Source organism: Marmota monax, unplaced genomic scaffold (genome assembly GCF_021218885.2).
Source record: "Marmota monax isolate L192 unplaced genomic scaffold, Marmota_monax_Labrador192_F-V1.1 WCK01_AAM20220418_F8-fsc00086, whole genome shotgun sequence".
Classification (NCBI taxonomy): Eukaryota; Metazoa; Chordata; class Mammalia; order Rodentia; family Sciuridae; genus Marmota; species Marmota monax.
Genome location: NW_026693086.1, coordinates 7,315,767 through 7,455,620, shown reverse-complemented (window position 1 = coordinate 7,455,620; position 139,854 = coordinate 7,315,767). Strand labels below are relative to the sequence as shown.

The 139,854-nt window shown below is 43.2% G+C and overlaps 4 protein-coding genes, 1 long non-coding RNA gene and 1 pseudogene across 7 annotated transcripts; 1 reads left to right on the top strand and 5 right to left on the bottom strand.

The window, feature by feature from the left end:
• Positions 1-5,488: 5,488 nt before the first annotated feature.
• On the bottom strand, positions 5,489-37,511 carry Nipsnap2 (nipsnap homolog 2). Its single transcript, XM_058582677.1, has 10 exons — positions 37,406-37,511; positions 25,400-25,539; positions 25,263-25,308; positions 21,284-21,378; positions 20,903-20,973; positions 20,042-20,182; positions 18,794-18,825; positions 11,766-11,860; positions 7,937-8,020; positions 5,489-6,572 (listed from the first exon to the last, which is right to left on the bottom strand). Exons 1-10 carry the CDS (start codon positions 37,480-37,482, stop codon positions 6,508-6,510), a joined length of 846 nt encoding a protein of 281 aa, XP_058438660.1. The 5' UTR covers positions 37,483-37,511; the 3' UTR covers positions 5,489-6,507.
• A 2,786-nt stretch (positions 37,512-40,297) lies between these two features.
• Mrps17 (mitochondrial ribosomal protein S17) lies at positions 40,298-42,800 on the bottom strand. 2 transcript variants are annotated; one of them, XM_046454562.2, is made up of 3 exons: positions 42,678-42,800; positions 42,202-42,341; positions 40,298-40,743 (listed from the first exon to the last, which is right to left on the bottom strand). In XM_046454562.2, exons 1-3 carry the CDS (start codon positions 42,778-42,780, stop codon positions 40,477-40,479), a joined length of 510 nt encoding a protein of 169 aa, XP_046310518.1. In that variant the 5' UTR covers positions 42,781-42,800; the 3' UTR covers positions 40,298-40,476. The 2 variants fall into 2 exon arrangements, with proteins under 2 accessions (XP_046310518.1, XP_046310519.1); XM_046454563.2 differs by lacking the exon at positions 42,678-42,800 and adding an exon at positions 42,505-42,655.
• A 17,919-nt stretch (positions 42,801-60,719) lies between these two features.
• On the bottom strand, positions 60,720-74,557 carry Znf713 (zinc finger protein 713). Its single transcript, XM_046454378.1, has 6 exons — positions 74,481-74,557; positions 73,011-73,498; positions 69,796-69,881; positions 67,743-67,869; positions 67,421-67,513; positions 60,720-61,857 (listed from the first exon to the last, which is right to left on the bottom strand). The coding sequence occupies exons 1-6, from the start codon at positions 74,555-74,557 to the stop codon at positions 60,854-60,856; spliced, it is 1,875 nt and encodes a 624-aa protein (XP_046310334.1). The 3' UTR covers positions 60,720-60,853.
• An 8,219-nt stretch (positions 74,558-82,776) lies between these two features.
• On the top strand, positions 82,777-124,008 carry Septin14 (septin 14). 2 transcript variants are annotated; one of them, XM_046454593.2, is made up of 10 exons: positions 82,777-82,830; positions 86,846-86,963; positions 87,817-88,012; positions 102,253-102,439; positions 105,548-105,706; positions 106,640-106,642; positions 114,512-114,608; positions 118,324-118,492; positions 119,533-119,665; positions 123,829-124,008. In XM_046454593.2, exons 1-10 carry the CDS (start codon positions 82,777-82,779, stop codon positions 124,006-124,008), a joined length of 1,296 nt encoding a protein of 431 aa, XP_046310549.1. The 2 variants fall into 2 exon arrangements, with proteins under 2 accessions (XP_046310549.1, XP_046310548.1); XM_046454592.2 differs by lacking the exon at positions 106,640-106,642.
• On the bottom strand, positions 94,253-101,611 carry LOC131424555 (uncharacterized). The gene is made up of 3 exons (XR_009227815.1): positions 101,163-101,611; positions 95,912-96,218; positions 94,253-95,563 (listed from the first exon to the last, which is right to left on the bottom strand). It is a non-coding gene; the product is annotated as an uncharacterized LOC131424555 (long non-coding RNA).
• A 13,957-nt stretch (positions 124,009-137,965) lies between the features above and the next one.
• LOC124099314 (RING finger protein 11-like) overlaps positions 137,966-139,854 on the bottom strand; it is a 2,411-nt pseudogene continuing 522 nt past the window's right edge.

Below are 139,854 nucleotides of genomic sequence, written 5' to 3'. Positions count from 1 at the left end.
ACTACTGGTCTTACAAGATAGATGTTGGAAAATCACATCAAGGAAAAGAAAGAAAACAGGTTTTGCCTCACCAGGGAAGGTGGGCCCCCCCCCCGCCACGCCCCCACACACCACACCGACTGAGCAACACCTAGTAGCCGCATGTCTGTCTGAACCCTGTCTGTAGGTGGCTTGGGAAGAAAGACCTGAGAGTCGGGCTCCCTTTTGTTCCGAACTGTGCAAGGAGAGGGTCGTTGCAGAAAATGTTTTGAAAGTATGAGATTATGCGCCCTTCCTGGCTGAAACCCGGGGAAGGGGAGAGGCGGGCCAGGAGGAGGGCAGAAGCCCCTGCCTCCCATGGGATCTGGACCCTGGGGCCTGCACGGCCTAGCGGGATGGGACTCAGGGGCCTGCACGGCTGAGCTGGGTGGGACTGGGGGGGTGGGGTCCTGCACGGGCCGAGCGGGGTGGGACTAGGGTCTGCACTGCACGGCGGAGCGGGCCTCTACCCCTCGCTGCATCCCCAGCCCCAATCAGGATTGAATATTGGAAGTCACTTGAAGAATTTGACCAAATACTTAAGTTTGGCCAAATAATCAAATAATTATGTAGCCAGATAAGTCAGATGAGTGCAGCTGCCCTCAAAGCCACCTCGGTGGGAGCGGCACAAAGCGGGCTTGACAACAGCAGTTCGATCTCAGGCGTTGAGCGCCGCTGGCACCTCGCCTGGGCTGTTCTGGCCTCTGGCTCCAGCGGCGAGCTCTAGGCTGGACCTGGCCTGCAGGCCTGGGGGCTGCCGCGGCCTTCGCTCTGCGGTGGCTTCACCTTTACCGCCACCCAGCTGCGGGAGCTGCCTGTGCGGGAACAAGCTGCGGCGCAGATGGGGAGCTGCCGCCAGCAGTAGGCGCTGGGCGACCGGGCTCTGTTCTGCCAAGGAGTCGAGGAGTCGCGACGCCCACTTGCAGCCTTTTGTCGAACAGAGCACGCAGCCCCTCCTCCCTAATGGCGCCAGCTGAGGAAAGCCAAAGGCGGTCTGGACAATCGCGTCTTTGTTGTGGAGGCTGAGTCTGAAATAGCGCAAGAATGTGCCACCCTCTCCTGCTTCTCTGATTCTGGACTCCTGGGAGTTAGGTGGCTGCACAGGATGGGATCAGGAAATGGCAGCAGTGTCCTGTGGCCTCCTGTTCTCATGACACCGTTTATTCACTCTATGAGAACTGTTTATGAAACCGAAGATGTTATGTCATCGGTATCGGTCCTGGTTCTAAACTGTAGGCAGGCCCGGGTGCCTTCGCCCATCCCCAGCCTGCCCTCCCCAGGTCAAGGCTTTGACAGTCTCTGTCTCCTATTGGATGGAGGCTGTAGGTTTTGTTTGGTTTTGATACTGGGAATTGAACCTGGGAGCTAAGGTACTCCCCAGCCCTTAATTTTGTTGCTGAGGCTGGTCTCCAACTGGCAGCCTTGTGCCTGGAGGCCAGTGTCTGGGAGGCCAGTGGGGAGGCCCAACGTGGCTGTACTCCCCAGGCTGGGGCTGGTGTGGGTGGATCTTTGCGATCAGAAACCTGGGAGTGGGGCACCTGTGAGCCGCAGGTCCCGCCCCACCCAAGGTGTCCCCATGCTTTCTCACAGCTCTGAGGTCAGCAGTGGCTCCTGCTGTCCCCTGACAGTTGGGAAACTGCTCACCAAAGCAAAATGCTGCTCTGAGGTCGCATCCCAAGCCCGGCCCAGGCCAGTGGTGTCACTGTAACCTCCATCCTGAGCCTACTGGAGAGTTAAAGATTTACCATCTCCAGCCCAAGTGAACTGACCAGAGCATGGTCGAGTTGAAACAGCAAACGAAACCTCACTCCCCAGTAGAAGGCCTGTTCTGCTGAGAAGTTGGGTGGTTTTTTCATTTTCTACAACAAATACAAAGCACAGATTCACTTCCATTTACCTTTCATTAGCTTGGGGCCGTGAGGCAGCGCAGGGACTCCATGCAGGCCTTTAGCGGGAAGCTGCCACAGTCCCTGCCACTGTCTGCAGGGTGCCAGTCACTTTCAAGGTGGCTCTGGTGGCGCTTAGGTTGCTGCTGGGCATTACCGTGCTGCTCCTTGTGTGTTCACATGGGCGTGGTTCCTCTTGGTGGCAAATACTTGCAACTCCAAGGAGAGCCCTGGGCTCCCTTCCCTTCAGGAGCTCTTGTTCATAGCCGGCAGCTTGGCCTCTGTCTGCCCCAAGTCCCAACCCAGCAGGCCCCCAGCAGGCCTCTGCAGGCTGCGGGGGGAGCAAAGAGCCAAGTGGCTTTCCTTTTCTTTTGGCCTCAGCACATGCTAGGCGAGAGCTCTACCCCTAAGCAACACCCCAGCCCCAGGTTTTTTTTAAGATCACTAAACTCTGAAGACAAAGTACAAGAAATGGAGGACTGTTTGGTATTTTGCTGATCACATTTCCTAATTTTGAATATATTTCTATATATTAATCCTCTTTTGAGTTGTTTTTATTGAGTTTACCTAGACATCTCACTAATTTATTAGCACTTTAGAACTTGGATTGTAAGTGGTGTGAACAAAGACACTGCCCATCTTCTGAGTGCGTGTTTTTTCAAGTAGAACTGATGGTGGTCAGGCGTGTGGGTCAGTGGTGAGCACTCACCTCACAGGCATAAAGTCTAGATTCATCCCAAGCACCAAAGGAAAAAAAAATCCCAAAGAACTGCCAGTCTCCATACTTTCTCTTTCCCTCCCATCCACTGAGTCATTAACATATTATTGAATGGACATCTCTGATGTTCTAGATAGAAACCAAAAGTATAAATTTAATAAATAATAATGTGGAGATGATTTACAAAAAGATGTTTTGTTGGCAGTTGTGAAAAGAAAAAAGGGGGCAGGTTCTATCAAGGGGTAGCTGAGAGGAAAGGAAGGCAGAATGCAGTACCAGGGCTTTTCACAGTGGCAGTGATGCCAGCTGAAAGGGACACCTGTTTTATGAAGCAGACCAGAGCATCCTCCTGCATCGTACTTGGAAATTTCTTGGCTCATGCAATAACCACCAGACTTACACCCAGTGAACAGAAGATGAGTTTGGATAGCAGTAGGAATAGGTTTAATAAATGATTTGACAATCTGGGTGGGAATTGCTATGATAGAGACAGTTTCATAAATCAGTTTAATAACAACATTTGAGTGGAGGGTCACCAGTGACCACCATGTTGCTAAGTCAGTGGTGAGTTTTCAGACCCATCTGACCCAGCCTGTGGCTTCCAGTGGGCTGTCTCGCCTATACCTGGGGAATTGTCCTCAGGTAGCCCTCTCAGTATTCTCCTCTCCCTGGTGCTTTCTTGGCCTTCCCTGCTGGTTTCCCACATGGGCTCTGAAAGGTGAGTGACTCACGAGAGACAGAGATTCAACCAAGAGATTTTATTGGGGGGCTGCCCGAAGGAGAGGCAAAGAGCAGAGAGAGAAGAGGAGGGCAGAGAGAGAGAAAGAAGAGGAGGAGGGCAGAGAGGAAGAAGGCAGAGAGAGGGAAGAGAGGAGAGAGAAGAGAGCGTATGCTTAGAAACTTCAGCTTCAGAAGGGTTGCATAGGGGATGTGGTGGGTGCTGATTGGCAGAGTGACTCAGGAACAGCGAGCAGACACTGTGTCCTGTGGGGATTGGTGGGGGAAACCTTTGAATTTGGTGCTCTTGGCTTGGCGCCCTTTGGAGAGGAGGGGGATGGGTAAGGGAGTCCATGATGTTCTCCAAGAAGGGGTCTACCACACACCCAACAGGCTCTCCATCTGCATCCATCCCTTATGAGCTCACCCTGTCTCACCCGAAGTTCTGTGTTTGGACAATGGGAAGAGTGGCCTTCAGGCCAGACCACACTTCTGAATTCCAGATTCAGAACCAACATCCCTCCTGACATCTCCACCTGGGCACAGGCCTGGGATCTTAAATTCAATGTGATTTAGACAGAATTCCTGCTTTTTGCTTCCTAATCTGTTCCATCTGCAGCCTACCCCATCTTTCTAGGTCCTCAGGCCAGAACCTTAGGGCACTTTGGATTTCTCTTTCATTTGCACTCCACAGTTGATTCTTCTGGAACTCATGTGGCTCTGCCATCAAAGGGCATTTAGAATCTGAATTCCCTCCCTACTTCTACTGCTCATCCAAGCCCCCATTTAAAATGTAAGTCCGGTTATGCCCCACCTCTGCTTGGAGCTTCTGGCTTAGGGTAAAAGTCAAGGTCCTCCTGAGGCCACCCCTTGACCGGAGTCACCTCCCCCAGCACTCCCTCTCCTCTGCTCCACTGCAGTGATCTCCACTGTGCTCAGCATACACTAGGTGTGACTCTGGGCACAGAGGCATTTCCCAATGTCGGCTGGCATCTTCATGTCTTCCATCCTTCATCTCAGCTTTTAGTGAGTGTGCCTTGGCCGTGTTCTTGGTACCTCATCCTGATCCCAGTCCACCCTTAGACTTCACCTCCATCACCCTGTGCTTCCTGCACACTATTGATCAGCTTCTACCACCATGTGAATTATTTACAGTACTGTTAAATCTTAACCGCCAGCCTTCTCTGTCTCCTCTCCTTCACAAGAGCAGCAGGCGGATTGGTTCACGAGGTGCTCAAGGCCGAGCACCTTGCGAACAAACCCGCCTGCTGGTAAGCTCAGTATCTGTTGAACAGAATGAAGACTAAACCCAGGTCTCAGGCTGCCCTGTGAGGCCCTGTGATTAGGGCAGGATGACTGTTCCCAGGAAAGGGTGCATCCTGAGGGGATTCCATTTCAGAGGGTCACTCTGTTTCCTGCTTTTCTGAACAGAAAGATCCTTTACAGAAGCAAGATCAAGAGACAGAAGCAAGAGATCATGTGGCTTTTGCATGTTCCCTCTGGTACCTGTAGAGGGGTACTCTCCAGGAACTCAGTGGCCTGTGGGTGGGAACCGGATGAGGTCACAGGGAGAATGGCCTCTAAACAGCATTTCATTACAAATTCACAATTTTCTAAACTTAATTTTTAGTTTTTGAGACGGGGTCTTGCTCTGTTGCTCAGGTTGGCCTCAAGCTCACGATCCTTCTACCCCAGCACCTGTTAGTCCTTGCAATCCCTACGTGACTGTCCGTTTCCAGCAGCCCCTCCCAGCTCAGAGCAGCCACATCACCTGCACTAGCAGTACCTCACTTTTCCATGTCTTCTACTTTACACATCCTGCCAACGTGAGTTCAGCATCTGGCCTGGGCCAGGCACTCCACAGGTGGAGGGATAGTGGGAGGACCCTCCAGGTCTTCAAGGACTTAGATGGGAAAAGAAGAACTGTAGTTTCACCAACACTCCATGAGCAGGCCTGAGCAGGTGTTTTCTCCTCAATCTGCAGGTCAGGCCCCAGCTAGTAGATGTGAATAGCTGTGCAGGTAGGCAGAAGGGTCCAGTGGGAGCTGCGGTGCTCTGTGCCACAGCTCCTCCTCCTGCACAACCCCTAACAGCAGCACAAGTCTTTCTCTGCACAAGTCCACACAAATAAGATCATAAACACACAATATGAGAAAACTAAGAGGATTTTATTGACTTTTATATGTTCTTGGAGAAAACCATTCACATGTAAAACTTTGACATTTGATGAGATTTATTCACACTTTATTTTACACATAAATTCCTCAATTTGTGGGGAAGACATGATTTTTCAGTTCAACAGGTCTTTCACATGATTACAGTCACAAAATTGGCACACTACTTTAACAACTGAACCCAACAGGCAGGACAAAGGGTGAGCTGGACGCTGACTCAGACCTAACAGGCCTCCTGCAAGGCCTTGGGATCACCTTCTGTGAGCTTACTAAAATACCAACCCAGTGCCTCAGGTCATAAGTGATTGTTCACAAAATAAAACCTCTATTCCAAGTGCTGCTTGTTTTATAGAAAAATATTACAAATAAAAATTAGTGCTATTCCAGGCGTTCATTTTAAGTTCACACAACACAGGTCAAGCCACGCTCTGCAGACATCACTGCACCCTATGGGAGCCTGAGCCACTGACTGAAGCACCCCAGCTTCCACAGCCCGGTGCTTACACTGCTGACTCTGCTGATTAAAAATGCAGGTAAGCTAATAGCTTCAGGTGTTTAGGACACTCATAATTTGTTCCTAGTTTGAGACTCAGAAAAAAATGCTCCAGGAACGTGACAAAATTTGTATTTCTTCCTGATACAAGAAATTTGTCAAAATCTGTAATTATAAAACAGATTTGCTATTTAGAAAGCAAAGCCTGGATGTTTTTCATGGGTGGAATCTTATTCAGATATGATTCAAATTTTAATCTGGACTGGGCTGCTGGAGAGAGGGGCAGGTGGCCAGTACTGCCAGGTGGTTTGACAGACATGGGAGGTTGGCCCTGCTAGCCAGTCCGAGGCAGTGTCTCGTTCACAGATGATGTGGGTTGTAAGGAGGTCTCTCAGAAGCTATGTACAGCAGCTTACACATCCGTGTTTCTCTCTCGTCGATGCACAATTCATCTATGACATGCCTGTCCCCAGACTCGCGCAGGCACACGGATTCTCTGCTCTACTGTAGGGGTGAGGTCTTCAGTGGGATCATGATTCTGGATTCCATTTCCTGAATGAGTGGGACTGAACACAGCAGCAAGGTCAGTGTGCTGGTTTCTCCACTGCACTGCACGACACACACCAACAAGCAGGCTACTGAGATGACGAGCCCGGAGGCAGAACTGAGTTCAGGGCAGGTTGGCTAGCCTCCTATAGGATGTTATTAAAACTGGACAAGATCCTACCTAGAAATGTGTTTCATGTGTGGGAAAGTAGGAAAGTCCATATTGTGACAAAAAAAAAAAAAGGTGATTTCTCAAAAGGTTCTTTTAATTAAAATAAAATTATATAAAATCAAACAATACTATATTTGCATATATTCTGTACAAAGAGAGAAAGAGAGAGATAGTACTTGTAAAACTGCCCTGTGAGGCAAACACAGCTTTGGGAGCTGATGGAGAGGGTAAGAGTAGCCAGAATCACATGATCTTTAAAAAAAAAGACAAGGTGATACTTACTTCCCTGAATAAATTACTCTTGCATTTTCTTGGTAATATATGGGCTTAAAAATACCTGACATACAACATGGTTGGTATTCAGGGGGTCTGTTGGCATCACTGGGGTGTACTTATGATTTATGTGTGTATATGTGTATGTATACATGTATGTATATGTGTGCATGCATATGTGTTTTACCAAACTGATTTACCAAACTTAATTTCTTTTCTTTTATTTTTGGTACCAGGATTGAACCCAGGGGTGCTTAACCAATGAGCCACATCCCCAGTCCTTTTTATTTTTTTATTCTGACACAGAATCTCACTAAGTTGCTTAGGGCCTTGCTAAGTTGCTGAGGCTGGCCTTAAACTTGGGATCCTCCTGCCTTAGCCTCTCAAGTGGCTGGAATTATAGACTTGAGCCACGGTTTGCCTGGCAAAATTACTCTTCTCAATTGACCTACTATGGTTATGTTTTTTGGAAATGACAATCTTGATGAGAAAGAGAAAGTTTAAAAAATTTGTGTAACAAATTTTCAAAGAATCTAGAAATCTACAAAACAAACAAAACCCCCCAAAGAAGTAATATTGTAAAATTCACAACATCCAAGGGTCTGAAAACTGTCCCAGGCAGTATACATATGTGAAAGAATCAATGTTCTTCTTTACAAAAACAAAGTCAAGTAAGTGTTACAGAAAATATCTACACCTCCACTCTTTCCACCCTGTTTTTATAGAATACACATTAGCTTCAGGGTGAAAGAACATAGCTGGAGCTGCAAGAATCAAATCCTTGAGGACTGTTAGAATACTACCTGGGTGGGGCTGGGACGCAGCTCAGCAGGAGAGTGCTTGCCTAGCACCAAGGAGGCCCGGGTCCAATCCCCAGCACTGTGACAACCAGACACGCACACTCACGCAGGGTCTGCTTCTTGTGCCTCCAAGTGTTACCTGTGTAGTACACCAGCTCTTCCCAGCCATGTTTGTGCCAGGCTGCGTTCCGTATATCTTCCCTGGTCTGAAGATCCTTGTAAGCTTGAAAATAATCACACAGAAAAAGCAAGACTTCGACATCATGCCCTGTATTGCAGTGGTCACTATTCGACAGGTCACGGGGTTTTCTCAGATACTACCATGGGCACTTAGTACCCAGCTGGGAAAACGGCATGTTCACCTGAGAAAACACAGTCTGGGCCTGGTGGGAGAAGCAAAGCAACCTGCCCTGAGCCCTGGCAGCCTCCTGAGGCAGGGCCACTCCACACACATGTCAACTCATGACTGGGCACCGTGGACCACAGACAACAGCCACTTCGAGCGCGGAGGTTCTGGGGACTAACACATGGGGAGAGCACCTGCCCAGCTCCTGAGACCAGGTGAGGTCCCAGCACCACAGAAACAAACAAAACAAACTCCACTTTAGGTGAGAGACCCTGAGTGTAGCACAGAGAGGTGGAGCCAGGCAGCCCAGCGAGTGCAGGGCACATAGGAGCACTCCTGGAGAGCTGCCTGGAGGAGTCCAAAGGTCCACAGCAGCCTGCCGGGCTGACCCCTGAGTCCCTGGCAAGGACTTCCCACTACTTGCACTGCTTGCTGGTAAGTACCCGTGGGCATCTCCACATGGGGTTGCTTGAGGCTGAAGGACTCCTGGGTTCTTCCTTCCTTCCAGTTCTCAACAGAACTGCAGGGCCTCCTGGCTGGGAGAAGGCCTGTCAGCTCACCGTGTGGACACAGGGTTTTCCCTAGGACTCACAGCCTGGGGGTGCTTCCACAGTTTCAGTTGTATTTTCAGTATGGTAAAATAAGCCTACACAGCACTGACCACTGTGGCCAGTAAGTGCAGTGTTCTGGTGGGAACTCCCACGGCCGCACATCCTCAGCACTGCCGTCCACACAGCCTTCCCACCCATGTCTCCCTGCAGCTCCTGCCTGTTGCCCAGTAGCCACCAGCCTGCTGCTCTCTGGACACTGTGTGCCACACCCAGGGAGAGCACACAGCAGGAGCCCTTCTCTACCACCTCACTTCAGTTAGCCTGATGTCGCAAGGCTCGTCTGTGTCTGACAATGATCAGAACTTTATCCTGTTCTATGGCTGAATGATGCTCAATTCTATGTATATTCCATATTTATTTATCCATTCTCTGCCTTTCTCTTCTTTGGGGGGTGGCTGACATTTTTATCTCTTTCTTTTTTTTTTTTTTTTGTCCCAAGGCTCAAACCCAGAAGTGTTTAACCACTGAGCCACATCCCTAACCTTTTTTTTTAAGCAACTCTCTCTCTCTCTCCATATATATATATAGATATATTGTTGATGGACCTTTATTTTATTCATTTATTTAAATGTGGTGCTGAGAAGCAAACCCAGTGCCTCACACATGCAAGGCAAGTGTTCTACCACTAGGCCACAACCCCAGCCCTCCCCAGCCCTTTTTTTTATATTTCATTCTGACACAGAGTCTCACTAAGTTGTTGAGGGTCTCACTAAGTCTCTGAGGCTGGCTTTGAACTTGCAATCCTCTTGCTTCAGCCTCCTGAGCTGCTGGGATTACAGGTATGGACGTCGCACCCAGCTGTGGGATGACTTTCAAAGGTGGCCTTGAGCACAACACCATACTGGAAGGGGGGCATGGTGGGGTGGTGGGTGGAGGAGACTGAGGAGGGTGGGAGAGGGATAGTCCTACAGGGGTAAGAGAAGGAGAGACTCTGACAGCCAGGAGTGCTGAGCCAGAGCCTGGCTGGGCCACTCAACTGTGTGGTCTGAGCACCTGTTTGCCAGCTTTGAGCCACAGGGTTAGGAAAAAAGGGATGATGTGTCAAACAGCAGAGTGGCCTACAGGTTGGAGAGGCCTGATGAATGCGGGCTGTCTTGCTCCAGAAACATGGCACTGTGGGGTAGGCCATGGAGAGAGCACATCTGCACACCCCAGGTCCCCTCTCATAAGGGACTGGGCAGGGATATGGGGGATGCAGACTGGGACAAAGGTGGACACTTTGGCATGGGAGGAAGGCAAAGAAGGGGTCTGGGCCTCTGCACAGGGAGCACCTGCTGCTCCAGGGGCCTGGAGGCAGTGAGGGCCTGCCAGGCTCCGCTGCACCTGCCTGTCGCAGCCCCAGCTCTTCACCAGGGAGTCCCATCCAGACCAGGTGGGTGGCAGGTGACATGTGCTGAGAAGGGACGTGCTCCTGGCTTGACCCCTCTCGACAGGTGAATCATGGGGTGACAGAGGTCCTCCTCAGTGTGTCCCTGGCTCACCTGGATGCCTCTTTAGGCAGAGACAATGGAGAGGCGTGGGGCAGGCCTGACTTTTCAGTTTGTATCCACTGGACAGATGCCAGTTTTGAAATAATAAAAATGACTCCATACTCACTTCAAATTAGGCCCTAAAGATTAAATTACGTGTATCTTAATCGCAGAAGGCCAAAGGCAGAACACAGTGTAAAAATGTTTTTAACCTACTGCATTGGAAAACCGACACTCCTGGGGTGGAAACTGGGCTGGAGAGAACTGAGCTCTGGGCAGCTGTGCTACCCTCCGTGCTCCACACAGCTGAAGGGCACACGGCACCTGTCACTTGGTGTAGGATTTCAGCCCCCTTCGCTGCAGGGACATCCCGTGCATGGGCTGAGGTGAGTGGCATCTGGACTGCGCAGGGTGTCTGGGGGTGAGGTGGGAGAGCTCCCTCAGACTGCAGGGCATTTGTGGGGGCAGGCACCAGGGGCACAAAGTCAAGGCTACCTTTTCGCCTAAACTGACCCTCTCAGACCTAGCTTCCCAGCAGCTGGCTGCCAGGCAGTTGGTATGCACTGTGTGGCTCTCTGAGGACTCTATTTCCTCCTCATTCAGCCCCTCTTCCTACCTTGCTTGTCAATTCCACCTGGATCCTGAGGTCCTGCTCACCTCTTGGCTCTTAGGATTTCCCCAAATACCTCTCACTTTAAGTCCTCTTTAGGCCTCTGAGTATCCTGATCACCTCCCCAGGAAGTGGACCATGCACACCCTAGGTCACGGCACTGGTGTTTAATGCCTCAGAGACCTGCTGGCCGAGTCTCTAAACCCTGAACACTGACATAGCAGGCAGACAGGCTCCCGAGACCCGTGGAACCCAATCAGGCAAACTACCCAGCCCCTCTCCGTTGACTAACCCAGCCTGACCATGAGTTATCCTTTTCCTTGGGGGCCTCTTGACCATGTCCAGAGGCATGTCCAGCCTCACGCTGAGCCCTGGATCCTACTCTAGCTGGGAGGGAGGCGCAAAGCCATCAGAGCATCAGCCAGCATCACACAGGGCTTGGGGGCAGTGACATCAGCCAGATCACTCCTGTGGTGTGGGAGGCAGTGACACTCATTCCCAGGGGTGAGTAACATCTGAATCAGGCCCTGAGGACACCAAAGGAGGTGCCAAACAGAAGTTGGTGGGTAGGGCAGAGAGGGAGAGGGAGAAAGGTACTGGGACAGGGCACTCTCTCAACACAGGAAGTGGGAGAGAGTATGGGGATGCTCTGGGCTGGGGTGAGGAGGGTGCAGAAGGTGAAGAGGGCGCAGCCCCAGGGTTTGTGAGCCACTCCTCACCACCCCTCTGTCCCTTCGCTGGGCTCCCTGGTCTCCAGTAGACCATTGGCCTTTGCCTCTGTGTGTTGGGACAGGCCTGCACTTGGTCTGAGGTCTGAGGTTGGGGATGTGCCATGGTGCTCATGGCTGCTGATCTGCGCCATCACCCAGCACGACCTGATTAGGAATGGGCGCCTAAGTTCCAGCCACTCAGAGCAGAGGGGGCGTACCTACCCCAAAGGTGGTGCACCATGTACAGCTGCCCAATCTGCGAGAAGAACCCGCCCACTGCCTCGTTACTGTCTTGTCTAAAACGGATGGCCCGAGCCCTACAAGAGAAAAGTAGGCAGGGTTAGAAGCTGAGTCAGTAGGCTACCCCTCCCACAAGCAGGCCGTTTGTTTAGAACAAAGATAGCTGCTCTTAAAGTCATCAAATTGCTACCAGACTATTAAACACAATCAGAAGTCACTTTAGTGCATGTGAAAGACAAATACACCTCTCTGTAGCTGCATCATTTTTGAGAGAAGTGAAAAGGATTTCATGACTATTCACATGAACAGTGACATCAGGTACATATGTGGCTGCCAGAATTCCTGATATAAGAAAACTGGCAGAGATGACCTGGCAACTTAAAAATAATTGCTTCTCCAAGGACACTCTTTAGGAGAAAGTGGGGCACTAAACACCAGGACTCCAGAGGGAATTTCCCCCATAGGAGACAAAGCCCACCCTGGAGGATGGGGCCAAGCACAGAAGAGAGCATCACTCTTTCACAGTAGCCAGAGGGCAGCTCCTGAGAAGCATGGCACTGAGAGCCACTGTAAAGCAGTGGGAGAACAGACAGCAGCTTCTGGGCAGGCACCATCAGACCATCACTGTCACCAGCAAAGTTACCGATGGGTCCCTTTCTAATCAGAGCAATCCATCGGAAAATGGATACTAAGAGGCACTCAACATGTACTATATATGCAAGAAAGTTCATCTGCACACAACACCAAAGTGTGATTAAAGTGGCTAAAGATTGTTTAAAATCGCTGGGCATGGTGGCACACACCTGAAATCCCAGTGGCTTGGGAGGCTAAGGCAGGAAGATCACGAGTTCAAAGCCAGCCTCAGCAACTTAGTGAGGCTCTAAGGAACTAAATGTGACCCTGTCTCTAAATAAAATATTTTAAAAGGGGCTGGGGATGTGGCTCAGTGGCTAAGCGCCCCTGGGTTCAATCCTTAGTAAAAAAAAAAAAAAAAAAAGAGTTGTTTAAAATTTTGCTGCCAAAGGCCATCAGTTCTCCAATTTGAGCACCTTCTTTCATACTTGTATTGGGTACCTTTTTTTAGAATTGAAAGTGAAAATGAAGTCAGGGGCTGCAGATGTAGGGATGCCACCAGAAGTAAAGCTGGAGCTGTCAGAGCCCTCCCTCCAGGTATCACCCAGGACACTGGTGCCAGTGCTGCCCAGGCTCAGGCCTACAGCCAGCACACCCTGAGTCAACAGGACTTGGGAAGGCACTCAGCATAACTTGTCTTCAACGGGCTGGAGGCACATGGCCAAGGACACCACCTACCAACACCTGTGGGGCAGGCGTGACCCCGGGGGATACTGAGACTCCGAGGCTGGCTGGCCAGCTCATCCTCCTATAGGAGCTGAATCATGCCATCTCACAGGGCGTGAAGTCTGCACAGGAACAACCTGGGAGTGAGGATGCAGTCTGCCTGGGACCACTCTGCACACATGTTCTCTTCCTCCACTTGGGGACACCAGCACCTGGCCAGGCCCAAGTTCTCGGCTTCTTGTGGTAGAGCCCCCATAAGTTGGCCATGACAGTATTAGATTCTTTTACCTTTACATTTGTAAGTAAGTGATCAATAACTTCATGAAAATTACACATCAGATTGGTAAATTATTGAAATTAAGCAAATTAATTTAATGTGCATTCTAAGTCTGCTCAGAAGGAAAAATCTATTTCATTGAGTGATAAAGTGTTCCGGATTATTCTTTTCATTCTGGATTCTTCTAGTTCATTCGTGGAAGGCAAAGGAAACATACCTGCCTCAGCCTGCTAATGACCAGAGCATGCACTGAGAGGAAACCACCGTCTCAATAGTCACCTATGTGCCAGAATACAAATTCAGGGTTGAACTGGGACATGAAAATTTTTATAAGGAACTGAATAACCTCATTACATCCTTGTGGATTCCCTACCAAATCTTAATTAGTAATATGCACAAATTAAATTGAACATCTAAGTTATTACAGTTACAGGCCAAAAACAAGAAGCATAAGAACAAAGGAGAATCCCCCAATGGACTAGTGTGCATAGCAGCACACCATCAAGAGGATGTCTTGGCTTCAGACTAAAGATCTTGTGGCTGGTGTTACTGAGCTTGACATCCGAGGAAAGAGCTGTTAGAAATAGAAATCTCAGGACCATGTGCCAGGGCCAAAGAGATCTGTACCGATGTAACACAAAGTGAGAAACTTCATGATTGAAACAGGAATGCTTCAATACAAATTGAAAGTAAGTAATAGCCACAGATTCAGGCTTAAAGAGCACCCATGAGGACCAGCACCGCCAAGTTGCTTCTACCCTGGGATTCTCCCAAGCACTGCTCGGCCTCTTCTGTGAGAAGATAATGCCATGGAGGCTATAAGGTGGCTGGTGCAGGCATACAGAGCCATCAGCCTCAGGTACTCTTTTTAGTTTTCCATCTTCAACGTAGTGTTCTCAAGATTCTCTTGTGCTATCAGTGCAGATCTGGCTTATTTAAACCACTTTGTAAAAGTTCCATGCGTGACTACACTGTGGTCTCTCTCTCCACAGCTTCCAAGTGGTTCACAACTTGGGCAAGTACCGTGGATCTATTTCTTATGTAACCACAGCTTCTGCTGCCCACATGTCCACCCACTCAATATTCACTGACCACCGAAGACATGCCAAGCGTGGAAGAGAGTTGCAGATGGCCCCTGGCAGAGACATGGCGCAGCAGCTGTGTGGGGCACCTCCAGGAGCGTGTGTAGGGACACCTACTCCAGTCTTGGTTGTATATGCCTCACTTTCTTGATTCAGAATCATCCTTGGATCTGAGGCTAAATTACACTAAACGAGGTGTGTTGGATTATATTTTACATGTCAAGAAATTCACTGGTGTACAATTCTGTGGTTCTCAGTAAATCCACAGGCTGGTGCTGTGATCACAGTCCAGCTGTGCCAAAGCCCCTTCATGCCCATTTGCACTCATGTCCGCTCCCATGTAGCCAGGACCCATTAGTCCACCCTATGTTTGCACAGAGCTGGCTCTTTGGAAACTTCATGAATGGAGCAGTACAGTAGGCAAGGTGGCGCGTGCCTGGAATCCAGGTACTTGGAGGCTGAGGCAGATCGCAGGCCAGCCTCAGCAAATTAGCAAGTCCCTACGCAATTTAGTGAGACCCTGCCTCAAGATAAAACAAAAAAGTTAAAAAGGCTGGGGATATGGCTCAGTGGTTAAGTGCCCATGGGTTCCATCCCCAGTATCAAAAAAAAAAAAAAAAAAAAAAAAAAGAAAGAAAACTGACCACTAACCTTTTCATTTTTTATTTGTTATATATTTTTACCACCTAACCATTTGGAAGTGCACAGTTCAGTGTGCCATGCATGTCTGCACTGCTGTACACGAGGTATCTAGGCCTTACCACCTGCAGAACCACACTGAAACTCCTGCCAACCCCTGTGAGATCCTTTCCATCTGGCCTGTGACCTGCCTGCATTGGATACGGGTCCTGTGGGTGGATCTGCCTATCTGTCTTGCTGTGACTGGCCTTTCCACGTCATAGCAGCGATGACCCCCGCTTTCTCAAGGCTGCATGCTATTCTACTCTGTGCCCCTCAGGATGCATCTGCTCTTAGACACTGAGCTGCCTCTACCTCTTGGCTGCTGTGGATGGGGCTGCAACGGATGCAGGCCTGTGAACACATCTGTGGGATCCTGCTTGGATCTTCTTGGATGTTTACCCAAAAGTGGAACTCCTAGATGCTACTATGTGTCCATTTTTAACTTGGGGAACCTCCATGTTGCTTCCCACAGAAGCTGTGAGACTTCACTCTCATGGATACTATCTCTCTGCATCCTGCCCACACGTGCTACTTTCTGCTCTATTGACAGTGGCCATCCTAATAGGTGTTGCGTGATACCCCTTTTAGTTTTGGTTTGTATTTTTCTTGTGTTACTGATGTTGAGCATCTTTTTATATGCTATTAGTCATTTCTATATCTTTTTGTGCTTGGTAGGTACAAGACAATGGATTCAATCCCCAGCTCTGGTAAAAAACCAAACTAAGCCAAATCTGTATCTTTCTTGGAGAATCACCTGCTCAAGCCCCTTACTCAATTTTTAATTGGGTTATCTGTATTCTTTTTTTTTTTTTTTTTGGTATTGGTGATTAAACCCAGAGGTCATCTGCCATTGAGCCACATCCTTAGCCCTTTTTACTTTTTATTTTGAGACATGATCTTGCTAAATTCTGAGACTGGCCTCTAACTTTTGATCCTCCTGCCTCAGTCTCCCAAGTCACTAAGATTACAAGCGTGGCTACCAACCCTGACTGAACTTTTTGTACATGGAATAACCTCACCAATATTTTTGTTTTAAAAATTAAGAATTGTTAGAGTCTGTAAACAAGTCAAAATAACACCTGGCATTTTGCCAGGGGAATGTTAGAGTTCGTAAACAAGTCTGGATGGTGCCTAGCAAAATGCCAGAGGGAGTGGTTTGAGAAGTAACAAAAACAAGCCATTAAGTGTGGAGATTCCTTATTGGTTGACTGATGTATCTAATTTATGCTAATTAGATAAGCTGTGTGGAATGTATAAATACTGCTCCTGTCCTGCAATAAACGGCTCCCACTCCTACTGTTATCAACGTACACAAGTTATTCGTCACCCCCCAGTTATTTTGCTGCAGCTGGACTGTGGTAGATGGTGGCCCGTACGGGGAGCCCCGGGACACTCGGGGGTAAGTGACGAAAAAAAGCTGCCCGTCCATAGATAGGACGGGAGCAAATCTGCTCGTCCCTAGACAGATAGGGCAAGAGGAAAAATGACCATTTCGAGAAAATGGAGAAGATTGATACAGTATGTTTGTGTCTTGTTTTGTCTCAGTGTATTGTATTGTCTTTGTGATGAAAATATGGAAGGGATGAGAAGTAAATTACTAAGGGAAGAAGGCACCCCAGTGGAACCAAGAATAGTTAGGGCATGTGTTGATAAGAGCCCAGGAACTCTAGTCAGAAAGAAAAAGAAAGTTCAGAAGAAGAAGGATTATCAGGAAAAAAGTTGCAGCAAAAGGCTATTACTAAATACTTTTCGTTACCGGAGGGTGCGTGAAGCGGAGAGGCGGCTGCCGAGTGTGCAAGCCGGTCACAGCGCAGCAAGGATTTTCCAAGAGGCGGCGACGACTGGCCCTTCCCTGCCTCCTGGCCGGGGAGCTGGCTCTTCCACTGCCAGGAGCCCAAATCTAGACCTGACCTGGAGGCACAGTCTCGCAGGCTCTTGCTCCCTGTGCCCAATAGCAGTTTGAGTCCAGGACACTCCCCAGGGCCATCTGGGGCTGCCCAGGCATTACAGCCAGCAGAAGATGCTACTGGTGTCCCTGATGTTTGGTCATTTTCAATGCCAATAACTAAGCTACAATGGTTCTCCCACACCTGGAAGCTGATGAGTAATGAGCACTATTAATGCTTATTTCAAATGTAAAAAGCCTTGAGATAATATACTAAATTGTTCAGAAGGTTGCTTTCTTAGTTGAATGCTACAGGATTTTCTTTAGCCATCCAGAGTTCCTGCCTTCGTCCCAGTGCCGATAAAGACCAAGGTGGAAGAATTTTCAGTGTTGCTGAAAACCAGACGAGACTTCGGCTGAGAAACGGATGAAACTTCGGATTAAGCTAGCTGCCTGCAGAACTTACCTGGACTGTGATTTAAGCTAGCTGCTTGCAGAACTTACCTGGACTGTGACTTAAGCTAGCTGCCTGCAGAATTTACCTGGACTGTGAGTTAATCTATTGAGACACTGCTTTACCTGGACTGAGACAACAAACTGTAATCTACAACAAATTGTAACTCGGTATCTTTGCAAATGGTGTCATTGCTGGTATAATTTTTCCAAGGGCTTCTTGCATGGAGCCATCGATTGGCTTGGTATTATGGCATTTTGTATCCTCCCTTTCTGTTTGTAGCAGGTTATTTATGATGTTTCTGTAAAAACCACTATGGTCGTTATTTAAATTAAACAAAAGGGGGAAATGTTAGAGTCTGTAAACAAGTCAAAATAACACCTGGCATTTTGCCAGGGGAATGTTAGAGTTCGTAAACAAGTCTGGATGGTGCCTAGCAAAATGCCAGAGGGAGTGGTTTGAGAAGTAACAAAAACAAGCCATTAAGGGTGGAGATTCCTTATTGGTTGACTGATGTATCTAATTTATGCTAATTAGATAAGCTGTGTGGAATGTATAAATACTGCTCCTGTCCTGCAATAAACGGCTCCCACTCCTACTGTTATCAACGTACACAAGTTATTCGTCACCCCCCAGTTATTTTGCTGCAGCTGGACTGTGGTAAAGAATCTTGGGGATGGGGTTGTAGCTCTGTGGTAGAGTGCTTGCATAGCATGCGTGAGGCACTGGGTTCAATTCTCAGCACCACATACAAATAAATAAAATAAAGGTCCATCAACAACTAAAAAATATTTTTAAGAAAATTAAGAATCTTGCTGGGCATGGTGGCTCATGCCTGTAATTCCAGAGACTTGGGAAGCTGAGATAGGAGGATCACAAGTTTGAGGCCATGTGGGTAATTTCAAATAGTCTGGACTGGAGGAGTCAGGTCTAAACAAAATTGGCCATAGGTAGATGATTTTTGAGGCTTAGTATAGGTGTGGAAAGGGGATCCATGGTATTATTCTCTCTAGTTTTGTATATGTTTTGGAAATTTCATAATAAAAACATAAAACAAAACAAGAGTCTAAGCTGGGTGCAAGGTACATGCCTGTGATCCCTACTGCCTGGGTGGCAGAGGCAGGAGCACTGCTTGGGTCAAAGTTTGAGAGCAGCCTGGCAACACAGCAAGATCCTGTGCTTCCCTCCCCTCCCCCCGCCATTTTTAAAAGTCTAGAGTCAAGTTATGGCATTAGTCTCAGATGTATTTCTTAGTATTAACACTATGGGTTAAAAAAAACCTATTAATAAGACTAATATGACTTACAAACTCAATATTGATAATATACTCACCAGTAATTGCCCCATTCGATCATGGTTCCTGGCTGAAAAGAGATTTAGATTTTGGTTTGTTAGTTTTTCTGTGAAAAAAAAAAAATAGAAATAGGAGTGCAAACATGCTTGTTCACCATGTGCCTGCCCCACAGCAAGAGCAGCACTCAATAGCTTCATGCAGGCAGACATCACATACACATCAGAGCAAGGCATCCATGTCCATCATCAGGGACACAGTGAGCAGATGCACCGAAGGTCACCAATCACCTCCTCTAATTCAGAGGTGATCATTAGACGCTGAGGGCTGCTGAGATGTTCTGTTTTATCACAGGCACAACCAACCATCTTCTCCACGGAACACACAATCATTATTTGTCAACAGAAAGTCAATTCTGCTGTCTGAGGCTCACGTTCTAGTGGTTGGGGAACAACTACAAAGTACCACAAAAGGTGATTCCCAGGTGGGGTGTGGCTCAGTGGTGAACACCTACCAGCATCATGAGGCCCTGGCGAGTCCCCAGCACCACTCCCCTCCACATGCACAATTCCTTTTACTTTTACATGCTGAATAATTTGCTCAATAGCCACAATGGTTAATTTTTTTTTTTTTTTTTGGGGGGCAGGGAGTACTGGGGATTGAACTCAGGGGCACTTACCCACTAAGCCACACCAACACCCCCAGCCCTATTTTGTGTTTTATTTAGAGACAGGGTCTTACTGAGTTGCTTAGTGCCTTGCTTATGCTGAGGTTGGCTTTGAACTCACCATCCTCCTGCCTCAGTCTCCCTAGTCACTGGGATTACAGGCATGTGCCACTGCGCCTGGCTAATTAATGTTCATTAGTTGCTCTAAATCAACTATAGTAGATGCCATATATTATACCTAGTTCTGAACTTGAGATCTTTCTACTCAAAAGATAAAAGTGTCAATTTAGAAAAAAATCAAATAATAAATGTGTAGAAGATCACAGAGAAAAGAGCTTAGCGAGGTGTGAGGGAGAGGAAGTGGAGAAGGACTGACAGGAGAACCAGCACGTCTGGCAGAACCTGCCCCTAAGCTCGCTCTTCCTTCACTGAACAAGGTCTGACCACATGTGGACTCACCCGGAGCTGGTAGGGCCTGAGCTCATGGGTCTGGACCTTGGGACTCACCCAGCGCTGGTAGGACCCAAGCTCATGGATGTCGGGTCCAGGCCGTGGGACTCACCCAGAGCTGGTAGGGCCTGAGCTCATGGATGTCAGGTCTGAACCGGACCATGGGACTCACCCGGAGCTGGTAGGACCTGAGCTCATAGATGTTAGGCCCTGGCCTTGGGATGGGCTCGTTCCAGAAGCTGAACTCCAGCAGCAGCTGGTTCTTTCTGGAGAGCAGCATGTTACTCCTCGCCTTCCGGAAGCTCACGAATTCCTTTGGGGAGGAAACGTGCTCATGAAGTGTTGCAGCCCCATGTATAGACACTCTCTAGGACCTACTCTGGTAACCGTTCATTCCCATAGAACGTGGGTGCAGGTGGGGTGATGGGCAGATTGCAGTTGGCCAGAGACAACTCCATCATCTACTGCATGGTTAGGGAATGGCTGCTGGCTCCCTTCCCTACAGCTCCAGGGTGGATGAGGAGCTATGCTGGCTCCCTGATTACTTAGGCCATCAAGGAGACAAGTTTCGCTTTCTGTGTCTGTAGACTTCCTAAGCAGTGTGTGATGGTCTATGATGGGGACAACTTGGTGACTACAAACAGCAGATGGCTCAGAGGCATTTACAATTGTCTGGGGACCTATGATATGTGGCTGTCAACCTCTGCCGACACGCACCTGCCAGTGAAGGTCAGGCAGGGCAGCAGGGCAGCAGGCCAGCAGGGGAAGACACATGTGGTCGCAGCACTGGAGCAGACACTATAGGTGGCAAGGTTGACTGTGCCCGCCATGCTGATTTTTACAGCTGAACTGTGTGTCAACAGCACTACATGATCACTGTGTCTAAATACAACTCAAGAGTCCAAAGGACAAAATTTCTACTAAAAAGCTGAGCAGTTTACTAACAGAGACTGATGACAGAAGAACCATTTGGTTTTGTACTGACATCTAGTGGATCACTAGGCTGAGTAAGAACCCATTTCTAAGCAGTTACCTGATTTTCTCTGAGTTTGTTCATGACCTCCGTGAGGGCTGGGTAGCCGCCTTCATACCTCCAGAGATGGACTGAAACGCATGGAAAAGAGAGCACACCTGAGAGCAGGCACCTGAACACACCTAGAGAGTAGCATTAGCCATCGCGACTCTAGCTGCCACTGGCCTCAATGACATGACAAAGCTTCCAGGTATTCAAACATTAAAAACAACAAGATAATTAGTCTTTACAGTGAATTACAGAAGAAACTATTTTAACAGTGGAACCAGACTAAGTCTTAGAAAGTTTTGAGTATATATAAAACAAGCATTAAATCAGAAAATTGCCTAAGAGACCCAGAAAGGCTAAGGGTGGAGAGTGAGCCAGTCTCTGGCTTCATACCAGCTTGATCCTGCTCCCCGTACCAAGTGTTCCAGGTGCCCACCAGCGCGCAGGGGTAGTGTGCATCTTCGTGAATCTTTGGTAATACCTCTTGGCTTAAAGAGAAGAAATAGCAACAGTGATTCAACAGCCGTGGAACATCCCAGTGGGCCACACAAAGTAACACAAAGAAGGTCGCCTACTCCATGTCTGGCCACAGAGCTCAGAACAGGCTGTGATGAGAGGATGTATGAAGCCACCTCTCAGCTGAATTTTGCTTACTCTGACACCCTATTCCTCGATGTTAGGTTTCCACCCCATCTAGAGGTGTGAGCAAGTCAAGTGCAGTAATCACTGTGGTAGGGAAGAGCCAAGGTCCCAGGGTTCCAGGAGCTATTTAGGTGAAGGAAGGGGAAAAAGAGAAGAACTACTTACTATTTAGGAATCTTTTTACAAAAGATAAGTTCTGATAAGAAGAATGAGAGGAGAGACATGGGAATAGCAGAAAGGAACCAGGAAGCAAAAGGAAAGGGAAGTTAGTAATGTTTGAGGTGGAGGCAGATGAAAAAAGCAGCGCCTGCAGGCAGCCATAGCAGGACGGGGAACAGTGGCCCTGAAGAGGACACAGGAGTGCAGGGCCAGGGCCTGGAAGCAGCCCAGACCCCGCAGTCCCAAAGGCACCACCAGCGTGAGGAATTAAAATCAAAGATAGCGTGAGTAGGCCGAGGTGATGCGGGGCCTCCAGAGGCGCCCTGATGTCTCATGCAGGAGCACGGCAAGTGGTTCCCTGCCGTGATAGGGCAAGGACGCAGCAGAGCCTGCGCAATGGCCAGGGCTCACGCTCAGAGAGCTTCCCACGGGGTCTAGAACAGGATGAAGCCAAAGGAAAGGGAGAGCTCAAACCTGCACAAGCGAACAGGAAAATGATGGTGGAAAATGATGGATGCAGAAGGCTGTCCCGGTGGGAAATGGAACCTGTTCATGTCTTTTGTTAACCTCATGAAGCTAGTGACCAGCTGCAGACCCTGGGCACCATGACAAGGCACCTATGGATGAACGGCTGTGTTGCTGTGGTTGTCTACAGTAGCACACCTTGTGTTGTTATTATTACTTTTTTCTGGTTCAATCCCCAGCACCACAAGCATGCAGGACAAGCACTCTACCACTGAGCTGCACCCCACTTTTTATTTTGAGAGAAAGTATCACTAAGCTGACCTTGGACCTGAGCTCCTCCTGCCTCAGCCTCCTGAATGGCTGGGATCACAGGTGTGCACCACCACAGGCACCATGTATTCTTTTAAGGATGGTATTTATTTTTTAAATTAAGATCTCATATTAAATGTATCTGATGCAATAACCATGAATGTTCAGAAATAATGGGTCTGATGAAAATCAGGGGTGGGAAGAGACAGATTAAGTTAGGAAAATGAAAAGGGGTCTCCTTTTTGTCATATGGCACAAGCCAGAAGTAGAACCATGAAGGAAAAAGTCAACACAGACAACGCAGGTGTGGTTGAGGAAGGCACAGGCCCTGGGGGTGCCGGGTTTTTGACTGGACAGAGGCCCATGTGCAGCAGAGTCAATCCTCTATTCTGGGGGCTCCATCTGCTCTTACAAGCCCTGGCCTTACCTGAATAGAGGGTGTAAAGCAGGCAGTACTTGTACCCAGAACAGGGTGGGCTGAGCAAAATCTTACTATAGGGCCCCTAAAAACCAACAGAAGTTAAGTCTTTATGTTCTGGAAACAGGGAGAGGCTCAATATTTCAGAGAAAAGAAAAAAGAACTTGATGAGGAGAAGAGAGAAATCAAGCAAATCAGTCTGACACATTTTGGGCAAGGAACTGAAGGATGGGTGGAGCCAGGTATAGCTTTAGGCCCAGAGGGGCAGCTATCTGGAGGAGGGGAGGCTACCTGGAGGAGGGGAGGCTACCTGGAGGAGGGGAGACTACCTGCAGGAGGGGAGGCTACCTGCAGGAGGGGAGGCTACCTGTAGGAGGGGAGGCTGGAGGAGGAGAGGAGGCTACCTGCAGGAGGGGAGGCTGGAGGAGGAGAGGAAGCTACCTGAGGCTACCTGCAGGAGGGGAGGCTGGAGGAGGAGGGGAAGCTACCTGCAGGAGGGGAGGCTGGAGGAGGGGAGGCTACCTGTAGGAGGGGAGGCTGGAGGAGGAGGGGAGGCTAACTGCAGGTGGGGAGGCTACCTGTATGAGGGGAGGCTGCAGGAGGGGAGGAGTGGAAACTAGCGGAGGGCTCAACCCAGGTCAGGTGGGGAAGCAGAGCCTCAGGGGCTGGCTGACCACACAGAGGTGCAGAGAGCCTGTCAGACATGGCCATGCAGAGATGCTGGAACAGCTGGGTGCCTCCCAGCTGAGCCTGAGGACTGAGAGGAGGCCTTCAAATACAAATAGGAACAGGGGCCAAAGGGCCAGAGATGGAGGTGAAGATGAAGCCATCAGAGACAGGAAGAGAGTCAGGAACCCAGAACAAGAGACCATTTCACTTCAGGAGAAAAGACTCGTAAATACACACCTACTTCATTAGAGGTCTTTTCAAACAAAGGGAAATGAGCTGAGGTGTGTAGTAAATTCTAAATACCTCCAGAAATAAACCAACAAAACAGGGGGTTTTGCTCCTGAAAATTTTGCTGATTCTATAGATAAAATCAGTTACTTTCTCTTGAAAATAACAGATATTAAAGGTCATAAAAACACTTTTTCATTACATTTGCTCAGAACCGAGCATTAAAGGGGCTGGAGTTGTGGCTCAGTGGTAGCCCTGCTTACCTAGCATACATGAGGCATTGGGTTCAAGTCTCAGTACCACATACAAATAAATAAAATTAAGGTCCATCAAAACTAAAAAATATTTTAAAAAGAACTGAGCATTAAAGCATTATCTGTTGTTAAGAAGTGCTAAGCTAAAATAGTGAACAACTTAGATGCTCTTCAATAGATGAATGAATAAAGAAACTGTGGTATATATACACAGTGAAATATTACTCTGCATTAAAAGAGAATAAAATCATGGCATTTGCAGGTAAATGGATGGAGTTGGAGAATATTATGCTAAGTGAGTGAAGTAAGCCAATCCCCAAAAAAACAAATGCTGAATGTTTTCTCTGATATGAGGATACTGATCCATAATGCAGGTGAGGGGGAGAATAGGAGGAATGGAGGAACTTTAGATAGGGTAAAGGGGAGGGAAGGGTAGGGATGGGGCTGGGGGAGGGAAAGACAGTGGAATCACCATCATTACCCCAAGTACTTGTATGAAGACATGAGTGGTGTGACTGTACAACCAGAGACATGAAAAATTGTGCTCTATATGTATACTATGAATTGAAATGCATTCTGCTGTCATGTATAACAAACTAGAATAAATAAATAAATTTTTTTTAAAAAAAGAAGTGCTGAGCTAATTCCCTTCATCTTAAGGTGTACAAATGGCCTCAGAGGGTGTGGCTCCACATCCTGGGATACTCAGCAGGGGACCTGGGTTCTGGAGAGGGAAAAGCTGCAGGAAATGGCTGCTGCAATTTCCTCAAGAGGAAGACTAAAGACAGCAGGGTCGCAGGGACGAGCTCTAATTCTAGCACCCAGAGCTGCAGATGGGCTGACTGCATCTGGGCATCAGGAGGGTCTGCTGAAACTTGAGTGTGGGATGAGCAGATGGACCCTGCAAGGCTTCCTCCAACCTTGGTTCCACTGCATTCTGAAGTCTAAGTGATGAGGGTGACCTCTTCTAACAGCATTAAGTGAAGTAAGCCACAGTCAGATAGTCAAGATTCATATGTTTTCTCTCATACATGGAAGCTGTATGAGAGGGTTTAGCTGTGTGTGTTTAAAATAAAATGCCACTGGCCATCCCACAAAACCTGGTGTAAGACCCTCTCCACATTCAGCTGTATGGGGATGAGCCCATTTCTCGGATACCACGTGCTAGCTGAACAGCAAACATCCACATCACTACTTTCCCCCAAGGAAAAGAGTTTGAGATACACACCAAATCTTGTTGTACGCTTCTAGGCATTCTGGCTTAACGTTGTGAACTGAAACAAAAGAAAATCAGTGATAAACTTACGAACAAACATACACATACAAACAAAAGTCAGCTGCGGAGACAGCGAAACTGCCACTCACACTGTAGTTTGTACAGGCTGCTGGTTTCCTTTTTAGCCAGGAGGTTAGAGTGAGCATCTTTTCTGGGATCAACTTTCCGTACAAACAAGGATTTCAACCAACTGTCTTCTCGAGGTCTGTTGTTAGAAGAGGTCAATTTCCTGTGGAACAAAAAACACACCCATCTGAGTCTAATTGGAAATATGAAGACCTCAGTGTCTTCAGGTAGCTTCGCCTAGGATGGCTTCCAGGCACAGGCACTGAACGCAGGTGCCACAGAACATGTGCTCTCCATCTTGCTAGCGCACACTGAGCGAGGAGAGACATGCAGAGGTTAACTCTCCGTACTCCAAACAGTTCCCATGTTTACTTAGCACTCTGTGCTTCACATTTCCCTCTCCTCCAAAGCAATTCTCTTTTTCTTATTTACTTGTTTTTTTGGTACCAGGGATTGAATTTTGGGGCACTTTACCACGGAGCCACATCACTAGCTCTTTTTATTGATTTTGAGACAGGCTCTTGCTAAGTTGCTAAGGGTTTCACTATGTTGCTCAGGCTGACCTCAAATTTGACATCCTCTTGCCTCAGCCTCCTGAGTTGCCAGGATTACAGGCATTTACCACCATGCCCAGATCTTTTTAATTGATGCATTATAATTATACCTAACAGATACATTGTGATATATTTGCACATGCACACAAAATAATCTTGGGCAATCACATTCCCCAGTACCTCCTCTCCCCGGCTCCGGTCCACTTCCTTCATCCTACTTGTCTCTTTTCTAATTTCACCAGATAAATCCCCCTCTTTGTTTTTTCCTTTTGTCTTTAGCTTCCATGTATGAGAGAAAACATATGAATCTTGACTATCTGACTGTGGCTTACTTCACTTAATGTAATACTCTCAAGGTCCATCCATCTTCCTAAATGGCATAATTTCATTCTTCTTTATGGCTGAGTAAAACTCCACTGAGTATGTACGCCACAATTTCTTTATCCATTCACCTGCTGACGGACACCTATGCTGGTTCCATAACTTGGCTATTGTGAGCTGCGCTGTCAAAGCCATTTTGACATAGAACACACATAAAGAAACCTAGAGCAGTCAGTCTGTAGACATGAGTGGAGGGTGGTGCTGGGCGGGGAGGGCGGGGTCACTGCTGGAGGGACACAGAGTTTCACTGTGGGAAGAGGAAGCATTCAGAGGATGGATGTGGTGATGTGTCCACAAAGGGAATGCTCTTACGGTCACTGGGCTGTGTGCTTAGAAATGGCGAGAGTGACAAACACTGTGTTTTGGTAGGTTTTGTCTCACCACCATTTATAAAGGCATCTGGCCAGGAAATGGCAGACATGGCTGTGAGACACTGAACCTGATCCACAACACTGAACTGCACCTGTAGAAAAGCTAGGCGGGGGGCCTACAGTGGCAGAGTGCCTACCTAGCATGCAGTAGACCCTGGGGTTGATCCCCAGCACCCCGAGAAGTAAATAAGTACCCAAGTAAATCTGGCTAAACTACGAACTATACTTTCATCTTGAATTTTCTAGTGCATGTCTAACTCCACAGGCCCACCAGTGAGAACACAGATCTGTCTAACCTCAAGTGCAGGGTGAATTATTTACATTGAAACAGAAACTCCATGTAACCTTTGGCCCAATAATTATACCTGAAGCTGCATTCTATAGGTAGCTGGAAGTGCATGAAGTTGGACACACAGAGCGTTCATTACACCTGTGATCTCAGTAGCTCAGGAGGCTGAGGCAGGAGGACTGCAAGTTCAAAGCCAGCCTCAGAACTTACCAAGGCCCTAAGCAACTTAGTGAGACCCTGTCTCAAAGTAAAAAAATAAAAAGGCTGGGTATATGACTCAGTGGTTAAGCAACCCTGGGTTCAATTCCTAATATCAAAAAAAAAAAAAAAAAAAAAAGAAAGAAAGAAAAAGAAAAGCAAGAAATCAGAACCTAGTGGAGACTCATCCTCTTCCAAACTTCACATAACCAGCATCAAAGGACAAACTGTGCCCCTCCACTGACTTCATTTTTGTTCAGATTTACAGTTCTATGAGTTTTGGCAAATGCAGTCACCTATGCCATACAGTTCAGACAAGGAACATTTCCTCACTCCTCTCATGACTGACCCCTTCCCCTCTAGCAACTAAATGCTGCCCAGAGCCCTGCCTCTCTAGAGGCCTCTCACTCCCAACAGGCTTCTGAATCTGCCCTTCTTCCTGCACTCTCTCCCCTCTTCTTCTGAGGGCATGCTGGGGATCCTGCTAAGCAAGGGCTCTCCTTTAAGCAATGAGCCCGGCCTTCCGCATGGTCCCCTTGGGACTGAGACCATCTCCTCTGGCTAGAGTCTTTATGGCATACTCTAGAATTCTGATTTTTGATGGACTCTTCTGCCCCTTCCTACATCATACTAGGTGCAGAAATGTTCTGGGGTGCCAAGTGGCCACCATAAATAGTCCTTAGTGCTTCAAAGCGAGGTGGGATGCTGACGGCCAGTACAACCCTGTTCTGTGGGATCTCTGTAGGTACTAGATGATTTCCAAGACTCTTACTAATCTGCTTAGCAAACTTACCAATAGGCAGAGTAAGAGGAAGAGTTAACTCCAGATATTAAGGAAAGTACTAAGAGTTCAAATAGGGACAAGAAAAGCTCTTGGAGGAGTACATTCTCCACTGTTTCAGGAGATGAACATCTGAGTTTGATTCCTATTCTTACCCAGCACTGGTATTTTGGAAATAACAGTACTCTAAACTTCACAGGCTATTGGCAGCCTTTTTCTTTTTGGCTTAAAATTCAACTAGCTGTTGTATGTTTTTTATAAATAATGATCAAGAACAAAAAAAGCATTTTTTTTCACTTCCCCCAAAGCAGCCAACTCACACTAAACAAGTGAAATGATAAGCTAATGCCAGTGCAGGCGACCTTTCTGACAAGATGTTGGCAAAAGTTGTCCTATTGCACCTGTGGAGGAAATCTGAGGCCTTCCTTCTGCCTTTACTGGAGGTCCCAGGCTCAGACTTAGGAAGTGTTGATGCGGATGGCTGGAGAAGAGAGGCTCGGCTCCGTGTTCACGACTGGTCTTAGTGTGTGTGTGCCTAGAGAATGTGCTAAAGTACTTGGGGACAGCACCTGACATGTGCAAAGCCTCTTAAAAGTTAAGTTTCTAACACTATTTTTCAATAGAACTTTTCTAAAATTAAAACTATTAGTTCTTGAGTAAAAACCAACATCATCCAGTATTTGTTTGTTTCTTTTTTTTTTTTTTTGGTGCTGAGGATTGAACCCAGGAACTCATGCATGCCAGGCAAGCACTCTACCACTGAGCCACATCCCTGGCCCTGTTTCTGCTTTCAGTTCATTCTTTGATTATAAAAAATAAACTCATCCAGAAAAAGGCAATTTTCCAAATGAATCACAGTAAAATTTATTTCAATAAAAATAAAAACAGGGGCTTGGGTTGTGGCTCAGTGGTAGAGCACTTGCCTACCATGTGTAAGGGACTGGGTTCTATCCTCAGCACCACATAAAATAAATAAAGGTACTATGTCCAACTACAACTAAAAAAATAAAAATAAAAATAAAAAATAAATAAAAACATTTTGTTAATTTGTTTCACGTGTTTCCAATATACCACATTTTGGGATATTTATTTAGTAATACCATGAAGCACAATGGCAAGCATATAGAATTGGTGACAAAGTAGAAAGTGTCAAGGTCTGTTTATGGAATTCTGTGTTTCTTGTGTTTTATTTGAGATTTAAATTCATTTAAACAAAGGTTGTATTAAAAATCTTTTCGTGGGGAGGACAAGTGGTCCATACCTGTAACCCCAGAGACTCAGAAGGCCGAGGCTAGAGGATCACAAGTTCAAAGCCACCCTTAGCAACTTGGCAAGGCCCTAAGCAACTTAATGAGACCCTGTCTCAAAATAGAAAATAAAAAGGGTTGGGGATGTGGCTCAGTGGTAAGCCCCCCTGGGTTCTGGTACAGCACCAGTACCCCCCAAATTGGTTACGGCTGTGGCTGTGGCTCAGTGGTAGAGCACTGGGTTCCACACTGGTCTCAAGAGAATTTTTACTCTTACTCCTTTGAGCCTGAAATGGGTGTGGTCTTGCCAATTCCTGGGATGTCCTCAAGTCATCTTTGCTATTGTCTCTGGTAAAGCTTTTAGTGTTTCTTCAATGGCCATAAGGTCTTTAGCAACACAACTTCCTTAACCCCAGTTTTACTGTTTTCTGGTCAAACCTCAAGATGTTCAAATCTTTCTGCCTTGCTTTCTGCTCCCAATTATCACAATAAACTTCGTTAAAAGCTGATAGCAGGGACTGAGGATGTGGCTCAAGTGATAGTGTGCTCGCCTGGCATGCGCAGGATGATGGGTTCGATCCTCAGCACCACATAAAAATAAAATAAAGATGTTGTGTCCACCAAAAACTAAAAAATAAATATTAAAAAATTCTCTCTCTCTAAAAATAAATAAATAAAAGCTGATAGCAATACTCATGCCACAGCCTGAATGTTATGCTGCATAGAAATTTCTTCTGCCAGATTATGAAGTCCATCCCTTTTAAATTCAGCCTCATAGAAAGCCTCAGGACACGGGCAAAATGCAGACAACTTCTTAGTCAGAATGTAACACAAATGGCCTCTAGTCCCATTTCCAATAGATCCTTCCCCTCTAAAACCTCTTGAGCCCTGTCTTTACTATACACAGTCCTCTAGGCATTCTGGCCTTGTGAACTCCCACCAGAATAGCTCGTTATGGTCCACTTACAATATTCTAAAGCTTTTCCAGCTTCCACTGCTAAATTTTCCAAAATTCTGCTCACAAATTACAAAAGCTCCAAAAGCTTCTGAACCCATATGGTCAGGTTGCAATGGCAAAACCAGACCTGGTTGTGAAATGAAATTATAAAAACTTTATGGTAGGGCTGGGGGGTGTAACTTAGTGGGTAGTGCTTGCCTAGCACATATGAGGCTTGTCTAGCACTGGGTTCAATCCTCAGCATCATATAAAAATAAATAAGTAAAATACAGTTATTGTGTCCATCTACAACTAAATAAAAAAAATTAAAGTTATGGTAAGAAACCAATGCATGGTGAAAGAGTCAGTTCCCCTCCCCTTTCTCAAGAAAGCCTAATTAACCCTGGGTTCCTACTTTTTGGGTTGTAAATAACTGCCCCTGGAGTCTGACTACTCCCTCTTGAAATGTAACAGCTGACTGTGAAAAGAGGTTTCTTTTCACCTGTTTCTGTGAACTGCTTTATGTCAGAGACCCTGCACAAGGCCTTCAGCCTCATACATTAGGATTCTTTTTTTTTTTTTAAGAGGAAAAAAAAAACCCCAATGATAGGATGGATCTAAGATGACACCAAATTACCAATATATGTTGTAAGAAACCGTGGATCAGCACTCAGAATTTGGAGTTTTGTTTCCCTCTGGGCCCACCATATAGACTAAAGTTTGGAGCTCTCCTCTTTCTGAGTGCTGCTTGCTTCTGCTCAATTGGTCTGTTTCCTGCTACAGGGTTAGTCACAGCAACAACCCCATTCTCAGTACCAAATTCTGTTTTAGTCAGTTTTTTTGCTGCTGTGACCAAAAGACCTGACAAGAAAAGTTTTTTTAAAAGATATTTTTTAGGTTTTTAGGTGGACACAATATATTTTATATTCATGTGGTGCTGAGGATCGAACCTAGTACCTCACGCATGCTAGGCGAGCGCTCTACCACTAAGCCACAACCCTATCCCCGTGACAAGAACAGTTTTGAGGAGGAAAAGTTTATTTGGAGGCTGACAGTTTCAGAGATCTCAGTCCGTAGGCAGCTGACTCCATTCCTTGGGGCCTGAGGTGAGGCAGAACATCATGGTAGAAGGATGTGGCAGAGGAAAGCAGCTGGGGACAGGTCATCAGGAAGCAGAGAGAAAGATTCCCTTCACCACAGACAAAGGCATACCCTCAATGACCCACCCCCTCCAGCCACTACCTGCTCACAGTTACCACCCAGTTAATCCCCATCAGGGAATTAATGCATTGACTAGGTTAAGGCTCTCCTAACCAGTCAGCCTACCTCTAGACCTTCTTGTGTTGTCTAACACATAGCTTTTGTGGGACATCTCATATCTAAACCACTACAGGGATTAAACCCAAGGGTGCTGTGCACTGAGCTACAGCCCCTTTTAAAAAGTGTTTTAGAGAGAGACTACCTCAGTTACCTTGGCCTCAAACTTGCAACCCTCCTGCTTTAGCCTCCCAAGTAGTTAAGCCACAGTGATAATTGTTTTTAATGTATTCTAGGAATGCATAGATAAGCATTTATTATCTGTGTACATACTGACATCTAATTTTTATGGCCTTTAATACTTTATAAGTGAGCATAATAAATAATTATTGGGAGCTGGGGTTGTGGCTCAGTGGTAGAGTTGTTTGCCTAGCACGCGTGAGGCACTGGGTTTGATCCTCAGCACCACATATAAATAAATAAATGTCCATTAACAACTAATTAAAAATGTTTAAAAAAAGAGATTTATTGGCAGGCTAAATAGGGCTGGAAAAAAGTTCAGTGAAATTTTCATCCTCTTTAGAACTCAACAAGATTAAAAGTTAACAAATATATACTTCTTACTGGGGACTGAATTATGTATTTTGTCTATATCATCTCCTTGGTCCTTAAAACACTCTAGTGAGGTGGATACTGCATTTTAAAACTGGCTCAGAGAGGCACAACAACCTGAGCCAAATAAAAATAGGAATTCAGCTATTACTATAAAGCTCAAAATGTTCTTGCTCCTCAGGGACTGCTCCCAATTAGAAACCTCCTCAGCTGAGCAAAAATCAGCAGATGGTGTTTGTTGCCATATTTTAGTAAAAGGGATTCACCTTAGGATGGATAAAATGAGGTAAGGGATGTGGAAATATTTCACAAATGAAAGAGAGAGCAGGGAATGAGACTAAGAAATAGTCAAGCGGCAAACAAGAATCTCTGATGCAAATGTTTGTGAGCCTGAGCGGCAACTACTTTGGCAAATTAAAACATTCTGGCACAATCTCACCCTCAACTGACTGTCACACTTTGAATTTTCTGAAGGTCAGGTGCCTAATGCTGCCTGATGTGCCCAGTCCATCCAGCTGTCTAGGCCAAACCCTAGAAGGAGGAAGCAGCAGCTATGCCAGTGACTGCCAGGCAAGGCCTAGGTTCTCTGTGACAGTGACAATTGCCAAGGTCACATGTTGGGTGGCACTTTACAGAGGGCAGCGGGAAGCACATTCTGCAGAACACCAGAGTTCAGATGGAAGTGACCCATGGGCCAGGCTCTGTGAATGTCAGGTTGGACCAGATGAGCCTGCTCAATGTCAGGGCCAGAGCGATCTCAGGCACTACATACAGACACGTGGTGGGAGCTGAAGGAGACAAGGCACTGGCTGGACTCAGGAGCCCGAGGGACTTCAGCAGAGACATCCCAGCCATCTTGGAGGGCAGGCAAGATAGGTGGATGAGGAAGGCGATGATTCTAAAGGGAGCAATGTGCACAAGGGCATGGGGTCTTAGAGCTAAAAGGCATGTTTCTGGACCAGCAAAGAGCTCAATAAGGCAGAAAAACAGAGCAGGAGGATGGAGAGGGGTGACAAGAGGACAAAAGGGATGGATGGTGAGGCTCTGTGCACCAGGACCATCAGCTGGGTTTTCTCCTGAACATGGTGCTATGCTGGAAAGTTTTCAAAAAAGTATAAGCAGCAGCCTGGCAGTGGTGTGGCGGACAACAGTAGTGATGAAAGCAGGGCTTGTGGTTCCTGGGCTCCCCACTGGTGGCCATGCCCAGCAGCACCAGCTCAAAAGAGGTATTCAACATACACGCACTGGATGGACCCAGAGGTGGCCCAGGGTCAAGATGATGGCAGTAGGGATGAAGGGAAAGAGCACATTCAAAAGACATGTCCAAGGTCAAAAGACTGAGTCAGGTCCTGGTCAGGAGTGCAGGGCAAATCGGGGAAGAGAAGTCCATTTGCATGTAGACCTCAGGCTGGGAAGCAGTACACCCTGGGCCTCACTCACCTGACCCTCAAACACTCACTGCACATGTGCTGGCACTGGCTGGGCCCACAGGTGGCTGAAAACCCAGCCTGGCTCCACAAAACGCAGTGTGCTGTTGGGAGGAGACAAACACGATCCCTGTGGGAGAGAGGCCCTGGTCCAGACACAGGTACGAGTGTGGGGATCACGCAGGTGGAACCTGGTTACCTGAGGCAGCACTCGTTAAGTGCAAACCTGAAAGGGGAAGAGCAGTCCCTCAGGGGGACTTCCAGAGAGGAAGGACACTAGGAAAAACCAGAGCCTGTGGAAGCCAGGAGCAAGCAAGTGCTGTGGCTGGGGAAGCACCAGCCAGAGCTGGAGCAGGCTCAAGGGCCTGTCCAGGGTCCTGCATCAAGACAGCACCTGCTGCCCCATCTGCCCCCACCCCAGTGAATCCGACAGAGGTGGAAGAACTTCTAACACAGAGAAGTTGAAGTAAAATAACCTGTGCCCCACCTCTAGAACAATTAACATGCTACCTTTTCTGTTTTGCAGTACTGCTGCATCCCTAGCATGCCACATTTTAAATTTTTCTCTGTATTTCTTCTCCCAGATTGTTGTTTAAAAATATGTGATAACTAGCACATATTAAGTATATAAAATAATGGGCTTCCATGTGGCATTTTCTTACATGCACGTCACCCATGCTGACTATATCCACCCTATTACCCTCTTATCTCTTTGTCTCCTCTCTGTTCTACATTTTTGAAAAAATTTTTACAGAACTATTTGAAAATAATGTAGACATAATACTTCACCTCTAAATACTGCAGTGTGTATCTCCTAAGAACAAAGAAATCCACAATGCTATCTAAGAAAGATAATTCCATAATATCTAGTATCTATTCCCTACTTAAAATGTCCCTAATTGTTCCCTAAATGTCTTTTATGCTTTTCTTGGCAGGGGTGATGGAGGAAAAATGGAAGAAGGATTAGGATACAGTCAAGATTTATATAATAGAGACCTTTATAATAATTAAAAAAAAAAAAAGAGTCAGGTGTGGTGATGCATACCTGTGATCCCAGTGACTCAGGAGGCTGAAGCAGGAGGATCAAGTTTGATGCTAGACTGGGCAGCTTAGTTAGGCCTTGTCTCAAAATAAAATATAACAAGTGTTTGGAGGCCAGGCAGGGTAGCCCATGCCTGTAATCTCAGCAACTCGGGAGGCTGAGGCAGGAGGATTATGAGTTCAAACCCAGCCTCAGCAACTTAGCTAGATCCTAAGCAACTCAGTGAGATCCTGTCTCTAATAAAATATAAAACAGGGCAGGGGATGTAGCACAGTAGTAAAGCACTCCTGGATTTAATTTTCAATGCCCCAAACTGCCCCCCCCCAAAGAATTCTTAGAATTCTTTCTTTTCTTTTCCTCCAGGCCTGGGGTTTGAACCCAGGGCCTCCCATGTGCTAGACAAGTGCTCTACCACTGAGCTAGAGCCCCAGTTTAAATTTTATTTTGAGACAGGGCTCAGGCTGGCCTTGGACTTTCGATCCTCAGCCTTGGAGCAGCTGGGGGTACAGGAATGCTCCACAGGCCCTGTGTCTTAAAATCCTTTGGTTGTGTTCAAGTACACACTTGTCACAGCAATGCACATGGAGTGTTGCTGACAGTCACGCTGAGAGGGTGGAGGGGATGTAGGAGGGAGAGCCAAGGCACACTCCAGGCAGAACTGACATATGTGGAGGAAGAGCAGGGGGGCTTGGGAATACCACCCAGGAGCAGCAGGCTTTATTGGTGGAGTAGGAGTTAAGTTCCAGGTACATAAGCCTTTCCAGCACCTGTGGGACATGAGTGCACGTGTGCAGGAAGCAGCTGGGAATGCTGGGCCTGGTGCTGAGCACAGCTAAGGAACATGTGTTGGCTAAGTCTCCCAGGACAACCTCCTCGCTGAAACTGATCTTCAAGGTCACCCACAACACCCCTGTTGGTAAATTCCATTTTCTTCTGTCATCTTACTTAACCTTCTAGCAGTATTTGGCACAGCAGATGGACTCCCTCCTTGAAATGCCTCCCTCTGGCAGCTGTCAGGCAACAATGACCTGCTTTCTCCCAGTCTCCCTTGCTGCCCCTCTCCTTCATCCAGCCTGAAAATGTTGGCACATACCAGGGCTTACTTCTCAGCCTTTTAACCATCCATATCCACTCTCTTTCAAGTAACCTCATCCATCCCTATGGGTTTTAAATGTACTTTACTATGAAAACTTTTGACCCAATATAAAACAGTATAATGAAACCCATGTGGGGCTGGAGTAGAGTGCCTACCTAGAATGCTCTAGGCCCTGGGTTCAATCCCTAGCACTGCAACAACAACAGAAAGAAACAAAACCTCATCTATCAATAAGTGGCTTCCTATATGCTGGTAACTCCCACATGTTGCCTGCAGCCTAGACATCTCCTCTGAGGAGTCATACAGCCAGCTGGCTATTGGTTTTTCCATCTGGAAAGCATGCAGTCACCTGAAACTTGACAAGATTCTCAACTGTTCCCTTTTCTTCCTCTCTGCAACACCAGCAAGCTCCCCAAAAGCTGTGTGCTCCTTATGCACTGATGTTCCCAACAGCCATCAGTGCCTGGCACAGGGCAGCACTTACATATTTAAGGAACAAATGACTCTAGGTAAATGGCACCAGTATCCTCTCACTTGGACATTAACTTTAATTCTGTCCTCTCTCCAAAATAAGACTACTTTTTAAAGAAATATATCATGTCACACTAAAATCTTATATTTACATACCTCTCAGAATAAAGTCCAAGCCTATAAGGCCTGAGGTTACATGGCCCGTGTTCCTTGCCGCCTCCTCCCTTTACTGCTGATTGAAGCCTTATGGACTTTCCTTGGGTTTCTGACTCCTTCCCACTCAAGTCTTTCTCACACAGGTCTCAGCTCAATGTCACTTTCTTGGCAAGGCCTCACATGAATTTGCACAAGTCTCCCTGGTCTTCTCTCTCTGAACATGCCCTAGCTGTAGTCTGTAGGTTTACCTCCAACGATCCTTCCCAGGTACAGTGGCCCTGGCTATCATGCCAGTTCCACGGGGCTTCACACATCACACAGTGCAACACGCGACTTAGCAAATTAACTGGGTCTAGGTGCAGTCCTGGAAATGCATGCCTTCAGGGAAGGCCGGCCAGAGGCTAGGAACAAGTGGTCACAAAGCATAGGGGAACCTGGGAGGGTCATCAAAGAACCAGCTGGTCATGGCCCAGCACAGCGGGGTGCTGGGCAGACCCGGGTCCAAATCCCCAGTGCACTAGCTCTGTGACCTTGGGCCTGGGGCAAATCTGTGGGGTGCACATCTTCAGTTTCAGCCGCCTCTTTTTCAAAGAACAAAATACAAAATCGATGGGCTCATATCACTGGTGCGGGGGAGGGAAAAAAAAGCAAAAAGCCACAAGGTAGATGCCGATGACGATAAAAATAAGAAGTTGTTATGTGAACCATCCTGGAAACATAAACGTCAGATTTATGCCAGGCCGCACACCATTCCAGGAAGGGCGCTCCCTGGGCCCCGCCGGCAGTGCCTACCCGGTCCGGCCTGCTCTGGGCGCCTCTGCCCGCGGCGCACACCCGCTCCTCCCTTCAGGTCGCTCCCGGCACTCGGCCGACCAGCCACGCAACGCGGGGTCCACCGCCGCGGGACCGGCGCCGAGACGGACAGCTCGGGAGTGCGCGCGCTCCCCGGCGCCCCGACGGACAGCCGCGGCGAACGCGCAGCGCGCGGGTCCCGAGCATAGGAGCGGAGCCGGCCTCCCGGGGCCCGGGCGGCGGGGCCACTCCCGCAGGACCGGCCGCGCCCCGGCTGCCCCCGCCCCGCCGCGAGCGCCGCCGTCACCCCGCGGCCCGCAGGCCTCCTCCTGACCTTGGCGCGGCAGCCCCGCCGCCCCGGGCCCGGCCCCGCCACGGGCCCCACCCCGGCCGCTCCCGGAAGGTCGGCGCCGCTCACCGGAGCCCGCAGGGCGCGGCCCGCAGCAGGCCCCCGGCCCCGGCCGCCGCGCGCGCGCACAGCACTCGCGCCGCCATCTTGCTCGGGAGCCGCCGCCGCCGCCGCCGCGAACCCCCCCCCCCCGTCCCCGCGCCGGGCCCCGCGGTCGCCGCAGTGAGCGCCGCCGCCGCCAGGGGGAGCTGCCGCCGGAGGCCTGGGGGAGCCGCGTGAGGCGGCGGCGGCGCCGGGTATCCGGGCAGCGGCGCGCGCAGCGCGGGCAGAGCCGCAGATGCGGCAGGTGTTCCCCGAAGCTCGGCGCTCCCAGCTTGCTGCGGAGTGAGGCACCGAGGGAACGTTACTGTTGCAAACAGCCACATCCTAATCCAAGCGCCCGGGGACACATGCCTAGCTCCGGTAGTGTAGACCACACTGCCCGTGCATTTTGGCACCAGACGGTGCTGGTCACCGGCAGCCCCGGCGCCCATCCCAAAGCCGTCCCGTCTGGTGGGGACCGGCGTGAATAACTGGATGGAGTGTCAGGTGTTCACACGAAGCAAGGTCGGCACCGAAGGGAGAGCTCCTGGAGGGGCTGGCTAGGCCGCTCCATCCTAGGGGCTCCGTCAGTGGAAGAAGGCAGAGCACTACCGGGGGAAGGAACCTAAGCAACAGGCGCGGGTCTCTGTGGTACTGTATAGGGAAAACTTTATTCGTGGGAAGATAAAAAAGGCACAGATGTAACCACAGCGAACACTTCAACCAAGACAGGAGAGAAGAAAGAGGTGGTCACAAAGCGGAAGAAGCGAGTGACCCGGTAGAGCAGGCCCCAGCTGCCAAAGGGGAGCATTCCAGGGAGGCCAGCCTGGGCCGCTTGGAGATTTGTGCATAGGAACAGTGGAGGCAAAAACTGGGTTTCTTGGCTAAGTTTTCTGAAGCTGCGGCTACTGGGGACCAAGGGGCAAAGCTATGTGATTGGGGCAGAATGTGAGCATAATAATAAGGGAAACAACCATTTGGGGCAGGGATGGGTCCTGTGGGTGGAGGAGGCATCCTAACAATTTACGTGGGGAGAAACACTTGTGTTTGGAGGTCAGTGGGAATAAGTTGAGTGGCCAAGGGAGTTCTCTGCCTCAACTAGCATCGGTTTAGTGAGCTTATGTAGACCCAAAGGGAGGCTTGTCCCAGTCCTGCAGAGTAGGTGTGGATGAGACCATGCCTTCACATACACAATGATAGTTTTTTTTTTCCCCCTTCAGTGCTGGGGACTGAACCCCAGCCTCCTGCTCTAGTAGGAGTTACACCCCAACCCATGAAATTTTTATTTAAATAAAAATACATTCCAGAGTATACATACACCTTTAAAACAGTTTATAGATGGCTTGGACTCTGTCCCAGAACTGATGGTACAGGTGTCCTGTCATCTATTGGGAGACCACTTGGGGAAGCATGAGATGCTCTGCATGAACCCTTTCCAACTAACCAGTGTCTCAAAGCTCTACCTGCAGACACTTAAGATACTGTTTCCTTTGCTCACCTATCTAGGCACTACACCAAGAACTCCATTTTGCAACGTCAGCTATCCAGTTTAGGTCTCAAGATATCAGCTTATCTTTCTCCTTCCGGTGCATTTTCGACACTGGTGCTATTTTAACTTTTATTGAAATGAAACTTTACCATTTTTAGAACTTCAAATAATCCACTGTCATTTAGAGTGTAACTCTTATTTCTCTAGTTCCACTTGTGTTTGAAATGTCCCAATAACTTTCTCCTGCTTTTAGAACCTCTGCTTATGCCTTCTCTCGGAGTTTTACATGCCCTTCCTTCTGCCCCAACGCCCTTTCCACAACCCTCATCTACTACCCCAAAGACTTCAAGATTCACTTCTAGCCAGGTGTGATGGTGCAGACCTATAATCCTTGAACTTGGCTGAGGCAGGAGGATCTCAAATTCAAGGTTGGTCAGCAACTTGGCAAGACCCTGTCTCAAAAAGGACTGGGGATGTAGCTCAGTGGTTAAAGGTCCCTGGGTTCATTGCCAGCACTGCCCACCCCCAAAGACTCTTAACACTGTCTCATTTCTCCAGAGAAAATGTTCTAAACGCTCCCCTAGGACTCAGTGGTAGAGTGCTTGCCGAGCATATGCAAGGTCCTGGGCTCAATCCCTAGCACCTCAAAAAAAAAAAAAAAAACAAAAAACAAAAAAAAACAACAACAGCAGGGCATGGTGATGTATATCTGTAATCCCAGTGACAAGGGAAGCTGAGGAAGGAGGATTGCAAGTTTGAGATCAGCCTCACAACTTAGCGAGGCCCTAAACAACTTAGTGAGAACTTGTCTCAAAAATTAAAAAAGGGGCTAGGGATGTGGCTCAGTGGTAAAGTGACCCTGGGTTCAATCCCTAGTACCAAAACAACAAAACCACCTCTCCCCTAAAAGGTTCTGTTTGCCATGAAGGCATCTATACATGCCTCCCTGCCTTGTTGAGGCCCTATGACTAATGCCTGTGGCCATCACCGAAACCCTGTTATATAACACACATATTAGCTGAGGCTGAAATATATCCCAAGTCTCTTTCTAGGAATCTGAAAACTGAGATACAACTCAGTATTTCCTCAGGTCAGAATCTAAGTTATCCCACTTTATTAACACATTGCCACAAAACCCAGAAACCTCCAACTTAAATACATTAAAAGTCCCACAACTTAATGTTTCACATTTTAAGAACTCATGCCCACTTCATCTAGCCTAGGATATAAACACCACAATGTCTAAAATTTTATTTTCTACATGTCAACATTCTTATTAATACAGCTCAGTCTTTTAAAATTTGACCACAAACATATTGACTGTTTCCCTTGTGAGTTGGTGAAATCAGAGAAAAAAAAATTTAATTTTGAATAGATACCATCAGAGAATATGACTTTATCAGTTTTTATTGAAGGGTTTTCTTCTCTAATAGAGGCTTAGAGAAATTCAAGATTCCTTTGAATGAAAATATAAATAAGAAAAATTGGACACAGTTTGGAATGAAACTGAAATTTTTTTTCCCCATAAAGCAAACATAGATCTTTCCCTTTGGCTCCTTCTTCCACTCCTTCACGGTGATGAAGAAACATCGAGTTCTTCTGGAGTTTTGGGGTAACTGGTTTCCAAACTGATGGGATTCTCCAGGTAGGTGGTTCCCGCACAGGGTTTTCCTGTCACTGGATCTATGACTTTGCCAACCTTGAAAACGATCTCGGCCAGTTCATGTTTCACATGCTTTGTTCGTGGAACAGGTAAAGCTTTGAGAAGCACAATATCCCCAACAGTGCACTGCTGAAGGGCATCGTGAGCAAAGTATGTTTTTCGCTTATTAAAATACTGTTGAGAGAAGGAGAGGAACAAATCAGTGACCAGACAATGCAGTGTAGAATATGAAAAACTAAAACACAGAACAAGCCAGGACTTGGGGACCAGAAGGCAGGATGCTTAAAGACCACTAGTACAGAGACTAGCTGCCTAATTCCTGGAAAGCCAGCATGGATTCTCCAGAGCTGGTCTTGTCCTTGGGTCTCCAGTCCATTCCCTTGCTCTATCCATTGTCATCTCTCCCTGCACTAAACTGTTCTCTCCCTGAAGCCTACAAACATGCTACTCTCTCCACTAGCTGCAAGTCACTGAACCACTTCAAACCATAAAAAGAGGCTCTAAGATGGGAGAGGCAAAGCCTGTTTGTATTTTCCCAGCAACTTGGGAGGCTGAGGCAGAAGGATTAAAGTTCAGCCCAAACTCAGCAACTTAGCAGGATCCTGTTTCAAAAATGAAAAGAAAAAGGCAGGGGGGAGGCTCTAAAGTTATCAAGAGAATAAACATTACCTATTTTTCATAACATCCTAACTGTAGCAAGAATTTCCATTTTATAGAGAGAAAAGCAGGCCGAGAGTCATGAAACATGCACAGTTGACAAGGGTCAGCATTCAAGCCAAGGTCTTCCAAGGCCAATGACCATACCACACACCACTCTTTGGCTCTCTCCTGTGCTTTTGTTCCCAGATAATGAACAGCATTCCTGACTACCTGTGGGCCCAACTTTGAATGCAGAAACCATCCTTGGTACCTGCCCTCCTCTCTGTGTACATCTAACAAGTCCATGACTCTGTTCATTCTTCCTGAAATCTGCTTGTCTCACTGCATGCCTACTGCTCCAGTTTTAGTTCAGATCCATTTCCATCCAAAACTTGTGCAATGGCTTCTACATCCCATTCCCGTACCTCCAGTCCTCATCCCCATTCCTATGTCTCCAAGTCTGTCTTTCATTTAATTAACAGATAAATTCCAAACCACAGAACACCCTTTGCAGTTCAGCTCCAACTGTCTTTGCCATTCATTCACAAGAGTGCCTACTAAGTATCAAGTTCTGGGCTCCATCTCGCCAGGCCACTTGCTGTTGAATGTCACACCTATGGTGGGGAAATGAACTTCTGCAAACTTCAGCAGAAGTTTGGTGAATGACTCCCCCCATATGGTCCTTGGTATAAAAATCTCATGTGAAATTCCGTGTAAATGTCTCTTAATTGAGGATGCTCTCTCAGGGCAATCTGGGAAGAGGGTGCCATTCTCTGCTCCCAAGGTGCTTTACTTATAGACTGACCACAAGTAGTTATACTGTTGAAATTAACTCTGCGCTACTGGATATGAATGACAACCAAGTCATATCCATAGGACAGGGCAGTACCTGGCTTGCGGTGGAGACTCCACACATTCTTCTTACAGGGAAATGTAGAACCCATAAAATGTTGGTGAGCTATGACTGCCATCTAAAACAGATATGCTCCTCACCTTTAACAAGTAGGGATCCAGAACAAGCCTGGTCACCCTCACTTTAGCGGTTTTCTGCATTGCTGTCCCAATCACCTTCCCCACGATCCATTTGGCATGGACCGATGACCGAGCTATTGACATTATGTGGTTCTTATCACCTGAAAGATAAATTTCAAAGTTAACATTCTGGTGGTTGTCTTGACGAACGAGCTACCACGAGAACTTCCCCGGTTCAGAAAAGGCTTTTGTTGCTCGAAACAGACACGCGGAGACATCCCGTCTTTCTTCAAGTCCAGGGGCCCACCTACGGGGCGCGCAAACCAGGGCCGGCGCCACCGGGCCCTCGCTGCCGGCCGCCCCGCTGCCTCTAGGCGGGGCGGGACCCTGACCCGGGGTGCCCGGGCCACGGAGGCCGTCCCCCGACACCCCTAGGGCGGGCTGCCCGCACCCGCCCCAGCAGTTCTCCCACCGCGGGGCAGGTGCGCCGCGCTCACCTCCAGTCCCGCGCACTTCCGAGGGCTGGGGAGTCTCACCGCACGCAAGCCCCGCCCCGGACCACGCTCGCAGGCGGGACCTCTCATTGGTCGGTTCTCCCATTGGCCGGTGCTCTTAGCAAGCGATTCAAGGCAGGGATCCACCCGGTCTCCCTTAAAGGGGCCTGGTCGTGATCGCTAGGGCTGGTAGCGTTCCGTTTACAAGTTCCGGGTGAGCGCTGTGATATGCGCGCGGGAGGTTCCAGCCTTTCCTCTTGTGTTTGGCTTATTCTTCCGGTGGTCGTTGGTGGGGGGGTGTTGGGGGGTGTTGGGGGGTTGGGCAAGGCCTTCCAAATCCAAGGAACTTGATTCTTCCTTTCCCCTTCTCTTTCCAGTACCAGGAATGAACCCAGGCCCTCGTGCTAGGAACCCCTTTAATTTTTTTTCTTTTTTCTTTTCTTTTTTTTCCTTCTTGAGACGAGTTTTCCCTTAGTTATTCAAGCTGGCCTGGAACCTGTGATCTTCCTGCCTCAGCTTCCCAAGTAACTGGGATTACAGGTGTGCACACAGCTTGGCCCCAGAGGGACTCTCATTCATCAAATATTGAAATTTAGGGGTCCCATTGCATAGGAGGTCTTTCTAATGTTCTGTTTGCACAGTAGGGTAGGTTGATGCATTTAATTGCATATGTCAAAATGTTATCAAGACAAAGAAATGGTAAATGTTCGAGATGATGTTATCCTGCTCTGATTATTATGCATTGTATACATAAATTGGATTATCACAGTGTACTTCATAATGTGTGCAATTACTGTCCACTAGAAATAAAAATGTTTATTTTTTTATTTCTCTTAAGCCACGACACAAAGAAAAGACCACCAACTCCAATTTTAAATCAAATTAAACCAAGCTTGAAATTCCGACTGGCCAGGACGTCTCTCCCAAAATCCTTGGGTTAGAAAACAGTCCTCTTGTTCTCTAGGAGCGCAGTTGTATAGCACAAAAAGTTGCAAAAGAGGGGGTGTCTTGAGAACTTACAGATAACAGGATTTTGACAAGCATAATGCAAAGGCAGGTAGTAGGTTAATGGTCTAAATGGTTCAGCACTTAGGGAGTAAATTAGATCCCAACATCAGAATTTATAAGGCGCCAGTAGGGTTTCAGAGAGGGTTATTATCTGGTCAGGGAAAGCCAGGCATGGGTGAGTTCAAGGCACAGGCAGGCATTCCAAGCAAGTTTAGAAATCGCAGTAGTTTATAGTAAAACGGAAATTAACTTTTCATGACTTTGTGACGAGATGGCTGCCAATCTTAAGATGGAATTAGGCTGGATTCATCATGGCATTGTGGTGAATGCCTGTCATCTCACCTACTTGGAAAGCTGAGGCAGGAGGATTGAAAGTTGGGGGTCAGCCTGGGCAATTTAGCAACACCATATCTCTAAATAAATAAAACATTGAAGCGTCTGAAGTTTCTAAGTTCTGACATTGACATAATCATTTCTATCCACTCTACTGCTTTTTAAGATAATCTTTTGTAGGTTTTTATGTGTGATTTTAGGTGTTCTCAATGTCTCCGAGCTAGAAGAAGTCTGGAGTGTGGACATATGTTTGCTTTCCTGCCCTTTTTATATGTCCTAGGCTTCCTTTGTTCTCCTGCCTTTTCCCCCTTATCTTTCTCCTTCCTGCATATGTGACTAGGTCCAGGAATGCTTGGTGGGATGACTCAAAGGTGGGAAACAGGTGGGCTGAAGGGGGAAGGGTAGGATGAAGTAGCCAAGGACACATTAACAACTTTATAGCTTCTTGTAGGGAGGGGCAATTCCTGGGACAGGTTACCTGGGCAGCATGTTGGAGCAGTGGCAGGTTCTTGATAAGCATGGAGGAAGGTCTCTGAAGGAATTAACATTTCAATCCCTCAGGGGACAGTCTCTAATTTGTCGAGACTCACTCAAAATTGGCCTGACTTGATTTACCTGTCTATACTGACTGCCGGTCTAATTCTGGCTTCACTGGGAGTGAGGGGACATGTATGCTCAGCAAGGGTCTGATATTGCCTGAACAGAGTAGGAGGAAGAGTGGCAGGATTTGAGGCTGGGTGGGGCTAGGCTGACACCCATGAGGCTTTTCTTGTTAAGGGACTGACTTTCTCTTCTAACAAAGCAGGAGCCTTTGAAAAGTATGAGCTGTTTTTCTGGTTTTCAAGATCTTTCTGGTAGCTGTTGAAGATAGAATAGAGTTGGGAGGAGCTGGAGGCTGGATGTATCATTAGGGGATGATGAAGACCTAAACTAGAGCAATGGGAATGAAAGACTAAGGATTGGAGCAGCTGTGGAGAAAATTGATAGCTGCATGAGACAGCAAGAGGACAATTAAGTATGAATTAGCATGTTCATGCTGCAGTAACCAGCGCCACAGGCTGAACAGCGTAAAAATACAAATCTGTTTGCCCCCAGTTCTGGAGGCTAGAAGTTCAGGATGACAGTTTTGCCAATTCAGTTTCTTACCCACTTTCTTACTTTGCTTTGTCACTGTCCCTCCTCTGACTCCTCTGAGTCTTCTAATTTACAGGACCTGACCTTGAAGCTCCTTCTCTGTCCTTGTAGAATCCAGTTTGAGCAAGGACCTGCCAAGTCAGCATGGCACCTCTCCCCCCACTCAGTGGTGACTCTCCTCCCTAGTCTGCAGTATCGTGGGGCACTGGCCTGCCTTCAGCAAGAATCTACCTTGCTCTGTCATTTCTCCCAGCCATTTGCATTCACAGACCCCATCCTTCTCCTCAATCTTCCCCAGTCCTCCTGCCTCAGCTTTCCAAGTAGGTGAGATGACAAGCATTTCTTCTCCTTGCTCCACATCTCCACATCTCCACTGGGGTTCAGTGTCCAGCTGGCCTCTCTCACTTCAAGACACACTGCAGTGGTCCCTGTGCTTTGGTAGTCCTCCATAAGTCTCACTTACCAGCTTTGAAAGTTTCACGGATAGTGTTTCTTGAACAGTCTGCATGCAGAGTGCAGGGAATCAGGGAGGAGTCGGGGGTCCGAAGGAGCCTGCACAGAGCAGTGAGACACACCTACAAGAGATCTAGAGGTCTGGTCACCTCTGTCTCAGGCCAGAGTCTCCTTTATAGTTTCATCACTATCACATCATCTTATGCAAGCAGAGTTTCTGAGCCTACGAAGTTCTATCACCTCGGGTAAATGACTTAATTTATCTGCCTTCAGGATGTTCATATAAATCTATAAGGCACAGATTACATATTCAATAAATGTTAATTTGCTTGTGTCTCATTTATAACCTGAATGTTTCTCTGTAGAAATTTAAGAAATCCCTGTAAATAAATATATAGCATCACCCAACATTTATAGAATTTTTCTAGTTACTTAGGCATTATGATAAATTTTATTTATATGCTCTCCTTTAATACCTACCACAAATTTATTAGGCAGAAAATAACTATTGGTTCTATGTTATAGATGAGGAAACTGATGGCCAGAGAGCTAAATGACTTGCTCTAGGTCTCATAGCCACCAAATGGAAGAACGGGAACTTGAACTTTGGCAGCCCCTGCCATACTTGTCTGCCTCCTAGCCACATGAGACAACTGTTTAAGTGCCTATTCTGTTGCCAGAACTGTAGATATAATTAAAGGACACAGGGTTTTTTTTTCCCTATGAGGTTAGACTCAGCTTTGACTAGAATGTATGTGTCTCTTCAAAATTCCTATGTTGGAACCTATAACCCAATGCGATAGTGTTAAGAAGTGGAACCCAGGTGTGGTAGCATAAGCTATAATCCCAACAAAAGGTTGATTGTAACAGTGACTGCACAGGGTTAGCAAAGGGTGGAGGAAGGGTGGAAGGAAGGCTGGGAGGAGGCTGGTGGAGAGTAAAAACTGGTAGTCCTAGGTAGACCTAAGCAAAGGAATGAGGTTGAGAGGGCCAGTCTACAGACTGCCCTGACTGTGTAGTGAGGACACAAAGACCTTGTGAGGCTTTTAAGGGGATCTGAACCCCACTGGATTTCTTTTAGAAAGCATTTACAGAGACCACTCAGTAAAGCCAATAGGAAATGTTACATTCCTCAGCAAATATGGCTAAGTGTGGGAGAAATGCAGACTGTTAAGAAGAACACAAGTCAGCCCTCAGGGAGTCTTCGGTGACCTTTACACAGAGCAGATGCCAGGACTCAGGGAGCCAGGATAGGCAGAAGCAAAGCTTGCCACCATAAAATCTGTAAAAATCAGTTCCAACTAGAACTGGTGGGCGAGAGACAAGCGTTGCCTTGAACCTTCAGCACATCATTGCAGTAGTAAAATCCATGAAGCAAGATTGGCACAGAGCTGGGCTTTCTGAGAAACTAAGGCTGTGCAAAGACCCTCCTTTAAACCCCAGATTGTTGCAATTAGGTCTGAAAGATTTCAGACAGGTCGCTCTGACTAACAGACATGAGTTTATTGAAGAGATAGTAAATGGGAAAGGCGACACTCTCAAGGGAGAGAATGGGTCCTCTCAGAGGAGACGGATGCATGCTTCTCCTACAGTCCAGTTTTACTGGAGTCCTTGGAAGTTTCCAGAGACTTTGATCTGTCCCACACTGTATCCTCACGGTGCTCCAGGAGCCCTGGGGCTTGTGGTGGCATGGGTAGTCGATCCCACACTGCCACCTACCAGTCATCAGTGTCCCTGCATCTGGAGGCCGCTTAGACTCAGCATGAGCAGCCCAGACTCAGGCCTTCTGCAAACCCCCGCATTTTCTGTTTCCAGGCATTCCTGGAAATCCCAGGATCTACTGAACTATGTTTTCAGGGTCCTGATGAAAATAATATTCCTGAGATCTCAAATAGCATAGGTGTTCTTGAGAACTTACAATTGTACAAATAATGAGGACACAAAGAACTTGTGAGGTTTTTAAGGGGATCTGAACCCATTTTTGGCATAAGGTAAACTTCAATAGAAAATTAATTTACAGCCAGTGCAGTAGCACAAGCCTGTTATCCCATTGGCTTGGGAGGCTGAGGCAGGAGGATCACGAGTTCAAAGCCAGCCTCAGCAAAAGCAAGGCACTAAACAATTCAGTGAGACCCTGTCTTTAAATAAAATACAAAATAGGGCTGGGGATGTGGCTCAGTGGTCAAGTACCTCTGAGTTCAATCCCAGTATCCCTCCACCTTGTCCCCCCAAAAAGAAAATTTATGGCCGATGTCTTGCTCCAAGACTCAGAACAGCTGGGCCCTCTGAGTCAGGTGTCAAGTGAACAAGGGAGATGGCTCACAGAGTTGACATGCCAGCTCTGGATTAAGATAACAGACCTTAGCAAAGACAGATGTCACAGAGGCAGAGAGTGCACACCTCATATAGCTAACCCTGAAGCTGCAGTGTCAGAGAAAAGAGAAGAAGAGAATAATTGGAAAGAAAAGACCAGAGAGCTTCTTCATAGCTCCTTCTGAATCTCAAAGATGGCTTCAACCTTCACCTTATAGCCCCCTGAATCTTCACCGCATGGGGATTTCCCAGCCACCCAAGAAGGGGGCCTATGTTCAACAGGCAGACTGAGTTTATGTTCTTTGGTCTTCGAAAAAAGCTGAGTATGGCAAGATGGCACATACCTGTAGTCCCAGAAACTTGAGAGGCTGAGGCAGGATTGTAAGTTCAAGGCCAGCCTGGGTAACTTAGCAAGGCCCTGTCTCAAAATAAAAGATAAAAAGGGCTTGGGATGTGGCTCAGTGATAAAGTAGCTCTGGGTTCATTCCCAGCACCTGCCTCCCCCCCACAAAAAAAGTAAAAGAGTGGGGAGAAAAGAGGGGATGGATGGGGGAAAGAACGAGAGAGAGGGAGAGATTGATCGATTAGAAGTATAGGAGTTTAGACTGAGTAAGTCATAGCAAGGCAGAAAGAAAAGCACTTGGGTGAACCTGCCCAGGTTGGTGGCTCAGTGGTCTGCACACTGGGTGTGATGGAAGGGTGAGGGAGGTCTGGGAGGTTCCACAGGGGACTGCAACTCAGAACAGGTAGGTTCTTGACAAATACTATAGAAATGAACTTAAGGACTCTTCAGCCAGAGGCACAGATTTGTTTGGGAAAGCAGACATATTCAAGGGAGAGTGTGCACCTCACCTGAGCAGCTGTGGGGTAAGCAGGGAAGACATGGATAAGTAGGAATGTGGGCCATCCCAAGAGCAGGAAGAACAGCCTCAGGCAGAGTACCAGCTGATTGCTGGGCTGGTTTTCCTGGGCTGGTTTTCCTGTGCTTGGGCCCCACGTCAAGGACAGGCGAGGGTGGGCCATGGTGAAGACTGGGCTACTCACATCCACTAGTTTCCATATCATTGGTTCATGATCCCTACCTTCTGATGTCCCCTGGACATTCACCACCTCCAGTGGCTCATGGTCTCTACCTTCTGATGTCCCCTGGATGTTCACCACCTCCAGTGGCTCATGGTCTCTACCTTCTGATGTCCCCTGGATGTTCATCACCTCCAGAGGCTCATGATCCCTACCTTCTGATGTCCCCTGGATGTTCACCACCTCCAGTGGCTCATGGTCTCTACCTTCTGATGTCCCCTGGATGTTCACCACCTCCAGTGGCTCATGGTCTCTACCTTCTGATGTTCCCTAGACGTTCATCACCTCCAGTGATTTATGATCCCTACCTTCTGATGTTCCCTGGACATTCACCACTTCCAGTGGTTCATGGATCTTCTCTTTTGAGTCTTATCATATATTTTTCCTTCTATCTCCCCAAATTTCTATCTCTAATTCTAAATGTGTGTGTGTGTGTGTTTCAGTACTGGGTATTCTTCCAGGGGTTCTCTACCATGGATCTACATCCCTGCGCTGTTTTGTTTTTTGTTTTTTTAAATTAGAGACAGTATCTTACTAAGTTGCCTAGGTGGGCCTTGAACTTGTAATCCTCCTGCCTCAGCTTCCAGAGTAGCTGGGATTATAGGTGTGCACCATGGAGCCTAGTGGTAAATATGACTCATTTTAAAGGCAAAACCATTGAAGAACTCAACATGGTGAAATAAAGAATTAGAAATGACATGGGAAGATGAAAAGGTAAATTAGAGGAAAATGAGTTAAAGCGAGATCTGAGAACATATTAATATAATTGAAAAGAGAAACAGTTGAGATTGCTTTAAAAATCTAGCAATCTCTCTGTTTTAAGATGGGGGTTTCCAGTTTCTCAGTCCTTATTTCTGTGTTCTAATAAGACCAGTGGTTTGGGGCTCACACTATAGCAGCCTTAGAATCCTGAGGAGGGCTTCCTGAAACACACTGGGATCAGGAGAGAAGGGAGGGCAGTGCTAGGGGAGGACACTGACCAGATCACACTGTTATGTCATATATTGTGTGCAAGTAAGAAGATGCAACAGCAAATCCCACTACTCTGTATTGTTATAATGCACCAGTAAAAAGAAAAGAGCCTTAGGCTCAAGTTCTGCTTCCTTTGATTTTGATTCAGCAGTTCTAGGGTAGGGCTAGAGAATGTGATTTTCTTTTCTTCCTTTCTTTCCAATGTTGGGGGTTGAATCTAGCGGTGTTTAACTACTGAGTCACATTCCCCAGCCCTTTTTTAATGTTTTATTTTGAGACAGTGTTGGATATGGAAAATGACAAACCCCAAAATAGTGTGGCCCAGGGAGAGGGAATGAGGCAGAAGGCAATACATTAATCCTTTCCCAATATATTCTTCCCCAGGGACCAAAACAGGCCCTGGGGAGGAGATATCCATTGAATCTGAAATGACAGTCTCTGGGAAGAGGCCAAAACATTGATCCTTCCCTAGACAAATCCTTTCCCAGATACCAACCACTGACCCCAGACCCTCCATCTGGCTCAGTAAAAAATAAATCCCAGATACTGAGTGACCACTGATCCCAGACCCCAGACCCCACCTCCCATCTCACCCAGTAAAACAGACCCCAAATTCCTGAGCGCCCAAACTGACACACTCATTAATCAAGTCACCTTTCAGTGTAACCAATATAAGCACAGACTCCCCTTTTGGTCAGTTGTCGCGACCCCTTGCCCGCAAGGAAGACGCAACTCAGGAATCTTCTTTCAGCAGTTTATTCAGGTCCTTGATATTTCTTCTTCTTCCTCTCGGATGCCCCTCCCAGCCTTAATAAAGCATCCCAAGCCCCAATGCAAAGCTGCCGCGTGGAGCTTTCTCACAGGGTGGTGAAAAATCATGTGCCAACTTTCCCAGATAAGGAGTTGTTTGTCACAGACCACAGCGGAGCCAGCGTCATCTTGTAATGGCGACCATAGTCTGCAGAAACGGCAGAAGCGGCTCACCACAGTTCCCCCTTTTCTGTTTTCTTAAAACAATACAGGCGAGAGTAGAGGTCCTATCCCACTGTGCAGAAGTGGCTGCATAGTATGACTTAGTCCTAAGGAGGCGCCTTCCCCAGATCTGAAGCCATATCAGCCGACGCCTTTTTTCGTGGGGCGGGGCGTGAACGCGTCTAACCCGCATGCAATAGGACATGCTCTCCTTGAGGTCCTCGTCAAGGATCACTCAAGTGCAGTGCCTTGCCTCGCATCCTGTATCGTGACGATGGTGGACGAAGGGGGATAGCTGAGGCTGAACTGTGGCTGTTTATAATGACAAACAAGTTGACAGCACCCTGAAAGAAAGGCACGAACTTCAAGGCAATAGAAAAGTACTAGTGTGGAAACCCATCTGCGTGCAATGGCAGTAAGACCGGCAGAGTGCAAGGGCTTTCCAACACTAAGAGAATAACAAGGAAAGTCATGTCGATCCCAGTGCAATGTTATAATAACTTGGGGTGTAACGACCATGACAAAGGTTTACTGCTTAAGATGCGCAAGCCAGACTTGAGGCGAGTTGCCATTTTCTAAAGCTGCAAGAGCTTGTATGATCATAGCCTTATCGTGAGCACTGCGGGCCTTAAGGCGACAGAGAAGCCACAAACAGAGTACAACACTGAAGCAACACATTGCACCAAAAATGCCTACTCCCACCCACTCTTTGAAGAAGGAAAAAGCAGAAGATATCCAATCGGTGAATTGACCCAAAGTCACAGGATCGACACGGGTGCTATTCAGAACAGCAATCTGAGTTAGTTGAGACTGGATCAAGTTTTCTGCTTCCATGGACCAGGTTCCGGATAGATACTCTCCGATGATGCGGGAGGCATTTCTGGAATCATTAAATCTGACAGAGGTTATACATAAATGTGCACGTTGGTCAACACAACCCAAATGTACTAGGTCAGACAATTCCTCAACTTGAGCTTGAAGCAGATCTATCCTTTGATTAGCAGCCAGAATCCCAGATAAAATGTGTCGATTAATTCTACTTTGAGATTCAAGTATGGTGGATGTTTGTTGAATAACCTGATTAATAGTGGCAGCAGTTTGTACCTGGCTGGCCATGGCTACTCCAGCTGTAACTGCTGCAGCAGCAGACACTGCCACAGCTGTCACTATAGCTGCCGTAATTCCAAAATCTCTACGGGCTCTAATCAGTTCAACAACAGGAAATGACTCTGGATCTGCAGTAACCGGGATCGGGACAAAAGTTGGAATTTTCATAACCATTGCCATAGGCCAGGATCCATTCCAACACTCAGACAAATAACAGGTAATATTAGAGCAATTAAGCATCCCCTGTAATGTAACATTAGCCAAAAGAAACAGGAACGGAGATTGGAGACAGACTGCTGCGGAGGGTAATGTAGCATTAGATAATTGTGAATTATTTGCAGAAATTTTAAGCCTCCTACCTCGCTCCGAGTCTTGGGTACTGCCAGAAACATTAAACAGCCAACTTTGGACTCCTAATATTTCCCTGGGGAAACACAAGCGCGGACTAGACTAGCCCAATCTGAGGGAGTCATGCAAAATCTAGTAAGTCCCTCCACCTGAGTGAGAGTGAAAGCGGCATCTATGCCATAAGTGCGGACAGATTCTGCCAAGGTTTTAATTAGCTTAAAGTCTAAAGGCTCATGATATCTTCCCCTGTTATTGTCCTGAAATACAGGGTATGCAAGTCCCATATCTGTATTAACTGTCCTCCAAACTTGTGCATGAAAAGATCTCCCGGCACCTTGGCTCCCCCCCACATACGGAGGTGGGGCAATCGGCACCATATCTTCTTCTAGATATTCTACCTCCTCCTCCTCCTCAGAGTTTTGTTGACCGATGTTAACTCCCTTCCCCTTCTTACAGTAGGCCTGCGTGCCCTGTGTCTCCTTTTTCTTCTTTTTCATTTTTATCTTATGTAGTTGTTGTAACAATATATCAAGGTCCTCAGAACTCTCTGAGTCGCTTGTGTTCTCAGGCGTTTTTAATTCGGTCAAGTCTGGGTAGAGCCTTCTCCTATTTTTATCTTTAGGCTCTTTTGTCTTCTCACTACTGTTACTTTTAATACTCTCTGCCACTTCACTACATGATCCTTCAGATTTTTCCTCATGCAGTTGCTCAAGAATAGCTTGACCCTCACTCACAGCTTCCTGGCATTTACCATCTGTAAGGCAACCACGGACCATTTTCCAAAGGGGTATCACCCCACCCTCTAATATGCCCTGCTCAGAAGCAAAGTCAAGATCTTTGCCTAATTTATCCCAACTAGGCACAGTAAGGCTGCCCGAAAATGCAAACCACGGTGCAGCGATATCTATCTTCTGTAAAAATCTCTGTAAAGTACTATGTTTCACTTCCAGTCCCTTGGAACGTAACAGGCCATCTAGGGCCAGGAGAAGCGGACTTGAAGATGCGGCACCCATGACACAACAACAAAGGAAGCACAAAAAAAAGAAAGCGAAAGTAGGAGCGAAAGTACACAGTGCAGCTGCAATAAAATGTAAGGCTCTCTCTTTCATTACAGAGGAGCTGTCCCGCTTTGGTCGCGGATCCCACTTACTAGGGACTAACCCCGCTTTGATCGCGGATCCCACTTACCTGGGACTAACCGGTGCACCACCCCTGACTGCTGAAAGTTCTGGTTCCCGGGTTTCGGCACCACTTGTCGCGACCCCTTGCCCGCAAGGAAGACGCAACTCAGGAATCTTCTTTCAGCAGTTTATTCAGGTCCTTGATATTTCTTCTTCTTCCTCTCGGATGCCCCTCCCAGCCTTAATAAAGCATCCCAAGCCCCAATGCAAAGCTGCCGCGTGGAGCTTTCTCACAGGGTGGTGAAAAATCATGTGCCAACTTTCCCAGATAAGGAGTTGTTTGTCACAGACCACAGCGGAGCCAGCGTCATCTTGTAATGGCGACCATAGTCTGCAGAAACGGCAGAAGCGGCTCACCACAGTCAGTGGCTCATTTTCCACCATGAAAGTGACTCCATCAGAGGTGTCAGTCCATTCCTGAATATAACTTCGTTCCTGAATAAAAGCTGTGCTGAGCTGATCTGTGAAGTTTGCTTCCAGCCTGGGCCTTTTGTGCTAACAGACAGGGTCTCACTAAGTTACTTTAGGGCCTTGCTGAGTTGTTGAGGCTGGCCTTGAACTTGTGATTCTCCTGCCTTGGCCTCCTGAGTAACTGGGATTACTGGTGGGCACCACTATGCCCAGCTAAGAATGTGCTTTTCTTATAAACTCCCAAGTGAAGATCACAGAGTTGTGATCCCAGCATCTTAGCCTAAGAGACAAAATCCCTCATTCTACACTTCTACTCAGATAGTCATGGATAAATGCTCAAGAGTTTCTCATTGGATTCCACCTCTTGGGTCCCCTTCTTCCTCCGGGAGAAGTCTTTTCTGCTGTCCTTTAATAAACTTCTAATTTCTACTCTGACCTTGCCTCAGCGTGCTTCTCTGGTGTTATTCTTCAACATTGGGGAAGCAAGGACTCGTCACTGGTCAACAGTGGTAACATATTGGAGGTTCCCTACCAAGATTCTACACCGAGGTAAGCGTCTCTCCACGCACCCCACGCCTGGAGGTGCATCTTTCTCTCTCTTTCTTTCTGGAGGGTAAGGTGGGCACCCGACGGCTACTTAAACGCAATTAGTGCAGTCGCCACTCTTCAAGACTCCGGTGAGAGGTTTCCCGGCCTAGGCAGCTCTCAATCACCTGTTCAACACAGAGCAGGCATGTTGGGTTCTGTCAAAGCCGCTTCCAACTTTTCTGTCTGGGCCCAGAAAGCAATTGGCATGAGTACACAGTGTCTCGAATCCCAATCTGCCTCGGATGCGTGGAGGTGGAGGAAGGAGTTTGGAACAACTGCGGAATTTCGGTCTGGGCTACACTCAGACGTATTCCCAAGGTTCCTTTCTCTTGAGCCCCCTCCCGACAGCCCTCAGGGGTATCTAGGGTGATCCGTAGATGAATGGCACTGAGGGAAAGCCCCAATCACATTTGCTTCTGTATGGGCTACGCAACACTCCCAACCCCGCATCCATTCCCTCCTGGATGCTCCCCTTCCTTCGCAGGTCAGAAATGTTAGCAATTCAGATTGTAGGACTGAGAGAAAGGCATGGGATAATTAGTAAAATCTGCCCAGGTTCCCTAAGATGCATAGGTAACTTTCACTAGTCTTTTTTATCTCTCTGATGTTTAAAATGTGCTGTGTTCTCTTTAAGCTGCTAGAGAGGCATTTTTAGAATCAACTCCTCCGGTAATCTCTCTGATAGAAAGCGCTACCTTACAACCAGTAGATATCCCTTAACCCTTAGGCGATTCCTTTAGTCTACAGAGCAAAGGCAACAAAAGAGCCCATGATTCTCTTTTGCAATGGATTTTTAGTGGCTGGGAGGATAAGCAGTAATGCCCTTACGTGTGAATCCTCCCAGGGTCTCTGGCACAGGGCAAACTGAGACCCTAGCACTTTGCCAAAGGGGACCAGAAACCCCTTGGCAAAGCAAGGTGAGAGACGGGTTTTCTGGACCGTTTAGGAAGCTCAAGCTTAGGGAGACGTCCCTAATGAGAACAGTCTTCTCCAGTGCGGCGTGGGCGCCTGAGTCCTGTTTTCTTCTCACTCAGATGGGAGCTTCTCTCTCTCCAATACGCCAGGTGCACCACTAGTCTGCATATTGAAAAATTGGGATAGATTTGACCCTCAGATGCTCAAGAAAAAGCGCCTCATTTTCTTGGCCTGGCCTCAATACAAACTCTCTGATGGAGAAACCTGGCCACCAGAGGGAAATATCAATTTTAATACAATTTTACAGCTTGAGAAATTTTGCAAAAAGGAAGGGAAATGGTGTGAGGTGCCATATGTTCAGGTTTTCTTTGCTCTAAGGGAAAATCCTAAATTATGCCAACAGTGTAAAGTAGACTTAGCTATGATATCTGCCATGAAGAGAGAAAATCTTGGGGACTCACTGAGGAAAAAAGAATCAGGAGGACCCACAAAATCTCCATCTGCTGGCCTCTCTGCATCTGCCCCAACAGGCAAACCAAATATATTACCTCTCCAGGAGATGCCAGGAGGAGAATTTGGGCCAATCAAAGTACATACCCCCTTCTCCCTTCAAGACCTAGTTTATGATTTCAGATAATTCATGCCAGAGAACTTAAATACTTAGGGTGGAAAATTAAAGAACGCTACTTCCAAATCAGCAAGTAACTCCCAATCATTTAGTTTTATTTTTTCATCAACTTTTGAACTGGGTAGCCTGAGAAGATTTCACTAGGTGTACCAGTGCATTAATTTGGGCAAGGATAGTAAATTATGATAAATGTTAATGAACAGCCCCAGCAGATTTAAAGATAGCCCATCCCAAAGAAATGTTAATGAAGTCCTTCCTGCCCAGATTACTTCTTTGGCCCACCTGTGTCCCACCCCTCGGCCTTCCAACCTACATTCCATCACTGAAAGAACTATAAAAAGGGGAAAAAACTGCACTTCCATGGATTCCACCTCTTGGGTCCCCTTCTTCCTCCAGGAGAAGTCTTTTCTGCTGTCCTTTAATAAACTTCTAATTTCTACTCTGAAAAAAAAAAAGAGTTTCTCATCTACATAGGGCACAAAGCAACTCTTAGCAATACAGAAATGGATATAATTCCTTGCATCTGATTATATCTCAATGTGACAGAACCCTTTACAAAAACTATAAAAACACACGGATATTGAACAATACTCTTTTGAATGATGAATGGGTGACAAAAGAAATCAAAGGAGAAATTAAAAACTCTTAGACTTAAACAAGAATAGTGATACAACATACTAGAACCTCTGGGACTCTCTGAAATTAGCTTTAAGAGGAAAGTTTATAGCTATGAATGCCTATATAAGAAAATCAGAGGGCTGGGGGTGTAGCTCAGTGGTAGAGTGCTTGCCTAGCACATGTGAGTCACTGAATTCGATCCTCAACACTGCATAAAAATAAATAAATAAAGGTATTGTGTCCATCTACAATTAAAAAGAAAAGAAAAGAAAACCAGAAAGATCCAAAATAAACCTAAGGATGTCTTTCAAAGCCCTTAAAAAAGAACAAATCAGTTTCAAAACCAGTGGAACACAGGAACTAATTAAAATCAGAGCCAAAATTAATGAAACTGAGAATAAAAAAAAATACAAAGGATCTGGGGCTGGGGTAGTAGCTCAGTGGTAGAACGCTTGCCTAGCACATGTGAGGTGATGGGTTCAATCCTCAGCATCACATATAATTAAATAAATAAATAAAATAAATATAGGTATTGTGTCCAACTATAACATACATACACACAAAGGATCAATGAAACAGAGTTGGTTCTTTGAAAAGATAAACAAGATTGATAAGCCTTTGGCCAAACTCACTAAAAGAAAAAGAGAGGAGACTCAAATTATTAAAATTAGAGATGAAAAAGGAGAAATCACCACAGATATCATAGCAAACCAGTGGATCCTTACAGGCTATTTTGAAAACTTAAACACCAATAAATTATAAAATCTAGAAGAAATGGACATATTTCTAGAAAAATATGGTCTGCCAAAACTGAAACAGAAGGACATAGAAAACCCAAACGACCAAAAATCTAGCAATCAGATAGAAGCAATAATAAAACATCTTCCAATAAAGCAAACCCCAGGATCTGATGGATTCTCAGCCAAATTCTACTGGACCATTAAAAAAGAACTAATGCTAATGCTTCTCAAATTTTTCCATGAAATAGAAAGGAATGGAGCACTTCCAAATTCATTCTATGAAACCAGTAACACACTCCTACCAAAACCAGATAAGAATACATTGAGGTAAGAAAACTACAGACCAATATTCCTGATGAACTTACATGTAAAAATATTAATAAAATATTAGCAAATTGGGTTCAACAACATAATAAGAATATTGTAACCCATGACCAAGTTGGTTTTATTCCAGAGATGCAAGGATGGTTTAATATATGCAAATCAATAAATGTAATTCATAACATAAATAGAATTAAGACAAAAATCACTTAGTCATCTAGATAGATTTAGAGAAAACCTTTGACAAAATTCAACACCCATTCATCATAAAAATACTGAAGAGACTAGGGATAGAAGAAACCTACCTAAAAATCATAAAGCTATGTATGAAAAACCCTAAGCTAACCTCTAGTTAAATGGGGAAAAACTGAAAGCATTTCCTTTAAAAATCTGGGACAAAACAAGGATGTTCACTCACCACTCCTATTTAATATAGTGCTATAAAGTCTAGCCAGAGCAATGAGGTAAGAGAAGGAAATAAAAGGGATAAAAATAGGAAAGGAAGAAGTCAAATTATCACTGTTTGCAGATGATATGATCCCTTACTTAGATGATCCAAAATACTCCACCAGAAGACTGCTAGAGCTAATAAACAAATTCAGCAAAGTAGCAGGTTACAAAATCAACATACAAAAATCAACAGCTTTCCTATATACCAACAGTGAATCTGTTCAGAAAGAAATCAGGAAAACAATCCCATTCACAGTAACCTCAAAAAAGAATAAACTATCTAGGAATAAATCTTACTAAGGAGGTGAAAGACTTCTATAGTGAAAACTATAGATAACTTTGAAGAAAGAAACTGAAGAAGACACAGGAAGATGGAAAGACCTTCCATGTTCATGGATAGGCATAATCAGTATTGTTAAAATGTCCATAGTCCCCCAAACAATATACAGACTCAATGGAATTCCCATCAAAATATCAATGACATTCTTCACAGAACTAGACAAAATAGTCCTAAAATTCATATGGAAGCAAAAAAGATCTCAATATAAAAAGCAACATTAAGTTAAAAAGGACAGAGCTGGAGCATCACAATACCTGAGCTCAGGACATGCTGCAGAGCCACAGTAACCAAGCAGCATGGGACTGGTGTCTAGAAATGAACTCACACAACTACTACCCACGGACTCCTGCCAAAAGTGCCAGAGAAACATGTGGAGGAGGGGCAGCCTCTTTAAAATGGTGTGGGAAAACTGGTTATCCACAGGCAGAAGATTGTGACTTGACCCCGATCTCTCACCTGTACAAAGATCAACTTGAGATGGATTCAAGATCTTAATGTAAGACCCTTAACTCTGAAACTACTAGAAGAAAATGCAGATACTTTAAGATGTTGTTACAGGTAAGAATTTATTTGGACAAGACCCCCCAAAAACAGAATGACAAATGGGACTATATCACACTCTGAAGCTTCTACACAGCAAAGGAAGCAGCAGAGTGGAGAGAGCATCTATGGAACAGGAGGACATAGCTGCCAACTATTGATCCGGCAAAGGATCAACATCCAGATATATGAGGAATCAATAAGGAAATCTCTAGATAATCCAATTAAAATACGGGCAGGTGATCTGAATAGAAGCTTCTTGAAAAAAATGCAAATGACCAACAAGTGTATGAAAACTGCTCAATCCAAATGAGAACTAAAACTAAGTATCCTCTCCCTCCAGTTAGACTTGCCATTATTCAAAAACCAAAAAAATAGTAAATGCAGGTGAGGGTGAGGAGAAGAACTAACTCTTCTGTAGGGATCACAGAAATGTAAATTGGTCCAGCCCTTGCTGAGAAGAGTTTGGAGATCCCTCAAAGCCAAACCTAGGCCTGCTATGTGATCTAGCCATCCCACTTCTGGGAAGATACCCAAAGGAAATGAACCAACACACTCAGAGACACCTGCACGCCATGCTTACGGCAGCACTGTTCACAACAGCCAAGGTATGGAACCAGTTTAGGTGCCCATCAAGAGATGAGTGGACAGAGAAATTGTGGTGTTTATACACCTTGGAATATTCTTCAGCCATTGAGAATGAAATCCTGTCACTTGCAGCAAAATGGGAGGAACTGGAGGACATTCTGCTGAGTGAAACAGGTCAGGCACAGAAAGACAAGTACCACATGTTCCCTGTCATGTGGAAGCAAAACAGTTGGCCTTATGTGGAACAGTAATTGTTAGAGGGCGGGGAGGGTGGATACTATGCAGCTGTGTTTATTGGGGCACACTGTGTGCATGCAAGGAAATATCACGCTGAATCCCACCAATGATGCAATCAATACATGTTAGCCAGAAATAAAGAAAAAGGAAATCTGTGTTTTCCATGGTGAATTTAAAAGTAGGATATCAGGATAGAAAAGCAGGCTTCTCAGTGTCCTCTAAGACTCTTCTCAAAGTGACCCCAGAATTTGTTTGAAGAAGACAATGCAAAGATTCTTTTATTACAAAATAATAGAAAAATAACAGAACATTGCCACATCCTATTTCAATATTCATTAAACCATCAGACTTTTTGTTGATATTTTTAATTCCAAATATTAGATATTTATTATTATAGAAATTAGAATGTCATTAGCATAGCAAACTCATGATTTTCATAAATAATATTTCCTAGGCCAAACTAAACATCCTATACCCTTTTAAAAATATTACAATCAGATATAGCAAGAGCCGTAAAGAAGGTACAAAATGACCAAGGCCATCTTGAGGGACATTACTTTCATGTTTATTTGGTTTGATGATGTATACTATAGCATGCCTTGGTTAACAGGTTTTTGTAGCATAGAACTTAGAGGTGAATGATGATAGCTTATTGCTTATAAGACTTCTGCTTATTTCTTTAAAACATGTTAGATTAGACTTGGAACATGACTCAAGGTTTTTATAAAATAATCCATTATTCTTCCTCGGAATGTAATAGGCTACCAGTTTAAGGTGCACATTTTATTTGGTTTTTATGCATTAAAGGTTTATTTATAAGCTTTTTATCCACTGTGAATAATTTGCATCACTGGATCATTGCCCGGGAAGACAGTTTCCTGCGCTTCTATTCCCCAGCACAATCACGTGCTGCAGAGTGATGCATGGTGGCGGAGGGCCCGCCCACACTTGCACTCCAGCACCTTCCCACGGGTGTGGGTTTTCCTGTGCTGGTTCAGGTGTGCGCTCTGGCTGAAGGCTTTCCCACACTCAGGACATTTGTAAGGCCGCTCTCCAGTATGGGTCCTCTCGTGCTGGTTGAGATGTGTCCTCTGGCTGAAGGTTTTCCCGCAGAAGCTGCACTGATAGGGTTTCTCTCCCGTGTGAAGTCTATGGTGCTCGGTGAGAGACGTGATGCGGCTGAAGGCCTTGCCGCACTGATTGCACTTATAGGGTTTCTCTCCAGTATGGATCCTCAGATGCTGGGTGAAGGAGGAATGCTGGCGGAAGGCTTTCCCACACTCATGGCACGTAAAAGGCTTTTCCCCTGTGTGAATTCTCTGATGTTGAATGAGGTGTATTCTCTGGCTGAATCTCTTCCCACAGTCATCACACTTGTAGGGCTTCTCTCCCGTCAACATTGGCTGAGGCTGGCCGAGAGGCAAGCTGTGGCTAAAGGCCTTTCCATGTTCCCTGGGGTTCTCCATGGCACATGCATTACTAGGAAGAAGAATATGTTGACCGAAGGTTCTTCCACACTCGTTAAATTCACAGGGGTTCTCTCTCACAGGGTTTCCCTGATAGCAGATCAAGTCTGAGCCATGTCTGAGGCTATTTCCTTGTGCACCATAATAAAGGGGTATTTGAAGAGAAGGATTTCTCTGACCATAATTGTCCTCTGATCTCCTACATTCGCTGTTTCTCTCCTGTGTGAGCTTTTGGTGGATGAGAGATACTGGTCCCAAATATCTCTGCTGGTTTTCTTGGTTCAACTCTAAGTGATAATCAAAATCCCAGAGTCCTCCTAAGATGGAGTACCAGAAACTGTCTCTTGTTAGTCTTTGCATGATCATGTCCTGGGTTTGGTTTTCATCAGAAATACTCTGGTTTAGAGCTGACTTTTTTACTTCAGGTATGTTCTCTGCATCTAAAAGAAATTCAGAACATATAAATTCTTCCCAATATTCTTTACGCTTTGAAAAAGAACTTGTTGTGTGACGAACTGCCAAATGAAACAAGGCCATATCACACGGGAAAAGTGATGGAGGGAGGGCAGGGAGCAGCAAGAAGGGATTTGAAACCTGGTGTAGCCATGACAGCAAGTCTTCCAAGAGCACCCAGGGTGAAAGGAGTCTCTTGCTAGAGACACTGGGGAAGCTCTGCTCAGAGGGGAGAGGACAGTGGCTTCTCGGAGAAGGCAGGCCCAGGCCAGGCCCTGGGTTTTCCTACTGCAAGGCCAGAAGCCTGCTGGGGAAGTATCTTCCAATTTTTCATCTTTTGTTTAAGCTAGTAAAAGTAATGGTTGTCTATAGTGTACCAAGCGTACAAAAGTATACTTGCCTCTGTTTGAATAATATGGAAATGCATTAGGAAAGAGTCCCACCTGTAAAATAATCATAGCTGACACTTTGGAGCCTGTCTTGCCTGATTTTTTTCTTGTTGTTCACATAAATATCCATGAAAACCATAGTTTGATCAAGTACGACTCGTGGATTATGATAAAAACAAGATTCCATTCTGTTTTCCCACCACTGCTTTGAACTCTATCCTCCCATCTCTCCAGAGGCCTGGGGCTCTCCTGATTTTTAGGTCATAGCTGCTCCTACTGCTACACCAGGTCAGTGTCATTCAGTCATTCCATGTCCTGTGGGGTGAAGTCTCTTCCTGTCCCTCTTGCTGGCCTCCTACTGATCCCCGCTCTGCTCCCTTCTCCTGCCTCCCCATGCCTCTGCTGAAGTCTCCCAGTAACTGCTTCCCTCCTCCCTTATCGACTAACAGGCTAATTCTTGTCACAGGAGGCAGGAGAGGTGTTTTGAGGACGAGTCTAGGGGGTGAGGTTTTGAAGGGCTGCATAGCTCCAATTTTAAACTTGGCAGATGGTTAAAGCCGACTAAGTTTGGGGAACTTTCACCACTCTTGGGCAGTTCTTAGAGGACTCTCTCCTTCTCTCCTGTCATTTCCATTACCTAGACAGATATAGTTCTATTTTGGGCAAGAATCCTACTTGACCACAGCCAAGGCTACACTGGCTGACCCATAAGAAACACCCTGTCCAAGAAAGTATGGTAGCATAAACTCACCCCCACTTCTGGCTGACCACCCATTATAGTCAGCAGCCCAGGGCCCTGGATGTTCTGGGTAAGCATGCTTTGGCTTTCTCAAACATGTACTTTAGTATTGGTCTTATGACCACAGGGAACACACATCACAGCTGCCTGAATGCACCCTCCACATGGGTGGCTGTATCATTATTGTCCCAACTGGGACTCTTGTCACTGAAAGCAATACCACCAACAATGAGAATACTGGAGGGGGGAGGTTGCTTCTATAACCATAACTTGACTCTCCCCCTCACTCTCCTCCCTCTATCCCTTCCTTCAAAAGAGTGCTAGGGCCTCTGAGCAGGGTTCTCTCCTAAGAAGCTTCTCAGAGCAGGGTTCTCTCCTAAGAAGCTTCTCTTCCAATCTCCTCAGGGATCTCTCAGATCTCTTCCTACCCTTGATCTAGTGGGCTGTTTTCTATCTGCAGGACGCAGGGGAGTTCCCACACGTACCCTGGGTGTGCAGATATCTTCTATAAGCTCTCAAGGAGGACAGTTTTTCTAATGCACACTCGTGTGTTAATGTATATGAATGTAATTATACATAATTTTTACTAATTTTGAAACCCAAACAGAATGATAATATTACATATTGCCTATGTAACTTTGTTTTTTACTGAATAATATTCTGAATATAGATCAACCTCATTCTTTTTAAAGGTTATACCCTATTTTTAAAAAGCTATTCTCCCTAAGTTTTAGGTTTTCATTTTGTTGTTGTTGTTGTTGTTGCTGGGATTGAACCCAGGGCCTCACAGATGCTAGGAATGCTCTGGGCTATATCCCAGCTTTTTAAAAATTTTTATTTTGAGATAGGGTCTTGCTAAGTAGCCCAGGCTGGCCTTAATCTTGTGACCCTCCTCCCTCAGCCTCCTGGTAGCTGGGACTACAGGTATGTACCACTGTGGTTATTTTCCCCAAGCCAGCTCAGCTTGAGATGGGCAGAGGAGAATGCTGCTCGCTTCTCCTTCCTAGTCTCAGGCCAAGGTTCACGCAGAAGATTCTGCAACAACCATCCAGCTCATGGGCTTTGTGTTAGCAGACAGTGCATCTGAGTACTCCAGCCCTGATTGCCCCTCAGTCTCAAGCAACCATCTGGCCACATCCTTCCTCTGCTCCAGCTGACAATTCTCTGCATGACTTACCTTCTGTATCCCTCAGCTTTTCAGGCCCTGCTCCCTCCAGTCTTACTCCACCGCAAAACTCTTTCCTGACCAAGTCTCCTCCTAATCGGCCAGGAGGAGCATCCTCCGCCATTCTGTGGATCTCCCTGCACTGCATGTGTCCCTTCCCATCCCCTCCTGGCTGGCATTCACATTCCCAGCGGAGCAGGTGTATTGGGAGTGATTAGTGGGAACTAAGAAGAAGAAAGAGGAGTAGAGAGAGGAAAGGAAAGGGTCTGAGAAGACAGGAGGGCTGGGGGAAGGAGAAAAATAGAGGAGAGAGCCCAGGCTTCTGATTCCTGGGCTAGACTACATATTTGTCTTTATGGAACCACCCAGAAAGTTAAGGAAGGGAAAAGAGGACAGGGGAGGGGAGGCCAGGGGAGGAAAGGGAGGCCAAGAGCAGAGACAGGAAGAGAAAACATACAGATCACTAGCAACCCTTTTGGGAGGTATGGGGCATGGAGCCCAGGCCTGTGCATGCTGGGAAAGAGCACCCACATGGATCTGGAGCTTTCTCCCTGGATTGTATGCTAGCCTTCTGGAGAGAAGCCTTATTTTGAGACAGGATCCAGCTAAATTGCTTGGCTGACTGAGTTAGTGATCCTGCCTCAGCCTCCCCCGTAAGGACTCTCCTGTTCAGTGCCTCCTTTTCCTATCGGTGGTCTTGGCCTCATCTACCTCTCCCTGCTTCCGACCTCATCTAGACCTCCGTTTCTTTGACTCTTCTGTGTGTCTAGTTTTCAGTCCTCTTTAGACCTCCTTCACTTCCTGGACTTTGACAAATCACTGATTCTTGATCAGTTTTCCTACTTTAGTCTCACTGAATCCTTAGGCCCTCCATCTCCGCACTGCAAACCCTGCCTGGTGTTAACAATGAGAAATAGCACATCTGTCATACCAAAAGCCACAGACAGACGAATGGGGCAGAATCTCACCGGGCCTTCAGAGCTTCGGAGATTCCTCTTTCCATCTTTGGCCAGCTTCAACTAGCCTTAGTAAGCTCTCCCGAGTTCCCATTTTGTACCTGCTTTTCTAGTTCCTTGATGCTCAGCAGAAGACCTTGCTATCTGATTTGCCAGGAAAACAGAAGTCTCCATACTGGAGCTCCCCAAGCCTCCCACCAGCAAACTTACTACACACATACACATACACATGCACACACACACACACTGCCCACACCTTCCCATCAGTACACTCTCTTCTGGAACCCTGCCCCAGCTCACATCTATGCTTACCTACCCTTCTGCAGACTCCTCCCATCAGTGATATGGATAAGCTGAAACCATTCCTGCTTCTCCTTATTCTGGGGAAATCTGCATTTTCTCCTGTCCTGCCCTTGCTTCTCATTACCTACTGTACGAACACCAGCACAGCTGTCTTTTCTAACCATGGACAGACTCCTCCCAATCACCTGTCACTTTTCTCACTAATTCAATCACAACATCCTCGTTGCTGAATGCCTGGCTGTTTTCCAGGTCTCCTCTTGGCTAAGAAGAGATTTTGGATAAACTGGTGCTGGCCAATGTCCATAACAAGGAGGCATGGCATGCAGCATCCAGGGGACAGGCCAGCATTTGGTCACACAGCTAGGTCATCTTCTCAGTCCCGAGCAACAGAAGGGCTTCACCACACCTTCATGAGGACAGATGGCTGTGTCCCACAGGACAGGGAAGAACTAGCAAGTGGTTTCCCTGGAAGAGACTGCAAGGCTGCATGCCCCTGGAGGGACATGAAAAGGAACCAGCTGTTTGAGAGGACCTGAGAGCCCTGGGCATCCATGTGTAGTTGCATAATGAAGTTGGGAAGTTGTTCTATGGTTAGCAATTGATTTTTCTAGTTGGAGGCCTGTGGGTAGGGACACAAGAGGGGACAGCATGGGTCCTACAGGTGTAGCATATGCAATTTGGGGAAGGATCAGCTCTGCTCTCTTCAGTAGGTCCTGCCTTGGCAATTTACCTGCAAAGGGAGTTTTTATAATCTCTTCCTTCAGTGTCCTGCTCCCCAGGTTCAGAGGTGTGAAGGGCTGTAAAAATATGCCACTGCGATTGTCAGGTTCTTCACCGCACATCCTAATCAGCAGACTCTGCTCACTGAGGGGCCGAAGTGGGGGTGAGCTTATTACTAACATAACCTAGAGACATGCCAAAGCCAACTCAAGAAAGTAGAAGTGTGAATGGCAGAAAACCATGTGCACACAGTGAAACCAGGTGTCAGGGCACAGAATCAGTGAACTAGACAGGAAGTGGTGGGTGAGCCAGCTCCAGCAACCAGAAAGAACATGCCCACCTCAGCAGGCATTTGCTGAAGCAAGCAGGCAGAACACTGCTGGTGTGTTCCCGAAATAGGAGCTCTTAATATTCCCTAAGAAAGCCCATAAGAAGCTCAAAGAGGAGAGGAGAAAGTGAACAGACCTGGGTTTTGAAATCTTCAATTAAGTGATAGCATGACATTAATAAGCAAAAATGCAATCTAAAATCTGGAAGGAGCATGTGTGTGAAACGTGGGCTGGAAATGCAGGAGTGGGAAAATAACATGGCAGGGTGACTGAAAAGCAGAACACCTGGTGCCTTCACCAGCAGGAGGAGGAGGAGAAGGCGGGAGAGGAAGGAGGGACAGAGGCACAACAGCGACTAGAGGAGCCAGGCAGTGTCAAGAAGGCAGGCCAACACAATCAGACCAGCAGGACATGGGTGGCTTTTCAGCCACTGGATTTGATTGGAAAGAAGTCAGTAATAGTCTCCAGGAAAACCATTTCAGCAGCACAGGTAGAATAGGGTTGTATCACAAAGGCGTGCAGGCTGAAGGCTTAACTAAATTTAAAGAGTTGATAATGAAAGGAAAAAGGAAAAAGAAAAAGTAGGCAAAAATACAGCATTTTTGATATGGAGAAGAAGGATTTAAAGAATACTGAGAGGACATCTGAATAAGAAATGCAGTGAAAATGCTTTGTGGAGATCTGTAGCATTAAGGTACTTATGGGAGTTCAAATTAAGACTTGCAAAATAACTTTTGTATTCCATATTTTTAAATAGTAAGTATATATTTTGTTGAATTAAAAAAAAACCAGCCATTTCCACTTTGGAAATAAAATATGAACTGAATTTTTTTCAAAGGCCTCAGTATTCTTTAAATCCTGGGGGAGAGCGGAGTATACCCAATGAACACTCATTTCAGAAGTGATGATTTCCCCTTAGGGTATAAGATGCCCACTGCTCACTTCTCACCTGGAGGGGTTTCCAGGGGGCCATCTCTTTCTGTTAACCGCAGCTCCTCTTTCTCCAACTGAGTGATCACCTCTGGCTTATAAAGCTGATGCCCTATACATGGAAAAAAGGATGTCTTAGGAGTTCATGCTGGGAGCAAAAACAGGTCCATCTCTAGGGGCTCTGGGCTTGGAGAAGGGAGACTTCAGGGGCATCAAGATGAACTCCTCCTCTCACACTCACAGAGAGGGACAGAAAATGAAAGCCTTTACAGAGGCTCTGCTGACTGTCGCCACTGAGAAAGGAAACTCAGTTTCCAGCGTTAGGGGGATGCCACCTTTACCCAGAGCCACCAGGTTCCTGTAGTTCTCCAGCATCACGTCCCGATAGAGGTTCTTCTGAGCAGGGTACAGCCGCTCCCACTCCTCTCTAGTGAAGTTCACGGCCACGTCCTGGAATGTCAGCGATTCCTGAAACACCAAGCACACCCCCACTCAGGCAGAAGCGCCCTTCAGAGGCCTTCAGAGGAAGGATGAAAACAGCACAGGGAAGAGAAGCATGCCTGAGCATTCTTCTGAGGGTCTTTGGACTGAGCAATGCAGGATGAACCTTTCCAGACCACAAATGCCTGTCTTTCTGTCACCTTTTAAGACCTGAAAATGTGCATGAGTTGGGTGCTGGTGTTGCAGGTCTGTGATTGCAGCTACCTGGGAGGCTGAGGCAGGAAGGTTTTGAGTTGGAGGACAGCCCAGACCACACAGTAAGACCTCATCTCAAAAAAACAAAACAAAACACAAAAATGCATGACATATTCTTTGCTTTTAAGCATTTGCAATTTGTTGCAGGGTAAAGATTCTCATCTCATCCACACAGTCAAAAGACTATACGAGAAACTGATTTCAGAAATGAAAGAATTGAAGATATTTTGAAACTGAAATTAGGTATCATATAGATGGAAATCCTTAATAGATTGTGTAAATCCTTAATAGATTGTTATGAACTGGACAGGAGAGAGGATACTTGGTATGTTTAAAAAAAAAAGCAACAAAGGCAGACAAAGTGGGGGTAGAAGTCATGGATCCAAGTTGGGGTTGGTAAAAGAAATTGACTCCTTTCAGGCAGGGATTTAAAATACAAAGGGCAACCTCCAAATTCCTCCAGCACCAATGTTTTGTAAGCCATCTTTTGCCAGACACTGGTAACCCCCTCCTAATACAGAGATCTATCCCTCCTTCCACCTGCAATGCTCCCCACTTTAGGGTACAAACAAATGCATCTCCCACAAGTTAGCTATATGACTGTGATTTTATTTAATTTTCATGTCTTGATGATTCATCTTTCTAAAGTATATTTCAATTCAATGACTTACTGAGGCTAGAAGTAATCAAACAATTCATCCAAGGACATAAATTGGCAGATTCCTCCTTAGCGCCTGTTCCAGAGCTTGTGCTCCCGTCACACCACACAGATGCCTTCTTTCCTTCTGGGTGCTTCCCTCGCCAGCCTTTCTCTGAGGCAGCACCAGAAGCTGTGTCCACAAGGGACCCAGGCCTACACTATGTATTTTTATTTTTTGGTCTTAGAGTTTGGGCTCAGGGCCTCTGGTGTGCTGAGCTCCACTGTGGCTGTTGGGGTCAGTACCCTGCTTCTAGCTTTTCCTCCCTTTCACACCTTCTACTGGCAACCCTACATCTGGTGAGCCAGTTCTTCTTTCTTCCAAATCCTTAATGAATTTTATCTTTGGGTAGGTAATATATTATTACGGCATAGTAACAAAAATATAAAAAATACATAATAAAGCAGGGTCTTTTTTTCAGATTTCTCTCTCTTTGGCCAGCTTCTACTTCCCAATAGATCAGAATTGTTCTTAGTTTCCAATGTATCTTTCCAGAATTTTTCTTTAAGCAAATGTGAATATAGATTATTTCCTGTTTTTTTTTTTTAATTCTAAAGTAACATATTTTAAACACTATTTTTAATTTAATAACGGACTCGGAGATCTTTCCCTCTCAGACCTAACAGGACACAGCTTCCTCATTATTTTTTTAAAGTGTTGTTTCATTTTTGATCAACATATAAAAGCTGACTGCACAGGGAACAGTGGTTACTAGAGGCGGAGAGGGGAGGGGCAGATGGGAGGACTGGGTCATGAGTGCTGTCACAGTAAACGGGAGGAAGGAATTCTGGTGTTCCACTGGACCATGGGATGGATACAGTTAACACTGTACATTTCAAAACAGAGGTAAAGACTTTATGGTGCTGGGCACTGACTCCGGACGTGCATGCTAGGCAAGTGCTCTACCACTGCAGCCCAGAAGAGAATGTTCCAGCCACAGAGAAAGGAATGATCAATGAGAACTATAACAGCATTTGAGAGGAGAGGAAATGGGACTTACCTGGGACCTGACTGTCTGTGATCCATAGTTCACTTCCTCCTCCCCACACCCCTCTTGGGAAAGCACAGCCTTCAGAGAGGGCATCACTGGGAAAAGAGTAGAACCACCCTGTTAATATATAATACTGGGGCTAAATTTAAACCTTGGGGCCTTTGTGTTGGGATGGCAGACAGCTCATAGAGAGGACCTCAACAACAGCTGGACCCTGGTATCCCTGCTCCTCCATGACCCTGGGGAACTCGACACAGGACTTCCTTCCTCTGGCATACAGCCACTGGGAAGGAGGGAAAGGATGGAGGCTGGCATTCTTGTGTGGCAGGTGGGGAGCTCAGTGGTTCTTGACCCCAACCACACACTTGGAGACATTTAACAGGATGCCAGTGCCCAGCTCCTGCTCTCACAGATCCAGAAACCCACTGGTATGCAGGAGGCCTGGGCAGCAGTTTTTTAAAAATCTTATTTGTTTATTGATGCATTATAATTATACAAATTAGTGGGGTTTATTATGTCATATTTGTGCATGTGTATATCATAACTTGATCAGTCTCATTCCCTAGTACCTTCCCTTTTCCTCTCCTCTGTACCCTTTTCCCCACATCCTTGCCAGCAATTACTGTTATTTGCATCCTTGACGATAGGCAACAGCACTCAAAATTCTGACAGTGCCAAGTGATTCTAACTGTGGATGTAAAATAGATGAGGTGATGGCAGAAAACACACATTGAGGACTTGTCTTATCTTGATCTCCCCAAGTGTTAAATTCAGCCCAAACTACAGAGACCTGCTCCTCTGCTCTCAGGAGGCCTCTGAGTACACAAGGGAGGTTGTACTCTCCTTCCTTCAGGTATCTGTGTTCCATTCTCACCAGAGCTACTACTGCACCTATTTGCAGCTCCTGGGTGATGACTCTTCTGGAATAGCCTCTCCAGTCAGGAGATGCACCAGTGCCAGCAGTTTCAGTATCCTAGCCTGTCTTTAAAAGTGATTTTAGGGACATTACGTATGAGTAACGCCACTCTGAGGTGGCTGAGAATCAGGAGCCAATGATTTTTGATTCTTAGCAACATCCACCCTTGGGATCTTGCCTTGTTCATGCAGAGCTAGATGCAGAGGCTCCTGAAGATAGTTATTACTCAACCATATGTGGGGACTTTGCTATGAGACTCATATCTGTCCCTTGGTAGGATCTTGTAAGATACAGTTGCAGGTCAAGCACCTACAACACCCATCAAAGTCACAGAAGAAACTCAGAAGTCTTAGCTAAAGACGTAAGGAGTCTGAAAAGAGAAGTGCAAACTCTTCATTCATAAAGACAGAGCACAGCTAGGTGTGGCAATCTTTAAGAATCAAAAGCACACTCAGAATTTCCAATTTGCACATTACAAAAAGCAGGGAGGTACAGATGATCCGACTCTTAAGATATTCAGCCTCAGTCCTACCTTTGCCTCTTCCTTGTCCTGCTCTTTCACAAAGAACAGTTTCTTCCCCTTAAGGGGGAAAAACAGGCATTACAGCCACAGAGTGAAATGCACTCATTTGCTAATAATCATGAAGAAAACATTTTTTTTTTAAAAGAGAGAAAAATGCAATTCTAGTAGAATGGCTCTATTAAATAAGGTAGCCATTCACTGCCTGGGATAGGGGGGTGTTAAGATTAACATTTCACAAAACACTTTAGGGGCTAGATTCAAATTTCACAGCTCTGAAAAAATCCCACTGTCAGAAAAGCCAGAGAGAACTTAATAAAAATACCCTTAAGTTTCAGACCCAGTCACCTCAAAGCCATGCATCTCATACCAAAAAACCCCAATAACTGTTAGGCAGAACAGGATTTCTCCTTTATACATAAGAAAAGGACTCCCGAGATTACTGAGGTGACGTTTCTAAAGTGTGTTAAATAGTATCTCACTGCCTGTTACTCACAAAAAGAGAGCATATCAAATTTGGAAAATGCTGGCTTCAACAAAGTTAAATATTTTTTTTTTTTGCTACAAATCTTGATAGGAAGATTTAATGTCCATTGTGAACCCCAGATAAAACCTCATATGTTTAGTTTGAAAATATTTTTATGCCATCTACTCATTTTTCAAGTCTCAGATTAAATCAGGAAAGATTCTGATATCACAGACCAGGTGAGATCCCTCAATTACCAGTTTTTCAAGTGGCAGTTTTTATCGCTGTAATTATCCATTCAGCAAGCCATCTTCAAACATCTTCATGAAGTCAGGAATACAGTCTGATTTTTTACCTTTCTATTTTCAATGCCCAGGGCCCAGCAGTTAGTAGGGACTAAATAAATATTTAATAAATCAGTAAACAAAAGGTTTCTAGTGTTTACTTTTCTATTAAAATATTTAAATTTACACTAATTTTAGAATTATAGAAAAGTTGCAAAAGAAGTACATGCTTAATTCCTGTATGCCATTCACCCTGCTTACCGAATGTTAATATTTCATATAACCATGGTACAATTATCAAAACCAGGACATGCACATCGGTGCGATTAACCCAAATTAGTCACATCTTGTAATTTTTCAGTAACACTCTTTCTCTGATATAGGATCCTAAATTGCATTTAGCTATTTTTCCTTAGTCCCTTCCAATCTGTAAGTTTTCCAGGCTTCCTATCTTCCATGGGCCTGGCACGCTTTTTTTGTTTTCTAAGATTTAAAAGCACACATAACATATTTAGTGTATAGAGCAAAGGTGGAAAGGTACAAATCATCTAGCGGAACTCTGGGCCTGAGCAGTCATCCCCGTTCGGGAACAGCCTTTGGAGTCATCCCTATCAATGCCATTCTGATGGTGGGAGAAGGTGAAGACCTGTCAGTACAGTAGTTACAGTGACAGGGAACTGTGCAGCAAGGCACTTAAGGCTATGGTAACAGAGTGGCAGTGCACGAGCAAGTAGTCTTTAGAGTGACATCATGTAGTCTAGTAAATGCTTTAGTTCCACTAGTACATTTACCGACGATTTAAGGAGTGTTTTTGGACATCCAGTTTCATTATGCTTTATATCAGACTATTTTCAAGCATGCAATATAATAGATTCCAGCAAAACAACGTTCGGCGGCATCAGTTTCCCCTTCCTTCTCAGGAACTGACATCAGCTGTCATCTCAGTCCAAGCAGACAAGCGGCGCGTGGCGTGCCCTGCAGACCGCGGGGCTGCGCGGGGAGCATCGCAGACCCGCTGTGTGATAAAGGCCAACCCACCGCGTCGAGAACTTGGGAGCGGTCGGCGAAGAGACGCTGGGGCTCGGGGACCAGCGAGCGGGCTCCTAGCCCCGGGCGCGGCGCACACAGCGGTGGGCGGCCCTGCCCTGGGACTGCCCAGGCCGCCTCTCCCGGGCGCACTCACCGGCTCCGCGGACTGAGGCCCTCGCGCTGCCCAGACGCCGCAGCCTGCACCGGGAGCGGAAGGGCGCCGCCGGCCGAGGCGGAGCAAGCGCTGGCGATCGGCCCACCGCGACCTGCGCAATGGCGACGCGGGCTCGGGGGGCGCATGCGCGGCGCCCCCTCTGTAGGGAGTGGCGGCTGGGACTGCAGCCCTGCAGCCTCTGGGCCTCCGATGTAACCCGCCGTGGGCGCTAGCCCAAGTGCAGGTGGAGGCCCCGCACGCTGCCAACCACGCGGAGGCCGCCCAGGTGCAGGTGGAGACACACCGCACCCGGCCAATCACACGGAGGCCGCCTGAGGTGCCGCTGGAGGGCCCGGCACCCTGTCAATCACTTGGGGGCCTTCCGAGGTGCAGACTAAGTCCCCACACCCCGCATCCTGCCAACCACACCGAGGCCGGTCAAAGGGCAGATAGAAGCAACACCCCCCCCCACCCCCACCCCCCGCGCACCCTGCCAATCACACCGAGGTTCCAATGTGCCAGAGTCGAGGCACAAATCGCTTTCTGCTCCCCATTTTACTTTGGTGAACCTCAAAATATAGTAATTGAACCGTTACAGGTCTGCTGTTGAGAAGAGTGGGGCTCTTTACAAGGGGATGACATTTTGCTTAACCCAGGCTCAAGTTAGTGTTCTTTATCACCAAAAAAGATTACCTATTTATGCTAGTTATAATGAAATTTTACATATTTCATTTTTTAAAAACTTCATCAGATAGCCAAGTGCTGTCAAACACGGGTATCATCCCAGAGCGTATAATTTAACTTGAGCATATGCATCACTCCTAGTGTGTTTATAGAATTCCATGGTTCTCTCTCTCTCTCTTTAAAATATTCATTTTTTAGTTGTACACAATACATTTATTTTATTTATTTTCATGTGGTGCTGAGGATCGAACCCAGGGCCTCACACGTGCTAGGCAAGCACTCTAGCGCTGAACCACAACTCCAGCCCCTCCATGATTCTCTTGATACTGCCTTTTAGCATTTCACTATGTGGCAGATTAATCACGTAGAGTGGAAGGATAGGTGAAAGCGCCTTGACGGCAATAGTTAAATGGATTTTGAAATATGGAAATTTCCTTTGCAGTGGCACGGAGGTCCGAAAATGCCACCACAACTATAGTCTGAGCTTGGAAAATACAGCCACTGCTAGTTCTGCCTGGAGATGAGGGTCTCACTTCCTGTTTTTGCTCATGACAGCACTGGGAATGCATAAAGCAGCCTGATACTGTGATTCAGCCAGTGATCCTTGAGGTAACTTTATTGTAGCATAAGCTGTATGTTACAAATTGTCGCTTTTGACCCTGCAGCTTAAAGACTCAGGCCTTTCGTTCCCACGTTGGACGCCAATTGCTGGTTTCATGTTTGTGACTAAAAGGCTCAGGGGTCACTCCAGGAAAACTGGGCTGACTGGGCTGTGCAAAATAACCACACAAGAGACACAAATACTTTTTCTTTGGGGTTGCTGTGAAGGCTCCTCTGACCTTAAGGGTGACTTGCTGACCCCTTTTATTGAGGAGAAGCTATTCAAATGAGGCAAGGGGTCAGGTTTCAGGAGGCTGAGTCTATCTTCATGATGTCCACTGTCAACAGGTTGATTGACATCTAGGTAGGCCACACCCAAGGGCACAGTAAGAGAAGGGGACACACACAAGGCACTTCCATGGAAGATTCTACCCTAAACAGGGCAAGGGGTTATATTACAAAGGAACAGATGCTAAAAGGCATACCCATGAGGCTGTAGGAAGTCACTCCCAGTCACGAAGACTCAACTCTAGCAGCGTGGGTGCCACATCGCCCAGCAGGGGAGTTAACTCTGTCAGTGCGAGATTGGTCTCCCACAACAATGCTGTTTTGTCTTGTAATTTTAAGTTGAATTCATTAAGAAACAGTATCAACCCCAGCACAGGGTGGGGAATGGTAGGTGGGGTGGTGGTGTAAGAAAGCAGAAAGAAAGAAACAGTATCATGTCTGGGACAAGTGATTTCCGAAGCCAATCAGATCAAGCCAATCAGACGTTTGTCATTTCTTTGTGGGGAAAACTTTGAAAATCCTTTCTCCTCGATTTCTGAAACACACAGCACATTATTATCTAGTCACTCAGGGTGCAAGAGTTCACCAGAACTTCCTGCTCCCAAGTGCAGCTCCATGGTATGATCAACTTTCCCACCCCTCCCCAGGCTCTGCTTTCCCTGGCCTCTGGGGACCACCATTCTTTTTCTGGTTCTGGGGATGAACTCTGGTCCCAGATACCAGGCCAGCAACTTACCACTGAGCCATCACATTTTTAAAAAAATTATTTATTTATTCTAATTTGTTATACATGATGGCAGAATGCAGCTCATTTCATATTACACAGATAGAGCACAGTTTTTGAGATCATATTTTTTTTAGATTCCATATATGAATGAAATTTTCAGATTTATTTCACTTAATGTAATGTCCTCCAGTTCCCTCCATGTTGTCATTATGAATGACAGAATTTCTTTCTTTCTTTCTTTCTTTTTTTTTTTTTTGTGTGTGTGGCTGAATAGCATTCCACTGCATATAGGTACCACATTTTCTTTATCCATTCATCAACTGATGGACACTTAGAGTGTACCCCTTTCTTGGCTATTGTGAAAATATTGCTTCAATGAACACCTGAGAGCAGCTGTCACTTGGATACACTGATTTTGTTTCCTTTGGCTGTGCACCCAGCAGTGAGATTGCTGAGTCATATGGCAGTTCTATTTTTATTTATTTATTTATTTATCTTGGGATTTTTTTTAAAACTGGAGCATATTAATTACACAGAATAGTAGGTTCAGTTGTGGCATATTCATACACGCATGTAGCATTATAGGATCAGATTCACTCCTTAGTGCCTCTCTGGCCCTCCCCTCCCCAATCTGGTCTTCTTCCTCTAACATAGTGATCTCTTTTCTACTTTCCTGATGTCCTTTTTCTTGGGTGCCTTTGCTCTCAAGATGTGCAGGAGCATGAGAAACTCATTGAGAACTGTCTTCCATGGGCTGTCAGTCTTAGCTGAGACTGTTGGCCTCTGCCTGTGGCTGAGCTTCTTCATGGAGTGGCTGTCAGGTTCCCTAAATAGAGAGCCAGGCAGATGTCACATGACCTTTTGGGATACAGCTGCAGACATCAGGCAGTATCATTTTTGCAGCCTCCACAGAAATGGAAATTCTTTGATATAGCCACATAAGTCTGAGTTTAAGGGAAGGAGTAGCTTTCATTGCTTTGATGATAAATTTGCAATGTTCTAGAAGAGCCCCTGGGACCAGAAAGGTGTCTGGCATATTTTTGGAGAACATAATTTGTCACAACCCCCAAACTACTGGATAACTGAAAACTCTTAAATGGTCCATCAGGTGCTCAGAAGGGAGAGAAGGCCTTGACATGGCTGCAAGACTCAGCAACCCCAGAAATCTGCCATTGGCAGTGATTTGATGGATCTGGATGACATTACATCAGGTCAGATTAGCCAGGTACAGGAAGACAAGTGCCCTGTTCTCTCTGATCCATGGTCGAGCTATAGAAGTCCAGTTGAAAAATAGAATTGTGAATACCAGGGACTGGGAAGGGTACAAGGGGGAGGGAGGGAAGGGGTTGATTGGGTTCGACCAGCAACTGCTTTGTGCTTGTTTTGGAATATTACACTGAACCACACGAACCTATACAATTAGCACATATTAATGAAAAAGGAAAGAAGGCCTTAATAGCTGCACCAAAAAGTGATTAGAACTGTCATGTTCTTCACTACTTAAAACACTCAGGGTCACCCCAGGGGAACTGGGCTGCACCAAATAACCACACAAGATACAAAGGTACCTTTTTCTTTGGGGTCCTGTGACAGCTCCTCTGACCTTAAGGGTCCACAGAAAGAGAACGAGCGTATGTTGAACACTATTATTGGGGAGAAGCCATTCAAATGAGGCAAGGGGTCAGGTTTAAGGGGTTGAGTCTAGCTTTGTGATGTCTGCTGTCAGCAGATTGGCTGACATCTAGGAAGGCCACACCCAAAGGCACAGCAAGAGAAGGGACACACAAAGTGTTTCCACGGAACATTCTATCCCAAACAGGGCAAAGGGGTAGTATCACAAAGGAACAGATGAGCGTAGCTCAATCCATGGGGCGACACGCCTATATCTGAAGACGTGTCCTCAAACTTCCATGACCAGGGCAATGTCCAGGTCACTACGAGATGTAGTTACGGTCAAAGTTTCTCCACTCTGGGAAGGAGAATATGAATCATTCGGACTGGCTCCCCACATAGAACAATAAATGAATTCAGCAAAGTTGCAATTCAGAATCAATATTCAAAAACCAGTATCATTTAAAACATTAACAGCGAACTCTGAAAAACCAATCAAGGAAACAATTGCATTTACACAACATGAAATGCTTAGAAACTTGTTCAATGAGGGAAATGATTCTGTAATGAAAACAATAAACCATTGAAGAAAGGCATTGTAGAGAGCAAATAAATGAAAAGTTCTCACATATTAATGCATTATAAGAATTAACATTGTTAAAATTAAGTCCACATTACCCATGGAGAGTTTCAACAGCAGAAGAAAGAATGCATAAACTTTAGGACAGACAATTTGAAATAACACAGTCAGAAAACAACATAAAGCCTTTTAAAAAGACCCAGCATGCACAAGCCCCTGGGATCAATCCCGCACTGAAAAAAAAAAAAAAAAAAGCCTTTAAAGCACCTGACCCAGTCAACATGATGTGTAACAATATCACAATAGCTCCTTGAGGACTTTCCTGATAAAATTGAAAAAGTCATAGATTGAACCATCTAAATTGAGGAACAATCTGTAATTGGGAAAACAAATTTTTAAGTAGTCTTCCCACACATAGTGGTGAATATTCTTTGATACTCCACCAAAACTTGACAAGATTAGTTGCAAAATGAAATCTAAAATTATATCCCTGTACATTAAAATCTGCTTGCTTAACTCAAACTGACTTGTGATGTCATGCATGAGTCATTGGGAAAACATTTGTTTACTGAATTATCTATTTCAGCTGTTCTTAGCTGGGGCTAATTTGTGCTCTAGAAAACGACTGGAGATGGATTTGCTTGTCCACTTGGTGGTTGCTCCTGACACCTTGTGGATAAAGTCCAGAGGTGCAGCTAAACCTCCTGCAAGCCTCAGGAGAGTCCCACAAAACAGCAGCACAGATCAAAGTGTCAGTAGTTGGGAAATCCATCTATTTAATCTTGACACATTTTATTACACATTATAAAAATTTGTATTTGTAAATATAATCACCATTTTTGGAATGTTTTTAAGTGTTGGTAAATTGTTGAGGTGATTATGGTGGATACAGAGTATCACAAAACTAATTTTAGATTTGACACTTAAATTTTATTATTCACAAAATATGTTCTTAATTATTTTTATTTAAAAATTATGTCCAATATTACAGGGAGAAAATTTCCTAGAAATTCCAAAATATTTCTATTTCCTTTTTTTTTTCTGGTCAGAACTGCATGTATGACTAATCCCACTGAAAGTAGCACTGGGGAGGAGGGCTGGATGTGGAGCTTCAGCCAGCTACCCTACAGAACGTGCCAGATTTATTCTTGTGTGTCACAGGAGTTTCTGATGAAAGGTCAGACATTCAGAGAGATATTTTCTTTGTAATGTTTTTATTAGTGCATCTTGTTAAACATAACAGTGGGGTTCATTGTGGCATATTGTGTATGTACCTTCTTTTTAAAAAATATGTATTTTTTAGTTGTCAATGGACCTTTATTTTATTTATTTATATGTGGTGCTGAGAATCAAACCCAGTGCCTCACACATGCTAGGCAAGCTCTCTACCACTGAGCTACAGTCCCAGCCCTGTATGTACCTTCTTTGTTCCATTTAAGTACCAACTACTTTCTCTTTCCTGCCCCTCTTCCAGCTTCATAATAACCCTCCTCTTCTCTACAGGTTCCCTTCTATTTTCTTGTTGTTTTAATGTTGCATTCTAACTCCACACACAGGATTCAAGATAGTGGGCTGGAGGAAGCTGGCATTTCCAGTTGCTTGGGATTCAGGTGCAGTGGGTGCTGCCCTGGATGCAGACACCTTTAAGTACTGATGCACTGGGTTCTGACCAATTATTGCCTTCAGTGTCAGTAATTTGGCTGTTACCCCAGCTCAGATAACAAGGTGTAGGTGTCACCCCACTGGGGCTGGGGTTGAGTTACACTCACCTATTCCTTTGTAATCCTACCCCTTTGCCCTTTTTGGGATAGAATATTCCATGCAACAACCTCCCCCAATAAAACCCAGGTTTGAGGCACGCTCTCCCTCTTTTTCTTGTCTGCCTTGCCTGCCTTGCCTCCTTTATGGGAGCTATGTCAGAGGAGCCATCACAGAACCCCTCCTACCCTCCAAAAAAGATATTTCTCTCTGTTTGATTATTTTGTGCCAGCCCAGTGTGCCAGCACAGTTCACTTGGAGTGACCCTGGCTGATTTAGTCGTGGGATGCAACAGGGTATATTTCTCAGCCAGGTGGGTGAAAGAGGAATTGTACTAAAACTCAGTACTGAACAGTTAGAGTGTCTTAGGGACTCAGAAATTTGGGCACATTGAACGAAGGAGAAAGACTACTTTGGAGCTGACCCAGGTGTGGCAGTGTCTGCGGCTGCAGCACTAATTCACCACAGAGGGAGACACAATGGACAGATGTGGACAGAAACACCTGGAATCAGGAAGGCAGCCTGGACTTAGCTGATCCAGAGGCTGCACTGAGAAGAGGTGTTTGCAAATGCTGTCTGTTTCTCCACTGGCTGCAGAGAGCTGAGGCAGGAGCATCTGGAGGAGGCCATGCTGCAGCTGCTGTTGTGGAGCTGCGAGGTCATAGAAAATATGGTCACACTGTCCTGGCAAGTGCCTACTGTGTAGCTAAAGGAATAGGAGCAAAAGATGTACAGAGAAAGTTGTATTAGGGGGATTCAGTCAGAAAAGCCAAGGGGAGGGAGCCCAACTGGCTTTCCCTTTGAGTCTGGCAGCTCACATGATCATCTGAGGCGGGTGGGAATACTCTCGGCGACTCAGCCTGGGAAGGCTGTGTTGGTTGCCAGCAGAGCGGTGAGGGATTGGCTCCCCTATTCCTGGAGGAGAACTCCTGGGAGGCTCCAGACTCTCAGCAAAGATCAGCAATGGCCATGCTGTGGGGTGTTTTGATCTAATCTCTCCAGAGCAGACACCACCTACAACACCCTTGGGCCTCAGAAGGCAGTTCCTCCAGCTCTGGTCTGTTAGGGCAGTGCCCTCTATTGTATTGTCTGTGTCATGAACTGGTTCTCTATAGCACAGGACACCCAGTGCTTTGGTCACAGTCCCCTCAGTCCAGCTGGGTGTGTGCGGCAGTCACCTGCCCGGCCAGCACAATGGACTGTGTGTTTCCAGACGGGGTTTCGTGGTGGCTTCTGACTACACATGCAGCCCAGGTCAGGCACTTTCTGCTCAACACGACTTTTGGCTATGGCACCTGGGCTTTTCGTAGGATAGGATGTTGGATATTTTTCCAAAGCAAGGCTACGGTACAACAGATTCAGGTAACTTGCTTCAGTGAGCTGCCACTGTGAAAATCATGTCCAGAGACTGAGATCATCAGCATCTGTGCTGGGAAGTTCCCAGGACCCTCTCCTTCACCCTCAACCCTGCCAAGGGGGAACTCCTCTTTCTGATGTGAGCTGGCTGGCAGAGGCTAGGATATTTTGTTTCTCTTTTCATGTTCTTGTTCTAGGTCTCCAAATCTTTCAAGGTTCCTTGCTGATTTCCATGTCCTCCCACGGCCACTAACCTCAAAATGTGTCTGTGCATTTGTTCCTGTGGTTATTTTCTGTGGAGGGGAAGGCGGACCCTGGGTCAGGAATTCCACCATCCTGGGTCCAGCTGTTTTCCTTGATGTTACAAATCACAGTGAATCTTCAAGAAACTGTTTTAGGAATACCGAGGCCTGAATAACCGAAGTTTGTCTGTTGTTTGTGTGGTTAGAATGGCCCGTGAGAAGGGTGTCACCATTTCTTACGGTCAGTCACATCACCTGTTTTCCTCAAGACACTTAGTACAACGTATGTACTTCATGGGTGATCGGCTTCTTCTACTTTTCTTGTGTGAATGACAAGGGGTGGGGACAGCAGGTGACACTGCTTTCATGGGCACCCTGAAAGAATTGTAGGGATTCCTAGCTGCCCAGGGACCATACTCAGAGAACTTCTTCCCTAGACTTAGGTGAGAAGAAAATTTTATTAGAATATTCTAACTTAGAATATTCTATTTGCTAATGCATTGGTAATTACACTTTTAAGCACAAGATAATTTGCATATCTAGTTTTCAAGCCACCTTTAGCAGACATACTGCCAGATCAGCAGTTAGACAGAGATAGAGACTTTCCAATTTGTAGTTACTTCAAACTCTGCAAGAGGATAAACAAAAGAAATTAAGAAGCAACCTGTGCCCTCTCTCTCAGTGGTTTAGTTTATTATCAATTCCAGTTAAGGACTGGAGATCATTGCACTGACCAGCAGTAAGTTTCTAGACACTAGATGAGAATAAACTGTACAGCAGAACATAACAGTCTAACTAGAGAACCCTACTTAACAGCAAGGAAAAAGGTAGGACCGATTTCTAAACTGAGGTGGGTGCTCCTTGGGCAGAGCAAAGGAAGAGGCGTGGATTGGAGCAGTGTCCTTAAGTTTGCTTTTCTTCTTGTTTTACCCACATTAGCCTTAAAATGTATCTCATATTGAGTATCTTTGTGATGTACTCAAAAATAGGGTAGCACAGTGTTCTCAGGAAGCCTGGCACAGCCTGTCCTTTGTCCCTCCCCTCCTTGTTCCCAACTGTTGCAAACACAGGCATATCAATCTGGCCACTTTCGAGGGCAGAAGAAAGAAGAGCAGTTGGGGAGTCAGTGGAGCCTGTGTCTGCTCACATCTGAAGCTCTGGGCAGGTAAGTCATGTAGTGTTTCTGAATGTGGAGTTTTCACCTGCCCCAGGACCAGGACTAAGGAGAATGTGTCAGCACTAGGGGAGATGAGACCACAGCCCCCAGCACAGCACTGGTAACATAGGGGCTTCGCTTCAGCTCCCTGGGCCCTTGCTTCCACAAGCTTTGCAAGCTCCGCACTCCTGAGTCTCAGTCAGGGGCCAGTCTAACACACGGAGCCAGAAAGCTAAGCAGTGCTGAGTGTGCTTCTCATTGCTCCAGCACAGTGTTCAGCAAGGTTCTCCACTTTCCTTTTTCATGGCCAGAGAGTCCTCTGAGAAAGAACAGTCTTGTCCTCTTGATTTCAAAAGGAGCTGAACCTTTCTGGCATGTTTCTGTTTGTGACTGAAATGTTTTCTTCTAAGTCCTACATTGAATGCTGTGTTATTTATTATGTGCAAGCCTGTCTAACAAGACAGCTGCAACATGAACCAAGTCATCAGTGTACATGGAAAGCTGACACTTATGGTAGTGTCTGTCTTGGACTCCCTGTGCTCGGTCACGCTAGGAACTTAACCTTGTTGAGTAAATCTGAAAATGTCTTGTCTTTTCATTTCAGTTCTTTCAACCTGGCATGGCAGAAAAAACAACGTGCATACCCTCACATATACCAAATGATGAAGATATAGTTAAGTATATCTTTCCAATGCAATTCTGCCCTTGTACTTCAATAAAATTGTACAGTTTCTAAGTATTGACTGAGTAATCTGATTTGCTTCTAGATGAGAAAGGCTTGTTACGTTTGGTGATGAATTGGCTTTTTTTTTTTTAATGAAAAGAAAAGTTTTATTTGGCTCAGAGTTTTGGAGGTTTCAGTTTAACTGCTTGACCCATTACTCTTGGGTCTGTGATGAGGCAGTTCATCATGGTGGAAGCACTACGTGGAAGAGGCTATTCACTTCCGAATTTTTAAAAAAATATTTATTTTTTAGTTTTAGATGGACACAATATCTTTATTTTACATTTATGTGGTGTTGAGGATTGAACCCAGTGCCTCATGCATGCTAGGCAAGTGCTCTACCACTGAGTCTCAATCTGAATTGTCTTTTATATTGACTAGACATAAACATCAGTGATGGTTTAAATATTTATTACATATTTCTTTTTTTTTTCATTTTTTACTGGTTCTTTTTAGTTATACACAACAGTAGAACCCATTTTGATATAATTATAAAAGCATGGACTATGTCTTATTCTGATTCAGTTCCCAGTACTTCTCTTTCTCCTTCTCTCCCCTGCTCCCTTCCCTCTACTGATCTTTCTGCCATTTATCCATAGTTATCTTTTTAAAATTAATTTCTTGTGGAGGTACACAATGGTGAAATTCACTGTGGTACATTCATATATGTTGATCTTGTTAGCGAAAAAGACTATTCCTAATTAAAATCAAAGAAAAATTAAAATTCTAGAACCTACCAAGAGGTGTGCTAGTCAGCTTTGCATCACTGTGACAAAACACCCAAGGTGAGTACCTTACAAGAAGAAAGGGTTACTTTGGCTCATAGTTTCAGAAATTCAGTCCTTGGTGGCTCCACTATTTATGGCTTGTGGTGAGGACTCTGCTCATCATGATATTTCATCAGATTGAACCTTTCTTTGTTGACCTCTCTCCCTTGCCATTTTTTAAAATTTTTTACTTTTAGTTGTCAATAGACTTCATTTTATTTTTTTATATGAGGTGCTGAGAATTGAACCCAGTGCCTCACACATGCTAGGCAAGCACTCTACCACCGAGCCACAACCCTAGCCCCTCCCTTGCTATTTTCGACCTTTAGGAATCACTATTCCATGTTCAGGTTGATTTTTTTCTTTTCTTTTTTCTTTTTGTAGCTATCACATGTGAGAGAATATGTGCTACTTATCTTTCTGTGTCTGGCTTATTTCGTTTAACATGAGGTCTACCTGTTCCATCCGTTTTGCCACATACGATAGGATTTCATGTTCTAGGACCACATAATCTTCCATTATGTATGTGTGCTGTATTTCTGTATCCACACATATTTATGGATGAGCACTTGGCTGATTCCAGATTTTAGCTCTTGTGAATAGTGATACCACAACATCTCTTTGGTTTGCTGACTTCAATTACTTTATATGGTAGTTCTATTTTTAGCTTTTTGAGGAGGAGCATTTATGCTGTTCTCCATGGGGTTTAGACCAATTTACATTTCCACCAACAGTGTATGAAGTTTCCTTTTTTCTCCGCATCCTCACCAGCATTTGTTATATTTTTGATAATAGCCATTTTTGCTAAGGCAAGATGATATCTCATTTAGGGTTGATTTGCATTGTCCTAATGGTTAATGCTATTGAGTAAGTGTCCATATATTTACTGGACATTTGTATTTCTTCTTTTGAGAAGTGTCTGTTCAGAAAATATGCCCATTTTTATTTTTAATTTTTTCTAATCACTTTCACCATTTCTATTTTCTTTACATTTTATTGGCGCATTATGGTCATACATACTGATAGGATTTGTTATTGCATATTTGCACATGCACACAATACACAGTATAACAATATAATTTGTCCAATATCATTTGCCCATTTTTAGATTATATTGTTTGATTTTTTTGTTTTTTTTTTATTCTTTGTATACTTTAGATATTAACTCTCTGTTAGGTAAATGGTTGGCAAATATTTTCTCCCATTTTGTAGATTGTCTCTTCCCTCCTCATTTTCTTTGCTGTGAAGAAGCTTTTTGTTTAACACAACTCTGTCACTTTTTGCTTTTGTTTCCTGTGCTTTGGGGGTCCTGATCAGAAAAGCAGTGCTGTACCAATGTTTTGAAAATTTTCGTTCCGTCTTCCTACAGGACTTTCAGCATTTTGCATCTCATTGTATGTCTGGTTCATTGTGAGTTCTACACAGGGTGAGAAGTGAGGGTCACGTTTCAATCATCCTTATGTGGATATCCAGCTTTCTCAGCACCATTTGTTGAATAGTCTGTTTTCTTCAATGCATGCCTTTGGCACTTTTGTGAAGAGTCAGCATAGATGCATTGGTTTATTTCTGTGTTCTTTGCTCTGTTCCATTGGTCTGTGGTCTGTTTTTATGCCACTATCCTGTTCTTTTGGTTATTGGGCCTCTGTTGTATGTATTGGGATGCTTCCAGCTTTGTTCTTTTTGTGGAAGATTACTTTAGTTATTCAGGGTCTTTTGTGCTTCCAAGTGGTTGTGGAACTGAAGATGTGGTGCAGCTTGATACACCTGCCTTCTGTCGTGGAGGTGGCGTGAATCCTCACACGGCGGGTTATGGTTGTCCAAACCTGATGCCCCCTCGGTGGTGGCCACTTTCCATCGCAGTGGTGGTATCTAGCCCATGCAGCAAAGGATGAGAACAGTGTGACACTGGCATAAAAACAGGCCCAGAGCCTGATGAAACAGATAAAAATTAACCTTAAAATTAACCTGTGCACCCAGGACAACTGACTCTTAGAGATGCTAGACACTGGGAAAGACACATGTTGCTGGGAAAGGTGCATTTTAAGCTTGGTCCCTATCTGTCACCCTGTAGAAAAATGACTTAAAAAGGATCCAGAGCCTTAAATTAAGAATTGAAACTCTGAAACTACTGGAGGAAAACATGGGGGAAACATTTCAAGATGTTCATTCAGGCTGGGAATGTGGCCCAGTGGTTAAGTGCCCCTGGGTTCCATTCCCAGTACCAAAAAAAAAAAAGTTCCAGATAATCATCCAAAAGATAGTTAATGTCAATAATACAAAAATAGCCCCAAAACGTCACAAAACCCAAGTAATTTAATTTTAAAAAGGCAAATGATCTTAATAGACACTTTATCAAAGGAGAAATAAAATGGCCAATAAATATCTGAAAACTGCTCAGTATCATTGGGTGTCAGGGAAATGCAAAGCAATACCTCCAGGAGACACCATCTAACCTGGATAGAGTGGCCACTTTCAAAAGCCCATAGAACAGCCATGGCTGGACACAAGGTGGAGAAAAGGTAGCTTCCTGCACCGCGGGTGGGAATGGGAACTGGAACAGCCCCTGTGGATGCTCCCAAAGCTGGAGATAGAACTGCCACAGGACCCAGCTGTCCCTTCCTGACCATCAAGGACAGTGAGCACTCCCTGTCCTGGGCAGCACCCTCTGCATGGCTAAGGCATGGAGCAGCCTAGCTGGCCATTTGAGGCAAAAGTCATTTGATTTGTTTTATTTAAATTTAAAATTGATTTTGGTTACTTTATATATGTAAACATGTGTTAAGTGTTTATATATATATTAAATAATACATATATATGTTAAATCCTAATATATCAACACACTGAAAGAAAAAGAATTTTAAAGTTTTCCTTGTTAGTAGAAAAAAATTTTATTTTAGAATATTGGGTTGGGGTTTTGTGAGGCATTTGCTTCTTTCCCTATTTCTTTTTAAATTTAGAAACGTGTCTTTTTTGTGATTGGAGCTAGATTTAGTTAATTTGTGACAATTGTGGCAATATCTGTGTTTCTGCACAGACTTCCTTTTGCACAAGCTTACTGAATACATTTACATCTTGAGAGTCTGAGGCATGATAATCAAGTGATAATTCTATTTTCCTTCATGTGATCACTATTGTTCTTTCAAATGGTTTTGTTTCATCTTCTAATTGAAAACTTTAAAATTTTTCTTTTCTTAAAGCAAAAAGAAAATATCCGTTGCTTGACCACCATTGGGCATTTTGGTTTCGAGTATCTGCCCTACCAGCTGGTGAACAGATCCATCCATCAAGGGTTCTCTTTCAATATTCTCTGTGTGGGTAAGTGCCAGACACCATAACCGACCAGTTTCCTCTTTTCTCATCTTCATTTCGACTCAGACTTCATCATACTGATTCTGTTAGGAATATTTTGTTATTTTGTATCAGTTTCCCTCTCCTTAGCCTATGTCAAATTTTAAAGGTTTCAGAATTTCTAAAAGTGTAGTAGGTTAGTGTGTATTTTCTTTCTCTGCTGTGTCCATGAAGAAAGGAGTCATGACTAGCACATCCACTTCCAGAGACATTTGTCTTTCAAGTATTTGGGACCATTTATTAAGATTAATATAATATAATTTTCAATTAACAAATTATATACATTTATAGAGTATAATGTGGTGTTTTGATATGTGAATATCAGAATGATTAAATTAAGCTAAGTAACAAAGTCATCATCTCACTTACTTATCAGTTTCCATGGTGAGATATTGAAGTTTTTCTTTGAGTTATTTTGAGACAGAATACATTCCTGTTAACTATGGCCTTCCTGCTGGAAGGTTACTCTCACAGATGCTTCTCTTCTCTGAAGTGTGTGCTTCAGTGGTCAGCGGTGCTTCAGCCTCTCCCAGCCTTCTGCCAGGGCTCTCTCCCTGGGACCCCCACACCCCCTCTCCTCCCCCAGCCCCCTCTCCCAGCCCCCTCTCCCAGCCCCTCTCCCAGTCCCCCTTCCCAATCCCCCCACTCCCAGCTCCCTCCCAGCCCCTCTCCCGGCCCTTTCCCAGCCCCTGGCCATCATCCACCATTTACTCTGAGTTTGACTTTTATAGGCTTGAGGGCCCTTCCAGCCACTGTGGTGTTCAGTGTCCCTGCTAACCCGTCTTATGCCACTGCGATAACCTCTCTATGTCGGTTACAGGAGAAACTGGAATTGGAAAATCAACACTGATTAATACGTTGTTTAATACTAATTTGAAAGATAAAAAATCCTCACATTTTTATTCGAATGTTGGACTCAAAATTCAGACATATGAACTTCAGGAAAGCAAGGTTCAACTGAAACTGACAGTTGTGAAGACGGTGGGGTACGGAGATCAGATAAACAAGGAAGCCAGGTGGGTGTCTTCTAGTGTTCATTATAATGGCTTTGGTACTCCCACAGAGTTACCTTAGATTAGGTAGAGGGAAGGGAGGGGAGGGGTGTGGACAGGAAGAACAGTAGAATGAAGCAAACATTATTACTTTATGTATATATCTGACAGCATGACCAAAGTGATTCTACAACAGGTACACTCAGAAAAGTGGAAAATTATATCCCATCTATTATGATATATCAAAGTGCCTAAATGCAGTCTACTGTCATGTGTAACTAATTAAAACAAATTAAAAAATTCAAAAAATTATAATGACTTTTGTACTTGAAGGAACCTGCTTTCTTTGTCCTTGACTAAATTGTAACATTCTTCTAAGGTAACTGACACCTTTCTTAATTCTTTTCTAATTAATGTTTTTATGGAACTGATACTTTTATATATCCATTTGTCTAATTTTTATAAAATTTTTGAATGAATTATAGCAAACATTTGTTTATGTAGTTTCTATAAGTTTTACCTCCTTTCAAAAAAATAAAGACTTTTTATAGTCCTTTTTCTTTTTCTTTTTTATTGATTTTTTAATACATGACAGTAGAATCCATTTTGATATAAATATACAAGCATGGAATATATTTATTCTAATTAGAACCCCATTCTTGAGGATGTGCATGATGGTGGGATTCACTGTGGTGTATTCATCTCTGTACATTGGAAAGTTATGTCAGATTCATTCCACTAAGTTTCCTTTTCCTATCCTCCCTCCCTTTTCTTCATTCCCTTCTGTCTAATCTACTGGACTTCTATTTCCCCTACCCCCAACCTTACTGTAGGTTAGCATCCACATATCAGAGAAAACATTGGACTTTTGGCTTTTTGGAACTGGCTTATTTCACTTAGCATGATAGTCTCCATCCATTTACTGCAAATGTCATAAAGTCATTCTTTTTAAGGCTGAGTAATATTTCATTTTCTTTATCTGAGTAATATTTCATTGTGTATATAAACCACATTTTCTTTATCCATTCATCTGTTGAAGGGCACCTAGGTTGGCTCCATAGCTTGGCTATTGTGAATTGACCTGCTATAAACATTGATATGGCTGTGTCACTGTAGTATGATGATTTTGAGCCCTTTGGGTATATTCTGAGGAGTAGGATAACTTGGTCAAATGGTGGTTCCATGCCTAGTTTTTTTGAGGAATCTTTATACTGCTTTCCAGAGTGGTTGCATGAATTTACAGTTCCACCAGCAATGTATGAGTGTTCTACTAGATTTTAATATCCATTATAGGAGGAAATAAATTGTGGCATAGCATAGAATTTTAATTCCTACTCCTTTCTGAAATGTCTGTTCATTAATGATTATATGTGACATTCCTACTTGTATAAAGTTAGTTTTAGAGAAAGGTGGGCTTCCTGGTGGCTAGTTTAGTGTGCCATAGCCGGGGATGTGTGGAGGCTAAGTCCTGCTGATGGTGAGTGCACATTAGACCCCACCCTCTCAGTGGCACAGTGAGTGGCTTGAAATCATGAGGCAGCACTAGTTCTGCTAGTCTGCATCTTTCCCTCCAGAGATGCATGTTCACCAGCACTCCACTGTTGAAGGCTATGAACTGACACTCAAGTTATAACATAAATGGGAAAAAGACTTGGGCGAAATTTAGAGGAGGGGCAGAAGCAGATCGCATGTTGCCTTAAGTAGCAGTTTATATTTGGAAAACTAGTATCACCAAAATAATTGTTCTGGAAGCATTTAAAAACACTAGTGTTGGTATGCTGAAGGTAGAGGACAGGGTTTGCTGCATTATGGAGGAAGACCCACGCCATCCTGAGGAAGTCGCTTCAGTGCAGCATCCAAATTCTATCCACAAGAGGCTCAAGACACACACACCCCATTTCCCACATTTCTACAGTCCAGAAGCCAGAATCAGCCCAACTCCACCTGGGCTCAAGACCATTCTTTCTCTGCCTTTTCTGGCTATGGTGTATGCCTGCCATCTTTTCCTCTATTCCTCCCATTCCTGCTCTACCTGCACATGGCATTGATGAGATCTAGCTTCAGTGGGCTCAGTTCCCTGGTCTCCAGGCAGAGTGCAGGGATAGCTGGGATCCTGCTCTTGTGGACATATCTGGACTTCACATCCTAATGATAAGGAACATTGTGGTGGTGGTGACATTGCTTCTGTGGAACATATGGCACCTCATTTCGGTCTTGGAATGCTTGGTGGGACCCAAGGGATCTCTTTTTGGAGGTCGAAAAATGTGTCAGTGTAATGCCAGATTTGGGGGACCCTAAAAGATCATCAGAAGCCGAATCTGATGCAAGCACACAGAGTCTTTATTGCAAGCTTAAGCCTGGACTCACAACCGTTTCCGATGCAGCGGTTCCGAGGAATGAGTCCCGGTCCTTTGTTCAGTGAGATTTTATAGTTTTTTTGGATACTCTAAGCATCACACAGCAAATCATTCCATACCATGGGAAAATCAAACAACAACTCTTAGCATTGATTACTACATTCAATGGCGGGAACAAGTTGGGTAGGGGTTATTGATTAGTACAAGAGGTGGATTTGTTTGAACTGATTGGTTTAATCCGTGAGGGGTGTACATGCTAAACTACATGGTTTCCTAACATGTTATCAATCACAGAGGCTACTGGGGGGGGTCACCTTTCTCCCGCTGATGGTAGTTTCTAGGGGGTTGTTATGGGTCTTCATGGTCAGGCATTAGGCCTCAAACATTCTTTGGTCTTTCCAGGCACTAGCGTAACTGAGTCAGGGACACTTGGCGCTGCAGATCTCTCCTGTTACCAGACAAACAACTCAGCAGGGTGGCTAGTGCCTAGGAACACTCTGTGGTTTTTTCCAAGGACAAGGGTCACTTTGGACAGGCCTTGAGGTAAAGGCTGGTTTAATTTTTTTTTTTTATATTTATAGTGGAGTCACATCAGTTTCTCATCAGCAGCTGAGAATCCAAGGTTCAGCTCTGCTCCTGCAAAGCAATGTTTTTGTGGTCCTTAGGCTGGTTTTGCACAGCCTAGTCCAAATTCTAATTTTTGAGCTTGGGGAGCCCCACATCTGCTTGGTCTCCAAAATGATAGTGCACATCTCAAGACCTGTATTCTGGGGAGTTGGGGTGAGGGACAGGGATTAGCACTGATTGCCGTCCTGGGGCATAGGGAAGCTCTTCACAGCTTGGACCCAGGGTGGACAGTGTGGTGGTGACTTGCCTTGGGTATGAGGTATCACTTGTTGAGAGGGGTCTTCAAGTGGAAGCAAGGGAAAGAGATAGGTGTGGCAGTGGGCCCCAGCATTGACTCTCTTTATGCAGGGATGTGGTATACAGTAGTTCCCACTGTTGGGCTAGGGTACAGTCTTAGCTCCTGCTGTAGGGCGAACACTGCTGGGCTTTGTAGGCTCCAGCCAATCCTTCAGTGGGATTTAGCTAATTTATAGCTCTATCACACACATTCTGATTGATATGTGTGCACATTTGAAATGATCAGTGCAGTCAAGATAATCACCATAGTCATCATCTCTCATAGTTAACATGTGTGTGAGGAGACCTTAGGGTCTGCTGTCCCAGCCAACTGCAGGTACATCCCAGAACATGTTGCCCACGGTCATCATGGTATGTGGTAGATATCCAGACTTGGGTATATGACAAAGTTAAGACTGATGTATTTACTTATCCATTTCACTCTATTGATACTGCCGGTTACCAGGAGAGTCCTTGCTTCCCAGACTGCTGAAGTATAACACCAGAGAAGCACCCGAGGAAAGTGTAGAGTGGGAAGTATAAGGCTTTATTAAAGAATAGGAGAGGGGCTGGGGTTGTGGCTCAAGCGGTAACACGCTCACCTGGCATGTGCGGGGCCCTGGGTTCGATCCTCAGTACCACATTAAAAAAAAAAAAAAAAGATGTTGTGTCCACCGAAAACTAAAAAATAAATATTAAAAAAATTCTCTCTCTCTCTTTGGAAAAAAAAAAAAAGAATAGCAGAGAAGACACCCCCCCCAAAGGGATCGGAGCTCTTATCCCTTTATTTCTAAGGTCTTCTTTTGTCTTCCTACATTTCTGTCCTTTATCTTGCTTATTTCCCTTTATCCTGCCTGGGTTGGGAGATCAGGTGGGAAGGCCAAAAGATGGAAAATAGGTGGGCCAATGGGGAGAGACCTGGGCAGAAAGGGCCTAGGGGGATTTGATTAGCACCTTCCTATTTGCTGGGAGCTACTTCATTAATAGTTCTTTAGCATGGGGACATTAACATTTCAATCTCTCAGGTGTAGTTCTGATTTCTCCCGGGCTCAGATTCGACTTCATTTTCTTTATTAGATTTGGTATCAGACCTGATTTATCTAGCTACACTAACTACACATCTTTAAATTGACTTCACTATCGTGCATATAAATTAGTGTTAAAATTATTAGTCCATTTCATATGAAATGTGAAGATACTAAATATGGTATTCATTTATAGTTCTTTTTGTTTTTACCCTGTGTTCAGATAAAGCTGTCTTACATAATTACTTTGCTGTGTTTTCCTTCCCAATACCTTTCTCCACACTTTATTATTTATTTAATAAAATAGCTTTATTTTTGTATTTTGTACTCTATTTTCTATTTCTCCTACAATTTGGTTGATACTTTAAAAGAGAATATAACTTTTATTTTATTTTTGTTTTCATGCCAGTTATAAAATTCCTAGTATTTTTTTTCTTTAAAAATTAAAAAAAATTTATTTTCATTAGTTTTACATGACTGTAGGATTCATTTTGACACATTGTACACAAATGGGGCACAACTTCTTCCTCTGGCTGAACGTTATTCAGAGTCACTCCAGTAGTGTAATCATACATGTGTACACGGTAGTAATGTATGTCTCATTCCACCATCCTTCCCATCCCCACAGCCTGTCGCAATGGGCGAAAGGTTCAACTTAAGCAGTGGAGGGGGAGAAATAAAGAATGTCCACATGCTTTTGCCCTTTTCAATGCTTTATTCATTAAATCACTCAATACAATTTCATCTGTAGGTTCTTAATTAAGAAAACGACAATCCTTAATGCTAGGCACTGCAATAGACATAATCATTTCACAGCAGATAATTCTAGATTAATTAATTCACAGCAAACATTTCTAGATTAATTAATTCACAGCAAACAATTCTAGATTAATGAATTCTAAGCATTGCAAACACACTTAATCATGACAGACTTGTGACGGACTTTCCTTCTCCATGCTAAGTTCATGTGTCAGATCAAAAGTCTCAAGCCTTAGGCTTTAAGTCCAGCAGATGCACACTCACTCAGACCGTGGTGATCAGGTCTGGAGCCAAGGCAGGCTTCTCCTGGGGTACAGCTAGTGGCCGCCTGAGGAGGTGGTCCTAGGGAGAAGTTGTGGCTCTCACCAGGGTCAAGATGTGGCTGTAGAGTTTGAGAGCGGTGAGGACCAGGCAGAGGATCAGCAAACGATGACAAGTGATGGGATGTCAGTCCAGGACCTCATCAGGCTGTCCAGCTTCTGTGCATCAGTATTGGCTGGCTGAATATCTGCTCATTTGCTCTATTATTTATATTAAATTTTGGGGCTTTTGACTCCCCTTTCAATCCTTATCAGTTACCACCAGATTTCTCTGTGACATCATTTACCCTGGAGTTAAAACATCTGGTCTGGTGGTCCCCACCCTATTCTTTTCTCCTTTCCCTCTTATCGGGTGAGGACAGCCTGCCGGAGGCTTTACTCTGAGTTTATCTGAGTGGGGGGAAATGACTTGTTTGTGTCTGAGGGCCATACTGGAGGGCTCTGTGGGTGTGTCTGGTGAGACTGCAGGTTTCAAATTGGAGTTTTTAAAATGGAGTTGTTAGGCTCAGACCCAAGACCATCCTCACACAGTCCCTCCCCCTTCCTTCACTCCCCTCTGCACAATCCAAAATTCTTTCATTCTTCCCTACCCCCTCCCCTGACTATGAGAATTCCTGGTATTTTATTTATTTTATAATAGATATTTCATCAAACCTGGATGCCCAAATTCAAAGCTGTAAAAAGTAGCCTGGCATTTACGCTCATTTTGGCTGGAGGATGGAAGGCGATTCCTCTGCCTTCTTCTCAGGCAGGTTTTCTCATCTTCCCATAGGGAAGTACTTGGACATGGGCCTAGTTATTTCCAAACAAAAACCCAAATATTTCTGATATCTGTGTCATTTTCTAAACCTATCCAAACACACCCGATCTATGGGGCCCCCAAATCCTTCCCTCCCTGCCGCAGTCTGGCTGGGCACACAATCACGAGCCACCACACAGCTTGTAGATTCAAACAGCAACTCTTTATTCCCGAACTCACACCAGCCGTCTACAATCACGTTCTGGGGAAATCCACGTTCTCTGCCCAAATCCACCTTCTCTCCCAAAATCACCTCCACTGGGCTTCTATCTCCAAAATATACTGTCTGAATCCCGTGAGAACTCAAGGGGAACTCAGGCAGCAGGATACGCCCTATTCCCAGCAGGAATAATCTTAAACCTTAAACCTGGAACCTAAACTGGGAACGCCCTAAACAAGATTATCTTAAAACCGGGAACACCCTAATCTGCCTTGGTCCTTGAGCAAGGTTAAGTACATTCAATGTCACTGCAACATGGGGTACGCTGGCAAGGAAATTGTCATACTTACTTGGCTAATGGCTCCCAGCATCTCCCCCCTTCTGATTAATTAAACAACAAGCAATGCGGCTTAAGGACCGTGCCTGGTAGGTTGTCCAATTCAACATATGGTTCTTACCCGTCATCGGAAAACTGACCTTTAGGCGTCAGCCTCCTGTCTTAGGTTGATACCACTGCAATTGAATCATACCCGTCACTGACTACCGGTCCAGCATACAGCCATACTTGTGGATAGGTCTATGCACCAGTGGGGGGGTGAGGTTCTTTGCCTCACCTCTGTTGGCCCCCAAATTTGGCCTTGGTGCCAGTGGGGGAGTGAGGTTAATGTGGCTTATGGACCGTGCCTGGTAGGTTGTCCAATTCAACATATGGTTCTTACCCGTCATCGGAAAACTGACCTTTAGGCGTCAGCCTCCTGTCTTAGGTTGATACCACTGCAATTGGATCATACCCGTCACTGACTACCGGTCCAGCATAAGCCATTGGCCCCCAAATTTTAGACCATCACTAGCAGAAGGGAGGAGGATACAGAAATGCCACGACACCAAGCCAATTGACGGCTCCTTGGGAAAAATTGCATCACTGGTGACACCATCAGCAAAGATATGTCAGCACTACCACAATTAACATGGGGTGCGCTGGCAAGGAAATAAAAATTGCATCACTAGTGACACCATCAGCAAAGATATGCCAGCATTACCACAATTCGCTGCACCAAACGATAGTTACATAGTCCAGGCAAGTTCTGCAAGCAGTTCAAAGCAGAGGAATCTATCAATATGTCCATTTCCTCCCAAAATCCGTTTCCTCCCAAAGTAAGTTGACTCTTTGATTGAGCATTACTTGTTGAGTTCTTCACTGGCACTGGGATGGAGATAGGAATTCTGGCAATGATGCTAAAGAGACATTATCCTGAAAAGAATTATTAAATATAATGAAAAGGAAAGGTGAAAGTAAACAAACAGATCTGTTAACCTACTTTAAAAACAATCCTTAACAGCTTTTTACCTAATTTAAATTAGTAAACAAACATCTGTTAACCACCTTTAAAAACAATCCTTAACAGCTGTTTACATAATTTAAATTAAACGATTTAAATCACGTGAATAAAAAAATAATAATAATTCGGATCCATTTTTTCATGAGCGCTCCTCATATAAGAAATATGGACATACGCACATACAGACATACAACACAAAACACAAGAGTGTACACAAACGTACAACACATAAGAAAATAGTAAAGGCCTTGTAGCTTTACCTGGGTGAAATCTCCATTGCAATGTTTAAAAACTCCACAGTCAAAAAATAAAACTGATCAGAAAAACATTAACCTAGGTTTGTATGAGCTCAAAAAATAAAAATAGAACCTTATGATGTGGAAAAATGCAATAATAAAATAGCTATTGAAAAAAGCATCCTGGTTAATCACTGTCGCAGATGTAAGAATGGCCAAGCTGGAGTTCTGGATATCAGCTGTTATGGATTTGAGTCAAATCATCTTCTTTTCGATCTGTAGAAACTGTTTTAGTTAATCTCTCTGGAATCCAAATGGGCTGCTGTTCTCCCTGTGGAAAAACACAAACAGACCCCCGACTCCAGACAATCACTGGGTCAGGACCTTTCCATTGTCCTGTTAGAATATCTTTCCAAAGTACTTTAGGCTTATGTACATTTTTTGGATACATATGCCTTTCCGCAGCACTAAGTCCTGATGAATCCAAATTTAAAAAGTTTAGAGTAAAAAGCGTTATTTTAAGTTTATCTTTGGGGGATATATATCCCCTTCCAATTCCCTCTTTTTGCTTTAATAAGTATGTTTTAATAGTTTGATGAGCTCTTTCAACTATGCCTTGTCCCTGTGGATTGTATGGGATTCCTGTTATATGAGTAATACCAAATGATGAGCAAAATTGTTTAAAAGAGGTAGAGGTATAGCCAGGACCATTATCGGTTTTTAACTGTTTAGGAACGCCCACAGTGGCAAAATTTTGTAAGCAATGAGCTATAACATCTTTAGTTTTTTCTCCGGCATGAAGGGAGCCCATCAAAAATCCAGAAGAAGTATCGACTGTAACATGTAAATATTTTAATTTTCCAAATTCTGGCAAGTGTGTGACGTCCATCTGCCAAATATGGTTAGGTATCAGTCCTCTAGGATTGACTCCAAGATTAACTTGTGGTAAAAATGTCACACAATTTTGACATTGTTTTATTATATGTCTGGCTTGTTCCTTAGTTATTTTAAAACGCTTTTGTAAAGTATTAGCATTAACATGAAACCTTTTATGAAAATTTGTAGCTTCTTCAAATGTAGAGAAAATATGTATGTCATGTGTAGTTTTATCTGCTAAATCATTGCCTAAACTAAGGGCTCCAGGCAATCCTGTATGTGCCCTAATATGTCCTATAAAGAATGGATCTTTTCTGTCCCAGATTAGACTTTGTATAGTGGAAAACAAAGAGAAAACAGTAGAAGAAGGGGAAATCCTACCAGCATCTTCAAGAGATACTATAGCATTAACTACATACTGACTATCAGAAAATAAATTAAATACAGAATCTTTAAACATCACAAAAGCTTGTAAAACTGCATTAAGCTCTACCTTTTGAGCTGATTGTTTGGGTACTAAAAATGTAAAAGTTTGATCAGGGGTAACTACTGCTGCTGTACCATTATTTGACCCATCAGTGAATATATTTGGAGCATTCATGATAGGTGTTTTTCTTGTCATTTTAGGAAAAACTACAGGATGCTTAGACCAAAAAGACAACAAAGGATTAGATGGTAAATGATTATCAAATGAAACATTAGATTTACACATGATTATTGCCCAAGTATTTAACTCATTAGCTAACTCATCAATTTGATCCATAGTATATGGAGTAATAATTTTATTGGGAGAAATTCCAAACACTCCCTTCGCTGCTTTTATTCCTTTGAGTATTAATTGTCCTACAGCCTCAGGATACCTAGTAAGAATAGTGTTAGGAGAATAAGGTAAATGTATCCACAATAATGGACCTTCTTGCCAAAATACTCCTGTAGGAATATTTTTTGTTGGTAGTACAATAAATAATAAAGGCAAACTTATATCAATTCTATCCAAATGTATGTTTTCCATATATGTTTCAATAATTTTTAATGCCTTTCTTGCTTTAGGAGTTAACATGCGGGGTGAATTTGGATCTGATGGACCTTTTAGAATATCAAATAAAGGTCCCAATTCTCCTGTTGGTATACCTAGATAAGGCCTTATCCAATTTATGTCTCCCAATAACTTTTGAAAGTCGTTAAGTGATTTGAGTTGATCTACTCGTATTTGAATTTTTGGTGGACGGACCATGGTTGAGGATAGTAGAACTCCTAAATAATTAATTGGAAAATTTAATTGTACTTTATCTATTGCTATCTCTAGATTATAATTTTTTAATAAGTTTGTAAGTGTGGCATAACATTCCAGCAATATGTTTTTATCTTTATGTGCCAATAATACATCATCCATATAGTGAAATATTTGTAGTTCAGGATTTTGATTTCTAAGTGGCTGGATTGCTTTGTTAACATATATTTGACACATAGTTGGACTGTTAGCCATCCCTTGAGGGAGTACTTTCCATTCATATCTCTGATCAGGACCTTCATGATTTAATGCAGGGATAGTAAATGCAAAACGTGGACTATCCTCGGGATGAATTGGAATTGAAAAAAAACAATCTTTAATATCTATAGCTAAAACATGCCAGGTTTTTGGCAAAGCAGACAATTGAGGAATCCCTGATTGAGCAGGTCCCATAACAACCATCTCATTATTAATGGCTCTTAAATCTTGCAATAATCTCCATTTACCAGATTTCTTTTTGATGACAAAAATGGGAGTATTATGGGGAGATATGGAAGGTTGTATATGTCCTTCCGTTAATTGTTGTTTGACCAGATCATGGGCTACTTGTATCTTTTCTTTAGTCAGGGGCCACTGAGGAACCCACACTGGTCTTTCTGATTTCCAAGTAATTTTGATTGTCTCAGTGGCCCTTTCTGAAAATCCAACCCATGTCTGTCTGTTCCTTGATCTATTTGTACTGGTGCTGCTATACCTTGCCCTTGTTTTCCTAATCTTTTTTCTTTCCTAAAGCCTTGTCTAGCTCTAGTAGTGGGCACATTAGGATTGATATTATTTGTTAACGTCAAACCTAATTGATCTAGGACATCTCGTCCCCATAAATTTATAGGAAGATGATCCAATACATATGGCTGTATAGTTCCTTCACATCCTTCAGGATCCTTCCAATCTAATATCATAGAACTTCTATGGGGATTAGTCGCCACTCCTAGGCCTCGAAGCGTTTGAGTGGCTTGTTGTAATGGCCAATGTTTTGGCCATTCTTGACGAGATATGATGCTAAGGTCAGCTCCTGTGTCCAGTAGCCCATTAAACTCATGACCTTGAATATTTAATTTTAGCATTGGGCGAGAATCTAAATTTAAAGACAACATAGCCCAATCTACACCTGTGGAGCCTAATCCCCTGGAACCTCTTTCTACACTATGACTAGGAAATTTATTATGTAGGCTGGGTATTATTAACAACTGTGCTATTCTATCTCCAGGTGAAATTACTGATATACCTCTTGGAGAACTAGCTATAATTTTTATTTCACCTACATAATCAGGATCAATTACCCCAGGACTTATCATAAGTCCTTTTAATGTAGATGAACTACGTCCCAATAATAAGCCTACTGTTCCTTGGGGAAGAGGTCCTTTTACTCCTGTGGGAATGATTTGAACTCCCATCTCTGGAGTTAATACTGCTCTGGCAGAGGCACAGATGTCCAACCCTGCGCTCCCTCGGGTTTGTCTGATGAGGGATTTAATGGACAATGTGTCCTGGGCACTACCCTGATGGTGTTGCTGGGATCCTCCACTGCCCCGTATATTTGTGGTTGTGGGCCCCGGAGCATTGGGCCCCCCTGTCCGTTTTTTGGCAATGGAGCCTGATGCCTTTCTCCACGATATCTTGGATAAATACCTGGTCTTTGTCCGTTTTTTGATAAGGGAGTACCTTCTATGGTGGTTTGAGAACGGCATTCATTAGCCCAATGTCTCCCTCTACGGCATCGTGGGCAAATACCTGGTATTCTATTCCTTTGATACCTACTTTTGTTAAACCCTCCTCCTATGGGGCAATTCCTTTTAAAATGTCCTGTTTGTTCACAATCATAGCATGTTTTTGGCCTGGCATCTAAAGCCTGTTGTACTGCAGCTGCCAAGACTTGCCCTTGTTCATTAATATCTCTACATAATTTAATATATGTGTTTAAATCTTCATGTCTCCATGGTCTAATAACCTCTCTGCAGCAACGATTTGCTTGGTCATAAGCCAGTTGTTTTATTAATGGCATTGCTTGTTCTGTATCCCCAAAAATTTTGGCAGCCGTTTGAATTAGCCTATCTACAAAGTCAGCGTAAGGTTCATTAGCTCTCTGTATTACCTTAGATAGCTGACCTTGTAAATCTCCATGTCCTTGTAAAGTCTTCCATGCCCTAACTGCGTCTGCAGCAATTTGTGCATATATAGCAGGATCATATTCAATTTGTTGCCGTTGACCCTCATAAGGTCCTTTTCCTAACAACATATCTAGATTTCTTTGAGGGTAACCGGCTGCTGCATTTCGCCTAGCTGTCTCCGTGCAAAATTCCTCATTGGCAACCTTCCATAACAAATATTGTCCTCCATTTAGTACAGATTTACACATGCTAGCCCAATCTGCTGGCGTCATGTCCAAGTTAGTAATGGACTCAACCATGCTTACCGTGAAGGGAGCTTGGGGACCATAGGTTGTTACAGCCTCCTTTAACTGCTTCACTGTTTTAAAATCTAAAGCACGGTGAATTCGCTGCCCTCCTGCCTGTTCAAGTACAGGGCATGCTAATCTTTGAGGTCCTGTCTCAGGATCCCATTTATCAACTACGGGGTTTGAGGGCCACTCAGCTGTCTCCATCGGTGGGGCTGTTGGTTGAATTATGCCCTCTTGTGATAAAATGGAGTTAGTAACAGCCTCCTGTTGTGGCCTTTTTCCTAACAACCCCTTTTCCTTTAAATTTTCTTCCTCTGTCTGACTAGCTCGAGAGACCTTCTCTTTTGCTTGATCTAAAATGTCTTTCTCCATGGTCTGAACCTCTAACAATTTACTTAACATCTTTTCGGTTTGTTTTTTACTAATTTCTAATCTACTATAAAGATAACGCAACCCAATAAGATAGCACAAAACAAAGCCGAAACTGAATGAAACAAAAACGGAATAAAAAATCGTTGTATCAATTTTCTCTTCCTCAGGGCCGACAAACTTCAAACCTTTAGTCAACCATTTTTTCCAGTTTGCCTGAGAAATTTCTAGGGATAGGCAGCTTGAAACAAAAACAAGATAAATCAAAACAATAACACATTGTTTTTTGAGTTGGTCACCCATTCTTTCGCTCTTCCTCAGGGGCGAGCAATTTCACTTACCTCTAAGCTTCAGAAGTTCCCCGTACGGGCCACCAAATGCCGCAGTCTGGCTGGGCACACAATCACGAGCCACCACACAGCTTGTAGATTCAAACAGCAACTCTTTATTCCCGAACTCACACCAGCCGTCTACAATCACGTTCTGGGGAAATCCACGTTCTCTGCCCAAATCCACCTTCTCTCCCAAAATCACCTCCACTGGGCTTCTATCTCCAAAATATACTGTCTGAATCCCGTGAGAACTCAAGGGGAACTCAGGCAGCAGGATACGCCCTATTCCCAGCAGGAATAATCTTAAACCTTAAACCTGGAACCTAAACTGGGAACGCCCTAAACAAGATTATCTTAAAACCGGGAACACCCTAATCTGCCTTGGTCCTTGAGCAAGGTTAAGTACATTCAATGTCACTGCAACATGGGGTACGCTGGCAAGGAAATTGTCATACTTACTTGGCTAATGGCTCCCAGCACCTCCCTCCCTCCTTACTTGGGTCACCCTGGTTTATTTACTTAGTTTGCCCTCTTAAATTCCCCATACAGCAAGTGTGGCTCTTTCAGTGTATTTCTGCAGGTGTAAAAAGCTATTTCAGTCAGGACATATCCCGTTCTGTCACATCCAAGCTGTCTTTCCTTGGGCCTCTTTATCTCATCCTCTTTGGTACCAACCACACTGGGTAACATTTTGGCTTCGGAAGACCACCGGATGTCTGGAGACTGTCTCAGTTTTCTTCCATGTGTCTTGGCATTCTGGCTGTTTTGCATTTCTGTGTACATAAACATATAAAAATTTTGTTTCTGATTGGGATTGCATTGAATAGATCGTTTTTCAATTTAAGCAATGGAAGGCACGGGTCCTGTTTCTGGCATGGAATTGTTTTTTCTTTCATCTTCTGAAGCTGGGGATGGAGCTCAGGGACTCCCCTGCCCTGCCCTGTACAACCTAGCCACACCCCTGGGGCTGCCCCAGCCGACTCCTCTTCACGGATGCATAAGGTAGCATAGGATTTAGAGTACATGCTGTTTATGAACTGGTGAAAGCAGATCGGGTTGGTTCCCTCTGTGATCCTGCATCTAAATGACTGTCTTTTAGCTACCAACCCGTGGTCGACTACATAGATGCTCAGTTCGAGGCCTTCCTTCAGGAGGAGCTGCGGATCAAGCGCTCCTTCTTCGAGTACCACGACACCCGCGTGCACGTGTGCCTGTACTTCATCTCTCCAACGGGGCACTCGCTCAAGTCGCTGGACCTGCTGACCATGAAGAGCATCGACAGCAAGGTGTGGTGCGTGGGCAGCTCCCTCGGGCTTCCAGGTTTAAGGTTTATTGTGAGATGATGACATTTGGAAGCATATTGAATGCATGCGAGAGCAGGTTAATAGCCTTTTGTTCTAAGGTGTTTGTACTGGTTGGCGGGGCTTCAGGCCCCAAGGCTGCAGGCTGGTTTAAGCAGTGGAAGGTCATAGCTCCACCTTCCCGGAGGCCACCCCCTCCCTGCGGTCAGGACCTCAGCAGCCCTGCTTCCTCTGAAACCCATCTTCTTGCTGGCAAGCCCGCCTCTTGATCATCAAGATCTTTCTGCTGGCGTCTGTTATGTCCAGGTTTCTTATGAGGACATCTGTCAAATCAGGTTATATGCTACCATAACAGCCTCTTTATTTAATCACCTCTTAAAGCTTTATCTATAATTACAGTCCCATTCTGAGGTACAGAGTATTGGGGCTTCAGAACATGCATTTAGTGGGGAGAGAAAATTCAATATTTAATTAATTGCCACTTTATGTTCCGTATACATTTAATTAAAAAATCATAAATAGAAGGGGAGATGTATGTAAAAACACAAAATGAAGCTTTAGTTAACATTTTTCTGTGATTAAATTCTAGTTTGGATCCTGTCTGCTTGCCTACATTTTTGAAATTGAGTTTACTGTGTGGTGGTATAAAACAATCCTGTAATCTTTGAGTGGTGCGGCTGGTCATGCATGATTCTGCACACAAGCATTTCCAGAGGGGATTCAGAATGCAAGTCCATGTGTGCATCAGAAAGGAAGTAAAGAGCCAAAAAGATATGCTTTTTCTAGCAAGAGCTTGGGACACATGTGGCTTCATGCTAATAGTCTGCTTATCCACAAGGCTTTGGAAAAGTACTGAGGACATTTATAAGCCCTTTTTATTTGATTAAATTCTCTAACAATTTATTAGTTTTTCATAGTTTAGTTTAAAAGTGTGGAAAATGTTTTATTAGATGAATAAAAAAAAAACCACAGCATACAACTCTGTAGTCTTATGGGAGACATGTAATGTATACACCAAGTTCACAGCAGGGTTTGGTGGTGTGCACCTGGAATTGCAGTGACTCTAGAGGCGGAGGTGAGAGGACATGTTTGAGGCCAGCCTGGACAACCTAGCAAGACCCTGTCTCAAAGTTAGAAAAAATAAAAATGGGCTGTTGACAAAGCTTTGTGGAAGAGCACCCCTAGGCTGAACCCCCAGTATCAAAGTAGATTAATAAATGATAAATCTCCCAGGTTTGCGGTCAGTGCAGGTTTAAACACTTGCTTTACTTCGTTAGCTTTCTGTGACCTTGTCTCCAGTGGCTGGGGTTTAAATCACGGGTGGGGGTTTAAAGCTTTTTCATTTCAACATCTGACCCCACCCAGCTAATGAGTGTGGCTTTGGGAAAATTACCACACTTTGATTTCTTCCTCTGACTATTTGTACAATTCTTATGTGAGAGTATTAAATTTAAAGGTATTTTTTAAATAGAGATTTTATATATATATATATATATATATATATATATATATATATATATATGAATGAAGCTATCTCATCAGTTTTTTTTTTTTTCACTCAGCTCTGGTGAAACATAGTGTCTTTAATTTTATCCAACTGATCAGAGAAAAATCCCTAAATTTGGGTTCTTTTTATCTAAAAAAGTCTTAACTTTTGTTAAGTATTGTTCGGTCTGGATAAAACTTTGTATGTAATCTCAAATAACATCAAGTTAAAGAAATTAAATTTCTGCTGAAATTAAGATCTTCCTCAATTTATTGATTAAAAGTACATTCATAGTCTAGGACACCATTTTATATTTAACTCTGTGGTGATCTGTTATTTCAGGCTGTTTTACAGGTGCGGGAAATCTCTAGCTTTGACAGGTACAGTTGCTAAACAGATGGGTAAAGATGACTGTTCATTCCTGGTGTTCCCTTCCAGGCTTTAAGTTCTCTGTGTCATAGTGTGTTTTCTTCACTGAATATGAACACCTGGGAATTGCTGACATAGAAAGTTTCCATTTTCATAAATGGATCATTTACTGTCACAACAACATGTCTTTTCCAAGTTTCCTTACCAACACAATTCCAACACTTCACTTTAGACTTGAATCTACTGCCAATTATCTACTCTTTACTCTGGAAAATATTATTTGTAGATATTGAAACCATGCCAAAATTTGAACATCTATGTTATAATATTAAAACCTTGGATTTTCTCCAGGAATTAAAAATGGTGTGCTTTGAGAAATCCAGGCAATCTACCTAAAACTGATATTCATTTATTTATACTATATAGATTTTAACGTGTGCAGATATGATTTAATAAGATATTTTAACAGTAATATCATATATTTTTGAATTTTTCATATTGTTATTTCCTACAAAATTTATTTGAATGTAAATACTTGAAGAAAGTTGTGATCATTTTATATAAGTAGGAAAATGCTTTTAAGTAAAAACTCAAACTCAAATATGCAGAAATTTAACTCAAACGTGGAAATAATTTCTTTATGCAAATTACAAATGTACATGTTTGTTAGTGAGGTCTTCTCACTCTCTCTCTGTCACACACACATACACACCCCCCCGCCCCCCACATGTGCAAGTTGGCCATTATAGTTTGGTAACCAAAAAATATCCACATTATTTTCAGGTAGTGTTTGAAAAATATAAGCAAATTTATCTTCAGGGGAATACAGGTAGGACAAGAGTGTGTAAAAATGGGAGACTGATTAATTTGTATCCATGGGGTAGGTGATTGCATGATTGACAGATGAAAGGGAAATTCCATCCTTTCCTCAATTTTAATGAAAAGTGTCTTGCTCTTTTTAAACTCTGTTTAATAAGAAATAAAACTGATAACAAAGTAAACAGTCCATCTGATTCTATCCTTTAAACTTTACTAACTTCAAATGTGTTGGAAGTGTAAAAGAGTTTAAAAGAGAAATAAGATTGAGACTTTGGGAAACAATTTTGTAAGGAAGAATTGACAGCCAGTGATTATCTAGTTACACAGATTTACTTCCAGAGCCTGTGAGATTTAGACTGTGAAAACTACAGAATGAACAACAAATATTCAAGGCCAAATTTTGTCTTCCTTCTTTGAAGGTGAACATTATACCATTGATTGCTAAAGCAGACACAATTTCTAAAAACGACTTACAGAAGTTTAAGAGTAAGATAATGAATGAATTGATCAGCAATAACATCCAGATATATCAGTTCCCATCAGACGATGAAACTACCGTTCAAGCAAACTCCTCAACTGTAAGCTCCTAGTTGTTGAATAATAATTCTCTCTCTGTGTGTGTGTATGTATATGTGTGTGTGTGTGTGTGTGTGTATATATATATATATATATATATATATATATATATAAGCTGTAGGTGGCCACATACCTTTATTTATTTATTTATTTTATGTGGTGCAGAGGATCGAACCCACTGCCTCACACATGCCAGGCGAGCACTCTACCGCTGAGCTCCAGCCCCAGCCCTAATAAATCTGTTTTAAAGGTGGAAATGAAGTACGATTTGTGTTACACTATTAGAAAAAGACCATTACCTGTAAATTACAGAGACAATAAATCATATATACTATATATATATGAAATATCATATATATATATATATATATATATATATATATATATATATATATATATATATATATATTTCTAAAATCCAGATTGGGGGAATGTTTTATTTTCTTGATTTTGAAAAATTTTGCCAAGAGTCAATTTTTAGCATCTTTATTTAGATTTAGTTTAATATCACACAGTTCACCCACTTAATTTCTATAATTCAGAGATATTTAGTTTACTTGCAGATCTATGCAGCCATTTTGACAGATTTAGAACATTTTCATCACTTTAAAAAGAAATCCCATATCTGTTAGCTCTTCTTCTACTTACCCCCCAGCTCTACCTTTCCTGCCCAGTTCTGAGCAACCACTAACTTACATTATATTTCCATAGGCAGATTCCTCTGTTTTGAACATTTTATATGAATGGAATCACATATGTCACTTTTTGTATTAGTCTTCTTTCACGTAGGATAATGTTTTAAAGGTCTATCAATGTTGCAGCATGTATTCATTCCTTCCTGTGGCCAAACATCATTGTATGAATACATCACATTTTTACCCATTCATCAGTTGAATGGATATTTGAGTTTATTCTACATTTTGGCTATTAAAAAGAATGTTGCTATGAACATTGGTGCAGAGGTATTTGTGTGGGAATTTTTAAAAATTAATTTATTTATTTTAATGAGGTATATATGACAGCAAATTGCATTTTGATTCATTGTACACAATTGCTGCAAAACTTTTCATTTCTCTGATGTTACACGATGTAGTGTCACACCATGTGTGCAGTCATACATATACCTAGGGTAATGTGGGAATGTTTTTATTTCTCTTAGGTATGTATTTTGCCTAGTAACAGAGTTGTTGGAAACTGTTCAATCACTTGAAGAACTGCTAGGTTGATTTAAAATATACCTCCACCCACTTATAATCCCACCAGGAGTTACAATTCCTTCATTCCCTTGCCCTGATTGCCACTGTCTGATTTTAGTATAGCTACGCCAGTAGGAATGAAGTGGATACCATCTGTGGCTTTAATTTTCATTTCCTAAAAACTAAAGATGTAGACCTCTTTTCATAGGCTTATGCATGTTTGTGTATATTCCTGGGAGAAAAGTCTATTCATAGCCTTTGCTCATTTTTAGATTGAATTTTTCTTTTTATGATAAATTATAATAATACTTTATCTTTTAATTCATTCTTTTTTTCCCATTGTGATGTGTAATATCATAAGTTATTCCTCCCATCTAACTGAATTTTGGTAGCCTTATTAAACATCTTGAAATCCCTAATTCCCCCTGAAGTTCTAGTAATTGCCACTTTACCTTTAGTTTGAGAGAAAACATGTAATACTTGTCTTCCTATATCTTAATAATAATTTAACTTTATATAGTATCTTCTAGTCCCATCCATTTTGTTGCAAATGGCAGAATTTTATTTTTCACAATGGCTGAAGAGTTTACTTTTTTGAGTGGGTTTTATTTTTCTTTTAGGTTTTAAATATTTGAGTTCTTTCTTTTTTGGTTATTAATCCCATCAGAGGAACCGCTGGCAAGGATTTTCTCCCATTCTGGATGCTCTCTCTTCACATTATTGTTTTCTTTGCTGTGCAGAAGCTTTTTAATTTGATGGCATTCCACTTATTGATTCTTGGTTTTATTTCTTGAGTTTTATGGGTCTTGTTAAGGAAGTTGGTGCTTGTGCCAGCATGTTGGAGTGTTGAGCCTGTTCTCTTCCAGCAGTTGCAGGTTTCTGGTTTAACTCCCAGGCCTTTGCTCCACTTTGAAGTGACTTGTGCACGGTGAGAAATAGGGGTTATTTCTTCTACATTTGAATATCCTGTTGCACCAGCACCACTTGTTACAAAGGCTGTCTTGTCTCCAACATATGTTCTTGGCAACTTTGCCAAGGATGACATGACTATATCTATGTCACTGTGTTTTCTATTCTGTTCTGTTGGTCTTTATGTCTGTGTTTATGCCAACACCAGGCTGTGTTTGTTACTAGATCTCTGTACCATAATTAGAGATTAGGTATTGTGATGTGTTTAGAATTGCTCTTATTTCTCAATATTGCTTTAACTATTCTGGGTCTTTTATTCTTCCACATGAATTTTAGGACTGCTTTCTCTACCCCTGTAAAGAACACTATTGATATTTTGATGAGGATCACATTGAATCTGTATGTTGCTTTTGGTAATATAGCCATTTAAGCAATACTGATTCTGCCTATCCAAGAACAGGAGATGACTTTCCCTCTTTAAGGCCTTCTTTAATATATTTTTCTTCAGTATTTTATAATTTTTATTGTAGAGATCTTACTTCCTTGATTAGATTTATTCCTAAATATTATACATGTGTAATGTATAATATATATTTATTAAGTGATGACAATTATATATAATATTGCATACAAATATTATATAGATATGGGTACCAGGGATTGAACTCAGGGGCACTCAGTCACTAAGCCACATCCCCATCCTTATTTTATAATTTATTTAGAGACAGAGCCTCACAGAGTTGCTTAGTGCCTTGCTTTTGCTGAGGATGGCTTTGAACTAATGATCCTCCTGTCTCAGCCTCCTCGCTCCCAGCTGCTGGAATTAGGTGTGAGCCACTGCGCTCACCTAAATATTTTATATTTTTGAGGCCATTGAAGATGAAATTGTTCTTCCATTTTCCTTTTCATCAGATTCATTATTGGAGCAAAACAAAGTGATTGAATTTTGTAAGTTGATCTTGTGTCCTGCCATTTTATTGCATTTCTGGTGGAGTGTTTTGAGTCTCCTAAGTACATGATCATGTCATCAACAAACAGAGATAGTTTGACTTCTTCTTTTTCTGTTAAATTTCCTTATCTTTTTTTAAAACATTTTTTTTGTAATTGTAGATGGACAGAATGCCTTTATTTTATTTATTTATTTTTTATGTGGGGTGCTGAGGGTCGAGCCCAGTGCCTCATGTATGCTAGGCAAGTGCCTCAGCCTCATTTTTCTTCTCTTATTTGATTGCTCTGGCTAGAATTTTTAAAAAAATTTTAATTTGTTCTTTTTAGTTATACATGACAGTAGAATATATTTTGACATATCATATACACATGGAGTATAACTTTCCATTTTTGTGGTTGTACATATTGTGGAGTTGTATTCATACATGTATACATACATGAACATAGGAAAATTATGTCAGATTCATTGTATTTATTTCTCATTCCCATCCTCCCTCTCTCCACCCCATACAATCTGCTGAACCTCCACTCCTTCCCACCACCTATTGAGAGAGTCAGCATCTACATGTCAGAACATTCAGCCTTTGTTTTTTTTGGGATTGGCTTATTTCACTTAGCATGATATTCTCCAGCTCCATTCATTTACTTGCAAATGCCATGATTTTTTTCTCTTTTAATGCTGAGTAATATTCTATCGTGTATGTACCACATTTTCTTTATACTTTCATCTGTTGAAGGGCACCTAAGTTTGTTCCATAGCTTAGCTATTATGAATTAGGCTACTATAAACATTGATGTGGCCATGTCACAATAGTCTGCTGATTTTAAGTCCTTCAGGTACCTAGAAGTGGGATAACTGGGTCAAATGGTGTTTCCAGTCCATGTTTTCTGAGTAATCTCCATGCTGCTTTCCATAGTTGTTATGCCAATGTGCAGTCCCAGCAGCAATGTATAAGTGAAACTTTTCCCCCACATCCTTGCCACATTTATCATTACTTGTATTCTTGATAATTGACATTCTGACAATTATCTGGGGTAAGATGGAATTTCAGTGTATTTTTTTTTAGAGAGAGAGAGAGAAAGAGAGAGAATTTTAATATTTATTTATTTATTTTTTAGTTTTCAGCAGACACAACATCTTTGTTTGTATGTGGTGCTGAGGATCCAACCCAGGCCGCACGCATGCCAGGCGAGCGCGCTACAGCTTGAGCCACATCCCCAGCCCCTCAGTGTATTTTTAATTTGCATTTTTTTCTAATTGCTAGTGATGTTGAATACTTTTTCATATATTTGTTGACTGATCATATTTCTTCTTATGTAAGTGTCTGTTCAATTCCTTTGCAAATTTATTAATTGGGTTATTTTTTTTTTGTTATTAAGCTTTGTGAGTTCTTTATATATCCTGGAGATTAATGCTCTATCTGAGGTGCAGTGGAAAAGATTTTCTCCCATTCTGAAGGCTTTCTTTTCATGTTAATGTTTCCTTTGCTGTGAAGAGTTAGTTCTTTGATACCATCCCGTTTATTGATTCTTGATTTTACTTCTTGTGCTTTAGGAGTCTTGTTGAGGAATTTTGTTCCTAAATTTGGCTAGAGTTTTAAGAACTATATTGATTGGGAGAGTTGAGAGTGGACATCCTTTTCTTATTCCTGATTTTAGAGGAAATGCTTTCATTTTTCTCCATTTAGTATGTTGGTCTTGTAACATTTAGCCTTATTCTTAATTTTTTCATTTTTTTGGAATGTATCGATGCTGAATTTTGTTGAAAGCTTTTTCTACATCTATTGAGATGATCATGTAATCTTTGTTCTTAATTGTATTTATGTGGTGAATTACATTTATTGATTTTCATATGTTGAAACAACATAAAATCCCTGGGATGAACAATCAAGATCATGAGGTACAATCTTATTTCTAGCTTATTGGAGTAACATTTTTCAGAGTAGTTTCTGATGATCCTCCAGATTTTAGTATTATCTATGGTAGTTTTTTCTTTCTCATCTCTAATTTTGATCCTTTGAGTCTTATCTCTCTTTCTTTTGGATATTTGGCTGAGGGCTTATCAATCTTGTTTATTCTTTCAAATAACTAACTCTTTAATTCATTGATCCTTTATGTTTTTTTTAATTCTGTTTCATTAATTTTGGCTCTCATTTTAATTATGTTCTATTTTCTGATTTTGGTATTAGTTTGTTCTTCTTTTGAGAAATACAAAGTTTTAAATATTCAAAAAGTGGTATGAGGAAAAGAAGGGGAGAGTTTGCAAATGATGGCCATAAGGAATGAGTAGCAAAAAAATCCCTGAATATAAATATAGCAAACAGAGAGAGAAAGAGATAACAAGAGAGGGAAGAAATGAGAGAAAGTAATGAGAGGAACAAAAACAAAGGTAAAATAACAAAGAAAAAAACCAAACAAAAACCACATGAAAAGTCCTGACTCTCCAAAGTCAAAAGAAGGCAAATAACAAATGGGTGAAAAATGATAAAAATGAAATAAAAAAATATGAATATGTATACACACACATCCTCAAAGCAATCAGCTCTGTGAGAAACACACACACACACACACACACACAGAGAAAATGGAAAGAGAAAAAAAGGGAGAGAGTCTTAAGGAAAAGGAAAGGCTGTTTCCACTGACATGATCAGAACCCGTGACATGGGGAGGTTCTCTGCCCACACATTGCCCTTCTTTCCATTTCTCCTTGGCTGCACACCTTTGAACAGAACAAGGCTGGGCTCCTCAAAACTGATGTTTGTGTTGGTCACCAAGATGCCAGCAGAGTGACCTGGAATGGAAGCTGAAGGCAGCAGCTCTTGGCTTCCCTTCTCCCCAGAACAGGACAGGACAAATGGGAGCACCACAGCTGGAGCCCTGTCTGGACACACCAGTCAATGCCCCCAGGGCAACGCTGGTGTGGAGCACTAACCAGGAGGGGCCAGTGGCTGGTGTGGGCTCTAAGCATCCTGGGAACTTTGCCAGATGGTGTCAAATCCAGAGATCAGATCCCCATCCCTGCTGCAGGGCAGACGCTGGTCTGGATGTCTGGGTCTCAGTGACCTCCAGAACATTCCACTCATGGAATGGGGGAGTTAACTCTGCCATCTCCCATGTTCCACCACATTAGGCTTGGACTTTCCAGGAGCAGACCTGGAGTTTCTGGCCTTGCCCAAGCTGTTGGCATGCGATGCCACAAACAAAGGGAAAGAAAGGCTCTGTCCCCAGAGGGAACCCGGCTTGGGCTTGCTGCGCCTGTTTGAACAGGGCTTGGTTGGGCACATTATAGACCCCATGGAAGGTGCTCACTGGGACTCTTCAATGCTTTTTGTGGATGCCCAGATCTAGCTCAGGGGGCTGCAGCTCACCACTTCAGAATGCCCCCCCCCCACCCGTCTCAGCTTCCCCCCTGTGGCCATGAGACAGGCACTTTAGTCATAGCTGATGGCAGCCTCTGCAGGGTTAGGTTAGACTGCCTCTTGGCCACAGGTTCTCCTGTGCCAAATGTAGGTAGAGTGCTTTCCCCTCTCTGTGTCCTTCTCCTTCCCCTCTGCAGTGAACCATTCAGAGCTCCACAGCTTCTGTGTCTCCATGATTCTTCTTCCATTGCTGAGCTCTAGCTGATGCCCTCCATTACCACCTTGCTGAGAAGCAGGGCTCCTGCTGTTGAATCTCAGGTCATGGAGCAGCCGGGACACACACTTACTTTCACCGATGGTCTCACCGCCCACAACCTTACCACTTAGCACTGCTGTTGCTTTATCCCATAAGTGTTGGTGTGCTGTTTTTAAATGTCCACTTGTCTCAAGTTGCTTTATAGTTTCTTTTGAGATTTCTTCTTTGACCCTTTAATTGTTCATGAGCGTGTTCAATTACCACATATTTGTGTATTTTCTACTTTCTTCAGGTTACTGACTTCTGGTTGATTCTAGTCTGTTCAGCTCTTTCCTGGGTGTGTGGACAGGTCTAATTACTTTCATGTTTTTGAGATTCTGGAAGAGAAAATAAAAGTTTATCTTCTCTGTTCTTTTTTTTAATATTTATTTTTTAGTTATAGGTGGACACAATATCTTTGTCTTATTTTTATGTGGTGCTGAGGACTGAACCCAGTCCCTCACTCACACTAGGCGAGTGGTCTCCCTCTGAGCCACAACCCCAACCCCTCTTGTCTGTTCTTAAGAGTGCCTTTGGATTCTTTTTCTATACCTCCTCCTGCAAATGAAGTCAGTTTTTGGGAAAATGTCAGATGCTGTCTGCTTTATGGCCTGATTCTCCACTCTGGCAATGTAGCTGAGGCAGGCTCTGGAGTTTTGGGTGTGGATATTAGGCTTTTATCGAGTGTTGCCACACTGTGTTAACCAGGAGCTCAGAGGGAAGGGACAACAGTCAGAGTGCCTTTGTTCTGCCTCACCAGGCAATGAGCCACTGCCCCTGAGCTGGGCCAGGGTGGTCAGCCCCAGGCTTTTCTGTTTGCTGCATACAGAGAATATCACCTATTCCTTGAATGGGGATTGAGCAGTTCTAAGGAGCATCCTCTCCTCAAATGCAGGGACTTTGCCTCAGGAGAGGACTGGGAATGCGGCAGGTCTGGGAGAGAATGCCGAATTGTCTCTAATATTAGGACAATACTGTAGAAGATTTAATTCTTTGTGTCAATTTATTAATGTGAGTAAATATCTAAAATATTATTTAATATTTGAAAGGTAAACTTTGGAGACAGTCTTAGCTTTTCTACACAATTTGTCTGTCTTTCCAGAGACTATTAACTTGTCCTTTACCGAGTCAGAATCATTGTGAAGAACCTTGCTGACAGGGTCTAGACTATGAGGTGACGACTGATAGATGTTAGTTCTTTTTCTTCCATTTTTTTTCATATGTTTCATACCCTATTAATTTTAAAATACTTAAGGTAAACATATTTCTTGATTGAACAGCTGAATAATGTAAAAATTTTCCCTTATTTTATGTTAATTTTTCTTTATGACTTATCTTGAAAATTTTAGTCTCTCCTGTGTTATATACACCTCTGAGAACTCAATTATGGGAAATGATTTTTATCATGACCAATTAAAAGTCTAATGCTAAGTATTACATCTTTAACCCAATGTTTAATAATTTTAAGCATAGGAATTTCCCTTATATCAAAATTTTTTTAAAACTTTTATTTTATTTATGTATTTTTGTGTGGTGCTCAGGATCGAACTCAGGGCCTCACATGTGCTAGGTGAGCGCTCTACTGCCATGCCACAACCCCAGCCCCAAATCAAAATTCTTATGTAGACATATCTGTCTATATAACATCTAAGTGACCACAAGTCTATCTTGCGTACTTTCCAGAATCGTTTTGCCTGTATTTGTCCTTCTTACTCTGCTCATCATCCTCTCAGATATTCCATGAATTGCACTTTATTTTTCAGGCCCCCTCTGATTCTCATGATCTCGAGCAGTCCTTTGTGCTCCAAATCATGTTTAGAATTCACGGAGTTGTACATAGTGTTGTGTTGCTCACAGCAGGTTGTTTTCCTTTAGGTAACAAAAGATGGTTTTCAATTGTTTGAACATCCTGAAATTAAGTCTTTCAGAAATCAATTAGCAAATATTTTCTGCTAAGTGTTAAAATAGAATGCAAGGTATATCCCTTGTTTGATTGATTTCTGTGATATTTTCATCTTTGCTATTTCCATAACAAAAAGAGCAAAATAGTAAGCAGTGCTGTTAAGAGAGAATTCAATTTGTATCATTCTTCTTTTCTAGGGAGTGCTCCCATTTGCTGTGGTGGGGAGTATAGATGAGGTGAAAGTTGGAAAAAGGATGGTGAGAGGCCGTCATTACCCCTGGGGAGTTTTGCAAGGTAAGCACCATGAAGGAGGGGAGATCTGGAGTGAAGTCACATACCCTGTGTGCAACGTGGTCTCAACTGCTTGTACTTGAACTAGTCTTGGCAACTCTCGCTGGCTGTAAATGAATGCTTACTAGTGAGAAAAACAGGTTCTCCTTTATTTAAGCCAATTCTTACTGTGACTATGATCCATTTTCATAGAAATTTGCTAGGTTGTGCTTTAGGCCAAACTATAGAAAATGGGCATCATCTCCTTGTTTACCCTAATGTTTACTCCATACATATTAGCTTTCCCTTGCTCTGCATAAATCACCCCATTCAGAATGCTGGGAATCATTCAGAAGCCTAAGTACTACTATTTAAATATGTTACCTAAACTACCACTTAATTTATAAAGCATTTTAAAGAGATCGTTGCCCTTAAACAAAGAATCCTAGAGGTCAATATCTTTGATGAACATATATGTAAAAATCCTCAACAAAATACTAGCAAATAAAATCCAATAGCACATTAAAAAGATTATTAGCTTGGATTCATACCAGGGATGCAAGGATATTTCTATGCATACAAATCACTAAACATGATACACCATGGCAACAGGATGGAGGACAAGATCTACAGGATTATGTCAATAGGTGCAGAAAAGCCTGTGGATAAAATCCAACACTTCCTAATGGTAAAAACACTGAGCCAAGTAGCCATACAAGGAACACATCTCAGCATAATAGAGGCATTTATAAATAAGTCAACAGCTAACACTTATTGAATGGAAAGAAGTAGAAGGCTTTCTTCATAATATCTGAAGCAAGACACAAATATCCCTTTCATCACTTTTTTTTTTCAACACAGTGATAGAAATCCCAGGCAGAGCACTTATTCTAGAGAAAGAAAGAGAGGGCACGAAAATTGGAAAAGAAGTTAGTTGTTGCTGTTTGCAGAGGACATTTTCCTATGTATAGAAAAGCTAAAAAACTCCATCAAAACAGAAAATAAGTAAATTTAGCACAGTTTCAGGATACAGAATCAACATAAAAAACAGTATCATTGCTGTACATCAAGAGTGAATTGGGCTGGGGTTGTGGCTCAAGGGGTGGAGCACTCACCTAGCATGCATGAGGAACTGGGCTCGATCCTCAGCACCACATAAAAATAAAATAAAGGTATTGTGTACACCTACAACTAAAAATATATATTAAAACATTTTAAAAAGAGTGAATTGTCTGAAAAATAAATCAAGGAAACAATCCCATTTAAAACAGATAAAAATACCTAGGAATAAATTTAACCAAGGAGGTGGATGGTGTTTACAGCAAAAATTATAAAAGGTTAATAAAAGAAATCAAAGAAGCCACAGAAAGTGGAAAGATATACCATGTTCATGGATTGGAAGAATCGGTGCTATTGAAATGTATGCAATACCCAAAGTGATTTGCAGATTTAATTCAATCCCTATCAAAATACTAATGGCCTTCTTCATGAAACTAGGAAAAAAAAAACCTCTAAAACTTACATGAAACCACAAAAACAAAAAGCCCCAATAGCCAAAGCAATCTTGAACAAAAGAACAAAGCATGAGGTGTTATGCTATGTGACTTCAAGATGCCCTGCATGGCTGTAACAATCAAAGCAGTGCATTGCTGGCATGAAAACAGACACATGGCCACAGAGGCAGAATGGAGAGTCTGGAGCTAAATCTGTGTGTCTGCCTCCAGCTGATTTTTGTCTGTTGGAGAAAGGATAGTCTTCACTAGATGGTGCTGGGAAAGTTGAATATTCATATGCAGAAGAATGAAGTTGGACCACTATCTCTCAACAGTTACAAAGATCAACTAAAAATGGATTAAGCCCTGAAAATGTGAAACTGTTAGATGAAAATTAGGAAAAATGCTTCAGGATATTGGAATGGGCAATGTCCTGGGTAAAAGCACAGAAAACACAAGCAGAAAACTAAAATCTTCACAGAGAAAGAAGACGTCCATCAGAGTTCACAGACAAGCTGAGTAGGAGAAAGTGTCCACAATGTGTTCACATCAGACAAGGGGGTGATAGTCACAATATTTATGGCTCTACAAAACTCACTGGCAGAAAAATAAGCACCCCGAGTAAAAATGGGCAATAGATCTGAACAGATATTCTACAAAGAAGACATACAGACCACCAGTAGGTTAATTAAAAATGCTGAGTATCTCTAACTATCAGGTAAATGCAATTCAGAATCACAAGGTGATATTACAAGCCATTGCATAAAGCAGTATGGAGCTTTCTTGAAAAAATTAACACTACTATGACCAGAGGACCCAGCAATTCCATTGCTGGATATTCACCCAAGAGAAGAGAAGTCAGCATCTGGTAGAGGCACCTGCACTCCCTGCCTGTTGTCCCACTGGTGATGATAGCCTAGAAATGGAAATCGTCTAATTGTCCATGAATAGATGAATGGATAGAGAGAATGTAACAAATATACAATGGAACAGTTTGGCCACACAAGAGGAATCTGGCCTCTTGCAACAACGTGGATGGAAGTGGAGATCTTCAGGCCAAGAACAAAGGTCTGGTGCAGGAAAGTTGCCACATGACCTCACTCATGTGGAATTCAGATTGCTGATCCATAGCAGCTGAGTGCAGTGGGGGGTGGGGAAGCTTATCAGTGGGCACTGACTGTCCTTTGGTGTCAAGAAACTGATGTGTGAAGTTGCAAAATGTGGTGCTTTCAGACATCTGCAGTGTACTACACAGTTCAAGTTCAAGAAGAAACTATTTTGAAAGTTTTAATTTCAAACAATTATAAATATTTGAGGATATAAATATGTTCAACCTGCTTTAAACATCATCACACAATGTGTACATGTGCTGGTTGGTACATGGCATGCCATTAATATGTACAACTTTTATAGTTTTATGTATTAGTTAAAAAAACTATAAAGGAGTCATTTGAAGTTATTCATTGATTTTGGACATTGATTCATGCAGTCTTATAAATGTGTTGTATAAATGGAGTTTAATACCAAAAGCCTGTACAATTTTAAGGGTTTTTTTTTTTAAATTAAAGAATTCATCTTAAAAACTATATACATTAGTGAATTTTATTACTGGACAATTAGCTGTGAAAAACCTTGAGGGTAGTTTGTAGAATAATAATACCATAATTAATGAAAAACTGTATAATATGTCAACATCACTTGTTATTTTACTATTCCTATTTATTTTTTTAGTTGTAGATGGACACAATACCTTTATTTATTTATTTATTTTTATGTGGTGCTGAGGACTGAACCTAGTGCCTCACATGTGGTAGGCAAGTGCTGTACCCATGAACTACAACCCCAGCCTCTATTTATTCTTATAATGAATTTAAAGCTAATTCGTTGATCTTTCTATCCACCATGCCCAAATTAGTCATTTAATTTAACCAGTTACATGGTTCAAATAATTATTTTATTTTATTTTTTTTAATATTTATTTTTTAGTTATCGGCGGACACAACATCTTTGTTTGTATGTGGTGTTGAGGATCGAACCCGGGCCGCACGCATGCCAGGCGAGCGCGCTACCGCTTGAGCCACATCCCCAGCCCATGGTTCAAATAATTATAACTGTTAATAATATTAGTCACTTCTCTGTTGCTACAGTGGTTTTCATGCATGAATTTATCTAACAATGCTTTACCAATGCCAATGAGTGAGCGTGGATTGAGTGGGTGAGGTTGGATTTGTTGTTCTCCTGGCTAGTGGAAAACGAGAACCACTGTGACTTCGTGAAGCTGCGGGACATGCTCCTCTGCACCAACATGGAGGACCTGAAGGATCAGACCCACTTCTATCACTATGAATGCTACAGATGCCGCAAGCTGCAGAAAATGGGCTTCACAGACGTGGGACCTGACAACCAGCCGGTTAGGTGAGCACAGACCCAGCAATGGCAGTTGGACACGTGACTTAGGAAACCCCTGAACACACAGAGCATGGTTATTAGAAATGAGCAGTGCTAAGCTCCTCTCATCCTGGGCTGTTCTGAGGTGAGAATGGGAGATGCAGGGGGAGAGGAAGGGGCAGCCTCCTGAAAGGGATCATTTGCATGTTGAAACACATCCAATGTGCCAATATTAAGGTGTGTATTCAAGGAAAACCTTTATTTTGCACTTGGAATTTGTATTTGAATGTTTGTATTTATGTAAAACAGATTCAGCGATTTGACAATATTGATGAAAATTGGCAAAGGATATTGAGATGAATTGAGGGAGAAAAGAGTTGAAGGCAGCAATGTGCTGACCTGTCAGTCCAGAGTGAAGAGCCCGTGGGCAGTGTTCAGCTGTGTTGGAGAGGAGTGACCCTCTTACTGCTGGGTTATCAGAGTCCCTGAGTCGTCTTGTCATCGAGTCAGTCATGGTTCCTTGAAGAGAACCCAAATTGAACCATCTTCAGCAGATGATATTTTAAGTGATTTCTTGCTTTAATTGAACTATTTTCAACACAGCCTCATATCTTAGAGGTTTTCTTAAATTTTCTTGTCAAGAGATGTAAAGAACCTGATATAATGGAAAGTGGAGGGAGTAAGAAATCAGTTCTGTGTGTTTCAACACCCTGCTGTTCTTTGTGTACACCCCTGAGACGGTTTTGCACCCCCTGCCACTGAACCACATCCCCAAACTCTTCTTGTAAATTTTGTTTTGAGACAGGGTCTTGCTAAGTACCCAGCGTGGCCTCCAGCCTGCAGTCCTTCTGACTCCAGACAGCTGTGGTGGCTGGCTTGCTCTGCCCAGAACATGCACACTGTGTCAACAATTATGTCTCACTCCTGTCATCCCAGTGTATGGAAAGTTCATTTTGTGTTACTACATATGAGAGGATGATATTTCATGGGACCTGAAATGCAGATATATTGTTAACATGCTCATTTATAAGAGAATTTTAACATAAGTCATAAGCATTCCTTTTTAGTTTTCAAGAGATATATGAAGCCAAGAGACAAGAGTTTTATGATCAATGCCAGAGAGAGGAAAAGCAGTTGAAACACAGGTTCATGCAGCGAGTAAAGGAGAAAGAAACAACACTTAAAGATGCTGAAAAAGAGGCAAGTACTGCCCGGTTCCATAGCAATTGTATTCATTTTCAGGTATACTATTAAGTTGAGGATAATCTCAGGAGATTGGCTGATGTTCGGGGGAAACTTGCTATTCTTCAACAATTGGCTATCCACTATATAGAGTCTGAATATAGCCTTTGCAAAATTACAGCCTGTAACTCTATGTTTTCTGAAGTATCTTGAGAATTTCCCATTTATATTTCCTGCGCTCCAGGTCCCAGGCGGCACCACCCTCCTAGCAGTGCTGGGCTAAGTTTACCCAGGACTCTCATGAGTTGGGTCCTCATGCCTCAGGCTTTCCCGTGGTGGAGCTGAGTGTTGGGAGCCTGCATTCTGTGTGCTGGGGGTCATTCCACTGCATGGATCCCCTGAGCACTGCTCCTGGGGGCTGTCTTGGTGGCTTCCCCTGTGAGACCGCTAGGCATTGTCCTTGTGGGGCTCTCTGCAGTTGCCATGCTCGCCTTTTGAGGTCCCTGTCTTCCTAATTGAGCTTCAAGGATTTAAAATAGATTTTTTCTTGGGTAATACTGTAGTTTTTGCATTGAGCCCATGTCTTTTTTTTCTTTTTTACAGTTTTTATTCTTTTTAGTTATATCTGACAGCAGAGTCTATTTTGACATATTTGTACCAATGACACCATGCCACTTTGAGCCCATGTGCTGTGAGACAGCAAATGGTACTTTGAGGTTTTTGGTGACCAGTGAGTTACTGTCAAGGGCTGCAGTTTTTTTTTTTTTTTTTGTACCAGAGATTGAACCCAGGGGAATTTAACCATGGAACCCCAATCCCCAGCCCTTTTTTATATTTTATTTTGAGACAGGGTCTTGCTAAGTTGCTCAGGGCCTCACCAAGTTGCTGAGGCTGGCTTTGAGCTCACAATCCTTCTGCCTCTGCCTCCTTAGCTTCTGGGATTACAGGCATGCACCACTGTGCCCATGGGATGCAGTTTTGAAGATAACTAATGTCAGTTCCAGGAAGAGGCATGCGTCTATGGATTTCAGAAACTCATAGGGCTCTTCTGCTGTTATCCTCCTGCTGCTAATTGTGGTGGTCCTTCTCTCCCTCTCCCTGTCCTCTTCCTCCTCTCCCACCTCCCAGTTTTATAAATTTGGTAGAAAATGCCAAGTGAGGGCTGGGGATATGGCTCAGTTGGTAGAGGGCTTGCCTTGCATGCACAAGGCCTTGGGTTTGATCCCCAGCACTACAAAGAAAAACAAACAAACAAAAAAATGCCAAGTGATGTACAGACTAAAGTCATGATGAACTGCTTCACACTTGCCCAGAGAGCCTTGTGTATTTAGATGCCCTTGACAGTGAGTCCATCTATTTAGCTTTTTAAAAACTTTTTCAGAATAGCTATCTCTTTTTAAAAATATTTTTAGTTGTAGATGGACACAATACCTTTATTATGTTTATTTAGTTTTTTAAATTTTTATTGTGGTGCTGCGGATTGAACCCAGTGCCTCACACATGCTAAACAAGTGCTGTACCACTGAGCCCCAGCCCCAGTGCAGAGTATCTACCTCATTATTCAGATTTTTTTTTATATCCTGTATTTTTTTCCTTTAGTTTGATCCTTAGACTTTAAAAAACAATTCATAGATGATTTAAACAATCAACTTTAAAAATTTCTTCTTTATTTACATTTTTATCTGTTCTTTTAGTTATACATGACAATAGAATCCATTTTGACATAATTACAAAAGCATGAAATATATCTTGAAACATACTTTATATACAGAGATATGAAAAATTGTGCTCTATATGTGTAATAAGGATTGTAATGCATTCCACTGTTGTCGTGTATTTAAAAAAATAAAATCAATAAAAAAGAAATATATCTTGATCTAAATCAGTCCCCAGTACCTCTCCTTCCCCTCCCCCCATCCCTTGCTCCTTTCCTCTATTGATCTTTCTGCCATTAGCCACATCAATGTTTATAGCAGCACAATTCACAATAGCTAGGCTATTGAGCCAACCCAGAGGCCCTTCAATAGGTGAATGGATAAACAAAATGTGGTATCTATACACAATGGAATGTTACTCAGTCTTAAAGAAGAATGACTTTATGGCATTTTCTGGTAAATGGATGGAACTGGAGACTATCAAGCTAAGTGAAATAAACCAGTCCCTCCAAACCAAAGGTTGAATGTTTTCTCTGATATGCGGAAGCTAAACAATTAAAAAATTTTTTGTCTAAAATTTTCTCAACTTGGATATATCTGGATTTAATTGTTTTGGAGTTTGAACTTTGGAGTCATCACCTTATTTTCTCATGTTGTCTGTGTTTTGATGTTGACATTTGCTTTTATGTTGGGATGGATGTCTTTAGTATTTTTAGATGATGGTCTTTTTCGTGAATTTCTTTCTCCTCATAAATGTGCCCTGCCACTGGAGGTTTATCTTAACCTCAGCACATCCACTCAGCTTGTTCAAAGTGCTGTGTGCAATTCTCAGCTCTGCTTTGGGAGAATAACCATCAGCAATAGCTATAGCTTCAAAGCAGAGTATATGTCAATGTACAGTAAAAGCTTATTTAAAAAAATTTTAAAGTGTATTTAAAATTATCTCTACCACTCTATTAATTAAAGAGAAGAAAAGTGGAATGATTATATAGAATGTGCTAAAAATTAGATAACAGAGAAAGTAAAATTAGGGTTAAACTCTATAAAAAATAGAGGAGGAAGTGGGATATAAAAAAAATCAAGAAAAGAATGAAAGAAAGAAGAGAAGGGGAAGGTATGCAAATGAGAGAAGGAAAGAGAAAAACCTAATGACTGAATTTAAAAATGCTTAAGATTACACAGAATTAGGAAATCAAAGGGGACATAGGAAGCCAAGCAGGGGGACTCAGAAGAACACAGGTGGGACAGAAACCTGTGGGGAGGCTGCACATACTTTCTGCTGAGGCCCATAGGGCGCTTCCTCAGGCACTTCAGCTGTGAGGCCATGGTCGGTCCAGGTCCCTACCGCCTTGGGCCAGAGGCAGCATCTCAGCATCACACTGAGGGGGTCTGTTTGTTCTCCCACATTGGGATCAGCTTAGCCACTGTGGTGTGTCCATCCAGGTGCTACCCTGTCCTCCTCCTTACCCAGCTTATGCACAGGGGGTTCTGGGCCTTGCTCTGTGGGCCTCAGGAATGGTGGCCACTGGGGGGCTGTGCTGTCCTCAGTCCTGTTGCTGCCTCCCCTTCTGGTTCAGGCAGAAGTCTCTGTGCACTGGAGCTTTCTGGTATGTGTGGAATCATGGCAGGACAGGGTTGGCTGCAATGCTCTGACCATCCTCCTCTGCTGCCTTGGGAGGTGGTTCTGGACATTTTCTGGTTGGCCTGGGTCCATGTGGCCCTGGCTTTCCTGGGGGACTGGCTCTGGCTCTTCGCAGCAGCCCACACCCTCTCCTGCTTGTAGGGGGCACTTCACGTGCAACGTGGAGGTTTTGGTGCACACACAGGCGAACCTGGGCAGTGGATGGAGCCCCACTCTCCTTCCTCTGCCAGCAATGAGTTTTGCTAGCTTTCGGATTACAGGATTTGTTGTTTTTGTTGTGTACTGGGGATTGAACTCAGGGCCCTCGACCACTGAGCCATATCCCCAGCCCTATTTTGTATTTTATTTAGAGCAGGGTCTACTGAGTTGCTTAGCGCCTCACTGTTGCTGAGGCTGGTTTTGAACTTGTGATCCTCCTGCCTTAACCTCCCAAGCCTTTGGGATTTCAGGTGTGTGCCTCTGCACCTGGTAGTCTACAAGGATTTTGTGCAGACTGTGAGCCTAGATTTAGCAATTTCACCAAAGAGACCCTGTGGAATAAAAGAGTTAGAACATATACTTTCTTAGGAAAAAGGAAAATGTTTAAAAATTTTTGTTCATAGAATTTTTTTTTTTAATGGTGCTGGGGATGGAACCCAGGGCCTGTGCATGGGCTGGAAGGGGTAAGTACTCTACTGACTGAGCTACACCCCCAGCCTCATAGCATCACTTGGTTTAGTGAAAGCATATTCAGTTTTAAAATCAACAAAAGAATTACACATATGAAAACTCATGAAAATATAATGAATCTTTAAATATTGTTTGATGTTCAGGAAAAGACAATCTGTTCTTCAGCTGTTCTGTAACACTTGGATTTGGGTCATGACTGCCCATTTGTCTTACAGCTGCAGGACAAGTTTGAGCACCTTAAAAGATTTCAACAAGAGGAGATAATAAAGCTTGAAGGAGAGAGAAGAAAACTGGAAGAAGAAATCATCGACTTCTGTAAAACAAAGGCTGCCTCTGAAAATGTGCAGGCTCAGCTGTGCGCCAACATGAGGAAGGACAAAGAGCGTAAGAAGTAGTCTTTTTACCTTCCAGCTGTGCAGGCTTCTGTCACTCTCTGTCCCCTCTGCTGAATCATGGCAGTGAGCTCTGGTTCCGGCTCTGGCCTTGAGAACTCACTGGTTGTCTCTCTGTGTGCTTCTTCCACTTGAACGTGGAGTCCTTGTTAGGTGCTGTGTCATAGATGAGCAGTGTCGTTCAGAATCAGTTCACAAGTGAAAAAAGAAGTAGGCAGCACAGTACAAATAGAGTGGGTTTGGGGAGGAGGTTCTTTTACCATAGCCATGGCTGTGGCTCCAGTAGTGACTTAAGATTCATATCTCAGTAGAAACTGTGGGCTTCGTTTGAAATGGTAGGCATAAAATGTTATAAAGAGGTCACAATGAAACCCATTTCCTTATCAATTCTACTGATAACAAGTCCTTGTTAATTTTCATTACGATACAATATTGACTTTTGGTTGGAATCCTTGTGCTTTCATGTCAGAGCTCTGTAAAACTGATATTAGGATAAAAGGTTCAAAATCTAGAGACAGTACAATGGGCAGCCGTGAGTGCCATTTAGGTAATGATGTTATATATGCCTGGAAGATTTTCAGTAAGTTGAGTCTAAAGTGTTCAAAATTATGGAAAGTAAGATTTTTTTTTCTTTGGTGAAAACTTTCTTCTGGCCTTATGGGCTGTAGTTTCTGAATTTAAAATGTTTCCATCAGTTTATGTGAGTGTGGCTGACTTCCACCATGGCTCAGTCTATTAAAATACAACTTTCGAGGGTCTTTCCCTCTGTTCCCTCCAGCTACATCTGGTTTAGCACACAGAGCCTTTCCAGAGTAATGTTTGCTTTTGTTGAACTTACATTGCTGCATTCATTTTAATTATAGCATTTTTAGGATATCAGAATATTGTAGTATAGTCTCAAAATACTTCCAAAAACATGATCTTTGATTAAACCGTCACTGCATAGTGTTGTTCTGTGAAGAACAGAGGATGGGAAGGCAGGTCTCTGTCAGCTTCACATATGCATGTTGTTAATCGTTTTACAATGGGGGAGGAAGGGTCTTCTATATGGTTTTCTAGCGCAATCTCTGCAAGGACAGGATCTTTGTTTTGCTCACTTAGGTTTTCATTCCTGGGCTTAGACGATTCCTGACCCACAGTGGATATTAGTAGTTGAATAAATGAATGCTGCAAGAATACATCAGCTACATTATACGCACAAACTAATTTGGTACGTGAATTTCAGAAGACAATGCAACTTGTTAATGCTTTTCAACATGCTTGTGTGTTGTATTGCTGAAAGACTTGTATTCTCTTTCTTTCATCTTAATCAAATGTTATTAAAATCAGACTCACCAATGTTATGCCATAGTCAAAAACAATAAAATTAACCTTGTAAAAATTATTGCTCCTCTATAGTTAAGAATGGACTTTTAAGGTAATAATGGAAGAATCCAGTTTTATTATAGCAAAAAGTATTCACCCTAAAATAAACTGTAATTTTTTTCATTGGTTTTCTCAAAGTATAAACCACCAAATCATAGTTTATTTTTGCTCTTTCCACAATTAAAAAAATAGAGTTAGTTTCCTATATAACTTTTTACTCTATATGAACAAAACCACGACTTTGCTTGGCTTTATTTAAAATAGTTTCCAAATTTATGTAGCCCAGAAAGATTTAATGTGAGAATTCTTTATTTTTTCATTAACGTCCTCACATATTGCCTTATTGTGGGCTGAGTTTTTTTTTTTTTTTTTGTAGTGATGTTTTGTTTCCATTAGTATTTCCTTGTATGTCTACTCTTTATTTTCTTTTTGGCTGCTGTTGGTATTGCAGGTGACATCATGAAATTATAACAGTCAAATCTGAATTGATGTCAACCTCAGTCATGTACCCAAACTACCTCTTTAAAGTCATTGATACAACACATTATCTCTCTGTTCTTTGGTACCTGGTAAGACACACACCAATGCTTCTCATGTATTGGTTTTATGAATTGGGTAGAAAATGCAAAGTGATGTGCAGACCAAAATTATAATAAAATGTGTCTCACTTGCCCAGAGAGCTTTGTGTATTTAGGTGTCCTTGAGAGTGAGTCCATCTATTTAACTTTTTCTTTTTTTTGTACTGAGGATTGAACCCAGAGGTGCTTAACATCTGAACCACATCTCCAACCCCTTTTATTCTTATTTTGAGAGAGGGCCTCACTAAATTGCTGAGGATGGCCTTGAACTTGTGATCCTCCTGCCTCAGCCTCCTGAACCACTGGGATTACAGGCATGTACCACTGCACCTGGATCTATTTAACTTTTTAATAAACAAGTTTTAGCTGGTACATGAAAACACAAGTTGTACACACTGATGCAGTAAAGTGATGGTTCAACACATTGACCTTGTGTGGTGTTTACAGGGTAAAAATGTAGATCGCCTCACATACTTAGCACTTCCTTGTGCTGAAGACCTTCCCAGCCCTTTCCTCCAACTCTCTGAGACGCACAGGCCATCGTTGTTGGCTAGGTCCTTGCTGTGCAAAGTGCATCAGACTCCCTACTTTTGTCTAACTGCACTCTAGTGCTCAGTGAGCAGCCTTTCCCCATTCCCCACTTCTGGAAACCACTTTTTTCTCAACTTCTGTGAGACCAGCTGTTTCAGGTCCCATGTGTCAGTGGCATGTGGCTCCTGCCCCTCTGTGCCTGCTTATCCCACGTAATGCAGTCATCTCCAGGTCCAGCCATGTCACGATTTTCATGGCTCCAGAGCACTCCATTATGTCGACCAGTCTCATTTTCTGTGTTCACTCCCTGGCCGGTGGGCACTTCCTAGCTGCTGGGCTGGGGCTGCAGTAAGCAGGAGAGCAGGTGTCTTATCGACTTACTGATTCCTTTGGGGATGTGCCCAGTAGTGAGATGGCTGGATAATGTGGCAGCTCCATTTTTACTTATTTAAAAAAACCATAGTGGCTATACTAATTTACATTCCCACCAACAGTGTACAAAGGTACCATTATCTCCTCGTCTCCAGTAGCATTTCTAATTTTTAGTCTTTTTGGGTAAGAGCCTTTTTTTTTTTAACTGTGATAATTCACTGTGGTTTTGAATTTCCCCATTGATTAGTGATTTTGAACATTTTGTTTTTCATGTACCTGTGGCTATTTGCATTTCCTATTTTGAGAAATGTCAATTCAGATCATTGCCAATTTCTAAATATTTATTTTTTTTCTTTTGTATTTATTAGTGCATTATGGTCAAACATAACATTGGGGTTCATTTTGGCATAATCGTACAAGCATGAAATATAATCTCCAATTCAGTCCTGAGTACTTACCCTCTCTCTCTCCTCTCTTCCTTCCCCCTGTTCCTCTTCCTGTACTGTATTGGGCTTCTTCCTATTTACATATTTTTTTAAAAAATTGGTGCCTTATACGTAAACACAGAGGTGAAATTTACTGTGGAATATACACCCATGTACACAGCGAGTTCTGTTGATTTCTCTCCACTGTTCCTCCCCTTCCTCCTCCCTCGTTCCTCCAGCTTTGTCCCTTTTCTCTGCTCACCTGATCTCTCTTTTATTGCCATGGAATGCCCACCATTTCCCCCCCCTTACTTCATTCTAGCTTCTGCATATGAGAGAAAATATTTGATCCTTGGCTTTCTGAGTCTGGCTCACTTAACCTCAGCATGATGTTCTCCAGTTCCATCCTTTTAGTAGAAAATTCTTCTTAATGGCTGAGTAGAACTCCATTGTGTATATATGCCACATTTTTTTTTTATCCATTCGTCTGTTGCTGGGCCTCTAGACCGGTTCCATAACTTGGATACCATGAATTGTGCTGTTATAAACATTGTGGTAGCTGTATCACCATAAAGCATGCTGATTTTAGTTCTTTGGAATAAATGCCAAGGAGTGGGATAGTTGGGTCATAGGATGGTTCTATTCTTAATCTTTTGAGGGATTTCCATACTGCTTTCCAGAATGGTGGTACTAATTTGCAGTCTTTCCCCCGCATCCTCACCATAATTTACTATTATTTGTATTCTTGATGATTGCCATTTTGACGGGAGTGAGATGAAATCTCAATGCAGTTTTGATTTGCGTTTCCCTGATTGCTAGAGATGCTGAACATGTTTTCATGTATTTGTTGGCAATTTGTATTTCTTCTTTTTAAAAAAATTTATATTTATTATTATTTATTTATTTATGTGGTGCTGAGAATCAAACCCAGTGCCTCACATATGCTAGGCAAATGCTCTATCATTGAGCTACAACCCCAATCCTTTGTATTTCTTATTTTGAGAAGTGTCTGCTGAGTTCATTTGCCCATTTATTAATTGGGTTATTTGTTTTTTTTATTGTTAAGTTTTTTGGGTTCTTTGTATATTATAGATATTAATCCTCTATTATAAGAGTAGCTAGCAAAGATTTTTTGTCCCATTTTATAGGTTCTCTCTTCACCTTCTGGATTCCTTTCCTGTATAAAAGCTTCTTACTTTGATGCCATCCCATTATTAACTATGGCATTATTTCCTGAGTTTTAGGTGTCATTGAGAAAGTTATTGCTTGTGCCTGTATATTGGAGTGTTGTTTTTATCCATTTATTATTGGGCTGTTTTACTTTTGGTGTTGAACTTTTTGAGTTCTTTATATGTTCTGTATATTGATTCCCTGGCAGTGGAGCAGGTGGTAAGATCTCCCATTCTGCAGGTGTCTCTTCATGTCTTGTATTCTTTGCTGTGTAGAATCTATTAAATTTGATGCTGTTCCACTTATTGATTCTTGATTTTATGTCTTGAGCTTTAGGGGCTTAAGGAAGTTGGTGCTTGTGCTGACAAGTTGAAGTGTTGAGTCTACATTTTCTTCTAGCTGTTGCAGCGTTTCTAGTCTAATTCCTAGCTCTTTGATCCACTTTGAGTTGACTTTTGTGCAGGGTAAGTGGTAGGGATCTAGTTTCATTCTTCTACATATGGATAACGAATTTTCCCAGTGCCATTTGTTTAAAGGGATGCCTTTTCTCCAGTGTTTGTTTTTGGCATCTTTGTCAGGAATCAGATGACTATATTGGTCTGTGCCTTCTGTTCTACACCATTTGCTTATCTGTCTGTTTTTTTTATGCCAGTACCATGCAGTTTTTGTTACTATGGCTCTGTAGTGTAATTGGAAGTCAGGTATTGTGATACTTCCACCATTGCTTTTTCAGCTTAGAATTGCTTTGGCTATTCTGGGTCTTCTATTCTTCCAAATGAATTTTAGGACTTTCTCTGCCTCACAGCCCTGTGAAGAATGTCATTGGTATTTTGATGGGGATTGTGTTCAATCTGTATATTCCTTTAAGTAGGATGGCCATCTTAACGATATGAATTCTGCCTATCCATGAAGATGGGAGGTCTTTACATCTTGTGTCTTCTTCAATTTCTTTTTTCAATGTTCTATCTATAGATTTCATGTAGAGGTCATTCACCTCCTGGGATAGATTTATTCCTAGGTATTTTATTTTATTTTTGAGGCTACTGTGAATGTTATTGTTTTCCTGATTTCTTTCTCTGTATATTTATTACTGGTATATAGAAAAGCTTTTTTTTTTTTAAAAAAATAACTTTATTTATTTATTTTTATGTGGTGCTGAGGATGTGCTAGGTGAACGCTCTACCACTGAGCCGCAACCCCAGCCCAGCTTTGGGTTTTTATATGTTGATTTTTGTAACCTGCTACTTTGCTGAATTTATTATCTCCAGTACTCTTCTGGTAGAATTTTTGGATCTTCTAAGTATAGGATAGTATCATCTGAAGAGTGATAATTTGACTTCTTATTTTCCTATTTTTATCACTTTTGTTTCTTTCTCCTACCTAATTGCTCTGGCTAGAATTTTCAGCACCACATTAAATAGAAATGGTGAGAGAGAACATCCTTGTCTTGTCCCAGATTTTAAAAGAAATGCTTTTGGTCCCCCCCCCCCCCACTTACTATGAGGTTAGCTTTCAGTTTTTCATATATAGCCATTATGATGTTGTAGTAAGTTAATTCTGTTCCTTGTTCTTCCATTTTTTATTACGTAAAGGTGTTAAATTTTTCCAGACTTTCTCTGCCTCTATTGAAATGTCTGTTCAATTTTTGTCCTTGATTCTATTTATATGGTTGTTTATATTTATTGATTTGATTACGTTAAACTATCCAAGTTTGTCCTGATGTACAATCTTCTAATATGTTGTTGAATATGATTTATAATGTTTTAGTAAGGATTTTTGCATCTATGTTCATCAGAGATATTGGTCTGTAGTTTTCTTTCTTTGATATGTGCACATATGATTTTGGTATGAAGATGATACTGGCTTTCTAGGGTGAATTTGGAAGTGCTCCATCCTTTCCTATTTCATGGAACAAGCTGAGGAGCTTTAGCATTAGATCTTCTTTATTTATTACTATTATTCTTTACTTTGCAGCATGATTTTTCTTTATTATGTTTTTCAGCTGTAGCTCTTCCATTCAGAAACGGGAGACCATGTTTTCATTAAGTCTGTTTTTCCAAATAACCCAGTCGATAAATGGGCAAAGGAACTGAGCAGACTCTTCTCAAAAGAAGAAATATGAATGATCAACAAATCTATGAAAAAATGTTCACCATCTCTAGCAATTAGAGAAATGCAAATTAAAACTACATTGAGATTCCATCTCACTCCAGTCAGAATGGCAATTATCAAGAAACAATAAGTGTTGGCAAGGATTTTGGTAAAAGGTTCATTTGTACATTGCTGGTGGGACTGCAAATTGGTGCAACCACTCTGGAAAGTAGTATGGAGATTCCTCAGAAAACTAGTATTGGAACCACCATTTGACCCAGCTATCTCACTCCTCAGCATATATCCAAAAGTTTTAAAATCAGCATATTCTAGTGATTGGCCACATCAATGTTTATAGTAGTTTAGTTATAGTAGTTTAGCTAAGCTATGGAGCCAACCTAGGTGCCCTTCAACAGATGAATGGATAAAGAAAATCAGTATATATGTGTATGTGTATGTATATATATATATATATATATATATATATATACACACACACACACACACACACAATGGAATGGAATATTACTCATCCATAAAGAAGAATGACTTAAGACATTTTCCAGTAAATGGACAAAAACTATCATGCTAAGTGAAATAAGTCAGTTCAAAGAAACCAAAGGTCCAATGATTTTGCTGATATATGGAAGCTAACCTAGAGTAAAGAGGGATGGAGAATAGATATTCAGTAGCTTAGACAAAGGGGAATGAAGGGAAGGGATGGGGGATGGGTAAAGGAAAGACAGTGGAATGAATCTGAAATAATTTTTCTATGTACCTATAAGAATATATGAATCTCACCATCATGTACATCTGCAAAAATGGGGTTTGAATTAGAATAAGATATCCATGCTTATATAATTATATCAGAATGGATTCTGTGTTATGTATAACTAAAAAGAACCAATAAAAATGTTTGTTTTCCCCTCTGCTTTCCCCAGCTTAGGAGTAGGTTGAAAACGTCTTAATTTGTATAAGTTGTTATGAATTTAAATCTTAATTTATCTATTTTAAGTGTTAATAAAGCATTCAAATTGTAGATTGTATATGACTTCTAAAAATAAAATGCACTTTTATTCTGCATAAATATTATCAAAGCAATCTTTTTCTATTTGGGAAATTTCTATTTTTTTTCTATTGAAAAAATCTATTAATATTTCCAATGTTGAGATAGTTGGGTGCCACTTAGTGTTCAATTTCAATAACTACTAACTTTAAAAATTCAAAATTGCTCTTGAGGTTCTAAAAACTACATTTTGGAAATGCCCCCCGCCCAGAGTTTATGATGTCAAAATAAGACTGGGAAAAGAAATCATGTGGGATCAAAGTCAGTGTAAAAGTAACCACATGCTACTTCAATGTGAAGAACAGCCCTATTGCTTTTGACTTCACATGCAGATTTTTGCCTCCTTCAAACTGCATCAAAAATTTTAGGCAACATTTAGGTAACTGGAATATACAGAAAGACTCTGCATAGTCAGAATTAGGCTTAATTAACCACATCCCACACTGAGCAGAAGGAGGCAGTTCATTCAGAATATCCATGTCTTTACTGCAGGTGGTCAAAGTAGGAAAGACATAATGTGTGTGTGTGTGTGTGTATGTGTGTGTGTTTAAATAGATGTGCTCTTCTATCTAGAAGCTCCATTACATCAATAGCACAAAGTGGGCTTAATGGTTACTTCAGACAATTCAGCAGTGTCAGTGTTTAAGGAAACAAGTACTTTAGAAACAAGCCAGCAGGCAGGTAGTGCACACACTGGGATCCTGCACCAAGGGGAGATCATGTCCCAGGTGGGACAGTGGGAGATGGTGGAGGACTTACTTCATTGACCTATTCAAAACAGTGTGCAAATTAAAACTTGCAAATCATTTCTGGAATTGGCTATAGTTAACTGAAACCTCAGATATTGAAACCATGGGTAAGGGGGACTACCAAAGTCAAGTGTTTGAAAAACAAAAAGGGAATCTCAAAAGCAGGAATAGAAAAGAATTCATCACACACCAGACAGCCTCCAAAATTTGTGATTTCTGTTCAGAATTCATGAAAGCTCCATCTTTTCAGGAAGTGAGATGACATTTAAATTGCTTAAAGGAAAAAAAACCCTACCAACTCAAAATTTTATACTGAAAAGTCAAGGCTCGTCGTCGGAGATTAAAATGCACACACACAGATAGCAGTGACAAAGATGAAGCACTTTATTGCAAGATGCTGCCAGCTTATATAGGGAAATGAAAGTCAGTTATCCTAAAACAGGAACCCCCTGGGACCAATCATAGTAATGGTCAGGTCATCATCTGTGTGCATGAGATTCATGGCGGTCACAAGCTGTTCACAAGCCCAGATGGGTGAATCAACTGAAAAAATTTTTAAAACAACCTGTTATCTGCCCATTGGCAATTTGCCCGCTGCCATGTTACATTCATGGACCCATTATTAGAAAAACCCAAGGAATCCTCGGGAAACTCCCAACATATACCTGACAAAACTGTCCTTTAAAAGTGGAGAAATTTGTACACTCTAGCCCCACACATGTGCCCCAGCTGTGTATAAGAGATTTGCTTTAGATCCATAAACACTAATAAGTTGAGAAAGGAAAATACTACATAAAAATAGCATCCAAAAGACACATGGAATGGCCAAGAAAATATCAGATAAAAACCATTTCATGATGAAAAGGGCACCAAATGTCAAGACCATGGCCAATCTGCCAAGATGATGTAAAAACTACAAGTACCAAAGTAAATAAACAAACAAATAAAATTCTGAAGATACTTATAATAGGTTAAAAGACTAAGTTGGTAGTCAAAGACACAATAAGACATTTAGATAAGAAGTGAAATTCTGTTAGCTCATAATATGGCTTTTTAGGCAATGTGCACACAATTTTAAGCAAGCTACGAAAGAACTATTAGATCAATCAATACAGCATGGTTGAAGGATACAAAACCAACATACAAAATCAGTCCATTTCCTGGACATTAGCCATGAACATTCGGAAGTGAGTTAGGGAGACCACTCTATGCATGGCAATATCAAAAATAAATACTTAGTAATAAGCAAGTATGAGCCTACCACACTGAAAATCCTCACCAGAAGAAAACATGCCTGTAATCCCAGCAGTTTGAGAGGCTAAGGTAGGAGGATGGAGAGTTCAAAGCCAGCCTCAGCAAAAAGTGAGGTGCTAAGCAACTCAGTGAGACCCTGTCTCTAAATAAAATACAAAATAGGGCTGGGGATGTAGCTCAGTGATTGAATGCCCCTGAGTTCAATCTCTCATAACCCCCCCCCCCCACCAAAAAAAATCTTGTCCATATTCATGGACAAAATGATTTAATGTGGTTAAGTGAAAACCCCCAAGCTGACCTATGCATCAATGCAAACCTTACCAAAATCCCCACCATTAGTCTTTGCAAAATATTCAGTGATTCTAAAATTCATATGGAAGTTAAGGACCCTGAGCAGCCAATACAATCTTTAAAATGAGCAGAAATAGGAGACTCATATTTCACAATTCCAAACCAGCACAAAGTTTCACTTATCAGTGAAGCTGGACCTCTCCCGCCCTAGGTGAAACCAACTCATAAGAGACAAACACCCTGACACAAGACCTAATCTCTGGAAACCTACAAATAAAAAGAGAAAATGCCCTGAGACTTGGTGGAGCTTGGGGTCTCCTTAACATGTCTCCATAAGCACAGGAAACAAGAAGCGGACCGACAGGCCGACCTCAAACCCTGAGGCTGTCACACAGCAAGAAAACAACCCAGAGTGAAGACAATCTCGCCAGCAACTGATTTGATATGGTGAGTAACCACATGAATAACTCCGAAAAGCAACCTAGGTAAAAGGTGGGCATGCTGAGCAGAGACTTCTCAGAATAAACACAAATGGCCAATGAGTATATAAAAAAATGCTCAGTAAATTAGTTTTCAAGGAAATGCAGATCAAAACTATAATGAGATATCATATTAGCCTAGTTAGAGTGCCAATTTTCTAAAAAACAAAAAATAACAAATGATGTTGTTAATGTGAGGAAAAAGTAACTCATACACTGTTGGTGGACATTTGAATTCTTGCATCTACTATAGAACCATTGTGGAAGGTCCTCATAAAACCAAAACTAGCTGGGCAGGGCTGCCCATAGCTGTAATCCCAGCCACTGCTGAGGCAGGAGAATTGTGAGTTCAAGGCCAGTGTGGGCAAGTTAGCCAGGCCCTGTCTCAAACAAACAAACAAACACCAAACACCAACCCCAAAACAAAAACTGGACTGGAAGGCCAGGCTTGCTTAGCAGGTGCAAGGCCTTTGGTTTAATCCTCAGTACCTCAGATATAGTAAAAATAGAGCTACCTTATGATCTCACAAGTGCTAAGACATGGAATCAACTTGGGTGCCAATGACATGTGACAGGATAAATACAGATAGATAAAAATGCATATATAATTAAATCCTGTCACTGGCAGCGAGTTGGATGAAATTAGGGGACAGTACGTTAAACTGGAATAATTTATAACTAGGACAGTGCATGTTCTCTTATGGGTGGATGCTGAGGCAGCAACCTGCATGTGGGAGGGTAAAGACTGAAGGCTGCGGAGTGGGTAGAGGGATGAAGGGGATGGATTCAATGCACACCACTGGCATGTGCAGGTGTGTGTTAAAATATCACTGGAACCACAATAATATGCACAGTTCATACACATTGATGAAAACTAATATTCTTTAAAAAGTTATGACAATCAGGACATTGTGGTACTGACAGAAGGACAGACATACACATCCCTGGAACAGGGAGGTCAGGGTGGTGATGCCAGGGCAACAGTAATGTGGGAGGCCAATCCCAGAAGCTTAGCAGGACCTTGTAAAAAGCACAGACTGAGAATGGCTGGGGACATATCTTAGCAGCAGAGTACCTCTGGGTACAACTCTTGGTGCCACAAAAATAAATAAGTGGAATAGAATTTAGAATCCTGAAATGAATGTTTATATTTACAGTCAATTGTTTTTCATAGAGGGTGCCAGGGAGATGGAGGAGATGTTTTCCAATGATCTGGAAAAACTGGTTATCCTTATATAAAATGGAGCAAAACCTAACATCATATGCAAAAATTAACTTAACACAGATGAAGGAACTAAATGGGAGAGCTGAAACCATAAAAATATTAGCAAAACATAGTACAAGTCTCATGACCTTGGCTACAAACAGCTTCTTAAAAATGACACTTCTTATGCATGCAACAGAAATTGTAATTTATTTAACTTAAATGGTTTTCTGCATTAAAGTACACAATTGAGAAAGTGAATGGTAGAAAACAAGTACAAATTATATGTGGATAAAGGCCTTGTATCAGAATGTATTAAAAAAAAACTTTTACAAATCAAAAAGAGTTAAAAATAAAGCACCCTGATTTTAAAGAGCAAATGACTTAAACAGGCATTTTTCCAAAGAAAATAAACAAATACTCAATGAGCAAAAGAAAATATGCTCAGTTTGATCTTGAAAAGAAAACATCCTATCCCTTGAAGCAACACGGTGGACCTAGAGGTGGAGTAACCCGTACCAGACCCGCGGGTGCAAAGCCCCTAGAGCCCATGCAAGCCAGCCGTCCCTGGCACCCAGGACCCGCCCGGGAGGGGACTTGAAAATGCGCCCTCGGCCCCTGACGCCAGGCCGATCACAGCCATTAGTAAGTGCCCGTCTCCCCAGGTCGCCAGAACAGAGGGTTCTTAAGGTCCTCACCATGACAATAAAAAGATGTGAGGTCAAAGTCACGCTCTTACCATGTTGATCACAGGATGCAAACGCCTACTGAGACTTCGCTGCACCCCCTGAATAATCACGATTTCTATGTGTAAATTTCAAATAGAATTTTAAAACGTAGGAATTCCCAGTCACCCCCAAGTACAGTTTATACTTGCATTAGAAAAATTCCAAGCCGCTCTTGAGAACTGAATAAATCCCCCTGCCACGAGGTGGAGGTGGGCAGCAGACAGGTGAGGGCTGAGCAATGGGGGACTTGAAGGTGGGAACCCGACGGCCACGCTCACAACCCTCCATGGCACTGGGAGGAGGGTCAGCCTCTGCAGCGCGGCCAGCCGAGTCCTCCTGCCTTCTGGTTCTGCTCCTTTACCCTGGCACACGCGGGTCCCACAGGACCACCTTCCTCCTGGCTAGCAGTGTTCAACACCAAGTACCATCCTGTGTGTTCCTTTCATACCAACACCAAAATTTACCTATAAATTGAAGCCTACTCAACTGTCATCAGAGTAAAGTGGCTTGTGAATGCATTACACGTTGGTATTACATGACAGCCTGAAAGAAATACTCTATTTGAATTGACAGTGTTTTCCTGTTGCGAAGGGAGTAATGGAACCACCAAGGAGACAGGTTAATGTGCTCACTGCAGAGCTACTTCTGTAAGCTGATTTCTTGGTGCCACTGAATGTCATAAAAAGCACTCCTAAAATCTCTGAACAGGTCATGTGAGCCATCTTTTGCAAACTTTGAACAAGTCCTAAGTAAGGAGTTGCATGAGCAACAAGCAAGTAGAAAGGTCAGACTTGGCACAGATTTTAAACAAGGAACCCTGATCTTTTGGAGAAATTAGGTCAGTGTATCTAAAACAGATTTTTTTAGTTGTAGATGGACACACTACCTTTATTATTTATTAGTTAATCTTTATGTGGTGCTGGGAATTGAATCCACGGGCCTCACATGTGCTAGTAGGTAAGTGCTGTACCACTGAGATACATGGCCAGCTCCTAAAACAGATTTTTTTTTTTTTGAGAGAGAGAGAGAGAGAGAGAGAGAGAAGAAGAAGAAGAAGAAGAAGAAGAAGAAGAGGAGGAGGAGGAGGAGGAGGAGGAGGAGAGAGAATTTTTTTAATATTTATTTTTTAGTTTTTGGTGGACACAACATCTTTATTTTATTTTTATGTGGTGCTGAGGATCGAACCCAGCGCCCTGCGCATGCCAGGCAAGCGCACTACCACTTGAGCCACATCCCCAGCCCACAAGAATTTTTTCTTAGTTGGTTTTCAGTTAGTAGGAAATTATGGATAATTTTGAAATTATCTTTCAGTTCAATAATTCTCTTTTCTTGTAAAGACAGGTATAAGCAAACACATATCACACACACACATACACACACACACAAACACACACACCCAAATCACATATTACTGCCTCTAATGTTCTCCCACTCCTAAAATGTATCATTAGACGGTGATATTTGTACAGTCCCATCATTTTAAAGTTAGAACCAACATCTGAGGGTGTTTTTCCCCCCAAAAGGATCGAACCCAGGGCCTTGCAGATGCTAGGCAAACACTCCACTGCTAGGCTACATCCCCAGTGCCAAAGGGTAACATTTAAAAAAAAATATTTACTTATTTTTAGTTGGACACAATACCTTTACTTCGCTCATTTATTTCTATGTGGTGCTGAGGATTGAACCCAGGGTCTCACACATGAGAGGCGAGCACTCTGCCGCTGAGCCACAACCCCAGCCCCCAAAGGGTAACATTTTAAAGTAGTAATTCAAGATACAGATTATTTTTTTTTCTGGATAACATAGACATCACAAAAACAAGTAGAAAACAGAAGAACATAAAGTAATTATCACTGGAAATATTGCACAACTTCAGCTCCAAATTTGCTTTATATAATTGGATGGATATAAATTAATGAACAGAAATTTAAGCAAGATACATTAACAATTTAACAGAACCTGATAATCTAATTTCTTCCAATGTTTCTCAAATTCATTTGAGTGTTTCCATCATGGTGCTCATAAGAAAATCAAACAACATATGGCTACTACAGTTGAATGTCAAATTAAGTACTTATGACATACTAAATTCTTCTATAATACAATTATGAAGAATTTTTAAGGAACTTATATTTTATATGTAGAAAAGTGTTAGAGTCAAATATTCAACTCAACAAAAATAAGAAACATTTTTGATTCCTTTGTTGGTGTAGACTGATTCTCCTTTTGCTAATGAATGTTTTTTAGCTGTAATATCACTGAGCTGAACAAATAAATCACCTTGAGTACATAAGAAAAAATAAACACATGCTAAATTGATAAACATTACTACTACATCTTTACTAGGCCATCTCTACCTCTAACACTTCAGAAGCTTAGAGATTTAGGGTATTCTTACATTAACCACAAGAAAAATTAAAGGAGAAATTTCTTTTTTGAGATCACAACTATGAAGTCATGTGGTTATAAAATTCTGATTTGTGTGCAAAACATGAATCACATTTACTTTTAGTCTCCCTACTTATTCTTGTCAATCACCTGGCAGGACTTAACAGATACCTTTCAAAGAAACAGAGACTGATATGTTTATATAACTTCAATAATCTCATCCCTACAATAATGAGAGATGCAGTATCCTTTTGCTATGGTTCAAGACAACAGGGAAGGAGATCACAAGAAAGAGAAATCAAAATTATTACAACTGAGAAACTACTTCTCATTAAGTTTTACCATGGTGCCACCTTCATTTTTACATAAGCATGGTGGCATAATTTAAGTCAATAAATCAGAAATCTTAATATTTAAAATTTACCTTGACTTTCATTTATCACCATATTAACCATAAGAATTAGATAAAACACATAGGATAGGGTAATATTAAACCCACTTTACTAAGTTGATTTATTGATACATCAACCCATTTTTATATAGAAAAGGGATAGTGCATCTCAGTTTGCTTACAGGCTGGGAGATCACTTAAAATTCTGCATTTCCTAACTGTAAACAGAATATAGCACTTACAACAGGTTATAAATAAACTGTTTTTCAAGCATAGAGCCAGCCCAAATGATAATGCACTATTTAAAAAGACCTAAGGCAAAGAATTCCATTTCCAATGGGAAAAAAGAACTGTGCAAACAAGCTTAAAACTACTCTTTTTTGTGTCAGTGTTATAAAATGTAGCTTTTAATAAAACCTTGACCCAAATGCCATTAACTTCAGAAAAGAATTTGGTGGGGAAAAGAAAGTTATTTCATTTAGGAAAAATAACCACTATCTTTTACCTAATCTTCAACACACACAATTTAAACATACACAGTTGCTTTAACACTTTACACAATTCCTATGTACCAGAGCAATAACAAGGTCTAAATACAATTATATTTTTAAACACTGGGTCAAGGCTTTACATAAAAATACCATCCTACTGCCCCCCCCCCCCCAGTTTCTAAAATATCACATATTTTCATCAACATCTGCAGTCATCCAGCAATTTTTAGGAAAATTTTTGTGCATGATCTTAATTCCTAATCCCTAGCTCTTTGG

What these genes read in the sequence shown, in the direction of transcription:
- Nipsnap2 (XM_058582677.1), bottom strand. Translation starts at nt 37,482, where the DNA reads ATGGCGGCGCGAGTGCTGTGCGCGCGCGCGGCGGCCGGGGCCGGGGGC. An exon ending in CGGGGAGCAGGATCAAGCTG is followed by an intron (nt 20,974 to 21,283) that starts GTATGAAGCCAG and finishes CATGCGTTTCAG; the next exon opens with TCCATCTCTGGAGGTATGAA. An exon ending in ACAAACTCAGAGAAAATCAG is followed by an intron (nt 20,183 to 20,902) that starts GTAACTGCTTAG and finishes TCCTCCCCAAAG; the next exon opens with GAATTCGTGAGCTTCCGGAA.
- Mrps17 (XM_046454562.2), bottom strand. Translation starts at nt 42,780, where the DNA reads ATGGGAGAACCGACCAATGAGAGGTCCCGCCTGCGAGCGTGGTCCGGG. An exon ending in GGAAGTGCGCGGGACTGGAG is followed by an intron (nt 42,342 to 42,677) that starts GTGAGCGCGGCG and finishes TTTATCTTTCAG; the next exon opens with GTGATAAGAACCACATAATG. An exon ending in TGGATCCCTACTTGTTAAAG is followed by an intron (nt 40,744 to 42,201) that starts GTGAGGAGCATA and finishes TTCTCTCAACAG; the next exon opens with TATTTTAATAAGCGAAAAAC.
- Znf713 (XM_046454378.1), bottom strand. Translation starts at nt 74,557, where the DNA reads ATGAAACCAGCAATTGGCGTCCAACGTGGGAACGAAAGGCCTGAGTCT. An exon ending in AGGGTCAAAAGCGACAATTT is followed by an intron (nt 73,499 to 74,480) that starts GTAACATACAGC and finishes CGGGCCCTCCAG; the next exon opens with CGGCACCTCAGGCGGCCTCC. An exon ending in CCCCCTGGAAACCCCTCCAG is followed by an intron (nt 61,858 to 67,420) that starts GTGAGAAGTGAG and finishes AATTTCTTTTAG; the next exon opens with ATGCAGAGAACATACCTGAA.
- Septin14 (XM_046454593.2), top strand. Translation starts at nt 82,777, where the DNA reads ATGGCAGAAAAAACAACGTGCATACCCTCACATATACCAAATGATGAA. An exon ending in TTTCAATATTCTCTGTGTGG is followed by an intron (nt 86,964 to 87,816) that starts GTAAGTGCCAGA and finishes TGTCGGTTACAG; the next exon opens with GAGAAACTGGAATTGGAAAA. An exon ending in TGAAGAGCATCGACAGCAAG is followed by an intron (nt 102,440 to 105,547) that starts GTGTGGTGCGTG and finishes CCTTCTTTGAAG; the next exon opens with GTGAACATTATACCATTGAT.